General features: G+C 32.5%; 3 protein-coding genes across 3 annotated transcripts; 1 reads left to right on the plus strand and 2 right to left on the minus strand.

Moving 5' to 3' along the window:
* Positions 1–37,128: 37,128 nt before the first annotated feature.
* LOC148597558 (uncharacterized) lies at positions 37,129–41,324 on the minus strand. Its single transcript, XM_088563967.1, has 4 exons — positions 40,920–41,324; positions 40,005–40,259; positions 39,094–39,411; positions 37,129–38,205 (listed from the first exon to the last, which is right to left on the minus strand). The coding sequence occupies exons 2-4, from the start codon at positions 40,111–40,113 to the stop codon at positions 37,325–37,327; spliced, it is 1,308 nt and encodes a 435-aa protein (XP_088420093.1). The 5' UTR covers positions 40,114–40,259; positions 40,920–41,324; the 3' UTR covers positions 37,129–37,324.
* A 31,200-nt stretch (positions 41,325–72,524) lies between these two features.
* LOC148597559 (uncharacterized) lies at positions 72,525–73,352 on the plus strand. The gene has a single exon (XM_088563046.1). It carries the CDS (start codon positions 72,525–72,527, stop codon positions 73,350–73,352), a length of 828 nt encoding a protein of 275 aa, XP_088419172.1.
* An 18,217-nt stretch (positions 73,353–91,569) lies between these two features.
* LOC148597560 (uncharacterized) lies at positions 91,570–99,182 on the minus strand. The gene is made up of 2 exons (XM_088564205.1): positions 99,070–99,182; positions 91,570–93,195 (listed from the first exon to the last, which is right to left on the minus strand). Exon 2 carries the CDS (start codon positions 93,110–93,112, stop codon positions 92,249–92,251), a length of 864 nt encoding a protein of 287 aa, XP_088420331.1. The 5' UTR covers positions 93,113–93,195; positions 99,070–99,182; the 3' UTR covers positions 91,570–92,248.
* Positions 99,183–125,355: the final 26,173 nt, after the last annotated feature.

Consider the following 125,355-nt stretch of genomic DNA (forward strand, 5'->3'; position numbering starts at 1 on the left):
TGGTGTGTCTCAACAAGGAATCAAACCCATGAACTGCCACACTCGTGTGATCTTGAGGGATTGTTTGTTTAGATGTACAAATGTAGATCATAAAAAATATGTCACTGGCACCTTTGTACTCAACTGCATTTTTACATAATTTCTTCAATAATTTAGTATTTCAGAAAGCTACCCTGTGCTAAAAGGAGGTGATTTTAAATGGGAAATATCATATTCCAGGGAATATAACAGCTAGATTGGTTCAAGTTAGAATTATTTTATGAAATCCTTATATGTGTTATAATGGTTTACAGTGGCGGATTCAGGATTTTAGATTGGGAGGGGGTGCGCACAGATATTTTTTTTTAGGTTAAAGTTTTGAAAAATTCTTTTACATTGGGTGCAATGTAGATATCTTTTGTGATAAAATAAGCGAGAAATTAAAGTTTCAACCTATAACCGCCCAAATCTACACCTGACAACCCATGCTTTGCACGTTCTAGGGGGAATGCACACTCGCCACGCCTAAGCCGTAATCCGCGCCTGATTTAAAATTGCACAATAGTTCAAGATATGTTGATATCCCTTTGACTTATCTTATTTTCAGAACATAAGCCATAAATTTTTATCTTTTTCGGTTGTAATTATACAATATGATTATAATTAGCTGTTATGATAAGCTACACTGCATTATACTCTAATCTATAAAAATGTTAATATGGGTCTTCATTGTGTGGTGCAAGAATTCCCACAACAACGGTATGCCTTGGACAAATGCAAGTATACAGCAATCTGGGCATTATGCTACACCCTTCTTATGCATGCACATAAAAATTGACTCTTAGTGTTAACAATATATGTAGCTAGCAGTTAACCAAATTAAATCCCTTGAATTATTTATTATCAGTCAATAAATAAAGAAAACATTTAAATAAGAGTTAGCCTCCTTATTTAAGACATCATACAATGAAGTAGAAGTTGTATCTGACTGAATGTTTATTTAATGTACAAGTAGGAGTTTTAATAATAAAAATGTATATCAATGTGATGCAGTTAAGTGTACAAAACACAGAACAAATGGCCCGTATTGTACTGACAACCCTGAGCATTTGTGTCCAAGACCGCGTATCAATTCCAGATGTATTAAAACAGTATTTTCTATATTATAAATTAAATAGCAGTATTCATTAAAAAAGCGATATGTTTTTTTCTCAGTATGGTTGCTTACAAGTGAAATAATTTGCATAGATTATTATTTGGTCTCTACATTTCAGGTTTTTAAAGAACCATGTGAAATGTAGCTACATGTATGAAATGCACATCTCAAGAGACATGCATTACTGAAAATGGAAGTTTAGTTGCTCAGAACCTAGCTATAAAAAGTCATTCAGAAAGTAGTCTCCTCTTGAAAAAACACAGTGATGACCGAAAACTCTTTTCACCATGGAGACACTAGCACTACAAATGTTGCAATGTACATATGTATTTGTTGGCAAGTACCATATGCATCTTCAATAACCTATAACCAGTCAAATGTATTAGGCAGTCAGTCTAATGAAAAAAAAATATTACAGATTATCAATGGCCGTGATTCATGTGGGAAACATACATTTTGCCCAAATGATTGGATTTTTGTGCCAAAAGTGAAGAATCTCTTAGTTTATTGCGCTTTAAAGATGATGGAGACTTCCAGTAAAGTCCAAAACAAACAGAGTGGAATTGTCTAAGAAAACCAAGAAAAATGAAGTACTGAGTGATATTTGTAAACTACACTGTATATTATGTAACTAAAAATATGTTAACTGTGAATTTGTATGAGTGATTTGAAAGAAAATTAAAATAAAAATGTAAACAGTTTTAAAAGTTGTTATTTGTGTATTTATCCAAACTTGCAAAACCAGCTTGAAAAAATGGAAATTTAGAATGTAAATAATACATTCATAACAGGCAGTTTTACAGACAGAGTAGGTTTGGTTTATTACCCCCCCCCCCCTCCATTTAAAAATCATGAGTATACATGTATACACTCCTCAGAAAATTAATAAATGGAATTAATGAGGTTTCCATAAATTCTTCGTCATATTTAAATGTTTCATTTTGCATTTTCACTAATAGGTGAGCTTTTCTCAAGTATTACTAGTCTGTAGTATGGTCTGTAATACATGTAATAGGAGTATGATTTTACATCAACCCAAAAACCCAAATAATTTTCATAATGAGGTTTTCGCTACTATAAATGAAAAAAAAAACAACATTATTTCAACCCTGAAAACCTTTTTTGTATTAATACATGTACAACATGAACATGAACATGTATGAAATTATTGAAGAAAAAAAAGTGTTCATACAAAAGTTTTTATATTTTACTCTCTGTTGTGTTTTAGGCAGAAAGATTTGCTGATTTCTTGAAAAGTAGTTTGAAATTAAGTTATACAAAATGTATGTGAAAACTCATGTTTTCAATACACTTTAAACAAGGTAATGTTTGAATGTCAACAAAATTCAACAAAAATATGAATAATCATGCACTATGCAAAACATGCTAAATATATGTAACGCAGTAAATATGCATACGCCCAATATTTAGATTAAAAAAGGTCAAATAAACGTATGAAATGGTCGGAACTAACGTCTTGCATATCAAACCAATAACAAATTTTCTTAATCAAATTACGTGATTTACGAAGCACTTCTTGGAGATAATTAACAATTTATCACATCTATATATAAATTCCTTGGATAAATTCGTACATATTAGCTCCCAGTCATAAACTCCAAGATATTGGACGTCGATCGCTGAAATTTGCTGAGTATAAATGGCATTTCACGTGAACACATGATAGTTGGGGAACAATGAATATTTCACATGCATATGACTTAACGTATACTGTCAATATAAATTGAATCTCAAATCAAAAACACAGAAACAAATTTTGGGAGACAAAATATAACAAGTACCAATTTTACTTAGAATGTATTAAAGAAACATTCAAGGTTTAAGTATATAATCTTGTGTGCAAAGCATCTCAAACTGAACCAATTGAAACATAACAGTGTGCGGATTTAAACAGAAATATTATTGTTCTAACGCGTAATCCATGTTTTTTTCCGTATTCAATGCGCTGTTGTGAAAGCGTAAAAAACGATCCTAGGGTCACCCATAACGATCTCTGAAGAATCATTATTTAATGAGCCAGTTGGCATCAGATGTGTCACAGTCTAGATATTCTTATTCTAATATGACGTTCGTAAATGGCTTTGAGACCACAACTGTTGATTTTCGATTGCTATATGATCATCACGCGACTTATGGGGAGTGGCTTTTGTGTGTGTAAATTTCTGCCAACCTAAATCATGTAAATAAGCACACGTAACTCTCCGGTGTATACCAATATTTTCTTTCATTTCAGTAGCATAAATGGTTATCAAATGCAAATTAATAAAAGTATTTAACGTAATGTTTTAGGAAAGTTCTATTATATTTCGTAAAAAATCACATACACACGTAAACGGTACCACTCGCCAAGTGCGCGATCATGTATGAAAACAAACAATACAAACCTACGGTAACCGGAATAGGTTACGAAAATGTGAAAAAGTATTGTTATTTTCCTCTTACAATGGAAATAAATCACGGAAACTCCATTTAATCATTGTTTTTCCACGGGCTGACCATTTATGCTGATATTTTACCGCTCGTGGAAAAATGATGCGAAATAAATGGTAAGTCCGCTGAAAACAATGATAAACCGGAGTTTCCGTGATTGTTTTCTTAATTCCTACCACACGGGTGTTATTTAAAACGTCTGCGTTCGTCAACACATCTTAAACATTGTTACTGTCTGTTCACAATTATTTAGGAGTAACTTTTGCATAAAATAATGAAAATTGAAGTTTATTACAACATGTATTAATTCTCTGACTACCGGGATGGAAAGGAAACATCGCGGATTGGTATCGTATCCGGTTCACACATTTTAAAAATAACTGAAACAAATAAACTAATTCAAACATAACTCCCTGGTGCAATATACGGAAATACACCAAACAACATGGACGCATAATTTAGTGACCGTTTAATATAGCCAATACATGTACATGTACAAGTAAGTAAAAACATAGTATTGGAATGCAAAAAATACCAGTTTTATATATTGTAAATTTCGATATGCTGTACACGTGTTTCAAGGAATAACCTCTCATCAGCAGCATTAAAATCAAATATGTGGGAAGATCATAATCAAAATATTACTTGTTTACAAGAAGTACTCATATCCAAATCTATCGATAGAAGAAGCCAATCCATCACCGAGAGTTTCTACCATATGCAATGCAAGGAATGAAGCGTCGGTGTTTTACGTATTTTAAAATTTGGAATACAGCCAAATTTCATAAAAATGGTAGATAATATGTGATTATATTCGGGGTCAGATAAGTCTGACTACTGGGTTGATGAATACCCTCGGGGACCTCAGGTCCACGAGCAGTGGTATCGACCCAGTGGTTCTTAAATGCAAAAAATACCAGTTTTATATATTGTAAATTTCGATATGCTGTACACGTGTTTCAAGGAGTAACATCTCATCAGCAGCATTAAAATCAAATATGTGGGAAGATCATAATCAAAATATTACTTGTATACAAGAAGTACTCATATCCAAATCTATCTAAGAGGAAGCTAAATACATCACCAAGAGTTTCTACCATATGCAATGCAAGGAATGAAACGTTGGTGTTTTACGTATTTTAAATCATCATAAATTGACATTAAAAACATTGAATTAAAAAAAAAGTGTTTATCCTATGTCGAAATATTATATGTGGAAATATAAAGATGTTTCACGGATGTGGTTACAACTTGCTGAAATAAAACCGTGAGCCAACTAGATTTAGCACTTTTAAAGATGGCCGCTAACTTTAAAAAATGGCGGTCAAAGCCAGTCTTCAAATTCATCAAGAAAAGTATTTAAGTCAAGTTCAATTTATCATTTAAAGGATTTCCGGTATTGTAATGGTACAGCTGTATTAAGGTTATCTAAATATAGTCTCTTGACCTTGTTTTTCGTTTGCACACAGGCCAATGTTGCCAAAAAAGTTCAAAATTTATATGCAATCTAATAACAGGATGGCCCTATAAAAATTTCTGTATACTCGCCCTTTTTTCACATTTGACATTACATTGATTTTAAACCATGTACATGCATACAATTCGTATTTAAGATATTACAATACGTAGGTACCTTTTTCATAGCCGAAATATTGTAAAAAAAAAACGCATTTGTTCGAATTAATAAATTTTCCCAATATTTTTAATTGTAGAAATGTCATCTTATACGTTAATATCAATTTAATAAAACGGTTACATATTACAGTGAAACGTTCTAACCTTTAAATGTCAGTAAAATAGATGTTTTGGCAGGTTTTTATAAAAAAAATAATTAAAAAAAAATAAATAACGGTTTTAGATTTTTTTGTATACTTTGACAATATGTTCGATCATTTTTCAGCTTTGAAATGAGAATTAAACGTACCTTACATTAATTTCACATTTTTCGTCATTAATATGTCATATACGAATGAGCAGGATCGGACTTATGTCCTTCCGATGGTGTCCGCACGTGAGTTACATGGTGCTAAATGAACGTTTGGGTAAGGTGTAGGAATAACACCGTTAAACATAGTCGAATCCCATACAATATAGTGTATCCAAGAATTAAAGGTGGTAAAATGATAAACCCTCGGCATACTGAAAGTCTCAGATTGTTTCTACAATTCATAACGTTTTATCTGATTTGGAAAGTTTAGGACAGGTAGTCTAAAATAAAGTTATATACATTTCATTGAGGCCTGTTATAATTGTTTATAAATGTTTTAAGATTTTTATATTTTTTGACATGTCGTAAAAGACTAGATTGTCAATATCTCCTGAGGAGAAAAAGGAGACTGATTGGACTCATTTGTCAGGTAGACATGGATAATACATTGATGTCCCTTACTGATCCATAAGATAGATTGTCACTTTTGACGAAGTATTCATGACTTAAACCGTTCCAAAGTTTCTTCTTGCACTAGTTTCGATGGTTGAGGATGTCGAGTCTCAAACTGAAAAGGGAGTTTTTGATTCTGACCTAGCCAGTTTTTTTTAAATTTTACCGTAAAACTTTCATAAAATGTAGCTTGTGAAGACAGTCGTCAAAAACATTATACAGACCATTAGCCTCCTTTTGCGGTCTATGTTGGACTACTTCTTGCAAAGGAAGCGTAATTTTATTGGTTTGTTGTTTCAAAGTGGTATTTTGCATATCGTGTGATCGTGTTCTAGAACTTTCTACGTCATTAAGTGATGTCGTGATTCAAACATATTTATAAGATGGTGTAGTCTGGCCTTCTGTTTTGCTAAAAGATGTCTTCACGACTTCAGCTATTGATAATATCGATCATAATATCTCATCAACAACTGCGTTGACATAGTTCCGTGGAACAGGGATTTCCGTATTTCAGTACCCAAATGAAATGTCTACTATCGAAAATCGTACCCCCTCTACTTGCATAGAAACCTTCTTGAATCTTACACTAACATTTGACTTGCTTTCCTGAAATCAAAACCAACACAAGCGATCTGAAACTGCAATTTTTGTGAAAGCGATGTATCATAAATTTCTCTGTCTAACAATGAAGAAGCCGACTGTCGAATGTTCTTGCATGTGGAAGACGCAACTGTTAATGGTAGCGAAAGCATTATGATAGTCTTCTCCGATGTTATCCTTGTTTGTTCAGTTGGATCTTGAGCAACTTTAGATTGCATTCGGATAGGGAGAATGTTATCAATGGATTCCTATTCACGACATCACTAGAACTCTTTGACCGAAGGCTAGAGTCTCACCTTTTTTTCACATTTATAAAGGCTGTGATATAGTTTTTACTTCTGTTTGGAAAAGGAAAATGTCATGTTAGCAAGCATGGAATGTCTTTCCTGGTGCAACAAAGATGTGTTCAGACGATTGAGTGTCTATTAGACAAAATTGGATTGGATTGTGTCAGTAATAATCCACCATTCTTCATAATTATGTATGACCCAAACAAACAACTCTTGATTTTTATCGAATGGAAGTTTTGAGGTTTTGACCGACATGTCGCAAAGTGGCGGCTGTCTTGATAAATGGCGAAATGGAAGTGGCCCACGTTTCCATTTGAAAGAGCATATCTTGAAGAATATGTATGCATAATTTGATGCATGTATCATAATTTGAAATATTATGTCAGATCCCCGTCCCACTATGACATGATGTAAAAAAAGAAGAAATTCAACGAGAATCTCGAAACACTGTACTACAGGTTCCTGTCGTGGGACAGGCGTATAAATATTTCGCATGGTTGAACATATTTCTGGGCGCTGACTCCTTTCCTAACCTTGAACAGAATGTCACTTATTTTGGAGATTCCCATACGAAATTCTTTATTTTCCAATCTTCTGCACTAAAATACATTTATTATGTTGTCAATATAAATTAATTAGATTCAGTTATATTTAGCTTCCAACATGAAATAAGAGTAGCTTTTCTGGCTCCAACTAGAAATTCCGACGTACGAACACTAAGTATGGATTAGTACAACTCATGGAACAGCCGTGAATTTGTTTCCTGCTACAGAGGTGTGTCTATTCATTCAGTATTGTCAACTTTCCTTTCTTAAGTGGAAACACCCCTTCAGCACCTGTGCATGGAAATTTCACATCGCAACTCATACATTATATATGAAAAAGCAGTGTTGTAACTACGCTGACCTTTTTATCGCAGTAGACTTTTTGCAATTAGACTTTTGAACAGGGTTACGTTGCTATAAGATTGAAGTCATTACTACAAAAGTTTTATGGTCGTCACCATGAAGTATGAGAACTGAAAACCGATTTGTTCGAATTGTCGTAGTTTTCCTTTCCTCTTTCGTCTACCCAAGATTTTAACGAGCAACTCGGCAGCGTTTCAAGAAAAACAGGGGACGCTTGCCCAACCGGTACAACTGGTCCATGTTGCCATTTTAGTGGAGTCCGAGTTACTCATAGACTTTTGCTTCTTTGTACTTATTAGTTTTCTTTATGTAATTCCTGAGTGTGACTGTTTTGTTCATGTCTGGTCTTTGTTCCTGGATTGCGTTCTCCTTATTTCCTTTAGAGTCTTAGTTCCCTTGATTAATTTCAACTAAGAGCTCATGGACATTTTTAAGATATTTATTTAGTAAAGAGGATTGTTATACACCCTTCTATGTTTCTGGTGTGCCATAAGTAATACAATTCGTTAAAAATGCGCGTTTCAAACTGATACTTCTGACATAATGATGTACTTACGCGTCTTACCGCGCTGTTCTATAGGTTTTACAATAACCCACATCGAAGAAAAAAAAATAGCTCCGATTGTATTATTTAAATCAGAGCATATCTTACTTCATGTGCTATAAATGTCTATATAATTTAGGAATGGAAAGCATTATCTTTTTCGAATTTGTGTATCATTTGACAAGTTTTGTGTACTTTTTGACACGACTTTTATATAATAATTGTCAAATAAAATCCGTCAATATTTGTTATAATTGGACCCTGTTTTCTATCATTTTATCGACTGTTTCACAATCTAAGTTCATTTCATAGTCAAAATAGGAGCAAAAGTCACAATGTTCATTTATGGTTGATTTGAATTAAACAAAAAAGATATCTATGTTCTTCAAACAAATATTTAAAAAAATCATTGTGTCTGCTTGTATACATTTGAAATTTCGTTAGAGAATGCGTGTCAGTTTTGTGAATATTGACCATCTATGTCTCTTAGTAAATGCTTTAACACTTCTCAGCGTTTTGTCTTGTAAATTTCTAATACTACTTCAATTAAGTTAATTAACGACAGAAATATTCAACTGGAAGCACATAATAGGCATCGTTAAGCAATCGCAACAATTCAGAAAGTTTTTGCAATAACAGTTTAGTAAACTATTTATTTTACTTATACGGATCGTTTACAATTCATGATAAAGAGTTCGGTGGATTCAAATAAAAGAAAACTCGTGACCCTACTATACAACAATCGAGATGACTTCCAGTATAAGTGTCTCTGATCCAAATTTTCAATAATTTCAGATGCTTATATCTCAGTATTTATAATTGAGCGTAGTTAAGTTATACAGGACTAGCGTTATAATAATAATAATGTTCCAATCGATACTTGTAAATAATTCACATTGATTGTATAAAATCGGATGCAAATCGTGTGTACATGCGCTGTTTATTTCAGACTGATGGATCCTGAGAAGACATTCTTTATATTTGTCTTGATAATATGGCACACACAATGTACTTCGGGTATGATTGTAATACATTTATGTTTAGTCAATTTTTACTATGACTACATGTAACAAAGGAAAACGTGGTTACTGAAACTTCGAAATATTGTGCATGCAGTACAGAAAAAATGAAGCGCCTTGTTTACACAGCTCAAAAGTCATTCAGATACCTAAATACAAATGGACTAGACAAATTGCGATCCAAAGATAAAAGGAAAACCCAAATTTATTTCTCGCGGTCTTTATCAGGTTCACCAAGCACTAAACTAGGACAGATGCATAACTGTAAACTCAGTATAAAACGATTGCAAAATGTTTGAAGTATAGACCTCAACCGTTCAATATCTCTTCAGCTTCATTTTTACCTTTTAAATGCCGCTAGCCTATGCTTGTGTATTTTCAAATGGTTAAATAAGTCACACAACAACGAATAGCATGATCTTCATTTATAGAAACGATTAATTGTATTTTCAATAATAGAATTTATAATTATGTAACAAAAGGATATCATTAAAATTGCTTTTATTTCTAACTTTCTTAAAAGATCGTTTATCATTGTGCTTACTGAAAATAAACACAGTTCTTCAGGTTACACGTCAAGGCTATGTTTTTTTTACATATTATTTATCAAATCAAGCACTTCAACCCCTATGATCAATTCTGCCTTTTATGCAGGTCTATGAAAAGGCAAAGATCAATTATTTTAAATACTTTTTTTTAGCCTGGAGTGACTTTTGTGCAGACAAAACAATTATAACCAACAGAGGAGCAAACGTGATACTTGTTTTTGATTACGTCTGCAATCCATATGGAAATTTAGTTTACTGGTCTACAGTTGAAAAGAGAAGCTATGACATTGCAGATTTTCATTATAGAATAGCTTACAACAAGAATAAAACTAAATATGACATACTCTGGATGGATTTGGGCAAAGAGGTGTACATAACTTTAAAGATACTTAATATAGAATATGCAGATGACGGATTATATATAATTTCTTGTTCCCAAGGCTTACAACTTTCGGTTCAAAGATTATATAGTGAGTGCAGTTAATATTTAACAGCTTAGAAATAATAATACTAAAACTAATTATGATATTTTTGTTATTTCAAGTTCTTTGTCGTGTTGATGTTTTTTTTCTGACTACTCTTTATTCTTGGAATATTTGTTGGGTACTGTTTTTTTGCATTTTTTAAAAATTTTCAATCGACCCTTGGTTCTCCAAATTATTCCAGTAATCTGCAAGCAGATGAAGTTAAAAAAAAGAAGGTATTTATCTTCCAATGTTACTGACTTATTGCCGTCCAGACAAATTGTTAGCAAGACAAGCATTGTCATATTTAATAACGCTAAAGGATACATTTTAATCGCAATAATTTGAAAATATAAGTTTTTTAGCCCTGCACCAATCTACACAAGCTGTTATATCATTGGTGTTTGCCACTTTAGACAGCTGTTAACAATTTTAATTTCAGTTGATGATTGTCCAGAAAACAAATTTGATGTGGTTTCTGCTAGGCTTGGATCCAGAACATTTTTTTCTGGAAGTTGGATCAATTCAGTCAAAGGCTTCTATTTTAAATCAAGAAACTATTCATCTCAATGGAAGTATACGAAATACTTCATACAAACTAAATGTTTGAAGGAACAAACCTGTATTATCATTAATAACGTAACAGAAGAACACGAAGGATGCTATTTGTTTGATCCAGATCAATTCTCCTTCTATGTCGTCAATATAAAGGTGCTAAAGATGTATGGTAAGGTTGACGAGTATTTTCAGAACTATATACGAAAGCTGGTATATAATTATGTTGTATCTCTTCGACACACATTTAATAAAGATAATTGCAATGACATAGAAATCAAACAAAAAATCAAATCTACAACGACAACGAGTTGCCGAGCTATTCAAACTATAAAATGTATTTCACGATATGTGAGAAATTCACAATCAACCAGCTTTGAGTGCAGATTATGTTTCTAATGCCCCAAAAACGTTAAAAATACCCAAAAATGAAAAGCGCGGTATTCGTTTTGTTTCCGATTTGTAGGAAAAATGTTGTCTTCATACAATCGCAACATTCCAAACAAAAGAAGCTACACGATTGAAAAGGTTTTTTTTTCACTTCAAATTTTCCGTTCATAATTCTTATTGAAGGTAAGAAAACACCAAAATTATCTCATTTAACTGAAATATAACTACGATGGCAATCAAGGCGATTCATTATGGAGTCCAAGACAATCGATGTCTAAGCCAATCGAACTCTGAGTACAAAAAAGTCACAAGAGTAATCAAGGGAACCAAGGTTATAGCAGTAATCAAAAGAATGTAATCCAGGGACAAAGACCAGACATGGAAAACAGACATTCACAACAAAGAACATAAAGTAACTAAAATCATACATACAAAGTAACAAAAGTAAATGAGCAACTCGGAATCCACTAAAAACTGGGAGCATGGACCAGTTGCACCGGTAGGGTAAGCGTCCTCTGCTTTTCTAGAAACAATTGATGAGAACATTTTTTTTAACTCCGGCCAAGCGGTATGAAAATTGAAGCAAAATAAGGGAAAGTAATATTATCAAATTTACCTTCAGTCACCATCCAAGAGTAACATATGAAATATTCTCTGTTCACACAGGTGAATAAAGAATACCCTGCAAAGTGAATTTTCAAATAAAGTATTTTAGGACAGTTGACAAAAGTCAATTTGAACAAATTGAAAAAGGGGTAAGGGATACTAACATACAGAAAATAGTAAAGTCAACATAAATGGAACTTATGTTGATAGAAGTTCTTTTGTACCTGATTTTGCATACTTTATTTAACTCATCACTCTTTTATAGTTTTGTATTTTATCAAACTTAACAGATGAGCAAAAAATCATTTTTACTTATCATGTACTTTATCATCTTTATCATTACCGAGGTAAAAACGTCGTTGGTTGAGGTCTTGTAAGATCTTTCCCCCCCCCCATAATTATTCATTAAAGGTTCACACAGCTATTTTCGGTCGTTCATGGATGCATGAACTGATTTCGGAGCTCCCGAATTCAATGAACGGCCGAGTGGAGAGATTTGTTCATACATGCAAGAACGACCAAAAATGGCTGTTTAATCCTTATAATTCGATCCTGACATTTGGGAGTTATTATTCTTTGAAATATGTTGAACCGGAAAATGTCTTTTTAGAATCTAGTTCTGGAAAAGAGTAATCAATGGAACCAAAGTTCTAGCTGTAAACAAAAGAATGTAATCCATGGACAACAACCAGACATGGAAGCAGACATACACAACATGTACATAAGGTAACTAAAATAATACAAATAAATTAACAAAATTAAATGAGCAACTCAGTCTCCATTAAATCTGGGAGGATGAGACGATTTAATTTTTGGGCTGAATCTACTTGTAGTTAGATTTTAAGCATTTTTAAGTTTCTTTCCCCGACCAGAAAATTACTCTCTGTAATCAAGCTGTAACGGTAAAACAATGTGGATGTAATAAACTATTCTTATTGCTATATTATGCCGATTATGTTGTTGCCACACTATTTCGAACTACACGACCGCCATTTTGGTTTCAAGTTGACTGACGTTCATGCATGTGTGAACGAACTAGCGAAGTTCATGCAAGTATGAACTTTCTTGCAAAGAACTTCTTGACCAATCAAAAACGACTATAAGAATAAAGAATCTTATGATTAGAATTATTAAATGAATATGACTGTCTGCATATATTTGCCGTTTTTACAAAAATTGTTGTTAAAACAAGTAGACATCAATATGGTGGATCACTTTTCGACCATACTACAAGATATTGTGTCGTTGATATTCGTTGTTTGAACGTGAAAGTGGTTTTTAAACAACAATTAACTCTTACATATTGCTGTGCTTTATAAAGTTTGAAGGACTACGAGGAATATGATTAGAATTAAAGAGAAGTCCAATTGAGCGAATAAGGTTCCTTTGAGCCTTTAGTTTTGTTTCACAACGCAGATAGTTTATGCAATCTTCAATGCCGAATTCCATTAAACTTTTGATTATCTACTAATGATTGTCTTTTTTTTAAGATTTAGACATGCTGATAGATCAGTTTGCAGCCACGTGTTTTGAAAACCCGACTGAATCCGGTTTGATCAAACGTCTGGAACACTGGAATGATGGAAATCTCCTTAGAAAGATTGAGTTGAAAGGGAACAATTCACTCTTCTTGTCAATGATGCCAAATTACAATAACGGGGTTTACCGGTGTATTAGTTATATAGACAACAACAAATCCGCAGTATCACAGAATAAATCACTTGTCTATGAGTATATAGGTTAGTAACATTAATTGCTTATGTTTAGATTTCATAAAACAAAAAGCTGTTTATATTTATTTGGTGTTAAACAATTCGTTTGTCTATTGTTTGTTCTTTATATTATGCTCCTTTTATACATTACACATACAACTGTAATGAACTGCTACCTTTTTACAATTTAGGCAATGATTTACAATTTAAAATTATGTGTGGTATAAACATGTAATTATTACTTTTTTCTATGAGCTTAATTTGAAAAATGCACAATTGGAAACTCGGGAGAGCATCCGTATACCATCTTTTGCAAAAATCGTACAAGATAAAAACCAACAAAACACGAACAGGATATTTTGACAACAAAAGAAAGTACGTGTTGGACCATGTAAAATGAATAGTGAGCTAGAAGGACTATCGTGAAACATTTTGGCTGTCTCGGTTATTCATATTTCATTTGACACTTATAACGCTTATTTTTTGTTTACTAAATTAAAAAAAATTGATAGTTTGCCAAATATATCAATAATAAATACATTGTTACTGTTCCAGAAGCTAACTTAACGTAACAAGTGCAAAACCAATCCTTCCTTTCATTTAGTATTTTAACCTACTATGCATAAGTCAGCAAAGAAGAAGGATAAAAAGATACATATAAAGTTTATAAGTATTATATATATTAACATTACTTTAACCGTACTTTAACTGAATATTTCAGGAAAACCAAACTTTGCAAAAGATAACAGAAACGTTTTTCAAGGGGTAGTCGATTGCAATATCTCAGTCAGGGTTTGTGTATATAGTTATAGCAATATCCAGTCTGTAACGCTTTCTGAAACAAAGAACGAAAGAAAAACAGCTGAAATGTATGGTCATACCATCAGTCAGGCTTCTGAAGAATCATGTCATCAAACAACGACTACAATCAAATGTTACGAGATAATGTTTAATCATCCAGTCACCTATCCAGGCGTAAAACATATGAATCTACGGATTAACAATAGTGCAGGAGAAAACACATTCCGGTTTTACGTTGAAGCCGAAGGTACATATTAACAAATTAGATGCACAGATTCCTCTGTTTTCAAATCCTTAAAGAAAATATTTGGTTAAGCTTAAAAGATCAGCAACTTTGAATCATACTTTTTGCTAAATCAATCTAGGGACACATGCTACATATAATGTCTGCCTCCATGTCAAAGTTTACACATATTTGAGATTGAGAAAATGTCATGTAATGTCCAATGTAGTAAATGGAATGTTGTAAGCATTCTAACAGAAATAGTTATGTTGCGATAGAGACGAGCAGTATTACTAAAGACAGGAAAATTAAAAGTAATTATATGCTTTAAAATTATAGTAGATGAGTTAAATGAGCTTTAATTACATTCTAACTAACGTGACATATAATGTGTAATTAATTATATAGAACTTTACCCGAATATTTCATGAAAGCCAAAGTTTGCAGTTAACAATAGAAACATTGTTCTGGGAAAAGTTAATTCCAATATCACCGTCAGAGTCTTGGTATACAGTTATAACAATATCAATTCAGTGAAGCTTTTTGAAACAACTAATGTGTCAATCATAGCTGAAATATACGTCTTACCATCAATCAGGCTTTTGAGGATTCATGCCATCAAACCTTACTTAAATGCTACCAAATAACGTTTTATCATCCAGTCATACTTGTAGGTGTTAAACTGATGAATCTGTAGGTTAGCAATAGTGCTGGTGAAAATACATTTCATTTCACGTAAAAACCGAAGGTTAATATTACAAGGTATTTCATAATGTATTAATTTTGAATGCTTTAGGAGTAAATGGGCTTAGCTGAGTGGTCAGGTGACATTATGATATATACAACTTTTAAAAACATATGTTTTATACAATTTCCTCCCTTAAATTGGTACTGAAACAGACAAATACAAAGTCGTATGTAATGGAAAAATATATGAACAGTAATTAGGGAATACATTTGCAATCAAATGATCTAATTAAAGACAACATTTACTTTTTAGAAAAACTGCAAGGATCAAGCAGCAAGTATTCCTTGATTAGTGTCGTTATATGCTGGTTTGGGTCTTTATGTTTGATAATAGTATCACTGCCCTGCTGTTACATGATAATGAAACTCCAAACTACAAGGAAAAAAGATAGATGTGAACACTTTAATGACTACGACGAAATAGGCACAATGAATTATCGGGTCATCGATGTCCCTCCAGCAATCATCGAACGGCGGATAACGGTTAGTAGTGGAACCGACAGTGCGTATGAACTAATGAATGTAAATAGCTCTATTGATATTTCTAACCAAACCCTAACTGTCAATTCCTCTCGAACAAGCACAAAGTACTACCAATAGCAATGAGAAATCGTTTGAAAATAAAGGTGCAAAACACCAAACTTTTATAACTGACACACAGATTGAAAATACAGAGGACACCAACCCATATTTTGAAAGCATTTATTTTTACCAACGCGACCAAACAGTAAATCCACACAAATTCGCATTAACAAGTGGCAGAACACACATAATTCGTGTAAGGGAAGAACGTGTAAATAGTTCAAACGAAGACCTAACCGACTTCCAAAGTATTGAGGCAGAACATAATCACGATAATACCGAAGGTGCATCCGTCAAAGACGAGAACCCAAAAGTTGAACTAGATTATCCGAATAGCGACGACACTTCATCCGATGATTTTGTTATATGGACTGACAATGATGACAATGCCTCCACCGTCACCTCGTCAGAAAGACCACGAGAACATGTTTATAATTCACATGATTCGTACGTTGAAGAAGGTAATATTGAAAACAACCCAGCGTCGGCTAATGAATATGTTAACCTCAAAATTGGGTAAAGGTTTTCTCAAAGGTACACACTCTGTAAATATTATCATTTCGCTTGTTTTGATATGTCTTGTTGTACAAATTATCAGACATTTCTGTATTTTATAAAGATGTATAGATCACTTTTTTGCTGTATTGGACGTTTGAACTGTTGCGTTCACATTTGCGCACGAGATGTCATTTTCTTATAAAATTACATAAATATGCTGTATTTCGTTATAGTTTTTTTTTGCAATTTTCACTGTTGTGATGATTGGATTTTATGTTGTTGCAAAGTTGAGGATAAAAAATTCCTGATAATGTCCAATTAAAAAGAAGGTCTGGTTTGAGCCAATTACACCGGAAACAAACATTGTTGTAACACACGTAGGTTTTTTTTTGTATATTCACTATCTCTCTAGATTAAAAAAAGGAACTGTCAAGTCTTCTGAAACTGTAAACTCAATCTGGCATAAAGCAGCTTTTGTAAATGTTGCCACCAATGAAGTTATTCAACTTGACATTATGTTTACATTGTATAGATAGATATAAAGATCTTACATAAATTGTTGATACAAAAACATCATACCAGATAATTAAGGGTAAACAACAAAATTATCTGATTCATGAGTCAAGTCAAATACAAATCTGGCAAAACAGACATGGCTTTTGCTGGTTGAAATGGTGAAATGTTCTAGTAGAGTAATTTAGAAAAAAAACAGAGGATTCTTACCCTTCCGATGCACCTGGTTTATGCTCCCAGCTTTTAGTGGAGTCCGAGTTGCTCAATTACTTTTGTTACTTTGTATGTATTATTCTAGTTACTTTATGTTCTTGTTCTTTGTTGTGTGTTTCTGTTTTCCATGCTCGGTCTTTGTCCCTGGATCACATTTGTTTTTGTTTCCGTCAGAATCTTGGTTCCATTGATTACTCTTACAACAATGTTCATCAAACAATACTTTTAGGACAACAACTAGTGGCTTTTTAGTTCCTGAATGTGAGTGTTTGCTTTTTATATTTTGATGTTTATTAACGTTTCTTTAAGGTTGAAAAGTAACATTGCTAAAGAGAAAATACTTATTTGTAAATGGAATATATTTATGCGATATAACATTAGATTCCAATGGTATTCAATTTCTTTTATTTTGCATCTTAAAGAAGTTATACTTTGTCTCAAATAGCTTCTTTTTGTCTTTCGCGTTGCTTCAGCCCCAACAAGCTATCGACCTTATCTGAGTATATTATGATATAATACTTCACAAAAAATTCAACTTCTTACATGCTTATATCAAAATAGGAGATTTGGCCACAATTTCTCCATTTTTTTTAATGCTCAGCTTTAAATCTGGAATAAATTATTTTATTTCTTTTAAAAATGAAAGAAAATCCACTCAATTATGCTGTAATAACGGTATATTGTAATGGACATAAAAAAAACAATACTAATTATTCTCTTGTTTATAATCAATAATCATACACTTGTTTATCTGATGTTAATTTTGTTTATTGCGATGTCAGGCCTAACAGCTATTGATACATGATGAAGTCAAATTGTAAATGTGTTCATTATTATGATTTATATCTTAAATAATGCGGTGATGAGCCATAGAAATCCTCAGTATTTATCTGTGTATGCTGTAAGTAGATTAAGATAAAGCACAAATACAATAGTAAATCTTAACAATTCATATAGAAGTCCCCTTTATGGCAAAAAAATAAAAATAAAATAAAAAATAAAGAGTCTAACGTAAAAATAGTAATAAAGTTAGTCAAATCCTCTTCAAAAATATGTTTGTTACAAGTGATATTTTCAATCACTTGAACATATATTTTTTTACCAGTTTGCAGGAAGCATTGTTCGATTTTAGTGTTTTAACCCCACCAAATGTTTCCGGTGAAATCTCGATGACGGCCTAATTGTGTCATCAAGGAAATACATACTAGTGTTTTTTTTTATTTGTTTTTTTAATACCATAGTGAATCATAAATGACCTGATTACCAGAATTTTTTCTACTCATTAACACAGCGGTACAATGCTTATACTATTTCAAGTGTGTCTAATTCTATTTTGTTACTCTGCAAATAGTTGTTTGGAGATTATTATTTGTTTTGTAAAACATGTCTTTATGATACTTTTTTTTTGTCTGCTGCGTCTACCATCTAGTCAAACGATATTATATCAAAGTCAAAATGCTCCTATACACAATTTGGTGTTGGGTACAATTCATTACAATGTCAGTGATGAAGGAAATTACTGATTGTTTGAATTAAATTGGTTCCGGTTTAGTAGCCCACTTTGGAGTAATACAGGGAAACCATCGCTTGTATTACCAATGTGATACGTATAACTGCTCGACGATTTTCAATCCAGACATTATAAATGAAATTATCGAATCCCAAAATAATAATAATAATAATAATAATAATAATAATAAAAATAACAAAATAACAAAATAACAAATAAAAAAAAATCAAATAAAAAAAAATAAAATAAATTCGGACAAATCATAACTGGTGACACAAGAATGAGAACACTGGGTTACACAAGAAAAACAAAAGAAAAACAAAATAAAACCAACAAAAAGAAGCAATTCCACTTAATGTGGACGACCTTCGGTGCCCCGGAAAAGTTTCAACTAGTTCCTGAGCTTGTCACTGGCACACCTCTCTTGAATAATTAAATTTTAGAAAGAAAATAAAGTCAAGAAAGTGTATTGTTTTGTATCATTATTATTCATATTCACTACATTTTCAGGTTGAACTCAAGGGAACTTGAAACAAAAACTGCGGTGGAGTGGTATCACCCTGGATCATATATGCTGCTTGGAATCCAATACTTCCTTGCAAATAATACATTAAGTACTTCTCTCAAAACCCAGAAAGATAAAATGGCTGCTTAAGGACTGAAATTTTAAAATTATATCCCTTATTGGAAAAGTTATTAAAAAGAAGGCTATTCAAGGTTAAGTGTATGTTTTCACTGTATAATAATAATTATAAAGGAAAGTGCGTTCCCAGTATTAATACGATATGTAGTATGTGATATTGGTCTGGGGTTAAGATAGACATAGGATATGCGATATAGCCTTCAATTATATTATGCAGAACATGAACATTTGAATCTAACATATATATATATATATATATATAAATATATATAACGTCCGACTAATTTGATGGACGTTAGTCTAATCAGTGTTGGTCCAACGCGGAAAAGAATATGTTCAAGATCACGGCGAATTGTATTTGAACAATTCCAGGGGTTGTTGGTGTGTAAAATTTAAGGTTAGCGGTCAGTGGAGTTTTGTTTTTTTTTATCAACCAACTATTCAAAATTTAAAGTCGTGTTGTATTACTACAAAGCCTCACGGATTTCTATACCGCAAAATATATCTCCTACGATTTGTGATACAATGTAAAATACATGTTGTAATTGTTCCAAAAAGTAGATTTCGCAAAATGTATGAGAGGTTATTATTTTCATAAATAATAAACACTATACCCTATATATGAGATGTCTATATAAACTTACTTCGTCTCAGTTCTGTTATTTTGCCATGAAAAAAGAAGAAAAAAAGAGTTTTTTATTGGTTGTAGAATGTTATAATTTATTTTTACTTTATATGTTTATGCCATTGATCCATTAGTTAAAATTCCGACTTAAAAAAATATAGATCGTTGTTTCTCAAACAAGTGATGGTACGCCTTGATACACATATAGAGTTCTTGGAAGAGATTCCTCATACATGACCTTGACCTTTGAAATTTAGCTTTAATTTTTCTTTTTTACTCTCCATATTGATAGTTTTTTTTCTTGATATTTCTTGATAGAGACAAATAATTCAAAATTCAATTTTGGTCAACCAAATGTGAAAACTATTGAGACAAGTAATCCGTATTTTTCATTTTTTTAAAGAAAACAATGGTCTCTTTGTTTTTTGTTTTGTTTTTGTTTTTGTTTGTTTTTGTTTGTTATGTTTTTTGTTGTTTTTTTTGGGGGGGGAAGGGGGAGGGGGTTCGGTAAGAATAGAAAACAAATAACTATTTAGCCCACTGATTTGTTTTTGATTTTGGCTTGGGTAATGATTAAATATTTTTTAAAAATTGACGATTTTTTCCTATATCGGTGCAGTTCTAACTTTAACTCCTTGATAAAAACACTAAAAATCGGAGGTTTTTTTTAAATGAGAAAAGGGGGATGGATGGGTTACATTACCGTCATGGTATCAACATATAAATTTATTCCTATACATTAAGTTGTAATCATAAAGTATTGCTTTAATCATCTTTTTAATAAGACTATTATATCATTAATGTATAATTCACAGCAACTGATAGAAACTTGCAAAAAAGTAATGTTTTTTTCCTGCATTTTGGCCCAAAATCGCTAACGTCTGTTGACATGATTTCCTTTTACAAATGAAGTCTTCTAAGTTATTACATGGTGGTAATAATCAATATCTAAAAGAATCATCAATTCTGAGGCTATGCATGTCTGAACCCCAATGTAAAATGTAAGGTCCTTACAGAGAATTGAACTTCTTTGCAATTCGCTGTAAAAACAAGGTGAGTCATGGTGAAAAAATACACAAAGTCTTTCCATGAAAACTTATTCAAAATGTCACCCTAATTGTACCTGTAGCAATGACATTCAATTTTGTTTAAACTGTCAATAAGTCTTGTTATAAATTATTAAATTTATTGCTTCTATCCTGAAACAGTACATTGACTAAGGAACCTGTCACATAATCAAACACACGTTCTTGTATAAAGTCATCTAAATCTAATATGGTTATCATACATTGTGAAGAGGTGGAATTATAATTTAAATCATTTGTTTTTCAGTAAATGTAGACTTTTTTTCGTTTACGCGCTCTGTTTACTCTAATACAAGGTAGTTATAGTTAACTTACCTTCAGGATCTGTGATTGAATATGGAAATAAAAATATAAAGAATCAGATGCGTGAAAAAAAATCATGTGAAATGTAGAATAAAGATAATAATCAATTAATCACAGATAAAAGAGATAATACAATGTTATAATGACGCAATGGAAGTGTTCTGATTTGTTATTGTTATTGTTCTTAGTGTTTAGTTAAGAATATGAACTGTGCATCTACATGACGTTTCAAAAATGTATCATACTTTATGCGTTAGAGAATGCACATAAATTGGAGTTTAATTTTATTTGTGAATCAATATAAACAACTGTAGAGCATCTGTTATTAAACGTAAATGAACATTACGCTCTAATTTAAATGATATATTTCAGTTTAATGATTTTTCTCATGGAGAGACATTCATAATATGTTCACGAATGAACAATATATACATATATTGAAAACAAATATATACATGTATTCGGATTTTTTATGGGGGGTTCGGTAAGAATAGAAAAAAAAACTTCTTAGCCCATAGATTTTTTATTGATTTTGGTTTGGGTAATTATTAAGTATTTTAAAACATTGACGAATTTTTCCTATAGCGGTGCATATTTACCTCTAAATCCTTTATAAAAACACTGAAAATGGGGGCTGTTTTTGAAAATGAGAAAATGGATATGGGTTTCATTGTCGTCATGGTATTAACATATAAATTTTTTCCTATACATTAATTTGTAATGATAAAACTTTGCTTAAATCATGTTTGTAATGAGACTATTACATAATTGATGTATAATATATAACCAATGATAGAAAATTACAAAAAATAGCGTATTTGTTCCTGCATTTTGGCCCAAAATCACTAAGGTCGGTTGCCATGGGAACCGTAAATGTTATAAAGACGTAATGGGAATGTTCTGATTTGTTATTGTTCTTAATTTTAAGTAAAGAATATGAACTGTGCATCTACATGACGTTTCAAAATGTATCATACTTTCTGCATTAGAGAATGCACGGAAATTGGAGTTGAATTTTATATGTGAATCAATAGAGTCAACTCTAGAGCATGTGTTATTGAATGTAAATGAACATTACGCTCTGATTAAAATGATATATTTTAGTTTTATTGATTCAACACATAAGATCTCCTCATAGAGAGACATTCATAATATGTTCACGAATGAACCATATATATATATATATATATATATATATATATATATATATATATATATATATATATATATATATATATATATATATATATATATATAGGTAATCTGTATCATACTAATAAATAGATCTGCAACCAAAAATAATTCTGTCCAAATTCTTTAAAGTCAAGGGCGTAGCAAGTACGGCAGGCAATAATTTTCATGTCATATATAAAAAAAGTGGAAACAAGTTTAAACATAGCAAGGTTTCCTTCCCGCCGTACGAATCGGGATTTGGGTGCTAATCCTTTTTTTCATAATGACGTACATGTACTGTATGTAATTCAGTCAGAGAAGTATTCTCGAGCCGTCAAAATCTGTCAGGAACTATTCTATTCCACGTTTCTGTTCTACTTACAGGACTAATGACAAATTATGGCAGAGCTTGTCCGAAGTCCCGACAGACCCTGACAAGGTGTGTCGCGTGTCAAAACAGTTTCTGACTGATCGACGTGTTAGATAAAACGGTACCAAATGATGTTTCTTTGGGTTATCTCCGCGTGTCAATCGAGGTTCTGTCGGTCAGATGTGCAAAAAAGGTGAAATATCATCATTTTTTTTCACAAATTAAAATACGCCAGTAAAATAATAAGTAATAAATGCCACTACGAAGGAGTGTTACACTAAAGTTTTTTTAGTGCGACTGTTTGTAATAAATAATCAAAATTTCCTCTGCACTTGTAACTCTCATTCTTTTTTCTGCCAGTTAAAATGGCAGATGTTTTACATGGAAAATACATACTCGCTAGTTCTACTGACAATGAATATTGTAGGGTGGATCTAAAAAATTATATATATATATTACACGACATTCCATTCTTATAATCATATATAACAAATTAAGCCTATATCAATTTTGGAGAGGTTATATCGGTAGGCGAGAATACGAAATAAACAAAATATTGTCAATCGTAGCATTTCATTTACAGTAATTCAAGCTGAATATTTCAGGAGGACCTCTATTTGTTACTGTCAACAGGAATGTTTGTCGATGGGAAGTCGGTTTAAATATGATTGCCAGTGTATTGGTATATAGTTATAGCAAAATCCAGTCAGTACAAATGTCTGTAACAAAGACTAATTCATCGAACATAGTGAAGATGTATGATCTTATCATCAATCAGGCGTTCGTGGAATCATTGGATAGAATTACGACCCTGTTCGAATTTTACGAAATAACATTTCATTATCCAGTCACATCTCTAGGTGTTAAAATGTTGAATTTGTGGGTCAATAATAGCGTGGGTTTTAATGTTTTCCCATTTTATGTAGACGTTAAAGGTAAGTATTTACAAATTACTTAAAAAAACGGTATTGTTTAAACAAATACGGAAATTGACTGACCTGAGTAGACAAAATGGTCTGTGTGGACATACTGTAAACAATACTAATCTTAGAAAAAAATTTTCTTGTTTGCATTAAATTAAACATTTATGTAAAACTATGAATAAAACGTTGGAGCCGAAAATTCAACCCTCATTGGTAGATGGTAATGAGCAGTGAGTAAGGACCATTTATTTATTGTAGAACAAACATTCACACATTTGTACATGATTTTTAATTTAATTCTAATTTCCATTTTGCCAGTTTAGGAAGGAGAGGGTTTTACTCATGCCAAAATATTTCCACCCCATCCCATTCTTGCGCCTGTCTGAAGTAAGAACTTTTTCTCGCCGCCAAACTATTTCACTGTATCTGTGAGTACTGTTGTTTTGGAGCCAGCCACAACCAACCCTTCCCGGTTTTTCTGTCGTGTAGTAATATATTTTTATACGATCCTTAATTACAATGTATTTACACAATCGGCAAACCATCAAAGGAAGTAGTCAAAATGAAAGTTTATATATTAAGGCAAAAACCACAAGGTTGGAAACAATCACACCTGGTATTTTGAATAGACATGATTGGCTCATCAAAACAACTGAATTCAAAGATCAACAAGTACTCTTTTGTTAGTGTCGTCTCAGGCTAAATTCATGGTGTATCATTAAAATTTATGTAATGAAAAGTGTTATACACCGACACAAAATGATGCACACAACTAAATGTTAAATAACCAGCATAGTCCGATCATGAACAAGTACTCCTCTGTTGGTGTCGTTCTATGTTTAGTTGGAGCTGCAAGTATCATAGTTACAATATTTGTTTTTTGTTTCCTTCTGGTGAAACATGGAGTTTTATCTATGGAAAAAAACGAGAGATGGGAACATGTGTATAGTTACGATGTAATAGGAACATTGGATTATTACGTCATGACTGTCCCTCCACCAATACTTGGAAGGTTGACATCACAAATGAGGAATGAGGATGAGGCAAATAAACTAATTAAATAATATATTGACATTGAGGACTCTTTCGACAGCCAGATCGAGAGTTCCATACCTATCGAAATCAGATACTCCCATGGACATTCCTTATCGGTGAGTGGTGAAATTCATTTGGTAACTAGTAATCATTTGCGGTGGAAAATGAAGGCACTCGAAACCGGTCTTCTAGTAATGAAAGACAAGATGTTGATGATATGCATACAACAGACAACTGTGACTTGCAAAATGTCGTTACTTTTTGTATAACAAAACAAGCTGAAGACCCTTCAGAATTCAGTCTTATGGATAACATTCTTCAATGGAAAACAAAATATCTTCGAATTCAATGAAGAAATTAATGATTAACCATTGGAAGCGGCCACACAGATAGACAATAACAACAATCTTTCGTCCCTTGAAGTCTACGAAACTATCTTTGATATCTGATCTTAATTTCAATGCTCGCACAAACGAAAATCTGGACAATTCAAGTAGCGACAACGACAGTTCATCTAGAGATGATGCTCCATTACCAACTGCGGACCGATAGACAATCAGAATATGTTTCTAATTAATGTGTTTCCTTTGAAAATGATATATATATTGTAGAATTTGTCATCCATGCAATGTTGCAATCTCAATCTCAGGTCGTCTTGATTGATGAAAAACGTCGCCATAGACTACATACGATTAAAATAGAAAAGAGTGCTATTCATTTAGAAAACATAGTTTGTGTTTTCGTATAACTAAATATTGATATATGTGATATTTTTTTTCCATACATACCATTGCTCTGATTTATTTTTTATTAAATTTGAGTGTCCCATGTAGTCCAGTTGTATTAATACAACTGTAATCATCTTGAAGTGATCTTAGTGCATCCAAAATTGGTTATGAAAACAAACCGTTTTATGTAACACGTGGATAGTTTGTGTAAAACAAACATATTATTCTGGTTGAGTCCTACATATATAGGTAAATAAAAATTTACAAAACATATATGCATTGTATATACCCCCCCCCCAAAAAAAAAAAAAAAAAAAAAAAAAAAAAAAAAAAAAAAAAAACTGACACAGTTTCCTTTTTTTGGATTACTTGTCTTTGATGTTTTTCTAGACGAACTTTTGCTATCAATGTTGTGCTACATCTCCTTATCGTGCAACATTCCCCATTCCCATTAAAGCGTGCGTCGTGTGCTTCGTTCTTCGTGTATCGTTAATGTTCATCATGCAACGGTGTGTGTCGTCGTTGGATGTTAACCATAGCTTCTATGGTAGGTCAATTTAACGGACTACCATTGTAATTTCGTTTTCTATGCCAAAATTATTGTACTTTTTACCATTAAAAAGCAGGAATCAATACACGTAGGAAATAATTGGTTTCAAACATTCGTACATCATTTGTACATATAATCAGTAAATAATGAAATACTGCCAAAATTTAAAACATATCATGTATAATAAAATTGACATTTCTTTCATATCAGTAATGCATTATAATTTTTAGACTTATAAGATTGCATCACATTAGTTAAAATAGGTAAATCATTTCAAAATATAGTACTTTTCACCAATACTTTATGAAATTGGTATTTTTATTCTCCTGAAAAAAGGAAATATGTATTTCCAATTGTCCATATACAACACATATGGACATTGATGTTTAATCCTATAATATTATATAAATATGTGTAAAGTTGACAAAGAAAACAACAAAAACCGTAAAATACATTGACCGCTCTGTGGTCACGTTATTCGATCACCAGTTAAATGGATCGGTTTGACAGATCGATGACTGACCGGAAACTGATCGGTTATCGATGACCGATCGCAATTTTTGTTGCACGGATCGGTTTAAGTACTGTAAGGATTTCAACAGAGACCAATAAATCAGCACCTAGCAAGCATGTAACTAGGTTAATAACTTTAACACACAAAATATCTATATCAAAGCGCTCACTTATTATCAAAAATGAACATTCTTACATCATCACCAGGCCAGCATGTAACTAAAATGATCACTGATCAGTACTTTGACAAATAACAAAATTTATAATATAGCGCTAGTTAATAATCAAAATTGAACATTCTTACATTCATGCCATACATACCTCCTGAAATATTTCTTTTATTTGTTTTATTTTGCTATTGAGTAATTATTATATCACATTCATAGCAACACAAACTATGCAGTAAGATACTCTGTTACTTTGTTACTTTGTACGTATTAGTTTAGTTACTTTATGTTCTTTTTTTGATGGACTTTTGCCCATGCCTTGTCTTTGTTCCTAGAATATATTGATTTCCGTTCGATTCTTGGTCTCCTCGATTGTTTTCTCATAATAAGCCAATATCAAAGTCACCCTTTCATGTATACCTTTTTATTCTGTCAGATTTACTATTCCAGGTTGTGTAATGTTAGGATTACTACGAACGTGTGTTACAGCTATATTTTCATTCAACTTGTTTTAAGTTATTTACATCTAATACGTCGATAAGCTTTTGAAAGCAAACTTAATTGTTTTTTTTTTTGTGAGGAACAGCGTAATTTACAGTATTTATTTTTTCTTCACTACATTTGCATATGACACGTTTAACAAATCAGTTTTCATAGTGCAGATCTGTAACAATCCACGAGTTCATGATGACGACCATAAAATTTATGCAGTGATTATTTCAATATTGTAGCAACACAACCCTGTTCCAGAAACCTAATAGTTAAGAGTCTAGCGTTGTACAACAATGTCTGTGTAGTTACAGCAAGCTCTTGCATAACATATGACAATTGCATACGCATGTGCTGAAGGGATGTTACCACAGTTGAAACGAAAGTTGACAATTCTAAATGAAATATCATCGCGTTTGTCGTTTGGTCTATTATTCTTTATTTACCATTGATCTCTAAGTGTATGTCCATATATGAAGCTAACTGCACACTGTCTTTTATCTCAAGTTAGTTGGAATGTGTGCGATGTATACGATATAAGATAACTAGGCTTGTATAACAGAAATAGTCATCTGTACAGTGGAAACTGAGATCAAAGTATCTGGATAAATAGAAGGACATAGAATCTTTATAATGAAAAAATATACTGTCATGATGTTTTTTTTTCTATAATTAACATTTTAATTACCATTTATTCTATTCATTATAGGTAATGCCTCAAATTTTGATATCAAATTTTATAACACGTTCTCGTGTTACCTTCTATCACAACAGTATTCATCACTTAAGTGATTTTTCCTTTTAAACCCTGTCATAGCAATCCTACCACCGGAAACAATAGACTGAGATAAGTATTTCAAGTGTAAAATGTTTCCTTTTGTACTTGTCATGATAACATGTAATCTACTCACAATCCCTAAACCGATCCGCGCAACTATTTGACGGATCGGTGATCGCTGACTGATTTTCGGTGATGGATCGATAACCGTTGACCGATCTGATTGCAGTTTCTTTTATGGACGGATGATCGGTTCATGTAAATGCAAGAATTTCTACTGGAACGAATCCAATATACTTCCATATTGAATTTACCTTATATTTAAGATATTATATCCACATAGTGTATATTGTTAAAAATAGACCAAACGTATAATAAACAAAATAATTATTTGATGTTTAAATCAATTCAGTTATGTAAATAGGTGTAGGAATTTACATACGAAACAAAGAAATTCGTATAATACATTGACCGCGCTGTGGTCACGTGATGTGACCGATTAATTGATCGATTTGACGGACCGATGACTGATCGGAAACCGATTGGTGATCGATGAACGATCGCAAATTTAGTTTCATGGATCGGTTCAGGTACTGTATCACTTCTGGTTTTCTCATCCACTATGCCCTTTCATTTTGATACTGATTTATCTGGTTCAAAATAACGGGTTGTTTAATTTTACATTGTGCTCCTTTGCCGAACACACCATATGCATGGAGTCCGAGTAGTTTCTTTACTTGTGTTACCTTAATTTCCTTATTACTCTTTTTATAACACATGGTATGGAGTGAACATATTTTCGCTGGAGTCCGAGTAGTTTCTTTACTTGTGTTACCTTAATTTCCTTATTACTCTTTTTATAACACATGGTATGGAGTGAACATATTTTCGCTGGTCAGGGAGTATGAAAATTTCATAAAGTTGGGGTAAACTGTATTCAGTTTTAGATAATCAGATATTTTCTACCTATGCAATACCATCTAATTATTCTTAAAATAAGCATAAACAGATTCAAATTCGTAAAAAGGGTCCAGTACTGTAAACATATTAGTTATTGAGGTGTACTAATATTTGCTATTAATGCAGTGGACGGATGACCTAAAACATTATTACCAGAGAAATTGATTTTAAAACCATATAGTCCTCATATATTTGCAAAATTCGCAGAAATTAGTACGTATACAGTATAACTGAGGGATCAGTATTTGAAGATATTCTCATATTTACTTGATAGTGTCATCACTACAGAAGTTATATGGTGGTCATCATAAACTCGAAGATCGTTATGGTGTATCCATCTGCGCCATGAAAACTGATTTGTTCAACGGGTCATAGTTTTCCTTTCCTCGTTTGTTTACCCCAGACTTGACTTTTTATAAGCAACTCGGCGGGTGTTTATGAAAAAGCAGAGGACGTTTACCCTTCCGGTGCACCTGGTCCATGATTTTCTTTTATTCATTTACGCACCTTTAGGACATATACATGAAGGGAAAGGTAGTACTGGAACTTACATAGTTTTGATAAAATATAATGTGAGAATCATAGGATTAAAATTGTAGTTAAAATCCTTATCTATCAAACTGCCAGGATATATGTATCTTGATCTATATCTAGCATATACTATTACAATTTTTTGTAAAACTCCTGCAACTTGAAAATAAACATTGAGCGTGTTTTGTTTAAGTACCAAACGTATCAGAAATCATCAGTAGACAATACGATTAATCTCAGTAGGAAACGGATTTCTGTCCCATTCCTCTGACATAATACACACCAAAGAAGTAACTAATGTAGATGAAATGACATTAGGTATCTCAAACCGTGACAGTATAGACGACAGTGTTGCACATGGATCCATCTCAGTCAAGTTTAAACAAATAGTGTCAAAGAACAACAGGTGCCTTGGATACCTCGTAAGGAAGTGAATCGTTGAAATCTTGATATATATTGTATACGGCGGCATATCAAAAAATCATATACAAGCATGACACAGTAGGTATGTGGCATATGTTTCATGCATTCTCGGACAAGAACAATTGCACCAATCAGTCACGTGTATTGTGCATCAAATAACTGCATTTGGCTACGCAGTAAGACTCTTTTTACCAAATGCGATAAAGGTTGGCATAATACGATGTCAATACATAAATGTGTCTTAATTGAGGTTTATTATTTATTGACGTGATGCAATACATTCAGTATGTGTCTGATAAGGATTCACCAAATAATGAAATAAACGACGTCCTAGATAATAATTTACATAAATCAGTAAAAAAGACCAGAGTTGTCTCTCTTAAAGCGTATAATGGACTGTTACGGTTAAGTTCGTATGTAATATTAGGAAACAGAAAAAAAAATATTGATTACTAGTCCCTATATATTAAGACACATTTGCAAAACCAGCCAGTATTTGTAATATCAAACCAATATGTATTTTAATCAACATAAAAGTTTGAATGTATTGACTGATTCTGTATTGGTAATAAAGAAAATGCATTTTCACAACGGAATACGGATGATATTGAACTGATATTTAGACTCCACTAAAATTTGGAGCATGGACCAGGCGCAGTATTTTTGTTTTGTTTTTGTTTTTTTGTTTTTTTTTTGTTTTCTTTGTTTTTGTTTTTTTTGTAAATCTCAATTTAAAAATAAAGATAAAGGATTAAACAAAAGTTGAATGTGTACGATCGGATCATGCTAAAGTGAATATTCCGATGTTATTCTCCTTTAAATTCTCAAATGACAGAACTTATTCCTTATAGCTGTAATCCCAAATTATCTTCAGTATATTAATTGTTGTGTTCTAGTAGACTTTCAATTACTACATTGACACCCGAGTAGGGGCACTGATCCGACAAGGAGACGTCTGTGTCACTTTCAATACTTTAAGTGAACAGGGGCTCCTGGTAATTACATTTTTTCAAGAACGTTGTTTTAATATATAATGTAGAACATGACAGAAATTGAGAATATAAAGTTTCACATCTCGTCACAATATCTTTGTCGACGTTTTTGTGGCCATGTATTTTTCCATGATTTATAAATGGGATTAACACTGTGGTGAAAATTGTCGTGGCGAAAATCATAAAATTGGAACAACCATTCATAATGTTCGAAAAGAACATTTTTGATTAAAAATATTGGTCAGTATCAACAATCCGCTTCAATAGTTAATATGCTAACCATATTTTAGTCTTATTTATTTATTTCCGTAATGAATTTATAGTTTATTTTTACATTTTAAAACATGTCGTCTACACTACAAACCAAAATACTCACAGACACGTGCCTTGTTCTGTGATACTGCTTAATTCATTAGTCTGGGTCTGCAAACAATGGTATGGAAAGTGTATTATTTCCCTGGGGTTCATTGTGTCAGAGTATACTACCTAAATGACAGTGTTCTAGACGTATTAACAAACAAGAACGGTCGGTTGTTCTTGAAGTAACTGCGTATTTATCCATTATGAGACTAACACCTTAAATTAGTCGTTTACGCTTTTTTTATGTTTTCTGAACACAGATTTACTATTTTTACTTTCTGTATTATATATATGATAATCCATAGCTTCATAGTTACATGCATTACACAGTTCACGTTGGTTTTTTTTTAATTTCGTATGTTCAATGTTAGTCATGTGTTTCTTACACATCCACAGTTTGGTTGTTTTAAAACAAGAACAAATGTCACAATGATTCATTTAATCAACTTAAACCATCATTACCTTGTATCTAATGTGAAGTCATACAAATCGTACGATATAACTTGATAACTCTGATATTGACATGGAACAGATTTTTAAAAAACAGATATCATCACTGTGTTAATAAAGCACATTATTTATTACCTATCGTTCCCTTGTGTCAGTAAATACAGTACCTAAACTTTAAAAGACTTCTTCTTTGGTTTGAAATAGCTATGACATAAATATACTGAACAGACAAGTAGCCGAGCACTTTTAATTTGATAGACCAAAGCTGTCAATAGCCTATTTAGTGAGATTTTTAAATAGTTCTGCACTGTGTTATAACCAAGTTTATTTTAGTGCCATGATCAGTATGTCAGAAATCTGTTATGATAGTGCTGTTCTTTGAGCACTATTATTCTGAAGAAAGCCCTAAAATTATACTATAGACTTCCTACAAAGTACTTATTTAGGACTTCATTTTTATCATTTTGAAGTATGCACATGTGATTTATGCCAATACGAAGGCAGATAGGTTTTTAAATAGCTTGTTAACCACCTTTCACTGGGGGAAATAAATGTGATAGGTGAATTGACATCTTCTTCGTTAAACAAGATAAAGATCCAACTATAAACCTTTCTTTGCATGGATTTGTCTGAAGTTTTGTATACCACAGATCAAGGAAAAAAAAAAAAAAATTGTTACACGTAGAGCAAAGTTGTTCCTCCAACTTTCAAGTTGTAGAAAATTTAGTCATTTATTAATAGTACGACTATGCATTTTAAGTTTTTTTTTAACAACGGTCATGGTCTTTATCAAATTGAATACGTCTGATTGAGGCTAAGACCATATATCTTCCCTGTGTAGCCATTTTTTATCTTTTTTGCTTGAAGTCAAGTCCATGTAATATAAACGATAGGCTGTGATACTGCAAAAATACTTTAATTCATTGATACACAGTTTTCGTGGATAAAGGAAATAAAAACAAAAGTTCGTGGATTCTTGAATTCGTGGTTTTGAAATTTTCAGTACTTAAACCAATTGGAATACATTATTTGTTGGGAACCAAATTTCGTGATTTGGACTACCCGCGAAAACCACAAAAAATGGTACCTCATGAACAAAAATACTTTCGCAGTAAATCAAAATATTATTGCATTGAGGGTGCCCTTTCTAATCAAATCGTCTCCAGATACTGGAATAATGTATATTTAAGATTGATGAGGCAAATAATGAAACATGATTGAAAAAATATTTGTATGACTAACCAATGAAGATTCTTTTAAAATACTTAGAGTAATCAAGGAAGCAATATTCTAGCGGAAATCAATAGAATGTAATCCAGGGACATATTACAGGCAATCACAAAAAAGAACATAAGGTAAGAAAAATATCACACAAAAAGTCACATAAATAGATAAACAACTCGGACTCCACTAAAACTTGGGAGCATGGACCAGGTCCACTGGTAGATCAGCGTCCTCTGTTTTTCTAAAGAAAAACACCCGCAAAATTGCTCATAACAGTCACAAAAGAAGCTATACATATCATATAAATTTGAAGAAAGCAAAATATGCAAGTTTAAGTGATAGATATAAAAAAAAAGAAACATAACAAAAATAATGCAGACACTGGCAAATAGAAAATATAATTTTAAACTTCAAAATACAAAACTGAAAAGAAGGTAATCATTGTAGAATATACAGTAAATGTGTACTTTTTAAAATTAGATATTTCTACGTCCAAAATAATTTCCAAGAAAAAAAAATGATTCCAGATAAAAAAGGAAGTGTTACACATTTGAACTGTTTCGACCCATTCAATGGTTCCGTTGAAGGCCGACTTGATGACGCTTAAAATGCCGTCAATGAAGTAGATACTTGTGTCATCAATTTTTAAAAGCATTCATTGTAAGTATGTAGATGACACGAATCCCAGAGGTCATTTAAAAAAAAATCAAATTTCTAACACAAGCCTTACAAATCATAATTAATGAAACAAGTTTGATCATTTTAACACGTTTACCCATATTGTTTATATAAGGACAACTATAATTGGTATTTCAAATTGTATTTGCAGGTCTTTGCCTTCAACGAAGGTCACAATTGATTTCTTTCGAAACTCAGAAACTGTTCATGGGTTCCCGATAACTTGAGCTTGACCTCGCTTTTCGTTATGTTTTCTTTATTTTAAGAAAAGAAAAAAAAAATAGAAATATCAAAAAGCAGAAAGACAGGTCAAAAGCTGCAAATCGAAAGAAAACATAACAACTTCCAGGATGACTATTAAACAATGAATGGTGAAATTGTATTTCTTGGCCCACAATCAATGTCACAATTGATTTCTTTCGAAACTCAGAAACTGCTCATGGGTTCCCGATAACTTGACTTTGACCTCACTTTTCGTCATTGTTTTCTTTATTTAAAGAAAAGGAAAGAATAGAAATATCAAAAACCAGAAAAAAAGAACGGAAACAACTTCTTAACCATGAGTGGTGAAATGGATTCGGTTACTAAAAATAATATTTTTGTTAAGATAAAATCGTTTCCTACAATATAAGAATTAAAGATAGGGACACCCTTATGAATTGTCTAGGTATGAAAGACACGTTGATGATAAATTATTAATTATATGCAACAGACAATAGCCTTGATTTTGAAGAGAGAGTCATTTTATGTCAACATGTTGAGCTGGAAATAATATAATTCGACAATTCAAATGGTTTAATGGACATCATATATCATTGGAAAAATAATGTTCATATGTTCGCATCCACTGAAGAACTTCATGTTTCGCCATCGTCTGAGGCGACACTAACAGTCAAACAAGCGATTTTTTTACATTGAAAATTGACCATATGAGTTCAGAAACTATATTTGCCTGCAGGTTTTGGTGCGGATAATTCAATTTTATTAGCGGTGCATTGCTTTGACTAAGATGTTTATTGCACCGAAATATAGAACGGCTATATTTGGTATGGATTTTCAGAAAAAAAAAAGATCATTCTACTTCAAATCAGAATTGTCCTACAAACATATTGTTGTCATAAACGAAAAATGTGTTGGTGTATTTGAGGGCGCCATATTTCCCTGCACAATTACAGGCTGTTAAAAAGTCAATTTTGATTATAAAAACGTTAACAAATTGTGAATGATCTAAGTGTCTCTCAAAGTAAGCACTTAGCATTACTTGAAGCTGGATTTTTTAATTAAATATTGTCATGGACAAAAACATAGACGTAGTTTTGCAGACCGTATTTGTGTGCAATTGGATGAAATTTGTGCACGTTTTTTGACCACAGTGGGTTTAAATATAAAGGATATGTAACCAAGTACCTTCTGAATGAACTCCAATTTTGTTTGTAATGGTAGATATATTTCAATTAGTAAACAAAAAGGTCAATGTCGGTGATAGAAGCTACCTTTAAAAAATTCCCCTGCCCCGTGTATTATCTACCGCATGTTGTAGCCAGCCAGTACGTTAAGTGAAAAGTTCACTCTCGTGTTGTTGCATTTTGCTTATGATATGTTGTGTATTATTCATTATTCTAGGATTATTTTTGTTTAGTTTGCAAGAAAGCTTCGATATATTTTTGAATTCGTGTTCTTATCTGAATATCCGCTTATTTATTTTTTTCAAGTGACATTTATAAGACTCGGACAAATCTGAGTATGATACGTTTTAATTCTGGATTATAACAGTCAATGTGCCTACTTTCAAACTTTCAACGTCTAGGAACCTCCTTCCTCTCAAATACTTATGTTGGTACCTAGTGAGGAACATGGACTCCATATACATGTACATCAAAATAGGGCTAAATTGATATTACGACTTTTGTATATAAATTCAAATTTGCAGTTATAGTTATATAATAAGCCATAATTTTGAATTTTATATCATTATGAAATTTAAAAACAAGGACACAAGGAGTCTTGGCAATATAAAAATTATCTGCCGCTTATGCATACAGTAACCGAGCGTGATACAGTGGATTCCACTTAATCGCATACCTGTTAATTGAATAGAAACTAAAAGAACAAAAACAGTTTGGAACGTCTTATCTCTGTAAAAAAATATATATTTTATTCATTAAATAACCCCCCCCCCCAAAAAAAAAAAAAAAAAAAAAAAAAAAAAATTAAATTAAATAAAATAAATAAAATAAAATAAAAATTTCTCTTAACCTAATACTTTATTTTCAAAATTTACTCACAAATGTATTATATGGGTAGGAATAATCAAGGGAAGCAAGGTTAGAGCGGTAATCAAAAGAATGTTATCCAGGGACAAAGACAATAAATGGAAACAGACACACACAATAAAGAACATGAAGTAACTAAAATCATACATACAAAGTAACAAAAGCAAATAACAAACTCTGACTCCATTAAAAAACTGAAATCATGTACCAAGTGCATCGGTATGGTTAGCGTCCTTTGCTATTCTAGAAACACCCGCCGATTTGCCGATTATGCGATTAACATGAATCAACTGTATACCTCAGCGAACGAAGGTTTTACAAAAGAAATCAAAAACCATACTAATGATTGTCAGACCTGTGATGGAGTCTGCCACTGATTAATAATTTCAAGACGTGTAAAACTGACTGTAAGTTTATTACAAGAGTAAAAGCGAGCTCTCCAAATATACAAAATGTTAAAATATATATACTATGCAAATTGATAGGACAACAAGAAATAATAGGAAGGTTCGCTGGGGCTCTTTTGAGTTACCAAAACTCCATGTTTATCACAAACTTTGTCAAAGCTGCTAGTTTTTTTTCCTTGAATATACTATTTATTCTTGTATGAGATAGAATTTTAGCTGATCTGATGTAAAAAGTTTGGAATTTTGCTAACCAGCAAGGGGAAGTAAGTCATACAAAACCGATACATTATTTTTTTTTTAAATCACATGACACCATTTGGTAAGAGACATGACCATAATCGATGCGTACGACATTGACATTTCGATAGAGCTTGAAATTAGCATTCCATCAATAGATAATTTAGCCGTATTATATTCCGATGCAATAAATTTAAAAAAAAATCGAAAAAAAAAAAAACAAAACAAAAAACAAAACAAAAAGAAAAACAAAATGTCCAAATTGTCAGAATGTTCAGTAGAGAAACAACATGTTCTTCTATGACTGTAGAGAAGATAATAACAACTATCAAACTTTAAAATCAAATATCAACACATTATAAAATAGACTTCAAATAGTTTCTTTGTCATCTAGTTGTCTGGAAAATTAAAGGAATTACATTAATGTAGAATATTTATATATATATCGAACGAAACGGTAAACTGTTACATATATTAGTATTTTTACATGTTATAACGATAGACAGTAAAATCAAAAATCAGTGAATTGTTTTATGTTCTATTGGATTCAGTCAACCCATATCTTTGTACGAAACAATATTTTGGTTCTAAATCTAAATCACACTTTAAATGTAAAAAAAAAATGTTTGAACAGAATGTTTACTCTGTAGCACAATTAACATATTTGTAGATTGAAACATTGATTATATGTTTTTTTCGTATTGTCAAAGGGATCACATTAATTATAAATATGTTCTGGTGCTCTATCTATCGGTATGATAATGTAAGGACTTTCGTATCCGTCAGTCGTTAATTGAAGATCATCACTAGATGACGTGTCATTGTCACTACTTGCATTGTCCAGATTTACATTTGTGAGAACGTTGCCATTAAGATCAGAAATCAAAGTTTCGAAGGTAGATTGGTCGATTTCAAAGGTCAAAACGTCGTTTTTATTGTTTATAAGAGTGATTTCTTCCAATGGTGAATCATTAAGTTCTTCATTTAATTCGAAGATATTTACATTTGTTTTCCATTGAAGAATGTTATTCATTATACTGGATTCAAAAGGGTCTTCAGCTTGATTTGGATGACAAAAAGCAACGACATTTTGAAAATCACAGTTTTTGATTGTTGTATGCATATTATCATCATCTCGTCTATTTTTACTGGAAAATTGCTTTCCAGTGATTTCATTATCAACCGATATTGCATCACTAGCTACAAAATGTATTTGACCATTCGACGATAAAAGTTGTCCTGGGGGGTCTCTGGTTTCGAAAGCTACAGAACTCTCGATCTGCATGACCTGACTGTCGAAAGTGTCCTCAATGTCACTAAAATCATTATTTAGTTGATTTGCGTCGTTGTCCCTCTTTGGTGATGTCCTACGTAAGACTATTGGTGGAGGGGCAGTCATGATGTGATCATCCAATATACCTATCTCATCGTAATTATACACGTCTTCCCTTCTCTTATTTTTTTCCATAGACGTTACTCTTTGGTTCATTGGACGGAAACAGCAAGCCATCGCTGTAACTACGATTACTACAGCTCCAACCCAGCTCAAGACAATGCTAACAAAGGAGTACATGTTGATGACTGAACTCCTATGTTTCTCTAGACAAAAGGTTTCAATATAAATAAATTAAATATTTTTATGAAACCGTGATGAATCAAAAAGTTCAATTGAAAAATATCTGTACTAAGTTGTGATTGTTTTTAACCTTCTGTTTTTATCCGTGATCCACAAACTTTTATTGTAACTACTCTTTTAATATTACCTAAAGTTTATCGGTTTACAGATTGGGTAAATATATTTTAATTATGGATCTTATAGAATGTATTACTATCTAAAAAAAAAGAAAAACGTCATTAGAAAGTTTCAATACAAAAAAGCTATATTGCTTTTAGACAATTTAAAGGGACGGATATGGGGAATATGTCCAAAAGAGACAACAACCAGGAAAAAAAATAAGTCGGCTCTAGCTCACGCAATGGTTTTTTCATAAACGTCAAGGAAAAACTTATACCACAGGGAAGGCTACATCTGGCCGCAAACATTTAATATACATACAGCGAAATCGGTTTCTTTATATATATTGAAGCAACATGAATGAAAACAAGACAAGACATACAGAGGCCATAAACTCTTGAAAAATGCACACAACTATCCCCTATACAAGCTGCTTACCGTGAAAAAAATACATAATTATGCATAACTACATGTAAAAAAAACTCTATTCAGTATGAATACTTGTTTTATAATAATTGCATATTCATAACTCACTGCTTTCACCATCCATAAGGGTTGACGAGTTTGCCAGACTCAAACGTTTCATTTTAAGTTATTTTGACTTTAGGCAAACAAGAAACTTCGTTTTTCAAAGATTGGTATTTAACACACTATATACGCATATACTAAGTGGTCTATTCAGCTCAGTCAATTATCCTCATACATGGATTTTAAAGCAGTGCAGTTTTTGCCAATTAACTTGTAAATACTACCTTTGGCGTCAACATAAAATTGGAAAGTATTTAATCCCGCGCTATTGTTAACCTCCAAGCTCATCAGTTTAACACCTGAAGTTGTGACTAGATGATAAGTAGTTATCTTGTAACATTTGATTATGGTCATCATCTCATGACATGATTCCACTGTAGCGATACTATCAGAGATTTTCTTTGTGAATAATGATCCGTTCTTTGTTTCATAAAGCTGTATTGAAATGTTGCTATAACTATATACCAATACACTTACACTTATATTTGATTCGACTACTCCTCGATAAACATTCATGTTGGCAGTAGCAAAAAAAGGTATTCCTGAAAAAATCAGTTGAATTATAATGAACGAAATGCTAATTGGCACTGTTTTGTTTTTCTACATTTAAAATTTTATAATTCTCGCCTACTGGTATATTTTCCCCCCAAAAATGATACAGGATTCATATTAATATGCTTTGTTTGATTTGTCAAAACCGCCAACCGGTACCCAGTCTTGGTGACTTACGGAAATAACCAAAAGAATCGCTTTATGTCATTCAACAATAAGGTGACATATTTTAATTCAAATTCAACAACAGAATCGTACACATACGGTTAAGACTACTTAATTTTCACAACAAATGGTTAACAACTAAAGCAATATAATATAGTGTGACACTTTTGAAACTAAAATATATTATTTATGAACAAAATTGTTTTTCAAGGAATATAATAGCATACACAATTGTATATCATACATCATGTACATCTATCGTCTGTGTGTAATGCAATCTATACAAATAGCGTTATAATACATTGGGAATCTTTTGACAAAGCAATGCCGGAGATACCCTGATGTTATTGCACAACGCAAAACACAAAGAATGTAAACACTTTTGTGTTTGATATTTTTGAAATAAAATTACACTGACCTCGATACTGATAGACAAGTGATTTGTTTTGTGATACTGCTGATTTATTGTTGTCTGTATAACTAATACACCGATAAACACCATTTATGTAAGAGGGTACCAACAGCATTGGTAAAGACAGTGTCTTATTCCCTAGCGCCTCTATTTGCCTGATAAGGCTACCATTATACCAGTGTTCTAGACATTTGATTAAACCAGATTCAGTAGGTCTTTCAACACATGTCGCTGAGCATTGATCAATGTCAATGTCTACATCTACAATTTATAATTAACTGAAACTTAAGTTTGCTTTTTACAGGTTAGTACTTTTGTTATCTTATTTACATTATTTGCAATTCAAAATCAGATGTATCGAAGTACATGCTTAAACATTTGTTAATCAAATCATTTCCCAAATAAAACGAACAATAGCAGTAAATATGTTAGGATGCATGATTTATATTACTACATTCCTTGCTATTACAACAACGGTAAACAAAGAAACAAAAAACAAAAAACAAAAACAAACAAAACAAAACAAAACAAAACAAAAACAAAATGATGTTGTCACTGAACAAATTCTGATTACGAAAAACAACTTACAAGACCTTAGTTAAAGATGATTTCCATGCATCTTTAGTTCCTGAATAATGTTATAGGGAGAATAAACAACGGAGATATGACATATAAAGCACCATTTATGTTCATCTGTAATGGTGACTTCTTATAAAAGGGGAAAATATACTTTAGTTTCGATTTAAATAAATTGTTAATAACTATTACAATTCCCATTTTTTTATTTCCCTTCCTTTTGTCATTACAGCACTCTGTGCAATATTATAAAAAAGGAAATGAAACAAAAATAAATTAGTAAATTGCTTTTACTATTTTTGACATTGTTAGATTGTCTTTAATCAGCAGATATGAAATTCTTACCATAAAATTTAAAGACTTGGAATATGAGAGATTCTTCAATCGTATCGTTATAAAATAAATAACATTTGTCAACTTTATCCCACAAGCGAGTGTCGACAACACATTCTGCTTTGTCCTTACATGAAATATGACCATGCTATTAATTCGTTTATCCTTTGGCCTGATTTGATAGTAGAAGTCTTGATCTATGAAACTGTCAAGGAATATATATTTTGATCCGTATCTAACATACATTACATCGAATCTTCTATGTAATGCTCCTGCAACTTTAATATAAACATTAAGAGTTGTTTTATGGAACACTTACTAAAACAACATAAAACAAAAATAAAAAAATCAAAGAAAAACATCTACTTGGCCAGGATTTCATCTTATCTAAAATCTTACTTGGCGTATATAAAAAAAGTATATTAAAATGGTTATTAATTGCCGATTATGTTATGTATGACTCTCTTGAAACTCCTCAACAACGTTTTTGTAAGTAAAAGGTTATTTTGACGTAATAACATGATTGTTTTAAGTGGATAAAGTAAATATAATAAACACTTAGGCAATTAAATACTATAATTTCACTTAACAGTATTTTCATTTTTTTTTCACAGAGATTCGAATAATTGTAAGTAGGTAATCAGTAGGATCAGAAAAATATAATAAATGTTTTTATTGATTGTTAGATAACTACACTTACTTGATAATCCGATGACTGACAGAAAATAGGGTCGCCAAAAGTTACAACCTATAATGTATAAACCGTCGTCCTTTTCTGTTGTATTACGTATAGTTAAAGAAATGTATCCTCCTCTAAAAGTAAACCTTGATACTAGTACATTATATTTTTCTTTTTTTCTAGTTGAAACGACACTACCAGATATCTCTGAAATATGCATTACCCTTTTAAAATTTGACACCCACAGGTAAACATACACGGACCGATCACAAAAATATGATCGGCTTTCAAAATGAAAATGCAGTGTTACATCTGTTCCTTTCCTGGCTGTGACTGTTTTATCATCCCAAAATCCGTTCAGCCCTAAAATTGACATGTTCTAACTTTAGATTGGCATGATATTATTGTTTAATTGTTTGGTTCGGCTATTGTTTCTTTTTTTTTCTCTTCGCTTAACTGTTACCATTTACATGTTATGTTTAGCAATATCAAAATTTATTATAAGCATTATTACAATTGTTGTTTGTATTACATATATGACAACAGTAAATAAGCCATATGCAGAATTTACTGAGTTTGTTATTATTTATTATTCTTTGTGATGCAATTTAACAGACACTTGATACTATAATTTCCAATGAATGAAAAAAAAAGAACGCTTATTTTTATGGGGTTGGCTGTATACACTAAAGAATGAAAAAAAAAGCAAAAAAAAAAAAAAAACAAACAAACAAACAAACAAACAAATAAACAAAAAAAACAAAAAACAAAAAACAAAAAAAAACAAAAAAAAACAAAAAAACAAACAATGCTGTTATCACTCTTGTTAGTTCTCCTCTGTAATTATCTTAATAAAATAAATAAAACATATCTTATTATTCAGTAAAGGAAAATAACTGTTAATTAACTTATTGAAAAACAGAATAATAAATAATTCATAACTAGGTAACTGAATTACTTTGTTTTCAAAGTGATAAACGATCAGAAATTTTATTCAAAATGGTAACGAATAACGCCTTATACAGTAGCATAATTATTATTAAAATATGACAATTACAAAATACATGTGCTGAGCAATCTTTCAGTTGAAATAGAATTCATTGTCCTTCGTGTTTTATTGTTGTAAATGAAACTATGTTTGATGTATTGAACTTTAATTTTCAGTTAAGAAAATCGGACAACAGACATAACTTAACATTACTCGACATTACCTGACATTACCATTGCTTCCTTATGTCGAACAGTAATTTCAATTAATTTGATTTATCTCGCTTTACCCAGAAATACAAATGTCATTTATGCATGTCAGTTTGGTTAAAAAATCATTCCTCTTTTCTCAACTGGAATTCTTGCGTTACATGAATGCACATAAATGACTAGTGATTAGTATATTTTGTTCAAAACATTTAAAAATAATGTTGATTTATAGAATAAGATAGCAATAAAAATGGTATATTTGAATTTACCATAAAAAATGCAGTTTGTTTGCCAAATTCATACCTAGTAAATAAGTCCAAAATTTCATACACATGTACAATTCATTTCAAAACGCTTTCAAAGTATTTTTCGACTATCATCACCCATGTCAATAGCAAAATATTATTTTATTGTTTACTCTCCTCTCATCACATCTTCTTCCATGTTTCCTATCAGCCTCTCTTTCATTCCCACTCCTGGTTTCCCTAGTATCTTCATTCCTCTGGACGCCTACATAGTAAACTTTTCCCAGAACCTCGCCCTTTTCACCTTCTCTTTTATATTATGACATTAAATCTGCCATTTTTTCGCCACATCTTATTCAATATTTCTTCTTTTTGTCGTGGCTATAATGAGATTCGACTACTCTGCTGTTTTCCCATGTCCTTTCATCATCACTAACATCAACTCAATTTTCAACTCCTTTGTATTTGTCTAGATCTTTTCTATCACTTTCCATGGAAAGTCGCTATATTTTTAGACGAGCAAATGACACTCTTGACCAGTCCTCCTTATTAGTATTATTTTTTTATCCGCCCTAGAAATCTCTGGACCCGTGATCCTTGGAAAAATGGTACGTGTTCGACTGGATACAAATCTTAGATTAAACAATAGTAAGTTTTCAAAACTTCGTATGATATGTGAAATGTTGAGCGTCGAATGTGATGAACATATTGAGAAGTCAATTTAATAAAAAAAATTAACTCACTGTATTAACCTGAACTGAATTGATAACACGTACCTTAGCTGACAACTCTTTCCACCTCACCGGATGAGTCCCCGGGAACGGTCTATACCTCCTCTACACGATGTTTCTTTCTGCTATGAGTTGTTTCATGTCTTTGTTGGTTGTGATATATCCCTCTTTGATAATGTTTTTAACCTACCCGCTCATTCGCCTTTTTGACCTTTGAAAATTATTCGCTGCTGTGCAGGTAAGCAGCTGCAGCTGGCAGTTTTTGTTTCATATGTTGTAAAATTAGTGGCCAGTTGCATCGATTATTAACATATTTTTTTAAAATAAATCATCGTTCTTCATTTGGTGATTGTACATGTGTTTTTCTACCCTTATCAGTCATGCTTGTCACTTTGATCGAGTGCTCGCCAAAAGATATACTTCTTGGTCATTATCAATAGACCACGTGTGATAGGTCTATAACAAACAAGGTGTGCAAAAGTTATTTTAACTTACTAAAAATACAAATAAAAAGTTTAATGTATGTCAGCAATATAATGTTAAGGTCTAAGCAGACAGACTGCAGTGACCTCCTGTGGAGAGCATAATAATTGCAAGATAACAAGAAATGATGATTATCCAATGTGGTCCCTACAGTGCGGCCAGTTTTTATTATCAGTCAAATGATGAAGAAACAAATTTTGATGAAGATTGCTTGCTTCATTCCTCGAGTTCTGATTTGATATAGTACACTTATAACCTTCAAGTATGGTAAATTTTGTAATGATATATATTTGTCCTAAAGCATTTTACTAATTGTCATGGTATGATATGTCTATTGGCCGAAATGTCCAGCATTCATAGGGAATTATTGGTTGTCATAGTCCGAAATATATTTTGGTCGAATCGCCCGTCACAGGTCAACATTATGTTTCTTATAATTTGCGAAACTTCTTAAAATATTTCTCTTATTGCATTTAGTTTCGCTTCTTTCTGTTTAATTTTGTATAGTTAAATTTTGTTTTTATAACGATTTGATTCATTTTATATAATTGGTTCGTTTTGATTCTTTCTTTTATCAATTATTTTCGTTTCGTTTTGATTCGTTCTCGTTTTGCAATGACCCGAGAATTATGGATATTATTGATTATGTAATTTTCGTAAACATCCGGGAGCAATACTGCAGACTATAAGACCAACCCTATCTTGGAAAAGCAATAATTCGATTTGTATTTAATTATCGAAACTAACAAATATTTTTTCCGAGACTGGTTTGGTTCTCAATAGCACACATACAAGTAAACGCAAATGAAGCTGCCATTATGCTGTTTTTCAGCTCCTGAAAATGCAGATACAAACTGGATATTGATGCTTTTTGTTGCCATAAGTATACAGAACCTGAAAAGAATGTGGCTAATTCTATGGGAGGAGTGTTTACGGCCTGAATTGTGGCCTCCTATTCATTCGTGGCAGGATATTTAGTATTTGGCCAGAAATTCAGAACGTTTTAGGATGCATCGATTGAACTTACCATGAAATACTGACTCCATCAATTGAGCCCCAGGTAGAGTTTTACAGCGGACATAGAAAATATCATTGTTTCCATACACAGGTATGTTAGAGATTTAGGTAACGCAAAGTTAGCAGAAAAACAGATTAGACATTTTACGAAATACTTAAAACATATTGCTGATTTCAATAGACACAATCTCAAACATAGGAAACCGTTTGAAAAAAAAAATGAACAGAAAGAAAATCACTGAATGATGACTGTGTTCATCCCCTCTTTGATCAGTCAGGGCGGGTGGCTCTTACGTTATTCACTACCCATATACACTTCTCGCGAACGCTTTTTATCGTAACATTATTCCAAGACAGTTATAACTGTTTTCTTATCTATTAATAATTATGAATTAACTTAAAAGTAGATCATATACCAATAACACGGATTATTTTCCTGTCATCTATCACAATAACACATGCGTACATGTATGTATATTTAATTAATTAAACGCAGTAACTAAGGAATACTAAAATTATGTTATAACAATTTTGACATTAAAAAATATATTGTAAAATTAAGAAAAAAAATCTTACGAAGGGAAGCAATGGACGGGAAAGTTCCCCAGCCAAAGGAGAGAAAATTGGCTGAAAAAAAGTTAACAATCTGAACTTTCTAACCTTTGTAGCTACACAAAATGAAACCTCGGAGGCACAAGGTGGTAGAATCTCTCCGGATTTTGACCGATCCGATTCTAAAATTGTAGTTTTACTGGTTGACTGGAACTACTCCGTCATTTCCGATTACTTTTTTTTACCTCTTTGCTTCGCGCCTAAATTCTTTAAGAGAGGCCATTTTTAGAGTAATATGGCTTGTTTATCATTGTTCTTATTAAATATTTATTTAATAAACACCCATCAACTGACTTCGACCATGACAAATAACTTAACAAACGATAAATAGTTAATTAGCCCTAATCATTAAGTCGCAACAAATACATATTAAGTGGTTAGTCGAAGTCGGAGCTTTTGTAAGATATGATTATTATATCAACGAAGAAAAAGGCATTGCACTTTATTTAAAGGGAACCAATGTTAGATGCAATCGATTATCCAAGTACTTTATTTGTACCCTAGGTGATTTTCTGCCTTCCGAGTGATATACTTTAATAAACTTCATATACTTGTTCTCTTCGGTATTTTTTCGTGTTTTAGATAATCATTGACTACCAGAAAAAAAACAACATATGTTATATACATTCTAGATTCCTTGGCCACGACAACGATGCACTTGCATTCAGGCAAATGAAGAAAATTATACCGGCCAAGAACTTGACTTTCCGGCGAATTGTTATCTGTTAGTGGATAGTATATATAGTAATAAGAGGCCCCTTATAACTCCCCTACAAGACTGAAAATGTGCTGAGGCAAAACTAGAAAATTCGAAGGCAAAACAGTTCAACCTACTTCAACAAAGACGAAGGGTTTATATAGAATACGTAGTGAAATAACTTATAACATTGGAGTAATGGGGGCACTGTACAGGCATCTGCGATGGGAAGTGGCTGCTTTAGTTGAACTTTGTGCAGGACTTGTCAAAAAGAGAGCAGATTTGATTAGGAGTATTATATATCAACTAAAGAATAATCGAATTCACGTGTTATTGTTTTCTTTGTACATGTACATGAATCCAAACAATACACAAAACATTGACATCACTAAATGGAATTATGTTTATAGTATATTTTGTGGAGGCCATACTCTCCCAAATGTTAGATAAAATATGTCTGTTTTTTTTTTTTCTTTTATTTTTGTTATTACTGTTTTAGCAAGGAACTAGTATGCTATTTTCACAATAAATAAAACAAATGAGTAAAATTTTAACACTACAGTCTCGCGCAAGCGAAAAATCAAAATCATTTGGGAATAATACACTACTTGTGGCATTAACGTGAAACGTTAAAAATAAGTTAATAATAAGTATTGATTTTAACGATTTGGCATAAGTCGTTATTTGTTTGTTTGTTGATTAATGCCCTTAGAATACAAATGGTGAATATGACCCATGCATTGCTCTGGTCACACATACTTTGTGAAGATATCAAGTAAATATCGTTTGCTCTAAGCTCCATCATATCTATAAAACGAACATAAATATGTGTAAAATGTTTGCATATACATCGGACATTTTTTGCGATCGATTTGGACAAGTTTGTAGAAGTGACAGCGTGGTCATTAGATAACAATCTAATTAGACTTAATAATTGTCCCATTCTGTATAAAGGATCTAACAACACTCAATTTTACTTTCTGTTCTGATGGAAATACAGAAAATGGAATCTTTCCTTGCATTATAAATGGGTACGTTTTCTTATTTAAGGCCGCAGAAAGCATTATCATAACGGTAAAATACGCCGATTCAATCGATCTTAAAACTGACTGTTAGATTGATAGTAAGCAAATTGTGTACTGATCTTAATCTGAACAGTTTATTACGACATCGGATCGAAAGAGAGAACACATAAACGCAGAACTTTGGTCAGACGGTATAATAGTAATTTTGAAAACCGTCTGGTGTAATTGTTATTTGTAATACAATAAATTAGTTGTCTATGCGGCAGATTGAAGGAACTGAGCTATAGCTTATCAACTGAGAATACGTTAATGCTTGATAAAAGGTGCACTGATCAAAATGTAGGATTGATTGCAACCATAGACGGATCAAAGGGTTACCTCGGACCCGCCTCCGTGGGACATATTGGCCCGTCCCCGTCCCCTTTAGGCTAAAAACCACTAATTCCACTTTCCATAGGCTTCTATGCTAATTTCACAATATTCAATGGCTTCTCTGGACTTTACCTTAACTTTAACCTGCAGAGGACTATATATCAGCATGATTCTACATATGTCAGCTCACAATCCTCAGAATGGCATGTGGGGTTAGCAGACTTGCAGTGCAGTACTGGTCACCGGAAGTGAAGGGTCTATAAATAGCATGGGAAATCCCAGTGTTTTCACAAGATAGGGGTATATTTAAAAATCATTATGGAGATTAGGCTTCACATCACAAGAAGCAAAATGCACCTATAAAATGTACAGAAATGTTTTTCCTTTCAGAAACTGTTTAAATGTTTTAAATAAGATGAGAACTTTTTTCACAGCACTATGAGGAACAGGGGTAATTTCTGCGTAGGACTATTTTTGCGTACGTTCCAAATGCTCATTGGTTGAATTGGTGGTCTGTAACCTAAAGAGTCACTTTTTGTCTTAGAAAAAAAATAACTATACAGGTATCTTCCTACACACATAATGAATGCATTTGCAAAGTTTCAGTGAAATGTGACAAGCACGTTTTTAAATATTTGATTTTTAAATATAGGGTAACCAAGTTGTGCGAGCAAAAAAGTGACAATATTCTACCATACTTAAATGCATTAAATATTTGCAAAGAACTTTTTCTGACTTTTCAAATAAAAAATATCAATCACAATTTGTTTTTAACCATATCAATGAAGAAATAGTTTTAAAACTAATCATTTTCTGAGAAATTGGTCTATTTTTAAAAATTTATTTCTGACATGCCTCCCCCTTTTTCTTGATCACATGTCAAAAATCCTAAATCTTTAAATGTTCACAAAAGGTGATATATTTGGCTTTAAATTTGTGAAAACAGTGTTTTCACATTAAAACATGACCAGTAAAGGGCACCTAAAGCAAAAAAAGTACTCAATAATGGATTTTCCATGTCACTATAGGGGAATGCTGATATGGCCTTAACCGCAGTAATGAAAGTGAGTTTTTCCTCATTTCTAACCTAATTTTTGCTCAAATCTACACAAAACTTGATTTCAAGTGCTTATTACCACCATATTTAGGTAAATATAGCCCTCAAAATTTAATATTTGATATTTTTACTAAATTTTCTACACTTTTTACAAGATAGGACATAAAAATCAGCCAAAAAGATCAATTTTTCTATAATTTGGACCTATAACTTAAAAAAATGCATATTTTGAAGGATGTTTGTAGTGTATTCCTCTCATGGCAAAGTTAACAAGATCTTCAAGTAGTTTAAAGCTATTTCAAGAAACTTTTCATTTTGCCATGGCTTCATCTTAAGGCTAAAAACCACTAATTCCACTTTCCATAGGCTTCTATGCTAATTTCACAATATTCAATGGCTTCTCTGGACTTTACCTTAACTTTAACCTGCAGAGGACTATATATCAGCATGATTCTACATATGTCAGCTCACAATCCTCAGAATGGCATGTGGGGTTAGCAGACTTGCAGTGCAGTACTGGTCACCGAAAGTGAAGGGTCTATAAATAGCATGGGAAATCCCAGTGTTTTCACAAGATAGGGGTATATTTAAAAATCATTATGGAGATTAGGCTTCACATCACAAGAAGCAAAATGCACCTATAAAATGTACAGAAATGTTTTTCCTTTCAGAAACTGTTTAAATGTTTTAAATAAGATGAGAACTTTTTTCACAGCACTATGAGGAACAGGGGTAATTTCTGCGTAGGACTATTTTTGCGTACGTTCCAAATGCTCATTGGTTGAATTGGTGGTCTGTAACCTTTATCAATTGAAAATTAAGTTAAATACAACATATTTTGTGGTTGAAGGAATGTATTAAAATGTGTTTTTATCAAGGAATTTTGGTGTCCCTAGCCCCCTTTTGTCGGGTATTTTTATGATCACTCATTTAGGCAAAACATCTGAGTTTTGTGCGAAGTTGTGAGTTGCCTATGAAAGATGTATTTTTGTTGTGTGTTAGATACCATTCGTATTGGTGAATTTAAATCGAAGACTTTAATGTCAGCAGTTTATGACAAGATTATTTTTATATACGTTTTAAGATGATTCTGATTCTCTCCTTCTATATCTAGTTTTTTTGCATTTTGCCGATTATTTGAGACGTAAAAATTCGAACAAAAAGATACACAGAGCCAAATACTTTTTTTACGTAAGATTCATTTTCATCGAGCTTCACACGAAATTTACGTGAATTTCACATACAATTAAAATGATTTTCATGTGAAATTCACGTAGCATTAATTTCATGTGAACAATTCACGTGAATTTCACATGAAAGCTATATTCATCCAAATTTCACGTGAACTCTGTTGCAAAGTTTATTAGCTCAGTTCGGTAGAAAATCATGTGAAATTCATGTAAAAATCACGTGAAATAATGTTGCCTGTGTAGATAAGTTCAGCACAGGAGTACTTTGAAATGCATTTTCTTAACAACAATACACCTCAACTTTGCTGTCATTAATTAAGTTCTTAATTACAGTGCAAAGTACAGTTTCACATTAATAAATACAATATCTTGCTGTTGTCAGGGAAAAGTTTGTCGAAATAAACCTAGAAAACGTTTTTGAAATGCATTGTCAATGAAATTTAAATGTGAATTTGTCAAATAAACTGCATTTTTCTGTTTTATGGTAAAACAATACATATACCATTTTCATTTTTGTCTAATTCTACAAATCAAAATTATTTTCAAAGTCGTAAACAGTATATGCTAATCACTAGTCATTTATGCGCACAATACACGTATTCAATCTAGAAAAGGGAAATATTTTTAAACCAAACTGGTATGCTCAAATGACAGTTTTATTTCTGGATAAAGCGAGATGTTTTAGATTAAATAAAATTACTGTTCGACATATGGAAACAATGGTACTGTCAATTAATGTCGAGTAATGTTAAGTTACGCCCGTTGTAAGATTTTCTCTTTTAAAACATTAAAAAAGTCAAGGGGAACATACAATATTTTTTTCATATATGATAACACAGTTACAACACACTGCATTTTTTTTTTATCAAATTGGTTGTACTAATTAAGAACCCGAGAAAACATGGGTAAATTTAAGATCCCTGTCACAAGAAAGAGTCTAATTTGTATTTTCTTCGCTTTTTAACAGTGAGATTTATTGATAAGTAAACGATTTAAAAAAAAGTTCTTTTTTAGAAAATTATCTCAAGAGCGCAAACGAAGAAAAAGACCCACCATTTGATTTCAGTCATAATGTCATTCAAAGTCTTCTTAGGTCTTTAATTGATAATAACTATACAATTCAAATGGAGATAAATGAAATACACAAATGAAGGGAGAATTACGTTGTCTGCTGCCAAACTATTTTACCAGATTTGCTTTGAGTTCTCCACGCAAGTTACCCGTATGCTTGTCCAAATAAGGAATTTTCTTTGAAATATTCAAAAGTTAACATGTTATTTACAATTTGGTTGTGCCAGAATCAATGTGACAAATTTGGCAACAGAATTTTGACAAACAAATTTCATCCTTATTACATCCTTTTAAACTAAGTAAATAAGAAACGTATCACTTCGATAGGAATTTTGGATTGTATCTTATCTAATTAGGATAAACATTTATATTTTTAATCCACAAGAAAAGAAAGACAAAACATGGTTAGCGAATCCTTCTTTTTTGTACAATTTAATTTAAGGCTTATGTCGGTAATGCAGAAAACATACTCTAGAAGTAGGCAAAAGAAAGGCAAGTATTAATAGTCTTTATAAATAACAAACAATAGTGCAATTGTCATTAAGTGAATAGTGAACTATTAGCAATCGATACTACCCAGCCCTTCTAATTTTAGAAACAAAATTGATATGACTGGGTTCGATGTGAGTGAACTGAAAGTAACAAAAAGAGAAGTAACGATGTGTGTAGATACACGTACTGTTTGTGTTATGATTACAAATAATCGATATCATAAAACCACTCTGGCTGGTAATATATCATGTGTATATCTATGCTCAGTCGAGAAATAAACCAAAGAATATCAAAGTAATTTTCAAAATTTTCTAATTTAACTTTATATCTTAATCTTGGCAAGTCAAAACCAACTAAGTACCAATTTCCAATAAATCTAAAACTTTCACAACTATTTAAATCTACATTCCACATGGGTAACAAGCTAGCTAGTGAACAGCATCACCTTTCCAATAGAAAATAACTTGACTATGACGAAAGATAAAGTTCTGGCTACAAGACTAACGATACAATGACTAAATCAAAGTATATTTACCAAGATATACGACTTATCATAAAAAAATAAATTCTACAGTAATAAAAAAAAATGTATATACATAACATATGTATAACAAAAATGACGCGTTGTTTCTCTATTTTAAATCACTTCTACCATAAGTGGTGTCTAAGTTTTAAATTAACTGGTACTTCGAATTATTGAAGTAATATTATTTAGGATTTACTATTGTGATTCGTATAGTATAAGAAAACCAAGCCATATACTCTAAAAAGATATAAGTAACACACATACCACAAAGGAAAATCAGCACCAACAGTAGGGTGACGAATTTTACTCCCATTTCTCTGACAAAATACAAAAAAAAGAAGTAACTAATGTAGAGAAAAAAATCGTGTATCTCATTCCGTGACATTAAGTATAGACGACAATATAATAGTGTACATTGATCAATTTCAGTCAAATTTAAACTAATGTTGTCGAAATTCTGAAGAATTCAATATAACAACAGGTGTCCTGGAGACCTCATTAGAAAGAATGTTGAATTTTCTACGAATAAGTGTTTGGTGAAATTGACGAAAAGATGGCATCATGACAATAAACGAACAACTGTAAAGAAGAACAAATATAAAAATAAAAAAAAGATAAATGAATAAATTGTTGACCTACCTTTACTATGATATCCAGTTAATATCTTTTTGTATAGTTTGCGATATTTTAAACACACGATTGGAATAGGGGTACTGGATATGTTTCCTGGTGTGTGATACATTTATATATTAATCGTTATGATGAACTTTTTTTTAAATACTATTTTTTGTATTACATCAATTACCGAATACAAAGAGTTTATTTCCGACATAATGCCCTAAATCGGTCAAGCATTTCATTCCATGATAACTTCAGATGATAGCACAGTAACTATATTTTGTTTTGTTTTTGTTTCGGTTTTTTTCTCGCAACAAAAGAGGATTACCACATTCCGAGAGAGTTATGTTTTCTACCGAAGGTTCAACTTGTTCGTTTTATGATTTGTTTTAATTTGTTTTCTTGTTATATGGTTAATTTATGTTATTTTCCGTTCCTTACGCCTTTAAACTTTTAATAGAAAATATTTATAAGGAATTATATCTCATTTAAAAGTATTACACTCCTTGGTCTGGAAATCATCAAATGCATTAGTTTCCATTTTAAGTCTGTTATCTTTCGGATGAACGAAAATAAAATGCAATGTTTTTTTTTCTACGATTAAGTCGCTCATGTTACATCGAAGCAATTGTTTCGACATTAAAAAACAGTTTTATTGATCCACCCTGTATAAATTAAACGCAAGTGTGCGTCAATATCAATCATTTAAAGTCCTCTCTATAGATAATTTCTGTTTGGAAAGTACTGTTGTTTTAACTCTGTCATGTTTTGAATTCTAAATGAAATTGTAAATTAGAGTTTTAAAATTTTGTTATACTTCGTTGTTTATTGCTGTATTGGACGGATTAGAAATTTAACAACAGTTACTCTTCCAATGATGCTTAAATTTCGTTTATTCCAATTAGGTAAAGTCTTTTCGCACTTGATCATTTGTTTTTCAAAATTTAGATTTTGGCATTTCTACATTATTATAACAAACAAAATATATTCCAAGTTTTATTTTTATTGAAACAGAGGACCAAGTTATGTTTTCAAAACCATTTTCCTTCAAATGTGTAGTCTGCCTAACCAAATGCCAATCATTTTTTGTTCGATTCAACTTTAAGCCAGAGTAGCTTCGACATTGTTCTATTAGATTAAGAGCAATGCTAATATCTAGTTTTGGACATCCTTGACGTATACCTCGACAAATACTGAATTTATCTTAAATCAAACCATTACTAGCAACACAACCTTTTATATCAGTATGCATTAAGTTGACCCATTGAATGAAGCTATCTTTAAAACCATTGTTTTATTCAAAAGCTTTAGTAAAGTCTAGAAGTAGAATAGTTCCATTAACGTCTTTGAATTTTCCTGAGTAATCAGTGATGTCTTGAATTTGTCTAATATTGAAGCCAATATATCTATTCTTTCACACATTGCACCTAAAATTTTCAATTATAAAAGGTTATTGCAGAACCTCGAGATTGAGAAATTCAAGGCTGATCCACCTGACTGTTCTTGCAAAACCTCTCCATTCAAATATGGTCCTCCTGATTTAACCATCATCGAAAAAGAATCTATGCGGAATATCCTTTCTAAAGGTCCCAAGTACCGTGAACCACGCTCCATAAATTGGAATTTTAACTTTAAAGTTTTTATTTAAGAACATGGATAGAACGAGAACAAGAAGACATTGATTTTTGTCAGAGTGGTTAAAGGCCGTGAGGTCTTTAATTTTGAAACGATTGAAAGTTTTAAGTAGGTCAATGAGTGCCAAGGCTACATCAGGTTTTAAAGACCACGATGTAGCAAAAACATTGTCTACTATACATGACAAATATGTTGTCGTACCAGCAGACAAAGCCAAAACAGCATTGTTTTTGTCTGTTTTAATCCAATGTTTATTATCAGAGGTAGACGTAGAAAATAATAGCAGTGATAAGACCTATACTGCTACCACACTTTCCAAAGAAGAGATTGTGGAAAATCATAAAACTGTGCTATCCTCTTTTGGTCTCTCTACCAAGGACGATGATTGTGATTTACCATCTATGTACTGGATTCCTAAGAATCCACAAGAATCCATACAAACAACGTTTCATAGCTGGATCTGCAAAATGTTCCACCAAACCGCTTTCAAAACTTTTAACTTTTATACTCACAACTGTCAAAGAGGGTCTGCAGTCCTACCACAACACTTGTTACTCCCGTAGTGGTATTAATTCAATGTGGATCCTGAAAAAATCAAAAAATCTTTTGGAAACAATTAGTTCAAGAATATTATTTGAATATAATAGCATTAAAACCTATACAGTCAAACTGTACATTTCTATTCCCGATACTCATTTAAAATCCCGACTTATCCCCGAAATATTATACATCGTTGTTTTTCAAAAAAAAGATGGAATACCTAGATACAAATATATAGTTCTTGGTAGAGATTCCTCATAAGTAAAAATTCCAAATCATCCTCCAATTATACAGAGGAAGAGGTTTACCAAACGCTGGGATTTTTAATCGACAATATATTTGTCCAGTGTGGTGGACGTGTTTTTCAACAAACGGTCGGCATTCCATTGGGAACATATTGTGCTCCTTTGATTGTTGACATATTCCTTCACTCTTATGAGGCTGATTTTATAGTTGATCTGATCAGAAAGAAAGAATATCGTTTGGCTAGATCCTTCAATCTCAGTTTCCGGTATATAGATGAGGTATTATCTTTAAACAATCCTAATTTCGGGGATTTGATACATCGCTTCTACCCAAAAGAACTTTAGATAAAGGATACTACAGACACTGTGAACTCAGCCTTATATCTGCACTTAGAAATCGATGGTAAAGGAAAACTATTGACCAAACTTTACTACAAACGTGTTAAATTTTCATTCAGAATTGTCACCTTCCCTTTATCTGTGGCAACATCCCATCAGCACCTGCGTATGGAGTGTTCATATCACAACTCATACATTATGCCAGAGCTTGCCGAAATTACGCAGACTTTTTGTATCGCACTAGAACTCTAACAAATAGGCTTCTGAAACAGGGTTATGTTGCTACAAGATTGAAGTCATCACTACAGAAGTTCTATATTCGTCATCATGAACTCGTGGATCCTTATGGTGTATCCATCTGCACCATGAAAACTGATTTATTCAACGGGTCATAGTTTTCCTTTCCTCGTTTGTCTAGCCCAGACTTGACTTTCATGAGCAACTCGGCGGGTGTTTCCAGAAAAGCAGAGGACGCTTACCCTACCGGTGCACCTGGTCCATGCTCCGAGTTTTTAGTGGAGTCCAAGTTGCTCATTTGCTTTTAGTACTTTGTATGTATGATTTTAGTTACTTTATGTTCTTTGTTGTGTAGGCCTGTTTTCCATATCTGGTCTTTGTCCCTGGATTACATTCTTTTGATTACTGCTATAACCTTGGTTTCCTTGGTTACTCTTTTTATGTAACTGTTTGATCCGTATGGGCAATTTTTATGGAGTAGCGGTTTAAGGCTCTCTGCTAATGCATAAAACAAAACTTTAGCGTCATAATTTAAAAGGGTTATTGCTCTTTAACTGTTTACTAGTAATAGGTCGTTCTTTTATACATTAGAAAGATAAGTCCTAATTTTTTTGGAGAATTTGATAAGTTGCCCTTTTATTAGCAGAAGTTAAACACTTTTACTATCAGTTTTAAAATGTCGTCCCAAAAGGTCCTATGGAATTATACATTGAGGCCATTTGCCCCAGGGGCTCTAATTTGATTACTCTTAAGATAAGTTAATTCAAAATATTTTTACAATACACGGATTCTGTTTAACCTTTTTAGCGATATATAATACATTATTATTTCAGCATATGCCCAGACCTACACTCACAGTGAACAGTAAAGATACTTTATGTCATAACCGCTTTATATTAATGTTAAGTGCCAGTTTAATTTCCAAAAAAACGCGTACAAAATTGGTCTCATGTGTCCGTGTGGTACAATGTAATATGTTTAAATTATACCGGAATTTTCGAAATGGACAGCTAATATCACCTGATTTTTATTGATATAATTCATTACACCACTCATGTCAAGGATAAAAGGAAACAGTTGATTGTTGAAGTGCTTTTTGAATTTCAATTGGCTCCGGTTTAGTCGTCATGCCGTCGTCATAAAGGAAAATCATTACTTGTGTTATCAATGAGCTCCAAATTAGATTTCTATAACAGTTTTGAATGTATACGTTCGTCCTGTAATAATTTGATAAAATAAAACCAAAGAAATATCATTAACAGGTTTTCTATCAAACAGGAACATTTTGAAAATGTAATACATAGTATAGGTAATTTGAGGATATTTCACCAATCTTATTTTTACAGAGCGTCAGGGAGGATGTCTTATAACACGGGTGCATCGCTTTTAAGTCTGGAAATTACGACTTTTCTTTTTTATTTGTATTTCTTAAAAATACCGAATAATGGTAACAAAGGGCACACACACACACACACATACACACACACACACAAACATGCACGCGCGCGCAAGAACTAAAAAAAACAAAAATAAAGCGAGAAGTCCAATACTCATTAAAAGTTGAACTTGAGGTTTCTGTGAAATTTTTGTGTGTGTTTCTTTCTTCAAGTTCAAAGAAAAAAAATTTGCTATTTACATGTATATTCAGCTCGTTCATTGAATTGCAAACATAATGTCTTGCAGCTCGGTCAGTTTACAAGTGATGTATGTTGCTTTTGCCTATGTTTTCATTTTTGAATGAAATTATTAAATCTGTCCTTTTAACAGAGTATTTCTTCATGAAATATATAAAAATAATTGTAATATACGTCTTTACATATGGCGCTCATGACTAAATAATTACATTTACTGTGCATATCATTACAATATGCTTATCTCATTGAATAATCTGATTTGCATGGGATTTTAAAGAATGTTACTTGAGTCGATAAAACATATGTTCGCTATTTATATAATCCTCGCCCATAAATAAGGAGACTACTTTTATTACTATTAATTGTCTATTTATATGTACATCTAAAATATTACAGAAACAAAATGAGATACAAATATGAAATGTAAATATTAGATAACAAAGGTATCACAAAAAATCCGAACACTAATCCGATTCATAATGAAGTCAAGTCCAAACACAAATCTGGCAAAATAGATAGCACAACACCAGAGCAGCTGCTACCGCAAAAGTCATATCTAGATACAGGCAACTCAAAGACAATGTTGGGTTAAATCAAGGTTTTAGAGCGCGCTAAACCTCCCTCATTGAATGTTTTATGTTTGATATTTCATCGGCGTGTAAAAGCGTTGACTTTTTACATAAAGCGCTCTTCATTGAAAATGAGCAAAGTTCAACGCATTAAACGCCAATGAAACACCAAAAATGAAGCATTCAATTCTGAAAAGATACATTAGATCGGTGTACTTTAATTGTGCACTTATAATTTTGACACAGAATAGAATCGTCACATTCTGAGACGTTTGTATAATATTGATTTGTTGTGACATGCATCATTAACTTGATCCTCTATCCTACATAATAACATCTAAGTGGACTGTCTCGTACTACCATACATTGTGTACTAAGTTACAGCCCTAGATTAACCTTACGAGGAGGAATGACCCGGCTAGCGAAAGTTATATTTTTTATATAGCCTAGCTGGCCGAGTGGTCTAGGGCTCTGGACGGTGTTGCCATAGATGTCACAGCGGTACGAGTTCGAGTCCCGCGGAGAGAACGACCAAAAATTTGCATCGCAAATTTGAGAGTTCTAACATCGTTGGGATTTTTTCAGACCCTTCTATATATATATATATATATATATATATATATATACAAAACTTGAATAAGCTTGCATATTAAAATATCATATTATGAAATAATATTTTCATTAGCTGTGACGATGTCATTGTTTAAGTGAAACCCTTGATTTGCGCATTACCGGTAACAGAAAGAAACGTATATATTTGAGATGAAAGGAACACATATCGTTATAATTTCAACTCCTAAATAACTATCAAAAACGTGGTATCAGCAAACAATACTAAATTAATAAAAAAATATCCTATATAACTTGCCGAGATGACCTGGGGAACTGTGCAGTGAATCATTTGTAATCGTGCGAAATATTAAACGAAACATATTTTACAGTGAAAACAATACTCTATACATGTATCTTATTTCTATTCGTTAATACGAAAAACAGTAAGTTCTGCACATATTTCTTGCAACGTTCCAAAGGTCATAACCACCACTCATCATTTTAGAAAAAAATAAACAAAAGGTAATATATTTTTGCCTATCTAGAACACAATTTAAAAGTAAAATCCTTGCCTCAACATCATGTGTACTTATAAAAATCTGGGTCAAAACATTATCATATTTGTACATTAATATATTGATTTTCCGTTGATTTATTGTCATTATTGCTTTCAACATTTTTAAAAAGTCACATGACCTATAAACATGTCCTGACGGCATGTCAGTGTAATGATTGTTGTTACATCAATTGGTCGTTGATGTAGTATCATCATTAGATGAATTGCCGTCGTTAAATGAATTAACCAGTTCTGTGTTCTTGAGAGCGCTGATATTTATTTCCGAAACCAATGTTTCCATAGTTTCTGAACTTTCATCGGTGATTTGTCGAGATGGAATCACGCTCATAATGTATTCAATGTTCATTTCTTTCAACGGCGACTCGAAATGTTCTTCACCTGACTCGAAGATATTTACATTTGATTTCCACTGAAGAAGGTTTTTAATAATAACACTACTAAACTCAGATTCCGAAGAGCTTTCATCTTGATCTGGTTGATGGAAATAAACAACATCTTCAAAATATAGGTTGTTGTGTATCACATGCATTGCATTTTCATCTTTTCTCTCATAACTTAGCGACCAATTATGCGTACCCATATTTTCATCTTGTTTTCCGTTACTAGGAGACCAATTTTGTGTACCTTCATTTTCGGTGAGAATTTTATTTCTAGCAATTGATTCTATTTCACCACTAAACGGCAAATATGTAGGTAGTTGTCTTTGCAGCTGCCTGTTATCTATAGGCATGAAGTGGTTTCTTTGACTTGCAAAAGAATCATCAATGTCGCTATATTCGTTAATGTGTTGATTTTCCCTGTCTATGTCTCTCATTGGTGAAATTTGTCGTCCAACAATTTGCGGAGGTACAGTCATAAGACGATAATGTATCGATTTCATCGTAATCATAACAATTGTCTCTTCTTTCATCTGTCGCTATAGATTTAGTTCTATATTTCATCTGACGGTCACAGCAATACATCGCTGTAATCATGATGACCACGGCTCCAACCCAGCTCAAGACGATACTAACTATCATTGTTGTTTCTCTACAATTAAATGATATCAATATTAAACTTCAATAAAATAAAGGCACATCTCAGTGAGTGGTACACTGTACCCTCTCCCGGAAATCAGATAAGAATCCTCATACATTAATAAAGGCATTTCGATGGAAAACAATATAAGATGTAAATAATAATATAATAATCTGTGAAACTTTCATCTAATATCATTCAGCAATGTCAGACGAGTTGTTCGAGGAATTTAGTATGATTAATGTGAAGAATCTGTGTCATTCATGTTTTCATCTGTTGTCCCAGAACACTTATTTTATTATTAGTTTATACGGTATATGGTAATTTTTTGTAGATCGAATGACAAATAAACATAATTTGAATAAAATGAAGGTCAGTGCAGTGATCAGGCTGAAAACAAAATTGTAAAGTGACTAGTAAGTAATCATATTAACTTTTGCAACAACATTTTAGTTTTGATATTATATGAAGACAATTTTATAAAAACATATTTACCCTCGGTGTCAACGTAAAAATGGAAACTACTATATCCCGCTGTATTTCTCACCCTCATTTTCATCAATTTTGCCCCTGTAGATGTGCTTATAAAATGGCACATGATCTTATAATATTTGATTAAGACTGTTTTCTGATGGCAGGAATCCTCTGAAGCAGGACTAATAATTATACCAGACATTTCAGCTGTATAGAACGATCCATTTTGTAATTCAGTGACCTGCATTGATTGTATATCTTCGAAACTGTACACCCATACTGGTGTACACATACATAATGGTGATATTTGAATCCATTTTTCCCCGGAAAACATTTCTGTTTTCACTTGCAAACACGGGTTTTCCTGAAATGAAGATAGTGATATAACAAGTTTTGTACTATTTGTCCGTTGATTGTTTATGAGGTAACCCGTGTTTATATAACCCCGATGTAACTTTATCTACTTTATCCTAAAACAATCCTAAAAGCAGGTATCAATTGTTAATAAATTATTTTCGATTTTCCAACCAATCGACAAATATGTGTTTCATTACACTGAACCACAATGATGTTTCTCTTGGTATAAGAGATTAGATATATATCATTTATATTAAAATCTAATGATGTAGCTTGTGTATCCTTTATTTTATTTACAACTTTGTTTTCAAAAAATTCTTCACAGCGAAAAAGAATTCTTTTGATTTTTATTCGCGTGTTCCAATTTGCTGAAATGTGTTTTTCACTACTAAAATTCATCTAACAATAGTTCCTGATAAAACCTTGTCAAACCAATCATTTTCATGGAAAAAGCCTGTACCAAGTCAGTTGCGATTGTTTTTATATTTTTCCTTGATACACATAATTTCATTTTGACTAATTCCTTTGACAATTTCCTTATTTGTATTAATAATCTTACGACATTTACTTGCAGAAGAGAAATGTATGTTGATCTGCAAAATGATAGAAACTGTCCAAATTATTTAAATGTGTCGTTTATATGATATTCCTAAGACATTATTGCAAGAAACATTAAACGGGACAAGAGAAGTTAAGGCAAATAATGTAATGTTCTTAAGAAATAACCGAATTTTAATTCAAAGTATTCGGTAATTCAGATATACAACTATTGATATACAACTGCATTCAATTTCTGTAGCTAATTTAAGTTGATGTTTTAATCATGTTAAATTCCCGCCAAATTCACTATAATTTCTCATTCACAAACAGTTCCATACCTTACAATCAGCCCCATATTTATACTCAGTTGTTGCTCTTCATGTCAGGTAACACACACACACACACACACACACACACACACACACACATATAGTATACAGTATTTAATTGTTTTGGCAATAATATGACCACCCGTCAATAACTATATTGTTATTTTATTTCCTTAATAGTTCATATTTGTCATACACTGCTCCAATCGGTCACCTTAAAATATTCCAGCAAGCCAATTTGGTTTCTTCATTGACAACTCTGGTAATTATGAGTGTTTGTTCCCGCTTACGGCATAGAATTGGTGAATGGTTCCATCTTTTAGTTTAGACTAAACTGTATTTCATTTTTCATACACCGTTGATATGCTTCGTCATTCGTTTTACGTTCTTCGCCCGGGTATAGCTGAAATATTGCTCCTTGGGAGTTAAACACAAATCGATCATCAATCAATTTTATTTTTGAAAGTTCACAGTAATGATCATAGTTCAGGGTCTCTCTAGCTGATTTGTTTGGTTGGCATCAGTTAGTTGGTTAATTACACCCAGTATAAATAGTGAACATAAAAGTTGTGTTGGCAGTGTCAATGACATAAAGCGTTAAATTAATGCAAAAATACCCATTCATCTTTTGTCTTTTCCACAAAGCACGAACCCTGATTCAAGTAATGGTTTATCTCAGGTCATTTTGATCTGAAATCAGTTTGTGAGTCTCACAAGGCACCCGCCTTGAAGCTTCTTGATGTTCATTAAAAAAAATTAAATCATTGTTTGGTATCAAACACTATTTTTTTGTTATTCTACAGTATGACGTTTTAGATGGATTAACGAATCTTTTCTATTTGTTCAAGCGGCTGGAAAATCATCATTTCAATTGTCGTAAACTTGTAATGTTTGGGGATTTTTGCACTAATTTACTGCTTCGTCCTTCTAGAACTGTACAATGTTTGCATACGATTGGCAATGCTCATTAAAACGTGTGTGTGAACATATTGCATAATTTGTGTAGAATTATCATGTATGTTTTTAAGGTAAGTTTTTTTTTCAGAAAAAAACAAAAAAACAAAAAAAAACATAATTGTATTTTACATTATGCATGTAATCCTGTTTAGGTACAAATAATGACATAATGTTTGAACAACATTCATATATTTCTCATCCTCAAACCAACGTACTTACTGATTCCAAATACATCATGTAGTATCCTAAAAAGATCGTTGGAAAATCTCACGAAAGGGTCACTAATGATGTATTTGACATAGACAAAAATGAAAATTAATAAATGGTTTGAAAGAGTAATCAAGGGAACCAAGCTTATAGGGTCATCCAAAGAATGTAATCCAGGGACAAAGACCAGACATGGGAAACAGACATACACAACAAAGACCACAAAGCAACCAAAATCGCACATACAAAGCAACAAAAGTAAATGAGCAACTCGGACTCCACTAAAAAACTGGGAGCATGGACCAGGTGCACCGGTAGGGTAAATATGGCATATTATCAGCTATTTATTTGAACATCATTAAGTCTAAAGGTTGTTATAAAATAGTTTGAGACATAAGACTTGACCGTGAATTATTTATGTAATGTCTGTGTCATTAAAAGTGCACAATTAGTGTGCACTGAACTAATTATGAAATATGTTATGTTTCGTTTCAGAATTGAATGCTTCATTATTGGTGTTTCATCGGCGTTTAAAGCGTTAACCTTTGCACAATTTCAATGAAGAGCGCTTCATGTAAAATACTTGCGACCAGTCAACCCCTTTACACGCCGACGAAATATCAAACATTCAATGAGGGCGGTAAGACGCGCTGTAAAACCTTGATTTAACCCACCATTTCATTTGAGTTGCCTGTACCAAGTCAGGACCATTGCGGTACCAGCTGCTCCGATGGTGTAATATCTATTTTGCCAGATTTTGTTTGGACTTGGTTTGATTATGAATCGGATAAGTGTTCGGTAACTTTGTTATTCTTTTTAATAATTACATTTTATATTTGTATCTCATTTTGTTTCTATAATATTTTTAATGTAAATAGAAATAGACAACTTATAGCGATCAGTAAAATAGTCTCATTAGTTATGAGCGAGGCCTATTTAAATAGCTCGAACATATGTTTCATTGACTCACGTAACATTCTTTGAAAAATCCATATGGAGTAGATTATTCTATGAGATAAACGTATTGCAATGATATGCACAGTATATTTACTTATTGCGGCATGAACGCCATATGTAAAGATATTTATTCTATTTTTATCTGTCAAGAAAAAAAATCTACCAGACGGAAAGAATGGATCCTATAATTAAAAAAAGTTGACAATAATGTTAACATAGGAAAAACAACATACATTACTTGCAAACTGACTGAGTTGCAGTATATTATTTATGGAATTCAATGAACAAGCTGAATGTACATGTAAATAGCAGAACTTTGTTTTATTCTTTGAAAAATAACGATAAACTTGCAGAAAGAAACACATAAAAAACTTTATTTTTTACGTAAAACTGAAGTTTGTAATAGGTATTGCACTGCTCGCTATTTTGTCTGTGTGTGTGTTTGCCATTGTAATCGTTGTTTGGTGTTTTTTTTTAAATGCAAAACCCTGCTTAAGAAAAAATATTATTTCGAGACTTATAATTATTACACGCGTGTTATAAGACATCATCCGTGACAGTCTCTGAATGCAAGACTGGAGAAACACCCTTAAATTAACTATAGTATTTATTAAATTTTCAAAATATTTGTGTTTGATAGAAAATAATCTGGTAATAATATTTTCTTTTGTTTTCTGTTTTCGAAAAGCACTTCAACAGTCAACTGTTTCCTTTTATCCTTGACATGAGTGTTATTATTTATCTCAATGCAAAATTAAAAATCATTTCGAATCTTCTGGTATAATTTAAACGTATTACATTGTACAACACGAACACAAGAAACCCAGTTGTGTACGCATTTGTTTGCAGTGCATCCTGGACTTATACAATCAACATAATTACAAATAGTTGCAATTACTCAATACATTAACAATGTCGCTAGTATAAACTGAGTGTTATTGCATTTCTGTGCTCATCTGTAATTATTTTTTTTTAAATTTTACTTTTAAATAGCTTACAGAAAAAGCAAGTACTCTTTACGGAAGATTTTAGCACCATCGAAAACTACTTTTCCGTAAGGTCATTTCTAAAGATCCAATGTACCGTAAACCACGCTCCATAACTTAAAATTATAACTTTATTTTTGCCGTGGATAAAATGGAAAACAAGGGAACAAAAAGACATTCATTCTCTGTTAGATTAGGTAAAGGCCGTGATGTCTTTAATTTTGAAACGTATGAAAGTTTCAAATAGGTCGATGAGTGTCAATGCTACATCAGTTTTCCAAAAAAACCTCGATGTAGCAAACACAAATGTTGTCGTTTCTGCAGTCAAAGCCCATAACAACATTATCTATGCAAAACGTATTACATTCAATGTTTTTTTTTAATTAGAGGAAAATTAGTAGAAAATGATGACAGTGATAAGACATTTAATGCCTGTCACTACACCCTCCAAAGAAGAGATGATGTGCTTTTGGTCTCTTTACCAAAGACGATGATTGTGATTTTACGTCTGTGTACTGGATTCCTAAATTCCATCCAAAAAATCTACAAATTTAAAACATATGTATTTTCATTGAAATCATTTGAGTTCAATCAAGTTCGTTACGTATCACAAAAATATATAATTGACTTTGATAATGTACATATACGATACCAAATATGCGATGGGGATTCTATGAGGACGGGGATTTTTCAACGGGAAGTTGCGAAATCTCATTGGGGATGGAAATAGGATATACTATCAATAGCTTTAATAGTTTAATATTAATATCGAAAAACAAAATACTGTAGATATTCGTTTGCATTTTTAAAACTGTAAGGAATATTAAATTACCCCATGCATAAGTAATTGAGCAGATTAAATACATGTATACTATCTTATCATGAAGCAAAACGAACAGATAATTGATACTTTACCAAACTAAACATGATATCATATAATTTGAACAATTCCAATTCGATGAGAAATGGACTTGTGAAAACAAGTTACATAAAATCCTTTACTTTAACACAATTTATTAATTACAAGATGGTAAATTATTTTTAAACTTGTATTTCCAACCTAAGTACCTGACGCCGGATGTGAAACAGCAAGGCCTAAAAAAAATTAACGTCGTATAGTTTAATCTGATATTTATATTATAATAATGGCTTATCACAATGTAAAACAATATTAGATAAGGTAGCGATTAGAATACCGTAAGCTGTAAAGTTTGTATTTTGCTTTGATATTAACTTAAGATGCAAAGAGAAATAAAGACAAAAAACAAAATTATCGATATTTCCTTAGTACGTTGATATTACTGTCAGTATTATTAGATATGTACTATTTGTGTTGAGTAAAATACGGTTATTATACATTTTTTTATTGATCAAATAATAATAGTTACCTGCAAATATGGCTATAGTGACGGTGAGAGGTAAGATTCTATCATGCAGTCATCAATGCTCAACCAGAACATTCAATCCATTACCTTAACACAATTTAGTAATTACAAGACGGTAAATTAATTTTTAACTTGTATTTCCATCCTACGTGTTTGACGCAGGATGTGAAACAAAAAATAACGTCGTATAGTTTTATCTGATATTTGTATTATAATAATAGCTTACTACAATGTAAAACAGTATTCGATAAGGTAGAGATTTGAATACCGTAAGCTTTTAAGTTTGTGTTTTCTATTTATCAAATAATAATAGTTACCTGCTCATACGGTTATCGTGAAATTTTGAAATTATTTAAAATAGGGGACGGTGAGGTAAGATTCTATCATGCAGTCATCAATGCTCAACCGGAACAAAAACAATTAAATCAAGTACGTTAAGTAAATGCTGTTTCCTTTTCATCTTCAACATATAATAGTACTGGAGTAAATATATCAATAACAGACATATGACACAAACATTACTGGCTTTTCCTTTTCCTTTTCACATACCCTCTACATGTTCTTTATTGACTAAAATTTCAAACAAATGCATGCCTTAAAATAGTTTTTTTTTTAAACACACATTTCTTTGAAAAAAAGTACCATGACTACTCCTCCATAAAACAATGTCTTTCTACTTTTTATCCAGTAACAGTTACAGATCATATGATCAGTCTTAGTTTGTCATTTTGTTATGTCACTTTTGGAAAATAATATAATTGAATTGTTCATGAATTAGCACTGCGAATGAGTTATAGCTTTAATTGTAGTGATTTATAAGAGAAATGTACATTTGGTCACACACACACACACACACACACACACACACACACACACACACACACACACACACATTCGATTTTACAACAAAAGCGTAAATATTGACGTCGACATGCTATCTTCTGCCATCACTTAACGATAATTTTACAATTTTGAAGTTTGATAAAATTGATCACAGATTTGAAGTCAAGATAATTTCATCGAATGAATGGGCGGTAATGACAATCCAGGTGGCACCCAATTATTGTGTTCCATTTTAACATGTTCAAAAGTTTTTTTTTAATGAAAGTTCGAAAATAAAACGTTCCATCTATGACAAAATATTTATATCCCTCTTTGCTTTTTACACGAATCAGGAAAACCATAATGAGAACAACTTAAAAGCAGGAGGACCAATTTAAACCAAATTTAATTTATACTTCCATTGCGTTTCCGAAGGCTTCATCTCAACAAAACAGTTTTGATAATACTAATAATTATTTCCGTAATGCTCTCTCATGCATACTCCACGAAAGGCAATCCAATGGCGTATAACATAAAAAAAATCAGTACCTTGTAGGTAATTTATCTTAAAAGTTTTCCAAATATATAGAAAAAAAATATTATTTACTGTTCTATGGATAAATAGTATATGTCACAGCAGTAACATCGGAGTCGTGTATATGCAGTCAAAGATGGGTTTCCGTTGCATGATTTAATCATATGATATACACAGTGTTGAACATTCCACATTAATGTCGTAGGATAATCAATCACACAAAGGTTTTATACAGTGGGTTAGTACTTCTCATTGTTCATAAGTGGAAATGATTTTTTTAAAATATGTATTTGTTTCGTAAATGAATGTATCTCTATATTTAATATATTTTATCAAATGATGAGTATAAATAACCGGCTGTTAGTTTGTTTATAGGCGAGTTGGTTTTTTTGGCAATGTTTGATCTGATTGTACAAGTACCAAACTTTCCGTTACAACGAAAATTCCGAATGTATGTCCAAAAAAATTATGGGATCTGGAATGATGGGTTTTGGGTTTCAATATTTTTGCGTGTTAAACAGATCGTTTATTTTGCGCACCGAAGACAGTCCAGACAGTGCGATAATTGTATTTTACATACATTATCGATACTGTATTTGTCGAGAGATTCACGTCTTTTTCTTAAGGAAATGTAGACAATCGAGTCCACAAATGAGGCACAATCAACCAATCAAGAACGAATCACCGACACCGGGAAATATAGTTTAATCCCAAAGACAAAGATCCAATTGGAAACTACCATATTGAAAACAAGACTATAATTTAATTTTGAATACATTTAATACATATGGAACACTATCAAAAACAATTGTTGGAAAATTAAAAGAACTTGATTTTCTAGCAAGTGAAAAAAAGATTGATGTAGGTTACTTGACTTGCTAATCATACATGTTATATGTATCTGATATCACAATTATGCTGCAGTTTCAATTTACCTGTGGTCCTTTAAAAAAAATGTAGATGTAAATCAGTCGTAAGTTATGACGTCACAGTATATTAAAGTATTGTGACGTCATAAGTTACGACTTATTTTACTCTTACGATTTTTTTTTGTGAAAAAAGGCCACTGTACTTTAGCACTATATTGAACACTGGGAATTAATGGAAATTGATTGTTAAATCAAATGTTGTCATTTTTTTTAATTTACCTCACATTTATTACTTTACATTTATTACATAAGGAATTACATGCTACAACTCTTATTTGATTTTAGTTCTGGGTCACTGAGTTGTAATGCCGGACATCATCAGATAATTATTCCCTCTTGTTAAATACGTTTCAAACAAAAAATCATCCTGCTATTTACAAATGTTTTATGTCATTGGTTTTCGTGTAAGTTGCATTTGTTTTACCATATAACTACTGTAACATGACAGTTTAATTTCTAAAATTTTTTGAGAGAAATTTTGGAGTTATTTTCCTTTGGCCAGATCTTAAGCAGAAATGCGGAAAGATAAAATTTGCAGTATTTTTATTTTTTGACTAAAAGGTTAAAGCTATTATTTTTATTATTTCAAAAGAATTTTTGATTATCCATATTTTTCATAAGTTAATAAATTCCATTTCTTTAATCAAGTGTGAAAATTACAGGTACATATACGAGTCTACGCACTCATCAGCGTTATTTTCGGTGGACATTTTGAAAGTCAATTTTGCCAAGGCCAGCCCAAATTTTGTCATGTTTTGGTAGACAATTATCTGTAAAGTCAAGTAAAATTATTCCTAAATAGTGAGTGTTACACTATTTACTTGATTTTATATGAATTTTACGCTGTTAACAGGTATAGCAGTGTATGTAAGCTTGGGAGAGAAACGCGTTCACGTGCACATGTATGCTAGACGTATGGAGATTTGAGAGTTATGGTTAAAAGAATCTGTATCTTGTTTTCTCATGAATTAGAAGACAACATTTTATGCAAAGTTTCTTTGGAATATTATCAATGAGACATTTATTCAGTTAAAATATGAATTCATGAGATAATGAGGTTTCACGGAAAAGTATTAGGTCCGTTTCCGTCATTTTACACAGATTATGTATTGATTTCTGGTTAAAGTCTTTTGAGCGTTTTAATGAGTCAAGGTAATTATGATGCATCTATGGGGTATTTTGACGTCGAGAAAAATTTAAAAATTTTGTAATTTTGCAATGAAAACATTATATTTTCATGGTAAGATGTATGTTAATTGATAAACATTATTTATAGGCTGCCTTGACGAGGTTTTGTAATACCACATAACATGTATTTTGGGTCAGAAGGTGAAACACAGTCTACTATATAACCTTATTTAGGGTATGTGTACTGATTGTTATTTTTCACCGCTGTTTGTGAATAATGTTTGAAGTTAAGATACTGGTGATTAAAAGCTTATCAAACTCAGTAATTATTTAATTTTAGATGGTTGTTTACATTCTATAATAAGTTTATTGATCATACTTTGAAAAAACATATTAATTAGAAAAAGTATTCATAAAGGGATATATTTAGTAGGAGAGATAACTCTCACAGATGGAAAATTTTAGTTAAAGATAAAATGATCAGTTTTCTTACAAGGAATAAAGTTCAAATGAAGTTTATATACAATTATTGCAATGTTTGCTTGGGGTAATTTAGATTTGTTTACAAAAGTTGATATTTTTAAGTAGCAAATATATGTATGTGATTCAATCTGATATTCAAGCATTCGGAAAGATATTTAAACATGAAACTTTACACGGTAAAACAAAATTATTATGATTATTGACTTATTAGTACAACTTACTTATGATATGTTATTTTCTTTCTTTTTGATGAATATTAGACGTTGCCGTTTTTTCGGAATCATGGAATTGATATTGAATACATTCATCAGAATTAATTATTGAATTGTTGGAACCATCTTTTATCATGTTTATCATGTGACGATAAAAATGTTCTATATGTAAATCAGAAACCTCAAATAAACGTATATTATACAAACCTTATTATTTACGCCTATGCGTTACAAATGGCGTCGTCGACAGGATGAAGAAAATTCAAAATTTAATTTTAAGATACATTTGAAACCTTTGGCAACGTTTAGTAGACAATTATCTAGGTCGCAAGAAAAGATGTCGAACCAAAAAGAAATTGAAGCCAAATGAAAAGAACAGATATCGATCATTGAAAATGAAAAAGAGATAAATGAACGTTTAAAGTATGAACTTACTATAAATACAAAATTAGTCGAACATTTACAGAAAGCAACAAAACCAGTATTTGTGTCGAGAGAAAAGAAACTTCACAAATTCAGCGGTCGACCGGTGACATAATCTGATCCGGTTGTATCTGATTGGATAGATGATGCTCGAGAACATCTATCAACATTAAGTGATGAAAAGATTTAAGTTTAATTTTTACTACAACATTTAACTGGTTCAGCAAAAGACGAAATTAGAGTCTGTGAAAAATCAGAGAAAGACACTTCCGATAAAATTTTAAAATTAAATTTAATAAAAAATATATACGATGAAGGGGAAACGATTAGCCAGTTACAACATTTTTTTTTCAAAGAAATCAGAAAAAAGTGAATCTCTTGAGGAATATTTATTACATGTACTGAAAATGTGTAACCAAATCATGAAGCGAGATAGTTATGCTTTAGGGAATTCAGATGTTATCTTAACCGAAATATTCATTGAGGGAATTTCCGATCGTCAATTGAAACGTGAAATTAAAGTTTTCATTTAGAACACCAATCCTTATTATTCATTGAATTTTGAAGAGAAAAGTGAAAATGGGTCAATGAACTGAATGTTCATGAGGTCAAATACAAAGTATGTCAACAAGAGGCAACCAGTGTGACTGAAAATGCAACCAAAGTCGAAGAAAACAACAAGGAATTGATTGAAATTAGAAAATAATTAACAAGACGACAAACTATGATAGAAAAACAACAACAACAACAACAACAAAAAAAAAAAACAAAAAAAAAAATAAATCGGAATGCTATTGCAACCAAACACAAAAAGAAATAACAACAAGTATCGTGATTATGACTGTTATGACAATGTTTCAAGTAGTCTTGTAGGTACAGACATACCAGATATTGATCAATGTTACCGGTGTCATGGTTTCAGACACATGAAGTTTGAATGTGCTACACCAGCTAGTCTAGTTGAACAAGTACCGGGTAGAACTTATAATAGAAGTCGAGGCGAAGGCCGAGGTCGATATCAAAATCGAGGTCGAAGTCAAAACCGTGGTCGAGGTCAAAGTCAAAATCAAAGCGCTTCGGGTTCAGGTGCTAATTCACAGTCTAACATATAACTCTCAGTGGACAGAGTTAACCATTGGGAGTAAATACAAAATATTCCTCTGTTGTAAGCAATGATATTTGTAAGAATTGTACTGGTAAATGTCCTGAAATTGACATTAAGATAGCAAATAAGCCCGCGATATCTTTGATTGATACCAGGTCACAAGTTTCGACAGTAAGCGAAGAATTTTTTCTATAACCTATTAGAACACAAGCCAATTTTACATGACATTCCTAAATGGATGGAAGTTACTGGTGCAAATGATTTACCGATCAATACATAGGATACATTGAAATAGACATTAGTATTTCAAACACAACAATACCGAAAGTTTGAAGGTAAGTTGTCAGATATTCCGTTGAATAAAAGAAAAACTGTGTGTATACTTGGTAGTTACTTTTTCAAGAAAGTAAAAGACAATGTAGAGTCATTTAATGAAAGTGAAAAAGAAAAAAACAATTGGTCAACCATTGTATAATATTCTTCCTTTATATAACATTAGTGTTGAACAAACTGAAAAATCTTATGAAACAGATATTGTATCTTTTGTTAAAATAGCAGGAAGTTGTTCAGTTCTAATTCCAGCTAAATCGATGCAGATGGTGACTTGTACTACTCGCAAGCGAAATGACGAAGACAAGAGTTACTTTGGTACAGTTCAAGCTTTACAGGGAACACAGGGCACACTCAACAGAAACATTCTGATAGTTGACAGTTATTCCGAAGTAATGAACCGTAAAGTACCTGTACGTTTAGTTAACATAGGGCCAGCAGATACTTGGTTAAATCCGAAAACCAGAGTAGACATATTACAAAACGCAGACGTCGCTCATGAAAGTCCGATTGAAGAATCAATCGACATTAATGTATCACAATCAGAAATTCAAGTTCATGTTTCGATTAACAAGAATGAAACCAAGATTTGTGAATCAGTAGATCTTCAGAAAAAAACTTTGACATTAAGAGACATTGATGTTGGAGATGTGCTGTTTACACCTGAGCAACGTTCATCTCTTGAAACACTTATTAAAAATTATAGTGATGTTTTCTGTCTCAGCGAAAATGATTTTGGTTATACGGATATAGTTAAACATGAAATATATACAGTCGATTCAAAACCTGTTGCTGTGCTGCATAGACGTATACCACCTAATCAAATGGAAGAAGTCCGTGAACATATTCAAAAAATGATTCGTCAAAATATTATTAGAAAAAGTTGTAGTCCTTATTCTGCGCCAGTTGTTAATCTGATAAAAATCTAAGACTATGTATTGACTACCGTTTACTGAATAAAAAGACTATCAGGGATTCTTATGCGTTCCCTAGAATAGAAGAGGCATAAGACTCTCTAAATGGTACACAATTCTATAGTTCGTTAGATTTAGCTCAAGGATATTATCAGGTCGCTATGGATTCGAGCCATATAGCTAAAACTGAATTCAGAGTAGGTACTGGAGGATTGTATGAGTATCTCCGCATGCCAATGGGTCTGTCGAATTATGCAGCCACATTTCCAAGAGTAATGGAAGCTTGTTTCAGTGATAACAACTTTGAGATCTTATTAATATATTTTAATGATCTTCTAATCTTTTCTAGAACAATTGATGAGCAAATTCAGAGACTCCAATTTGTGTTTGAAAGACTACGTAAGCACGGTTTGAAACTGAAACCCTCCAAGTGTCATTTCTTCAAGAGACAGGTAAAGTTTTTAGGACATGTAATTTCGAACAATGGTGTGATGACCGATCCCGAAAAAACCCCTACGATCGAAGAACGGAAAGTTCTAGAATCAGAAAAAAAGAACTTAGATGTTTTTTTCGGAAATATGTTCAAGGATTTAGTACAATTGCAGAACCTTCACATGCTTTATTGACTAAAACAGAAAAAAGGAAAGGAAAATCTAAAACTCTCAAAATGTTAAGTGAAAAATATTTTCAACCGAAGTGGACGGAAGAATGTCAAAATTCATTTGAGAAATTCAAAGAAAAACTCACAAACTCTCCGATCTTGGGTTATCCAGATTTTAAACTACCATTGAGGGTGGAAATTGACGCTTGTTTAGAAGGTTTATGTGCCGTTCTTTTGCAAGAACAAGGAGATAAAACTGTTGTCATTGCGCATGCGTCGAGAAGCTTGCATCCGAACGAACGAAATATGAAAATTATAGCTCAGTGAAACTTGAATTATTAGCTTTAAAGTGGGCTGTCACGGATAAATTTAGAGACTATTTCCTCGGAGGTAAATTTATCGTGTACATTGACAATAACCCGTTAAGTTACATTAATTCAGCTAAATTAGGAGCTACCGAAATGCGTTGGGTTTCACAACTTGCTCAGTTCAATTTTGAAGTGAAATTTTGTTCAGGACGTTCAAATACAAACGCAGGCAGCCTGATTCGTAACCCAGTTAATTCTACTATCAATCAAATCACACAAACATCATCGTTATTAGAGATTAAGGAGAAATCAGACATTTCAAATTCGGTGGAAGTTAATCAAATTCAGGTAGAACAGGAACTAGAATGCACACCAACTTTTCCTGAATATTCTTATGAGGAATTGCAACAATTACAAAATACTGATGAAACATTGTCTATTGTAGCTAAATGTGTAGCAGAGAACAAGAAACCAGGGATACAGATTCTTCAAAACCAGTCAAAGGATGTTAAGAAATTACTCAGAGATGGGAAATTTGACTCATTGTGTTTGATCAATGAAGTTATTTACAGATCAATCGATGATCCAAAAATTGGTAAATGTAAACAGTTACTAGTACCAAAATCGTATGTATTAGACATTATGCATAATAAGTCCGGTCATCAAGCTACTGAACGACCTTATGCTGTAAAGAAGAAACGATGTTACTGGTTACATATGCTCAATGACATTAAAGTGTGGATTCAGAAATGTGAACGTTTTCTACTTTCTAAAAGTCCGTTACCGCAAGTCTGGACAACTTTAGGATCATTAACTGCAAAGAAACAATTACAAATTTTGACAATAGACTTTACTTTATTAGATAAATCTTCCGACGGTCGATAGAACGTACTAGTTATGACAGATGTATTTTCGAAGTATACTCAAGCTATAGAAACGAGAGATTAGCGTGCTACAACAGTTGCAAGGTCGTTTAGTCAAAGAATGGTTCCATTGTTTTGGAATACCAAATCACCTACACAGTGATCAAGGACGCAATTTCGAAAGTGTCGTTATCAGAGAACTTTGTCGGATTTACGATGTAAAGAAGTCTCGTACAACTCCGTACAATCCAAAACGGTCAATGCGAACGTTTCAATAAAACAATGCATGATTTACTAAAAACATACTCACCTGAAAAAAAAGTTAAATGGACTGAATGTTTACCAGAATTAGTATACATCTATAATTCTACACCTCATTCTACAACCGAGTACAGTCCGCATTTTTCTAATGTTTGGACGTGAGCCGAATTTACCGTTTGATCATCTGTTTTGTACTCCAGAAACTGTTGTTAGTTCTAACATTGATAATTACTTACACGAACACCAAAAAAACGTGTTACTGAAGCAGTTAAACTAGCCCAAGGAAATACAGAAAAGAAAGCAGTAGAGCGACAAGAAGGACGCGAACGAATAGTGAATGATAAAACTATCGCATTAGATTCTGTCGTCTTACTTAAAAAGCACGAAAAAATGTCGATGTAAAATTCAGGACAATTGAAAACCTATTCCATACAATATATTGTTAATATTTTATTTCCTTAATAGTTCATATTTCTCAAACACTGCTGCAATCAGTCACCTTAAAATATTCCAGCAAGCCAATTCGGTTACTTCATTGACAACTCTTGTAACTCTAAGTGTTTGTTCCCGCTTACGGCATAGAATTGGTGAATGGTTTCACCTTTTGGTTTAGACTTAACTGTATTTCATTTGTCATACACCGTTAAATATGCTTCGTCATCCGTTTTACGTTCTTCGCCCGGATATAGCTGAAATATTGCTCCTTGGGAGTTAAACACAAATCGATCATCAATCATTTTTTTTTTTGAAGTTCACACTCTGATCATAGTTCAGGGTTTCTCTAGCTGATTTGTTTGCTTGGCATTAGTTCGTTGGTTAATTACACCCAGTATATATAGTGAACATACAAGTTGTGGAGAGTTAGTTGTGGTTGAGCGTTAAGTTAATACAAAAATACCCATTCATCTTGAGTCTTTTCCACAAAGCACGAGCCCTGATTCAAGTAATAGTTTACCTCAGGTGATTTTGATGTGGAATCAGTTTGTGAGTCTCACAAGGCACCCGTCTTGAAGCTTCGTTATGGTAATTAAACAATAAATCATTGTTTGGTATCAATCACTATCTTTTGTTATTTTACAGTATGACGTTTTAGATGGATTGAAAACAATACTAACGAATCTTTTCTATGTGTTCAAGCGGCTGGAAAATCATCATTTCAATTGTCGTTACCTTGTTATGTTTGGGGATTGTTGCACTAATTTACTGCTTCGTCCTTCTACAACTGTACACTGTTTGTATACGATTGGCAATGCTCATTAAAATGTGTGTGTGCGTGCATATTGCATATTTTGTGTAGAATTATCAGGTATGTACATTTCAAACAACTTTTGTAGAAATCTACTTCTGGTTAGTGTATAAGTACTCAAAAGTCACATGTATGTTGATTTATTTATTTTATTCAGAAAAAAAAAAACATAATTGCATTTTACATTATGCATGTAATCCTGTTTAGGTACAAATAATGACAAAACAACATTCATATATTTCTCATCCTCAAACCAACGTACTTACTGATTCAAAATACATCATGTAGTATCCTAAAAAGATCGTTGGAAAATCACACGAATTTCACGCATCATTAAGACTAAAGGTTGTTATAAAATAGTTCGAGACAGGAGACTTGACCGTGAATTATTTATGTATTGTCTGTGTCGAGATTAATAGTACACAATTATAGTACACCGAACTAATTATGAAATAGATTATGTTTCATTTCAGAATTGAATGCTTCATTGGCGTTTAAAGCGTTCACCTTTGCACAACTCAATGAAGAGCGCTTCATGTAAAATATTTGCGACCAGTCAACCTCTTTACACGGCGATGAAACATCAAACATTCGATGAGGGAGGTTAGACGCGCTGTAAAACCTTGATTTTACAAACCATTTCATTTGAGTTGCCTGTACCAAGTCAGGACCATTACGGTACCAGCTGCTCCAATGGTGTAATATCTATTATGCCAAATTTGTTTTTGGACCTGGTTTGATTATGAATCGGATTAGAGTTCGGTAAATTTGTTGTTACCTTATTTTTCTAATAATTACATTGTATATTTGTATCTCATTTTGTTTCTATAATATGTTAGATGTAAATAGAAATAGATCAGTAAAAATAGTCTCACTAGCTATGGGCGAGGCCTATTTAAATAGCTCGAACATATGTTTCATTGACTCACGTAACATTCTTTGAAAAATCCATGTGGAGTAGATTAATCTATGAGATAAACATTTTGCAATGATATGCACAGTATATGTACTTATTAAGGCATGGACGCCATATGTAAAAACATTTATTCTATTTTTATCTGTCAAGAAAAATACTCTACCAGACGGACAGAATGGATCCTGTAATTAAATGTAAACATAGGCAAAAGCAACATACATTACTTGCAAACTGACTGAGTTGCAATACATTTTAATGCAATACAATGAACAAGCTAAATGTACATGTAAATAGCAGAAATTTGTTTTTTTTTCTTTGAAAAATAACGATAAACTTGCAGAAAGAAACACATAAAAAAAAATTAAATTTTCACGAAAAACTGAAGTTTTCAACGGAAAAGAAGTACTCTTTACGGAAGATTATACCACCATCGAAAACGACTTTTCCGTAAGGTCCTTTCTAAAGATCCAACGTACCGTAAACCACGCTCCATAAATTAGACTTATAACTTTAAAGTTTTTTACAAATGCCGTGGATAAAATGTAAAACAAGGGAACAAAAAGACATTCATTCTCTGTCGGATTAGGTAAAGGCCGTGATGTCTTTAATTTTGAAACGTATGAAAGTTTAAAATAGGTCGATGATTGCCAATGCTACATCAGTTTTCAAAAAACCTCGATGTAGCAAAACAAAACAAAATGTTGTCGTTTCTGCAGACAAAGCCCAAAACAACATTATCTATGCAAAACATATTACATCCCATGTTTTTTTTAATTAGAGGGAAATTAGTAGAAAATGATGACAGAGGTAAGAATCAAATGTAAACATGTTCGAGTCTTATGAAGAACATAACGAGTCACCCTTAAAAGAAACAAGCATATACTTCCGTCTTACTGTCTCCTCTCTGACACCAATATACACAAAAGGCATGCTCTTTTAAAATGAAATCGATCTCACCTAAACTACCATTTTTTTTAAAATTTTTTTTTTGGTTTTTTGGTTTTTTGGTTTTTTGTTTTTGTTTGTTTGTTTGTGTGTGTGTGTTTTTGTTCGTTTTTTTTTCCTTTTAAGAATAGCTTATAGACCATAGAAAAAAACCCGCTTACATCTCAGATTGTTAGAAAGATTGTGTTTTGCTGTTAACAAGTTTTAACATTCGATTTTATAACGTATGGGCAAAGTGAAACGAGCATAATGACGTTTTTAACATGTTCATTGTTATACATGTAACTTGTACAATTTTGCACCAACTTTTCTGTTGTTTTTTTTTACTAGATAGAAAGTGAACTTTTTGTATAGGTAGATGTCAAACATATAACCACGGAGGCGTATTAGCGTCAACTTAACAGTTAATTGTTTTTTTAGTGTTTGCGTTATCTTCTAAACGTGGAATACCCGATACAGATTCTGAATACGCATCCAAGGCCGTTGAATAAAACCGGAATCTCTGAAAAAGACGAATATTCTTCAAAGGAAAATATTTCTTGACTAACTTAGCTATATAATGGTTGTGGATAGCTTTAAGGCTTCTTATTATTATTTATTTTTTGTTATTCCTCTTGGCTTTTGTTCATTATTCGTTCATCTGAAAGATAATATTATCGCAAATAGTTCAAATAAATGAAAACAAAAATTTAAAAACAAAACAGTTAATAGAAAATGTAAAGAAAATAAAAGAAATAAGACAAGCTTGAATATACATATACATAGATAAGCAGATAAATATATCAATAAACTAATAAACAAATGACGAATAAAAACAAAATAAATAAATCAATCAATCAATCAATCCAAATAAAATAAATAAAATAAAATAAAATAACGATTCAGTGATTATATCGTATATCTATATGTGTAAGCAAAATAGTAAAAAAAAAGAAAAAAAATAAATAAAACAAATAAAATAAAATTAGTTAATGATTCAGTAATTATATTATATATATATATATATATATATATATATATATATATATATATATATATATATATATATATATATATATATATATATATATATATATATATATATATATATATATATATATATATATATTTTTCGACAGTACGTGATTTTGCCTTACCAGCAAATGAGTAAACACTTCCTCTGTAACCCTCACAGGTTTAATACAGTAATTGAATGCGATGTGCAAAGATATTTTGATCCCTCTCCTAAAATTTATCAAAACACGGATAGTCGTATAGTTCTACTAAATGGCATGCACTGACAATCAGTAAAACACTTGTACTTACAGGGAACAACAGGTCAGTGTACTGGTTCACATCTGTAGCATCCTCAGTGTACTTCATAACAGTGATAACGACAAATGTTTCCTACTAATATGGTTAAATGGTCATTCAGTATGTATTTAGAATATAGTGTATACATAATCGATGACAATGGTAGTTTTATTTGTCATGAGCTAATTGTCAGGGGTGTATCATTTGGACATGTATGTAACAAGTCTGAAAAGTAAAACTCTGCGTCCTCTTAGTCGAAACTGGTGATAAGTAGTTTCAACAAAAGTTGTACTATGACGGTATCTTTTACGATCTTTGCAGTCTAAATAGGTATGTTACTGACGTTTCAATGTTCTGTCCACCCAAGCAGTAATCAATGTATTTAGAAGGTAGTTGTTTGCAATATCAAAGAACAGATATCTTATCATGAACCTATTTGTTCGTCTTAAGCAGTTATTTGAGTTATTTCAAAAAGAAAGCATTTAAAAAAATTATCTCTTAAAATGAAATTGCATATGCTAAATAAAAAACAAAATTTTTCACTCAAGCGAAAGCAACTTCGGTTATTTTTTTTAAATGTATTGCTCGTTAACGACGTCAAATGCACATGATTTAGTAAGTTTCAAAGCTGGGATTACCCGGTATTTTTTTATACCGGGAAAACGTGTAATAAATTTTCGATTGTTGACTGAACGTGACACATCAGTGCAGATGAGATATTGTAGCAAGTCTCATATAACCGTTGTTTTCTTTCTTGTAACAATACATAAAAAAATATGTCTTGACCGAATGCCACTTTTTTTTTCAGAGCTAAAGCCTTTCTTAACGGACAATTCTATACAATATGTTGCAATCTACATGTATAAGGTATCCCCGTCAGCAACAATTTCAGGAACGTGTATCTTACTGTTGTTTTAGTATCATAAATAAGTATAGCTCGGCCTTGAAACTAGGCAAAAGCTTATAAAAAGTGATTCATGATTTTTTGTGATTATCAACAAATATTTTTGTTTATTGCAAAACCTTTTGTAGCCTCTCTATAAACTGTATTAGGAAATGTGAGTACTAATAAAAGTGGTCGACTGAAGGTATTAAAACTTAAAATTTGGTAATGTCCTACTAAGAAAAAAAAACAAGAAAATTTCCCGCTAGATATTTTACAAAACAACCAGTGAAAACAACTTTTAAGGTAAATAAGCTACATACTAAAACCCAAATAGTTTTGATTGGAAATCGTTCAGTAGGCCTCATAGAAACTGTATTAAAAAATAAATGTGTAAATGATAGTTCCCTACTGGAGATATTAACCTTGGATTTAGCTTATGATCTACCAGTCCAAAATTATTTCACAATAAATAGCAGATCCAAGGACACTGACATAGGAAGAGTTGTTGTAATGAACTAATTAATGTATTTATAGAGTTTCATTGATTATTTTAAGATATGACATGTATGATGAATCACAACCTGCCTGCTTTTTTAGGCAGAACCATACTTAACTTAAAAAAGTGTTTGACCGCATAAAACATTTTCTATTAGCGCTAATTTCTACTTAAACTGATGTAGTGATATTCCTGTGCAACTCCTTTACAAACCTTGGTGATTTTGCAGGATACATAGCAAGCAACAAGTAAGATGTTCGACATACGAGCAGTTAAGCGGGAAATTCACTTCCTTATTCATTGACCGATACTCAGACAGAAGAAACAAACTTTTTTTATGATATTCGAGTGAATTTCCGTAATAAAGCTGGTCTATGTGACACTGAAAAATTGTGTAAGCTTCTATCCAACCATTAGCTATGCAAGCTTGTCGCAAACTTCATCATAGACAGTTTTCCCATAAGAACTGTAATTTCTTGATAATTCTCTGTGTAACACTTACATTCATGTTCGAATTTAAAGTATCATCTTTATAAAAAGTATATATAATAGTGCATTATAAAACTAATATGTCTGACTGATGTTCAATATCGAATAATGTGTTTGTATATATTTTTATATTTTAGTTCCATTTTCAAATACACATCCTTCGCTTCTTCTTTATAGATCTCTATATAAACGTATTTTAAGTAATTATGAAAATGTTGTGCCGTTAATTGTGATTCCGACTCAACACTTCAAAGACATGATATAGCGCACGAAGACCGATACAAAGATGTTTTTTCTCAAGATGAAATACTGTAATAAAAATGGGCAGTGCGTGCGACAATGTATTTAATGTAATAAATTCATTATAAAGGCCTTCAAGGCACGTGTCGGCAATTACCTTAGTAACAGAGCGTAACCATGACTTTCGGATACTAGTGGTACGTTCAGGTCCGACTTAAAATTTCTGTTCCATGCTTTATTTCTATTATTAAATGACATTAAAACATGAATGGGAGGGAACAATTTGAATAACAAATGATATCAAAACCATTAAAAAAAAATACTCATCTCGACTTAAATTTTCGTCAATTCTGAAAGACATGAATTCATCTCAATTGAAGAAAAACATTTTTATAGTTTACGACTGATATAACGTGAATGGTTATAACGAAGCTGAATAGAGAACAACCCAAACAGGATGAAAATGTCAACCCAAGGCCACCCATGGGTCTTTTCATACACAGGTACATCGAAATATTTGCCCCTATATATTCTAGTGATATCAAACAGAAAATGAAATAAGTCATACAGAGGACAGACATTCCTGACTTTGGACAGGCCCCAAAACAAACACCTCCTACACTTTTACGAGGACAAAATTTCACGACCCTCCCAAAGTTTTAATACTTATGCCTTTTCAGTTTCTCCAATTCTAAATTTATACCAACCATATAGACACCTTTGTTTTCATTTCAGTTCCGAAAGATGAGGGATGGTATGTCTAATGAAATATACCTTCACGAATTCATATTTAAATGCGACCACGAAACAAAAAGGAAATTCGAGTTGACAAAGAGGTGTTGATTAGAGTAATAGAAAGTCACAGCGTATAGGAAATATCACAAGATACCCTTAAGTCTTAAAATTTGCATTTATATTTGATCAATAGTCGAATATCGCGGGTTATCAAATAGTGCAATAAGCACACCAATCATTTCGGATAGCACATTGCGTTGGGTTAAATTTATAACTCTCATTCTCTCTACTTGTGGCAGGTTTTCTCGGATTACTTCAAAAAGAAACTAAAATTTTAAAAAAATTACTAAATAATCATTTTAAATTAAAGTAAGCAAAGGGTTTAACACAAGATTATTACAATTTAATTTCACTAATGTTGTAACCTTAGTATTGTAGATCTGGTGATATTTTAAAAAAAAAAGACCTGTAAGGCTTTTTTATAAAGTATGCGGCTTCTCTTATCTTCGCACAGGTCGGCAGTCCGTGACACATGTTAAAAAACAAAAATGACTAACTCATTCAATTCATTACGCAAAATAGAATGACATTACATAATTTAATTCGAACATTCCGAAAACAAGACATGTACATATACAGTTACAATTTAATTCGCCTACTTACCGTTTGAAATAAATCGGCATTGTGTTTTTAAAAACATAAATTACTTATATCTTAAATGACTTTCGCGTGGAAAATTTAAAACATTATACGGCATTACAATTAAATTACAATTAAACGAAAACAAAAATAGATAAAATTATGATTGGAATTTACCGGATTCTTTAATATTTGTTTATCAGTTTATACTAGCGACATTGTTATTGTGTTGAGTAATTGCAACTATTTGTAATGAGGTTGATTTTTTAAGTTAATGAGACACTGCATACAAAAATGCTTACAGAATTGGGTTTCATGTGTTCGTGAGGTACAATATACTATGTTAAAATTATACCAGAACATTCGAAATGGACCGTTAATTTCACATGAATTTTAATTTTGTAATGATATAACTCATTAAATCACTCATGTCAAGGATAAAAGGAAACTGACTTTTGAAGTGCTATTCGAATTTCAATTGGTTCCGGTTAAGTCTTCATGGTAAAGTAAAAGTATTACTGGTGTTATAAATGAGCTCCAAATTAGATCTCTATAACAGTTTTGAATATATACATCTGTCCTGTAATAAGTAAAAAAAAAAAAACAAACAAACAACAAACAACAAAACAAAACAAAACAAAACAAATATTATTCCCACATAATTTTCTATCAAACAGGACCATTTTTTAAATATTTAATACATACTATAGATAATTTAAGGGTGTTTTACCAGTCTAGTCTGAACAGAGCGTCACGGAAGATGTCTTATAACACGCGTACATTGCTGATAAGTCTCGAAATAATGATGTTTCTTAAGGAGGGTTTTGTTTTTGTTGTTGTTTTTTTTTTTCAAAAAAAAAAAAAAAAAAATCAAACAACGATTACAATGGCACACATACACACACACAGACAGACAGACATGTCACATGTCATGTCATATTCGATAAAACAGATCGATCTCAGTTTCCGCTATACAGATGACGTACTATCTTTAAAGAATCCTAATTTCTGGGATTTGATACATCACATCTACCCAAAAGAAATTGACATAAATGATACTACAGACACTGTGAAGTCAGCCTCATATCTTGACCTACACTTCGCAATCGATGGTAAAGGAAAGCTATTGACCAGACTTTACGACAAACGTGATGACTTTTCCTTCAGAATTGTCAACTTTCTTTTCATCTGTGGCAACATCCCTTCCGCATCTTCGTATGGAGTGTTCATATCACAACTTATACGTTATGCCAGAGCTTGCCGAAACTACGCATACTTTTTGTATCGCTAGAACTCTAACAAATAGACCTCTTGAACAGGGTTATGGTGCTACAAGATTGAAGTCATCACTACCTAAGTTTTATGGTCGTCATCATGAACTCCTGGATTGTCATGGTGTATCGATTTGCGCCATGAAAACTGATTTATTCATCGAGTCATAGTTTTCTTTTCCTCGTTTGTCTACCCTGGAATTGACTTTTCATAAGCAACACGGCGGGTGTTTCTAGAAAAGTAGAGGACGCTTACCCTACCGGTGCACCTGGTCCATGCTCCCAGTTTAGTGGAGTCCGAGTTGCTCATTTACTTTTGTTATTTTTTATGTATGATTTAATTACTTATGTTCTTTGTTGTATATATAAATGTTTTCCCTGTCTGGTCTTTGTCCCTTGATTAAATTCTTTTGATTACCGCTATAGCCTTGATTCCCTTGATTACTCTTTCTTATATGTACATTTACATTAATATGTATTTGCTTTAATAAACAGGTTCGATATACACACCGTCCGTTTATGTTTCGATATAAAATAACTTTCATTTCCATTGTACATCATACGTTGCGAAAAACATTTTCATTGGTCTGGGCAAGGAGTTAAACATATATCAAAATGTGACATTGTTCAAATGCACGGAATCGTTCGTTTAAACATGCTGGGAGCGTTTGTTTATCGTTTAAACGCACGATAGAAGCGTTCGTTTATCGTGCGTGCGTTTGGTGAGCGTTTAGCGTACGTTTGGGTATCGTGCGTTCGGGAAACTTAAACGTGTCAAGAAGTGTACATTAATTGGTTTATAAAACGTTTGACGTAATGACTTTGATACATATAATTGATGTCAAATGAAAAGTATTGTTTTACTTGTTGAATGAAAAAACACCAGGTACAACATTGTACCTAAACAAAGATCAATCATTTTTTTTAAATACATTCTTAATGTTTTCAATTTTTTTGGAAATTGTAGATTTACTAGAAAAAAATAGATATTGTCCTGTTTAAGGAAATTTCAAATATTTCTTCCTGCCGACCTGACTCAACTGCAAATACTTCCTTACATTATATGATACAATTCATGGAACGGAAGGAAATTTTATATATTTGGTATTTGTTTACACAATATGACTCAAGTCAAAAACGTGGTCACCATATATCATGCAGAGAGAACGTCGCCATTAACAGTCACTATATAAAACTTTGATAATAAGTCAGGCTATGAATAGTAAATAGTTTGATATATGTTTGGACATAAGATAAAATACGTTACAGTGTGCGTTTAAGCGCACGATTAACGCAAGCTCCTAGCGTGAATGCACGATAGACGAACGCTCACAACGTGCGTTTAAATGCATGATAGGTGAACGATGACAAATAATAACATTAACAAATAATGACGGAAGACAAAAATAGGAAATTGAATTAATGAAAATATATAAATTTGTAATGGCAAATAATATAAAAATAACAGTTTAATCAAGGAAATAGTCAAAGTACAAAACTAAACGAACGCTTCCAACGTGCATTTAAACAAACGCTCGTATCGTGCGTTTAAACGAACTCTCCCATCGTGGGTTTGAACGAACGCCCCCATCATGCGTTGAAACGGACGCTCCCAGTTTTTGATGTTAATGACCATCCCATTCTGTTTGAATGTCTCCAAAGTTCCTACGGATACAGGACATGCATTAGCACTGATACATTCTTATGCAAATATGTCAAACCATGAATATCGGCAATGCTCAATCAGCCGAGAAAACTCTCTCCTTTTGACTTCCGCAAGGTTCAGTGTTGGGCCCGAAACAAAATACTGTATGTTATCGAAGCCGATCGGGCAGATATGTAAAATAAACTATCACTGTTTCGCCGACGGAACCCAAGCGTACCTAGTGATCCAATCTATGGCTAACTAGACTGACATAGCTATTCGCATGAAGGCTTGTCTCACTGATATTAGTGCGTTGACGATGTCAAATATGCTCAAACTAAATCAACATAAGACTGATTTGATAATGTTAACTACGCACAAAGGAATTTCAAAAATTTACTGTAAGCTTTGATGGTCTTCAGTTGTTAAAACCTTTAGCGTATTCTTTGACAAAATCGCAACATGGGAAGTCAAGTAAGTTTAATTTCAAAGTCATGTATTGCTCAAATATAGAAGATAGGACGCATTCTCTCATACATAACTGACGATGCCTGCAAAACATTAGTAAATTTACGTGTGACTTCATGCCTATGGGAATGCATTATTATATTGAATAAATGTAAACCATAAATCTGTGCTATTGTGATTTCCCGTCCATGTACCGGATTCCTAAACTTCACAGGAATCCATACAAACAACGTTTGATAGCTGGATCTGCAAAATGTACCACCAAACCTCTTTCAAAACTTTTAACTTCTATACTCACAACTGTCAAAGAGGGTCTGCAGTCCTACCACAACACTTGTTTCATCCGTAGTGTGATTAATTCAATGTGGATTTTGAAAAAAATTGAAAGATCTTTGGAGACAATCAGTTCAAGACTATTATCTGAATATAATAGCATTAAAACCTATGATTTTTCAACACTGTATACTTCTATTCTCCATACTCAGTTAAAATCCCGACTTAAAAACATTATACATCGTTGTTTTTCCAAAACAAAGTGGTACACCTAGATACAAATATATAGTTCTTGGTAGAGATTCCTCATACATTGTAAGAAATAATTGCAAATCATCTTCCAAATATACAGAGGAAGATGTTTACAAAATGCAGGAATTTTTAATCGACAACATATTTGTCCAGTGTGGTGGACGTGTTTTTCAACAGACGGTCGGCATTCCAATGTGAACAAATTGTGCTCCTTTACTTGCTGACCTATTTCTTCACTCTTATGAGGCTGACTCTATAGCTGATTTGATCAGAAAGAAAGAATATCGTTTGGCTAGATCCTTCAATCTCAGTTTCCGCTATATAGATGACATATTATCTTTAAACAATTTAAACCCTAATTTCGGGGATTTGATACATCGCATCTACCCAAAAGAACTTAAAGATAAAGGATACTACAGACACTGTGAAGTTAGCCTCATATCTTGACCTACACTTAGAAATCGATGGTAAAAGAAAGCTATTGACCAAACTTTACGACCAACGTGATGACTTTTCATTCAAAATTGGCAGCTTTCCTTTAATCTGTGGCAATATCCCTTCGGCTCCTGCGTATGGAGTGTTCATATCACAACTCATACATTATGCCAGAGCTTGCCCAAACTACGCAGACTTTTTGTATCGCGCTAGAACTCTAACAAATAGGCTTCTGGAACAGGGTTATGTTGCTACAAGATTAAAGTCATCACTACAGAAGTTACATGGTCGTCATCATGAACTCATGGATCGTTATGATGTATCAATCAGCATCATGAAAACTGATTTATTCAACGGATTATAGTTTTACCTTTCCTCGTTTGTCTACCCCGGACTTATGAGCAACTCGGCGGATGTTTCTGGAAAAGCAGAGGTCGCTTACCCTACCGGTGCACCTTGTCCATGCTCCCAGTTTTTAGTGGAGTCCGAGTTGCTCATTTACTTTTGTTACTGTGTATGTATGATTTTAGTTACTTTATGTTCTTTGTTGTGTATGTCTGTGTTTCATGTCTGGTCTTTGTCCCTGGATTACATTCTTTTGATTACCGCTATAACCTTGGTTCCCTTGATTACTTCTTCCAATGTGGAATGACTAGCACTTCGGTTACTTGAAAAAAGAATTGACAGAATATCCAGATACGGATCTCCGCTCCTTTACTGCAGCTTTAGTTAAATTTTTCAAATAATACCGGTCAAATATGTCCACAACTGTACAAGCATGCTGCAGACACGCAAGCTGTTAACGAACATGATATCTCCCAAGATCGCCTAAGGTGTTGTGTTTTTAACGATATAAATATTGCCATGCCATCTCGAATATGAACAATTTTGGTTAGTTCACATTCTGGCAGATTTGTAACAATTTCTCAATCATTCTAAAGTTTATTAAGTAAATCAGTCATGCAACAAAGCTGTAGGTACTATTGGAGTCGATAGGAAATGACAGTACAGACTCCACCTTTACGTTGTATATGTTTGCAAGTACCACGGCACGACTCAAAACTAGTTCAGAGTTTATATGGACATCGAGTTTTTCCCCAGATTAACATTTCAGCTTCATTTGTTTAGTCATGTCCTCAAATGTTATAGCTTCGACCTCTAAATAACTCAGTTTAAAGCCTTTTGTTTTAATTACATAGTAATTTATTCGGAACAGACTTCAACCAGCTTATCACAGACTGACACCACCATAACAGTTTTGGCGCATGTCTGAAATAGTCTGAATGTGTTTGAACCGGTACTTGATATGACAGACTGAACTAACTAAACAAGACTGAACACGACTAAAATGGTTACGGCCAATAATAGTCTTTACAGCTACTGAACGACTGAATTAATCTAAAAAAGAATTGTTTAGACAGGTCAAACTTGTTCAGACCGATATAGCTGTTTGAGATTTAACTTTTAAGTACTAGTTTAGCTGGAACAAAGTATATGTAATGTCTTTTACAAGTTGATTACTTGTTCCGTGAGTGAATATATTATATGTTGGCCTGTATGTAAAGTTTTCAGATATAAACTTGACAACCATCAGATCCAAATCTGATTGGATTTAGAAGAAAATGTGTTGCTCGACGTTAACAGTTTTGTGATTGCATTGTATGTATTTTTTAGGTTTGTTGTACTTATAATTGTTAAGTGAAATATTCATTAATGCAGAAAGCAATTTAAGTTATTTTTAGAACGACTTAAGATTTCGTAGATGATAGTTTCAACAAACGGTCGGCATTCCAATGGAAAGAAATTGTATTCCTTTACTTGCTCACCTTTTCCTCCGGCTTTATGAGGCTGACTGTATAACTGATCTGTTCCGAAAGAAAACATATCATTTGGCTAAATCCTGCAATATCAGTTTCCGCTATATAGATGACGTATTATCTTTAAACAATCCTAATTACGGGGATTTGACACATTGCATCTACCCCGAAGGACTTGAAATAAAGGATACAGCGGATACTTTGAAGTCAACCTCATATCATGACATACGCTTATCGATGTTAAAGGAAAATTATTGACCAAATTTTACTACAAACATGTTGACTTCTCATTCAGAATGGTCAACTTTACTTTCTTCTTTGGCAACATCTCTTCATCACCTGCGTATGGAATGTTCATATCACAACTCATCCTTTATACCAGAGCTTGCCGAAATAACACAGGCTTTGTATCGCGCTAGAACTCTAAACAAATTGCTTCTGGAACAGGGTTATATTGCCAGAAGATTGAAGTCATCACTACAGAAGTTTTATGGTCGTCATCATGAACTCGTTGATCGTCATGATGTATCCATATGTAGCATGAAAACTGATTTATTCAACAGGTCATGGTTTTTTTTTTCTTCGTCTGTCGGACTTGACTTTTGTCATGAGTAACTCAGTGAGTGTTTCTAGAAAAGCAGAGGAACCTAACCTTACCAGTTGACCTTGTCCCTGGATTACATTATGTTGATTACTGCTATAATCTTGGTTCCCTTGATTACTCTTCAACTTTATCGGGCACCTCAGATAATGACGGTACACCTGGTCAATTCTGTCAGTTTTTAGTGTAGTTTGAGTCGCTCATTTACTTGTGTTACTTTGTATGCATTATATTTGCTGTATGCTCTATGTTGTGTTTGTCTGGTTTCGTTTCAAAATCTGATCTTTGTCACCAGATAACACTATTTTGATGTCTGCTGGATAATTCTGAATGTAAATTTTTCTCATTTCTTTCAATTTTTATACCGCTTAATCGGTGTTGGAAAAATGTTCTCATCACTAGTGACTTTTTTTGTTCTCAGAGTTCGATTAGGTTAGAAATCGATTTTCGTGGACTCCATCTTGAATCGCATCGATTGCCATTATAGTTATATTTCTGTAAAATGAGAAAGGTTTGGTGTTTTCTGATCTTAAATGAGACATAGGAAGGGACTCAGGAAAATTTGAAGTGAACAAAAATCGTCTTGTTTCTTTTGTTTGGAATTTTTGCATTTGTGTGACGTCAACATGTCTCCTATGAAACGGAATCATAACGTTTCGCGCTGTTTGTTTTCATGTTTGGGTAAATTTTGCGATCCGGGCATTAGAGAAACGGAATATATACACAAAGCTTGTTGATTATGTATTTCGGACATCTCGTGATTAAAACTATAACATATATTTCACTCGATGTCAGAAATACCTTAACAAACTCGTTATCATTGTATATTCTATATTTAAGGAACCTTCCATCTAGTTTGAAATGTATCAATATGTGCTTCAAGTCATTCGACCAAAAAGTAGGAATGTTTAGTTTGATGTTTAAATAAAACATAATTATGCATGTTGCAATTAATAAACATCAAACGTTTTAATTGAATAAGAACATCTAATGTACACGTATATGAATTAAGTAAATCAACTATGACAAGGATGGAAATAAAATAAGATAAAAAACATGTTATATCAAATGTCTAGTTTAGAGTGTTATAAAGTGATTTGTGAAAAAGCACGTCACAAATTGCCATGATGGTAATGAAGTACATAATGAAGAATATATTGCACGCACACATGTAAATGTTGTAAATGTTGATCCTAACGAACACAGTTTATACTTGACATATTTGTACATTTCAATTGGTTCCAGTTTAGTGGTTATGTTGGAGTCATAACAAGGAAAAATATTTTTTTTTGTGTTAGCCATATGTTCTTTATCATTAACTTCGGTTGTAACTGGTATTTCATCGTTGACTTGTGAGAATAAAAACAATTCCCCCGCAGGACAACCTGGGAATGACCTTGGTTTAAAATGGGTGTGTGCGTTTTTAACAAGGACACATCGACAGTAAAAATGATATCACATGAATAAAAACATATTCAATTCAAAAATCTAAAAAGAAAAAAAAATGAACATGACAGGAGAAATTATGTATTTGTAATGAGCTGCATGCACCCCCCATCCCCCCCCCCACACACACACACAAACAGAGATCTTAGCAAATGTTAACTTCATTTAGTGCAGTCGCTAAATTAAGCTATTCCAAACCAATATTCTCCTGGATACGCTCTTAAACTATATTTGAAAGGATTGTATGTCAAAACTACAACGCATATTAGACAGTTTGATACAATGGAGTATTTATCCGCAAGAAGCACAGAAAAAGGTTCAAATTATCAAAATTTTCGAAAGAGAAATACTATCTGCTAACAAAGACTGTGCGATTACAAATCAGTTCGTAAGAATTATAAAACCCCGTAATCTTTCAAACATTAATAAATAGCAACACATGATGAAAACAGAAGTAAAACATGAAGCACTCAAATATTTGTGTCCTCTAGTTGTCTTGAAAATATATACAGTTTAAGGTTCTCTTCACAAACAAACTATTGAAGGGAATGTGTAAATGTTACGTTATATACCTATACAAATTTAACGAAATGGTAAAATGTTTTACCCATGAGTGTTTCTACATGTAATAACGATAGACGGTAAACTTGAAAATCAGTAAATCGTCATACTTTCTATTGAAATCAACTGACATATACCACTGTTCGAAAATATAAATTATTGTGATGCATTTTCATTAACTGAATTTCACTTTCAATATACAACATCACATTTACTGTGTAACATTACCATACTTTCAGATTGATATAATTATTATCCGAGGAATTGCTGTGGACATTATATCTTTCACATTTGTCAGAGGGATCGCATGACTTATAAACATGTTGTGATGGTATATTTGTTGGCATGAGAGTATAAGGATTATCGTACCCATCTGTCGTCAATGGAACATCATTACTAGAGGAATTGTCGTCGTCGCTACTTAGATGGTCCTGAATTTCATTTTTGATAGTGTTGATATTTATATCAGAAATCAAAGTTTCAAAAACAGTTTTGTCGACTTCCAAAGAAAAAACGTCGTTCTTATAGGCTAAAACTGTGACCTCTTCCAACAGTGAACCTCTAAGGTCATCATTTAATTCGAAGATATTTACATTTGTTTTCCATTGAAGAATGTTGTCCATTATCTTAGATTCTGAAGGTGTTTCAGCTTGTTCTGGTTGACCAAAATCAACGTTATTATGAAAATCGTAGCATTTGTCTGTTGTATGCATATCATCATCATCTTGTCTTTTATTACTAGAAGACCAATTTAGAGTGCCTTCAATTTCATCCACAGATTCATTTCTAGTTATCAAATGTATTTCATCACTCATCGATAAAAGTTGTCCAGGGGGATTTCTGGTCTCTATAGCTATGGAACTTCCAATCTGGCTTTCGATGAAATCCTCAATGTCGCTATATTCATTAATTAGTTGATTGTCCCTACTTCCGGCCTCCCTTGGAGACGCCCTTTGACTGACTATGGTTGGAGGGATGGTCAGGACGCAGTAATCTAATGTACCTATTTCATCGTAATTATACACGTTTTCCCTTCTCTCATAAGTCACCATATCTCTATGTTTTATTGGACGTAAACAACACGACATTGCTGTAACTATGATAACTACAACTCCAACAAAGCTCAAGACGACACTAGCAAAGGAGTACTTGTTGATAATTATATGCTCCTCTAAAATAATAATATATTATGTGTGATAATGTAAATGTAGATTGTGTATCATTTCATTATGTTTTCCTTTTTGTAAACTTTATTTTCATTTGTATTTGAATGCTTTGATACACCGAAAGTCATTTCTGAGTATTAAAATCCCTCAAAGAATAGTAATTGATAAAACCTTGATAAACTAATCATCGAGAATGCATAAAGTATATTGAAAGTGAACACAACGCAGGAAATACAGATACCACAAATTCCTTACATGGAACAGAGGCAAAATGGTATTGCAGTATTTTGGCGTGATCAAAACCCTCCCCATTTTTTAAAATGGCTACGGTGGAAATGAATATTACACGATTAAACAAAATACAAAATTAAGTTAAAAGGTCTGGATATTTGTTTAATACTCAATGCATATTCCTGACTCAGCCTATTACTGCTACCAATTAGGGTTGATGAGTTGTTTAGGCTAAACAATTTCATTTAATTTACATTGTAATTTTGAATTGCAAACTTTATGTATTCACATACTTACTGGTCTATTTAACTTAGCCGTATGACACCACCATTTGGATTTAAAATTCCCAATGGAAAACTGAAGCAGACTATCGAAAGAGTAATCAAGGGAACCAAGGTTATAGCGGTAATCAAAATAATATAATCCAGGGACAAAACCAGACATATAAAACAGACAGACACAACAAAGAATATAAAGCAACTAAAATCATACATACACAGTAACAAAAGTAAATGAGCAACTCGGACTCCACTAAAAACTGGGAGCGTGGACCGAGCGCACCGGTAGGGTAAGCGTCCTCTGCTTTTCTAGAAACAACCGTCGAGTTGCTCATAAAAAGTCAAGCCCGGGGTAGACAAACGAGGAAAGGTAAACTATGACCCGTTGAATAAATCACTTTTCATGATGCTGATGGATACATCATAACGATCCACGAGTTCATGATGACGACCATAAAACTTCTGTAGTGATGACTTCAAACTTGTAGCAACATATCCCTGTTACAGAAGGGATGTTGCCACAGATGAAAGGAAAGTTGACTATTCTGAATAAAAGTAATCACGTTTGTCGTAAAGTTTGGTCAATAGTTTTCCTTTACTATCGATTTCTAAGTAAAGTTCAAGATATGAGGCTGACTTCACAGTGTCTGTAGTATCCTTTATCTCAAGTTCTTTTGGATATATGCGATGTATCAAATCCCCGAAATTAGGATTGTTTAAAGATAATACGTCAACTATATAGCGGAAACTGAGATTGAAGGATCTAGCCAAACGATATTCTTTCTGATCGAATCAGCTATAAAGTCAGCCTCATAAGAGTGAAGAAATAGGTCAGCAAGTAAAGGAGCACAATTTTTTCCCATTGGAATGCCGACCATTTGTTGAAAAACACGTCCACCACACTGGACAAATATGTTGTCAATTAAAAATTCCAGCATTTTATAAACATCTTCCTCTGTATATTTGGAAGATGTTTTGGAATTATTACATACAAAGTATGAGGAATCTCAACAAAGAACTATAAATTTGTATCTAGGTGTACCATCAAAACAACGATGCATAATGTTTTTAAGTCAGGATTTTAACTGAGTATGTTAAAAATCACGAAAATTTCCCATACCATACGAAATAACATAGTTTGCAGCTGATTACACTTAAAACCTGTTGATAAAAAAAATGTATACCGACCTAACCAAGGTTATTGAGTATAACTTTTTCAATAATTAGAAACAGTCCTTGCATGCCAAGGCTATATCAGACCCCGATGTAGCAAAAAACATTGTGCTATACATGACAAATATATTGTCGTACCAGCAGACAAAGCCCAAAACAACATTGGTTATGTCTGCATAACGTTTAACACTCAATGTCTATTATCAGAGATAGACGCAGAAAATAACAACAGTCATAAAATCTATACTGCTACCACACTCTCCATTGTGGAAAACCATAAATCTGAAGCAATCCTCTTTTGGTCTCTCTACCAATGACGATGATTGTGATTTACCGTCTATGTACTGGATTCCTTAACTCCACAAGAATCCATACAAACAACGTTTCATTGCTGGATCTGCAAAATGTACCACCAAATCTCTATCAAAACTTTTAACTTCACAACTGTCAAAGAGGGTCTAAAGTCTTACCAAAACACTTGTTACTCCCATAGTGGTATTAATTTAATGTGGATCCTGAAAAAATCGAAAGATCTTCTTGAGACAATCAGTTTCAGAGTATTATCTGACTATAGTAATATTAAAACGTATGATTTTTCAACACTGTATACTTTATTCCCCATACTCAGTTAAAATCCCGACCTAAAAAACATTATACGTCGTTGTTTTTTTTTCCAAAAAAAAGATGGTACATCTAGATACAAATATATAGTTCTTCGTACAGATTCTTCATACTTTTTTAGAAAAAATCCAAATCATTTTCCAAATATACAGAGGAAGATTTTGACATAATGGTGAAAGTTTTAATCGATAACATATTTGTCCAGTGCGGTGGACATGTTTTTCAACAAGCGGTTGGCATTCCAATGGGAAAAAATTGTGCTCCTTCACTTGCTGACCTATTCCTTCACTCTTATGAGACTGACTATAGCTGATCTGATGCGGAAGAAAGAATATCGTTTGGCTAGATCCTTTAATTTCATTTTCCGCTACATAGATGGCGTATTATCTTAAAATAATCCTAATTTCTGAGATTTGATACATCGCATCTACCCAAAGAACTTCAGATAAAAGATGCTACAAACACTGTGAAGTCGGCCGCATTTCTTGACCTACACTTATAATTCGATGGTAAAGGAAAACTATTGACCAAACTTTACGACAAACGTGATGACTTTTCATTCAGAATTGTCAATTTTCCTTTCATCTGTGGTAATATCCCTTCAGCACCTGCGTATGGAGTGTTTATATCACAACTCATACGTGATGCCAGAGTTTGCCGAAAGTACGCAGACTTTTTGTATCGCGCTAGAACTCCAAAAATAGGCTTCTGGAACAGGGTTATGTTGCTTCAAGATGGAAGTCATCACTAAAAATGTTACGGTCGTCATCATGAACTTGGGATCGCTACGGTTATCCATCTCCGCCATGAAAACTGATTTGTTCAACGTGTCATAGTTTTCCTTTCCTCTTTTGTCTACCAAAGACATACTAAAGACGGAATGTGTTAAAAACCTATCTGATGTTCAAATCAAAAAGACTTTTTTTGATTGGCCGTTTTAATATTGGGGTAACAACAGTACGTAAACATAATCCCGATAACGTTTCTATACTGATGAGAATTGTCAGAATGCTTTTGGTTCAAGGCGATTTTCCATTGAAGAATTATTTGCTCCACAGCAGATTACTAGCTTTTTTCTAGACACTGTCGCACGAATGGGGCTGTGAGAGAGCAGATAATCTCTGACATTCAGAACAATTGACTTAGCAATGCATAGAAAGTTGGATCATGTAGAAAGAAAAATACCTATTATCCACCTGATAAGAGTAAATGAGCGTTTGATCACTATGAGAAAGCTAAACATGGAAATTGTGATAACAATGGAAATTTTTTATTTCATTTTTTTCTTGTAAAAAAGTGATAAAATTACCATGTTTATCCACAATTTGCATCTTTTTTAGAACATAATATACTGTTAGATGAACTGTATGGTTACTAAACTTCATTCAATGCAAGTTGATGAAGAATTGTGGTTAGTTGCTAATGATTTCCATAATGATCAAGCTTTAATTTATTATTGTCATAGAGTGTAAAACAAATTATCACTAGGCCGTACAAATATTACTAAACAACATAATGACTGACATTACCATACACAGTCGTTTTCTTGACTAATTTTGTCTACCACAACGGTAAAACATGTTACATCAGTCATTTTTTGTCAATCTGAACAACATAAAATGTTTATGTAGACACTTTTCAGATAAGATTACTAAAAAAATGTCGAGGTCAACGTTTATTGGGTTGAGTTAGACAAAAATGTCTACGTCAACATTGTCTGCGCTGTGGTAGACAAAATGTATCAAACTAAACACACTAGACATTCTGTGTGCTACTTCATTCTAAATTCACGTTGATGTTTTCAGACAACATATTTAAGTGTTGAGTTAGACAAATTGTGTGTTATATGAACATTTTAAGTGTTGATATGGTCAACATATGTGACATGTATCGAAGGCAAATATGAAAAATTCCCAACAAAATATGTTTAAAGATATACACGATTCAACACACAATATACAATGTACAAGTGCAACAAAACCAAACAAAAGTATAATATTTTCTTTTTAAACTTCGCAATGAAATTTTACAAAAAAATCAGACTTATAGTAGACTGTTCTACATATATGCTATATGCAAGTCATATAAAAAAGTTTTGCATTTCAAAAATGTAACCTAATACGATGGTGAACCGGTTGAATGCAATTGTTTGTTTTTTTTTTCAAATTGGACGAAATTGTCGAATTTTCTAAAACCCTTTATAATTAAAACGATATTTCTCAGTTGTTCTTTTTGTAGGTTAAACTTTAAAAGTTGAAGTTTCAACAAAAACATCTTATTATGCCCAATTAAGAAATTCTAATTTTGGACACCGTACATGTTGTTACATTTTATATTTAAACATATGTTTTCATTGAAATTATCATTTTATTGATTCATTTTGCTATTTTAATAGAATAAAGTAATGAAATATTGCAAAATATGTTTTGTTTTTTTTTCTTTTGGTTAATTTTGCCAACATAAATGTTGCTATGGTAACATAAATTGTTTTTGAAAATCATAATGACCCTCAAAGTACTTGCTATTCCAAAGGGAATATTTAATAGGAAAATGAGAAAATTCCGAGAGATGTCATTTTTTATTGATTTGTCGATTTGTAAGTGGTTACAAAGAATTGCTCTTAAGTAAGTAATTTTAGGTCCTCATATCAATTAAAAGTGCTCGCACTCGTACATTTTGCAAGAATATGACATTTTTTGAAGAATTTTGACGAAAATATATGTTTTTATTCATCCATATAATAGTTATATTAAGAAAATTAAAAAAAAAACTTTTAGTCAATAGTTTTAGACTATTATGGAAAATAAAACTAATGACATTCATACATATTGCAGATTTTTTTTAATGTGTACCTAAATAAAGGTGTCACAGTCACTAATATGAAAATAACATTTTTTTTATATAAGACCATGAAGGTAAATTGAAAGTTTCACACTCATATTTTATTTTATTTTATGAGTGTGAACACATTCAATTTACCTTAATGGTCTTATATAAAAAAATGAAGGTTAATTGAAAGTGTCCACACTCATATTCGTTGTTGAAGTTGGCATTTTGAATTATTTTGACCGTAATATTTCGGTATCAGCCAACCATTAAAAGCCAAAAATGTCAATTTTAATCAGAATGATTTGTGATCCTTATGTTACGAAAAGTAGTTTTCATTCAAAATGTACTTTGTCAATCTCGAACTTCGTAAGAAGTACTAAAGATCTGAAAGTTACAACGTTTCGGTTACCACTTTCGCTCTTGGAAACATTTTCTTTATTTCTAGAACCAATTAACTAGAAATATCAGATTTGTATCTTGGCACACACATCATCAAAGTAAGGACCCATGCGATAATTTCTTTCATTTCTTCTTTCTTTCTTTCTTTCTTTACTTGTAATCACTGTCACCACTTGCCAAAGGCATATTTGGATACAAAATTAAACAAACATTTACATTTCAAGCTACATATAAACATGTGTATGCATATAATAACTTTTTTATGCCAGAATTTAGTCATAATATACCTAGCAATATTAATGGGCATATTTTGAGACAGTAAAGAGCGCACTCTACTCACATAAGTACCTATTGAGAATATAATCCATGACCCGTATCAGGGTTAGCTGCCACTTTACCAACGGAGCCAAGATGAAACGTTACAGCTAATTTTAAAACTCAGTATTCATATTGAACCCGTTAGAGTTCTCAAGCCATCTGTCACTTGTTTACTAGACGCCTTTGATATGTATCTATGATTTAAATTTAAGTTATCATAACTAAATACACGTACAACGACCTACTTTACGTCATTTACTCCTTCTTCAAATAAAATAAAATGGTATGACACGGTACCTTTCCGTTAGAGATTAACCTTTTTCAAACACAAGTACTTGTCTTAAACTAGGTTGTACAGGTTGTATCAGTATGTTTTTTTTCAACTGAAGGTTTCGCTCAGTTTGAGCAAATGATCGGTTTACCCGGGTTCAATGCATATATATAAAGGAATCTACCAACAAGCAAACTTAACTTTAAAGCATAGAAGAAGGTCATTTGTTGACTGAAAATTTTGCTTATTATATATTTTATTTTAGTGTATTAACATCTTTATCGGTATCGTACAATCCTTTAGACTTTATATTTATTAAACAATAATATTTCCTGTATACAAATCTATATCTTAAGGAAACCCGTCATTATTCGTTTACTTAGAACAACTAAATCAATCCGAATTTAGAGCAATAACTCTTAGAAGACAAATTCCTTATATATACGGATGAATCATCAATGATGTTTCTGTTTACTGTCGTAACATTGTAAACACGGATGAATCATCAATGATGTTTCTGTTTACTGTCGTAACATTGTAAACACGGACGAGTCATCAATGATGTTTCTGTTTACTGTCGTAACATTGTAAACACGGACGAATCATCAATGATGTTTCTGTTTACTGTCGTAACATTGTAAACACGGACGAATCATCAATGATGTTTCTGTTTACTGTCGTAACATTGTAAACACGGACGAATCATCAATGATGTTTCTGTTTACTGTCGTAACATTGTAAACACGGACGAATCATCAATGATGTTTCTGTTTACTGTCGTAACATTGTAAACACGGATGAATCATCAATGATGTTTCTGTTTACTGTCGTAACATTGTAAACACGGACGAATCATCAATGATGTTTCTGTTTACTGTCGTAACATTGTAAACACGGATGAGTCATCAATGAGGTTTCTGTTTACTGTCGTAACATTGTAAACACGGATGAGTCATCAATGATGTTTCTGTTTACTGTCGTAACATTGTAAACACGGACGAGTCATCAATGATGTTTCTGTTTACTGTCGTAACATTGTAAACACGGACGAGCCATCAATGATGTTTCTGTTTACTGTCGTAACATTGTAAACACGGACGAGTCATCAATGATGTTTCTGTTTACTGTCGTAACATTGTAAACACGGACGAGCCATCAATGATGTTTCTGTTTACTGTCGTAACATTGTAAACACGGACGAGCCATCAATGATGTTTCTGTTTACTGTCGTAACATTGTAAACACGGACGAGTCATCAATGATGTTTCTGTTTACTGTCGTAACATTGTAAACACGGACGAGTCATCAATGATGTTTCTGTTTACTGTCGTAACATTGTAAACACGGACGAGTCATCAATGATGTTTCTGTTTACTGTCGTAACATTGTAAACACGGACGAGCCATCAATGATGTTTCTGTTTACTGTCGTAACATTGTAAACACGGACGAGTCATCAATGATGTTTCTGTTTACTGTCGTAACATTGTAAACACGGACGAGCCATCAATGATGTTTCTGTTTACTGTCGTAACATTGTAAACACGGACGAGTCATCAATGATGTTTCTGTTTACTGTCGTAACACTGTAAACACGGACGAGTCATCAATGATGTTTCTGTTTACTGTCGTAACACTGTAAACACGGACGAGTCATCAATGATGTTTCTGTTTACTGTCGTAACACTGTAAACACGGACGAGTCATCAATGATGTTTCTGTTTACTGTCGTAACACTGTAAACACGGACGAGTCATCAATGATGTTTCTGTTTACTGTCGTAACACTGTAAACACGGACGAGTCATCAATGATGTTTCTGTTTACTGTCGTAACATTGTAAACACGGACGAGTCATCAATGATGTTTCTGTTTACTGTCGTAACATTGTAAACACGGACGAGTCATCAATGATGTTTCTGTTTACTGTCGTAACATTGTAAACACGGACGAGTCATCAATGATGTTTCTGTTTACTGTCGTAACATTGTAAACACGGACGAGTCATCAATGATGTTTCTGTTTACTGTCGTAACATTGTAAACACGGACGAGTCATCAATGATGTTTCTGTTTACTGTCGTAACATTGTAAACACGGACGAGTCATCAATGATGTTTCTGTTTACTGTCGTAACATTGTAAACACGGACGATTCATCAATGATGTTTCTGTTTAATGTCGTAACATTGTAAACACGGACGAAACATCAATGATGTTTCTGTTTACTGTCGTAACATTGTAAACACGGACGAGTCATCAATGATGTTTCTGTTTACTGTCGTAACATTGTAAACACGGACGAGTCATCAATGATGTTTCTGTTTACTGTCGTAACATTGTAAACACGGACGAATCATCAATGATGTTTCTGTTTACTGTCGTAACATTGTAAACACGGACGAGTCATCAATGATGTTTCTGTTTACTGTCGTAACATTGTAAACACGGACGAATCATCAATGATGTTTCTGTTTACTGTCGTAACATTGTAAACACGGACGAGTCATCAATGATGTTTCTGTTTACTGTCGTAACATTGTAAACACGGACGAGTCATCAATGATGTTTCTGTTTACTGTCGTAACATTGTAAACACGGACGAGTCATCAATGATGTTTCTGTTTACTGTCGTAACATTGTAAACACGGATGAATCATCAATGATGTTTCTGTTTACTGTCGTAACATTGTAAACACGGATGAATCATCAATGATGTTTCTGTTTACTGTCGTAACATTGTAAACACGGATGAATCATCAATGATGTTTCTGTTTACTGTCGTAACATTGTAAACACGGATGAGTCATCAATGATGTTTCTGTTTACTGTCGTAACATTGTAAACACGGACGAGTCATCAATGATGTTTCTGTTTACTGTCGTAACATTGTAAACACGGACGAGTCATCAATGATGTTTCTGTTTACTGTCGTAACATTGTAAACACGGACGAGTCATCAATGATGTTTCTGTTTACTGTCGTAACATTGTAAACACGGACGAGTCATCAATGATGTTTCTGTTTACTGTCGTAACATTGTAAACACGGACGAGTCATCAATGATGTTTCTGTTTACTGTCGTAACATTGTAAACACGGACGAGTCATCAATGATGTTTCTGTTTACTGTCGTAACATTGTAAACACGGACGAGTCATCAATGATGTTTCTGTTTACTGTCGTAACATTGTAAACACGGATGAATCATCAATGATGTTTCTGTTTACTGTCGTAACATTGTAAACACGGATGAATCATCAATGATGTTTCTGTTTACTCTCGTAACATTGTAAACACGGATGAATCATCAATGATGTTTCTGTTTACTGTCGTAACATTGTAAACACGGATGAATCATCAATGATGTTTCTGTTTACTGTCGTAACATTGTAAACACGGATGAATCATCAATGATGTTTCTGTTTACTGTCGTAACATTGTAAACACGGACGAGCCATCAATGATGTTTCTGTTTACTGTCGTAACATTGTAAACACGGATGAATCATCAATGATGTTTCTGTTTACTGTCGTAACATTGTAAACACGGATGAATCATCAATGATGTTTCTGTTTACTGTCGTAACATTGTAAACACGGATGAATCATCAATGATGTTACTGTTTACTGTCGTAACATTGTAAACACGGACGAGCCATCAATGATGTTTCTGTTTACTGTCGTAACATTGTAAACACGGATGAATCATCAATGATGTTTCTGTTTACTGTCGTAACATTGTAAACACGGACGAGCCATCAATGATGTTTCTGTTTACTGTCGTAACATTGTAAACACGGACGAATCATCAATGATGTTTCTGTTTACTGTCGTAACATTGTAAACACGGATGAATCATCAATGATGTTTCTGTTTACTGTCGTAACATTGTAAACACGGACGAGTCATCAATGATGTTTCTGTTTACTGTCGTAACATTGTAAACACGGACGAGTCATCAATGATGTTTCTGTTTACTGTCGTAACATTGTAAACACGGATGAATCATCAATGATGTTTCTGTTTACTGTCGTAACATTGTAAACACGGACGAATCATCAATGATGTTTCTGTTTACTGTCGTAACATTGTAAACACGGACGAGTCATCAATGATGTTTCTGTTTACTGTCGTAACATTGTAAACACGGACGAGTCATCAATGATGTTTCTGTTTACTGTCGTAACATTGTAAACACGGACGAGTCATCAATGATGTTTCTGTTTACTGTCGTAACATTGTAAACACGGACGAGTCATCAATGATGTTTCTGTTTACTGTCGTAACATTGTAAACACGGACGAGTCATCAATGATGTTTCTGTTTACTGTCGTAACATTGTAAACACGGACGAGTCATCAATGATGTTTCTGTTTACTGTCGTAACATTGTAAACACGGACGAGTCATCAATGATGTTTCTGTTTACTGTCGTAACATTGTAAACACGGACGAGCCATCAATGATGTTTCTGTTTACTGTCGTAACATTGTAAACACGGACGAGTCATCAATGATGTTTCTGTTTACTGTCGTAACATTGTAAACACGGACGAGTCATCAATGATGTTTCTGTTTACTGTCGTAACATTGTAAACACGGATGAATCATCAATGATGTTTCTGTTTACTGTCGTAACATTGTAAACACGGATGAATCATCAATGATGTTTCTGTTTACTGTCGTAACATTGTAAACACGGACGAGTCATCAATGATGTTTCTGTTTACTGTCGTAACATTGTAAACACGGACGAATCATCAATGATGTTTCTGTTTACTGTCGTAACATTGTAAACACGGATGAATCATCAATGATGTTTCTGTTTACTGTCGTAACATTGTAAACACGGATGAATCATCAATGATGTTTCTGTTTACTGTCGTAACATTGTAAACACGGACGAGTCATCAATGATGTTTCTGTTTACTGTCGTAACATTGTAAACACGGACGAGTCATCAATGATGTTTCTGTTTACTGTCGTAACATTGTAAACACGGACGAGTCATCAATGATGTTTCTGTTTACTGTCGTAACATTGTAAACACGGACGAGTCATCAATGATGTTTCTGTTTACTGTCGTAACATTGTAAACACGGACGAGCCATCAATGATGTTTCTGTTTACTGTCGTAACATTGTAAACACGGACGAGCCATCAATGATGTTTCTGTTTACTGTCGTAACATTGTAAACACGGACGAGTCATCAATGATGTTTCTGTTTACTGTCGTAACATTGTAAACACGGACGAGTCATCAATGATGTTTCTGTTTACTGTCGTAACATTGTAAACACGGACGAGTCATCAATGATGTTTCTGTTTACTGTCGTAACATTGTAAACACGGACGAGTCATCAATGATGTTTCTGTTTACTGTCGTAACATTGTAAACACGGACGAGTCATCAATGATGTTTCTGTTTACTGTCGTAACATTGTAAACACGGACGAGTCATCAATGATGTTTCTGTTTACTGTCGTAACATTGTAAACACGGACGAGTCATCAATGATGTTTCTGTTTACTGTCGTAACATTGTAAACACGGACGAGTCATCAATGATGTTTCTGTTTACTGTCGTAACATTGTAAACACGGACGAGTCATCAATGATGTTTCTGTTTACTGTCGTAACATTGTAAACACGGACGATTCATCAATGATGTTTCTGTTTACTGTCGTAACATTGTAAACACGGATGAAACATCAATGATGTTTCTGTTTACTGTCGTAACATTGTAAACACGGACGAGTCATCAATGATGTTTCTGTTTACTGTCGTAACATTGTAAACACGGACGAGTCACCAATGATGTTTCTGTTTACTGTCGTAACATTGTAAACACGGACGAATCATCAATGATGTTTCTGTTTACTGTCGTAACATTGTAAACACGGACGAGTCATCAATGATGTTTCTGTTTACTGTCGTAACATTGTAAACACGGACGAATCATCAATGATGTTTCTGTTTACTGTCGTAACATTGTAAACACGGACGAGTCATCAATGATGTTTCTGTTTACTGTCGTAACATTGTAAACACGGACGAGTCATCAATGATGTTTCTGTTTACTGTCGTAACATTGTAAACACGGATGAATCATCAATGATGTTTCTGTTTACTGTCGTAACATTGTAAACACGGATGAATCATCAATGATGTTTCTGTTTACTGTCGTAACATTGTAAACACGGACGAGTCATCAATGATGTTTCTGTTTACTGTCGTAACATTGTAAACACGGACGAGTCATCTATGATGTTTCTGTTTACTGTCGTAACATTGTAAACACGGACGAGTCATCAATGATGTTTCTGTTTACTGTCGTAACATTGTAAACACGGACGAGTCATCAATGATGTTTCTGTTTACTGTCGTAACATTGTAAACACGGACGAGTCATCAATGATGTTTCTGTTTACTGTCGTAACATTGTAAACACGGACGAATCATCAATGATGTTTCTGTTTACTGTCGTAACATTGTAAACACGGATGAATCATCAATGATGTTTCTGTTTACTGTCGTAACATTGTAAACACGGATGAATCATCAATGATGTTTCTGTTTACTGTCGTAACATTGTAAACACGGACGAGCCATCAATGATGTTTCTGTTTACTGTCGTAACATTGTAAACACGGACGAGTCATCAATGATGTTTCTGTTTACTGTCGTGACATTGTAAACACGGACGAGTCATCAATGATGTTTCTGTTTACTGTCGTAACATTGTAAACACGGATGAATCATCAATGATGTTTCTGTTTACTGTCGTAACATTGTAAACACGGATGAATCATCAATGATGTTTCTGTTTACTGTCGTAACATTGTAAACACGGACGAGTCATCAATGATGTTTCTGTTTACTGTCGTAACATTGTAAACACGGACGAGTCATCAATGATGTTTCTGTTTACTGTCGTAACATTGTAAACACGGACGAGTCATCAATGATGTTTCTGTTTACTTTTGTAACATTGTAAACACGGACCAGCCATCAATGATGTTTCTGTTTACTGTCGTAACATGCGAACTTATCCTTAATAGTTTATTGTGTAATTAAAGAGAGACAACTCTATGTTTTTACAGTTGATTAAAATAATGTATTGATGTTAATAATTTCAAAATACGTAATAAGGCACATACTGAATGCATAGCATCATATCAATAAATATATATTATCTAATAAGACACATATTGCATTTATATCTTTAGTTTAACTCAATCACCCTAATGTTAGCATGTCATACTTTGGGATAAAGAAAACATATATTTTTTATTGGCTTCGTATATGCATAACGATAATTATATTTGTTAAAAAAAGGACCATACTGCTCAGTCAAATACATTTATCTAATGCACAATACATCATGTCAGATTGTTCAGACGTTCTAGTCCTGTATTGAAAATAACACCTGCTATAGAGCTAATGTATCGTGAGTGTATATAATCTCCATTTTTTTTTATGTCGCCGTATACAATATATATCAATGTCTCAACGATTTATGCTTCTTCATATGTACATGAAATAAAGGATTATATTTACTATAAGGGAATTATGAACAATTATATGTTTAAACTCATAACGGTTAAAGGGTAATACATTTAATTTCTGTTTACTTTTGTGACATGCGAACTTAACCTTAATAGTTTATTGTGTAATTAAAGAGATACAACTCTGTGTTTTTACAGTTGATTAAAATAATGTATTGATGTAGATAATGTCATAATACGTAATAAGACACACACTGTATATATAGTTTCATATAAAAAAATAGATATTATCTAATAATGCACATATTGGGTTTAGATGTTTCCTATATGCATGACGATAACCGTACTGGGTAAAAAAGGGCCATACTGCTTAGTCAAATACATGTATTTAATGTCTGTATGTTCAGACGTTCTTGTCCTGCCATAGACCTAATGTATCATGTTTGTATGTAATGTACATTCTTTTTTATATGAGGCCGTATACAATAAATATCAATGTCTCAACGATTTATGTCGCTTGTCTGTCGGCGTATATGTATCTTTCTGTCCGTTCTTCTGTCTACTTCTCTTGTACGCGCAAATCCCCTTAAACAGCTTAAAAGGTTTTCGTGAAGTTTCATAGGACAGTTGCATATCATATGTACAAGAGACTGAATGATTATATATACTATAAGGGAACTACAAGGAAAGAACTAAACTTTTTTTTATTTTTATTTTTTTTTTGTTTTTGTTTTTGTTTTTTTTTTTCATTAATTAAGAAGTGTATTTATATGTACCTTTTAATTTGTTTACATATTGTATTTCATGTATCAGAAAGAGAACTATGCTTTTTTACGCGTGTCATAAACAAAAAAGCACACATTCCAAAAGGCCATTTTACGCATATAGCTATTTAAAATTACAGTTATAACACAAATAATGTCAAGTGGATCCGTTATTTTCGTGGTTGTAATTGGTAATATAACTTTCTTTTTTAAGCAAATTTTTCGGTAAGAATTCGCGTTTTCCCGGATTTTACTCGTCACGATGGGACGAGATTTCTTTTTACAGTCCGATGTTTATTAAAAAAATCGTTGAGTTTTAATACATTGTTCAAGTCATATAGTTAATCTTGTTAAAAGTCGTTGCTTTAGTACTTTTACTTCTAGGCAAAACAAAGCAACAAATCATTTCTGTCTCCCGTCCGAAAAATAGTGTTTTAAAAGGATAATCAAGGAAACCAAGGTAATAGCGGTAATCAAAAGAATATAATCCAGGAAAAAGGACCAAACATGAACATAAGACATACAAAGACATTAAAATAAATAATAACAAAACGAAATCACATGATATCATCAAGAGTATGTTCGGCTCAAACCGGAATACACAGAGATACGATCATTGTAAAATCACTTTACACCGTTACCACCTCAACTACACAGTAGCACCAAATGAGTGATTTCATCTTCATGATCAACGGCGTTTCCTCTGTTTAGCTATATACAGGCAAACAGACAGACAGACAGAAACACAGACGGGCAAATCCCTGCTTAGCACCAATGCTAAACCAGTACTCTCATGACAAATACTTAAACTACAAATAGGGCTATTGAGCACAGCTATTGACACATGACCGTTGAATATTTACATGCATATTAATGAACCTGATGAATCTAGTGAACATGCCAAGTCATTCATCTGGTAACTACGGGTCATTGTGTACAATCTCTTTTATCATATGTTCAGAAATATGAAACTGAATACGAACGATATTTTGGAAGTTTTACATTATATACCAGAAACTCAATTTAGCACACACACAAAAATGCGTAAGATTTAACATTTATTTTTCATATAGACTTTTCAAAATTGAAGGAATGAACGAACATATTTGATATCTGTACGTAGTGCATGTACATGCATTGCAAATATTATTTTATCCGGAAAAAGAAGGCAGTCTTGAATGAACATTGTTAGATATATAGGACTGTTCTTAATCATTTCTTGGGAAAAATACCCTGAGCCTTGACTTTTACCAGACAATCAAAGAAAAAGGCTTTTGATTTCCGACATTAAAGATATGGATCAAGAGAGAGTAACAAGCTTCATTTGCGCTTGCTATTAAAACAGTGTCTTCAATTTTGCTGAATCGCATTAGGAAATAAAAGGCGATGCAACAATTATTCAAAACTATATTATCTATATATGGCCAATTGTAGAAATAATAGAAATCGATAAGACGCAATTAATGCAATGGAGATTATATTACTTTTTTTTCTGTTTTTACCTACTAGCAAGACATTTGAGGACATTTGAGGACACATTTTAAAAGTAACAATTGCAAGACTTATTAAAAAGTGGGTAAGTAATGTGCTGTCGAAAAAGATTTTTTATTGCTAGAACGTATTTTGCCGCGTAATTTAAAATTATTTAATGTACCGAACGTGTCTTCTAACTGTGTTAAATATAATACATTCATACAGAAATATACAACTTGTTTTAGTTGAGAACAGGTTCCCAAATTACCAAGGTATCATCTCCGTTATATAAAGCATCATTTAAAATTTTGTAAACGGCGAATTGGTACTCGTGTTGTCACGGTTTGGAAGAAGAAAGTGCGAGAGTGAAATTACCTTATTCATTTTACAGTGTACATTTCCGAGAACATTCAGTTAGGCACTGGCATCTATATAATAAAATGAAATTATTTATCAGTTATGGAATGTGTCACATGTTATTTGTTGTACATGCACAGTTTAAGCACACATTATAATTATAAACTAAATCAAACTATAATAGCGTTTATTTCAGATTTACTGTTAAGCAGTGAATAAAATAGTTTATCTTATTGCAACTGTCTGTAAACGTCTTCCAGTAACTTAAACATTACAATAATAGCAATCTGTCCAATCGGCGGGGGTTTATAGAAAAAAAACAGAGGACACTTACCCTACCTACTGGTGCACGTGGTCCATGCTCCAAGTTTTTTAGTTGGGTCCGATTTGCTCAATTCCTTTTGCTACACTGTTTGTATGATTTCATGTTCTTTGTTGTATATGTTTGTTTTCCATGTAAGGTATTTGTCCCTGGATTACTTTCTGTAGATTACCGGTATTACATTGGTTCCAATAATTATTATTTAATGAGAGAAACACTAATGATGTATATATATATATATTTTATTGCACTGCCTTATTAATATGTGAATTTTAATTTTGTATTGCCTGAATTGAGGTTTTGTCTTTTTTGGTTTTGAATATTTCTGATTTCTTGAATACCGATCGAAGGTAATAACATAACCAAAATATGATATTTTTGTATTGTTAGAAAGTATTAAAGTAAATTCAAACGAATCATAAAGACCTATAAATTAAACGATATATGTTTTTGTTTACCTTTGAAAAGATAACACGTTAAAACATTCAAGTTTTTTTTTCTTTTTTCGCAAAATAAATCGTTCTCTTTGCCTCGGAATTAAGAATTGTTTAATGTACCGAGCGTGTCTCCTAAGTGTGGTCAACATATTAGAGTCATAAGAAATATACTGTTTTAAAATTTTAATTGAGAGCAGATTCTAAAATTACCAAGTTTTGACAAAAAATGCATACATCTCCGTTATATCCAGCATCAATTTGAAATTTTGTAAACGGCGAATTGATACTCGTGTTGTGACGTTTCGGTAGGAGAAAATGAGAGAGTGAAATTACCTTATCCATTTTACAATGTACATTCTTACATTTCCGGGAACAGTCGGTAAATCACTGGTATCTATATAATAATATGAAATTATTTATCAGTTATGAAATATATATTTTACATCCTATTTGCTGTATATTCACGGTTTATGCACACATTAAAATCATAAACTAAATCAAACTATAATAAGGTCAAATTTGTTTCAGATTTACTGTTAAGCAGTGAAAATAGTTCATCCTACTACAACTGTCTGTAAACGTCTCCCACTTATTTAAGCATTACAATAATAGCATTCTGTCTAAAGTATTTTTCCCTAATAGATCATGATTTGTGGTTTTAAGAAAATAAGAGTTATCCTTCTTTTGATACTATACATTATTTAAGTCTACCCCAGACTTGACTTTTCATAAGCAATTTGGCGGATGTTTCTAGAAAAGCAGAGGACGCTTGTCCTACCGGTGCACCTGGTCAATGCTCCAGGTTTTTAGTGGGGTCCGAGTTGCTCAATTGCTTTTGCTGCATTGTATGTATGATTTAAGTTACATTATGTTCTGTGTTGTTTATGTCTGTTTTCCATGTCTGGTCTTTGTCCTTGGCTTACATTCTGTAGATTATCGCTATAACCTTGGTTCCAATATTTACTATGGAATGAGAGAAACACTAATGATGTATATATATATATATATTATTGCACTGCCTTATTAATATGTGAATTTTAATTTTGTATTGCATGCATTAAAGTTTTCTCTTTTTTGGTTTTAAATATTTCTGATTTCTTGAATACCGATCCGAGGTATAAACATAACCAGATTATGATATTTTTTTATTGCTAGAAAGTATTAAAGTAAACTCAAACGAATCATTCAGACCTACAGATTAAACGACATATGTTTGTTGTTTTACCTTTGGAAAGATAACACGTTAAAACATTCAAGTTTTGTCTTTTCTTTTTTTTTTCGCAAAATAAATCGTTCTCTTTGCCTCGTAATTTATTTTTTTTATTATACCGAGCGTGTCTTCTAAATGTGGTCAACATATTACAGTCATACGAAATATACAGTTTTAATAATTTAATGGAGAGCAGATTTTAAAATTACCAAGTTTCGACAAAAAATGCATGCATCTCCGTAATATCCATCATCAATTTGAAATTTTGTAAACGGCGAATTGATACTCGTGTTGTGACGTTGCGGTAGGAGAAAGTGAGAGAGTGAAATTACCTTATCCATTTTACAGTGTATATTCTTACTTTTCCGGGAACATTCGGTAAATCATTGGTATAAAAAAAAATGAAATTATTTATCAGTTATGAAATATATATGTCACATCTTATTTGCTGTACATGCACGGTTTATGCACACATTATAATTCTAAACTAAATCAATATATAATAACGTCAAATTTATTTCAGATTTACTGTTAAGCATTGAAAATTGTTCATCCTATTACAACTGTCTGTAAACGTCTCCCACTAACTTAAGCATTACAATAATAGCAATCTGTCCAAAGTAGTTTTTGCCCTAATAGATCAAGATTTGTGGTTTTAAGAAAATAAGAGTTATCTCTCTTTTGATACTATACATTATTTAAGTCTACCCCAGACTTGACTTTTCATAAGCAACTCGGCGGATGTTTCTAGAAAAGCAGAGAATTCTTGTCCTACAGGTGCACCTGGTCAATGGTCCGGGTTCTAGGTGGGGTACGAGTTGCTCAATTGCTTTTGCTACATTGTTTGTATGATTTCAGTTACTTTATGTTCTGTGTTGTTTTTGTCTGTTTTCCATGTCTGGTCTTTGCTCCTGGCTTACATTCTGTAGATTACTGCTATAACCTTGGTTCCAATAATTACTATTTAATGAAGGAAACACTAAAAATGTATATATATTTTTATTGCACTTCCTTATTAATATGTGAATTTTAATTTTGTATTGCATGCATTGAGGTTTTCACTTTTCTGGTTTTGAATATTTCTGATTTCTTGAATACCGACCCGAGGTATAAACATAATCAGAAGATGATAATTTCAAAGTAAAAGACTATAATAGACCCAATTTAATGAGAAAACGTAATGAAAAAAACAATCAACATAAAAAAAAAGCAGACAACCACTGACTACATGTTCCTGGCCTGATGCCGGCGCATATATTATGTTGCGGGGTTAAACATGTTTGAAAGCGCCAATAGCCATCTTTCTTACCTGGGATTGAAGTGAAAAAATACTCGTATTCAATTCAAAAGATCGATAAATGATTCAGAAACTTTAACACCTAGGACAAATTACAACAGACTGCACCAACCCCAAAAGAGTACTCGCTGTTTCTGTAAGCTGTTATTTTTAAGTAAACACATCAAAAGGGTCATACATAGAAAATTAAAATAAATTAGTTTATCATTATAGCTTTGTTATACATGCATATAAACCTAAAAGAATTATACATATATGGTGTATCTGAACTGATTCAAGTAATACAAAGTACTCTTATAAAGAACTACTTTTTTTGCACAAGTGCAAAGTTAGATACTTTAATTTTAAAGCTAGCACTTACATGTATCTATATATTTTTATTATTATTGTAAATGAGTATGCAATAGAGATATTATTTTCAATAATCTCCTGCATTTGTTTGACCTCTAGTAAATTTTTCTTTAGCCATATTGTAAGACGCACATTTTGCTTTGTTTTAAGTACATGCAGTAAATTGGACATAAATGTGTTAATGTGTTATTTTCTATAAACAAGTGCAAGTGTCAAGTAGTAGAATGGTTATACAAACCAACATTTATGGATATAGCTCTTTAATGACACAAACTTCACACATATATCACATGTCATCCCAATTCCCCATTGAAAATCTCCATTCCCTAATAGGATCCTATATTTCTTATCGAACATTTACATTTTTTTTCAACATTTCTTCTGTTTGTTTTTTTTTAATTAATAATAATACATATGTTCATATCAATGAATTGCTTAAAAATAATTTCCCCATACTCCCATACACCATCCCCACCCACTTTTCCCATTTCACATCCCCAATTCCTCATCCCCTATATAACATAAAATGTTACGTTTTCACCAAACAAGGCATGTATGCGTACGTACAACCTGGGTTCTCCGTTAACTTGTGTGAATTACGTCATCAAATTGTATTGTGCGCCAGTTGTAAACTTTGGCACAAATTAGTAATAAATGGTTGCAATATATTTCTTTTAGATAACATCTGTGTATGGGGTGATGTCTATAATTGATTCATCTTCTGTTTCCCAAGTTAATGTATTGAAAGATCAATTCCGGCCAAACCGTTTAAAATATAACAAGGAAGGTTTGATTGTGCTGCATTGACTAAAATAACCCACATTTCGTGAAAATTATTTTTTTTTTGTTCGACAATATTATTAATATTAGAAAAGAAGAGATTGACATTAAAATCATAAACTTCAACTTCAGAAAAAAAAATGAATAGGAAAAATAAACATAAAATTAAAACTTAAAGAGAAGAGAAACAAATGTGAGAATTGATGGCACAGATAGAACAACTCTTTAAAACGAATAGTTAAATATTATAAGAAGAGGAAGTAGAAGTCAATGAGCAAAATAAAAATAAATATAATTTTGATTGGTTTACTGATTTTTACTGCTGAGTTTATATTAATTTATCTTTTAAGTCATGTAAAATGAATTAAATTACTCACACACATGCTTTATTTGATGTTGCTTTATACAACAAAAGATGTGTGAAGAAGACCACAACCCAGTAAATAAACAATATGAGTACATGAAGTGTAATAGTCTGAATTCGTTTATCCATTTAACACTGTATTTCTGAATGGCCTTGTGTTTTGATATAATAATTTAGATACGTTTATGTGACGGTCTGAAATATATTGACGAAACGCAGTAACATCTTTGATTATTATTTGATATCAAATTTTATACCACGTTCCCATGTTACCCTTTATTACAACAGTATTGATGACTTATGTGATTATTTCTTAACTCGGTCATAACAATTTTACCGCCGGAAACAATAGACCGAGATAAATACTTCAAGTATAAAGTTCTTCCTGTTGTACATGTCATGATGAGTTAACCTTTCACTACTGGTTTGCTTATCCCTTTCCATTCCTTATTTTGATTGGTAATGTTAAATATTAAATGATACTTTTTTAGCTGGTGAAAAATAACGAGTTCTTTAATTTTACATCGTGTTCCTTTGTCGAACACACCGAGTTGCTCATTTAATCGTGTTACTGTGTATGGTATAATTTCAGTAACGTTATGTTCTTTATCGTGTTTGTTTGTTTTCCATGTCTGGTCTCTGCCCCTCGATTTCCGATTCGCAGGATAGTTAAGGCACTTCAGGAGTATTTTCTACCACGTAAAATAACAGTCATAAAATGATAGAATGCCATAAGCAATATTGACGTCCACGTCTGCAGACGATTACAGTTTTCAATCAAAGAGGCCTTTTTCGAATATATTATTTAGAAACATTGGAAGAAAAAAGAAAATAAATAACAGGTTTAAAGCATCAATTCAGTTTTCCGCTCAAATGTTCTTTAGAAGTTTGCTTATTTCGCATTTCGTACGATTTTAGTAGGTTTTGCTTATTTCCCATATATGGAAAACGGCGTTGTTTACAAGCTCGAACGGCATCTGACGGCATCCTCCATTTTAGTATAATTCAGTGTTTTATGTTTATGTGAATATTACCCACCTGTTCATCATAGTCTATATATTTATAACATTAAAAACATATATATATATAATTAAAAAAAAATAAATAAAGTATGTATACAGCAAAAAAATAAAAAATAAACAAAGAACATTAAAGTGTAGCGGCAGTATAAGTCTTATCACTGCTTTTATTTTCTATGTCTATCGCTAATAATAAACATTGGATGTAACGCATTTTCAGCTTTGTCTGCTGGTACGACAACATATTTGTCAGGTGTAGTAGACGTAGGCAATGTTTTTGCTACATCGTAGTCTAAGACAATCCATGTAGCATTGACCTACTTAAAATGTTCATACGTTTTAAATTTAAAGACCCCACGACCTTTAACCACTCGGACAATATCTTTGTTTTCTCATCATTAAGGGCATTTTTTTCTCGTACTTCATTGACAATGAACTCATCTGAAAATCGTATCAACTACTTCTTATTTTCGCCTGAACAAAGGATTTTTTTTTATTTATTCAACGGGTCATAGTTCATCTTTCCTCGTTTGTCTTCCACGGACTTGACTTTTTATGAGCAACTCGGCGGGTGTTTCTAGAAAAGTAGAGGACGCTTACCCAACTGGTGCAACTGGTCTATGTTCTCAGTGGAGTCAGAGTTGCTCTGTTGTATGTCTGTTTTCCATGTCTGGTCTTTGTCCCTGGATAACATTCTTTTGATTACCGCTATAACCTTGGTTCCCCTGATTACTCTTTCCAATGTGGAATGACTAGCACTTCGATTACTTGAAAAAAGAATTGACAGAATATACAGATACTGTACTGCAGCTTTAGTTAACTTTTTCAAATAATACCGGTCAAATATGTCCACAACTGTACAAGCATGCTGCAGACACGCAAGCTGTTAACGAACATGATATCTCCCAAGATCTCCTAAGGTGTTGTATTTTTAACGATATAAATATTGCCATGCCATCTCGAATATGAACAATTTTGGTTAGTTCACATCCTGGCAGATTTGTAAACAATTTCTCAATCCTTCTAAAGTTTTTGAAGTAAATCAGTCATGCAACAAAGCTGTAGGTACCAATGGAGTCGATAGGAAATGACAATACAGACTCCACCTTCCCGTTGTATATATTTGCAAGTACCACGGCATGCCTCAAAACTAGTTCCGAATTTATATGGACATCGAGTTTTTCCCCGGATTGACATTTCAGCTTCATTTTTTTTTGTCATGTCCTCAAATGTTTTAGCTTCGACCTCTAAATAAGCCCGTACAAACTTTGAGAATTGTCCTCAGAGAGAGGGCACCTTCAATGAATGACTCAACCATTTTTTTTTCTATCGTCGATCAAAATGCTCAACCAGGACATTTTCTTGCTTTTCGTATAGACTCATTGCTGATGTCTTTGTTTCCTGATGGGAATTCACGCGGTTGTCTATCCTTCCAGATCTTCCGTGCATTTTTTAGCTAAACTATATTTTCAAGCATTTTTTCAACAGCTGTCAAAAACATGTCCCAGTACTTATAAGTTGGAGATTGTTTGTAGCCCCATAATTTAGTTCGAATGTGAAAAGGTCAATGTGAGTTTGACATACATAACGATATCATAACTTCATAAATAAGTGTCAGACCACGAACTGCTCAGTTATATTGCTTAAAAGCAATCGGTTAACCAGCGAAAACGTCAGAGGCAACTAAAAGGTCCCGCAGTCCATCATCGGCCCACAATTTACCAATTGTTGTAATAAAACATGATGAATATATTTACACAGCAATTTATATAGCTTTACGAGACATTCCGACCACTTCTGTTTGGTAACTCAATATTCATATCCAAACATTATTTACTATATTTTAGTATTTTTGTTTTATTTATTTGACAAGGGAAATTAAAAAGTAGCGTACATTATCATGCTATCTTAACGGAGATAACTCAGTTTAAAGCCTTTTGTTTTAATTACATAGTAATTTATTCGGAACATAGACTTCAACCAGCTTATCACAGACTGACACCACCTTAACATTTTTGGCGCATGTCTGGAATAGTCTGAAAGTGTCTGAACCGGTACTTGATATGACAGACTGAACCAAATAAACAAGACTGAACACGACTAAAATGGTTACGGCCAATAACAGTCTTTACAGCTACTGAACGACTGAATTAATCTAAAAACGAATTGTTTAGACAGGTCAAACTTCTTCAGACCGATATAGCTGTTTGAGATTTAACTTTTAAGTACTAGTTTAGCTGGAACAAAGTATATCTAATGTCTTTTACAAGTTGATTACTTGTTCCGTGAGTGAATATATTATATGTTGGCCTGTATGTTAAGTTTTCAGATATAAACTTCACAACCATCAGATCCAAATCTGATTGGATTGAGAAGAAAAAAGTGTTGCTCGACGTTAACAGTTTTGTGATTGCATTGTATGTATTTTTTATGTTTGTTGTACTTATAATTGTTAAGTGAAATATTCATTAATGCAGAAAGCAATTTAAGTTATGTTTAGAACGACTTAAGATTTCGTAGATGATAGTTTCAACAAACGGTCGGCATTCCAATGGAAACAAATTGTATTCCTTTACTTGCTCACCTATTCCTTCGGCTTTATGAGGCTAACTGTATAACTGATCTGTTCCGAAAGAAAACATATCGTTTGGCTAATTCCTGTAATATCAGTTTCGTCTATATAGATGATTATCTTTAAACAATCCTAATTACGGGGATTTGACGCATTGCGTCCACCCCGAAGAACTTAATATAAAGGATACACCAGATACTTTGAAGTCAGCCACATATCATGACATACGCTTATCGATGTTAAAGGAAAATTATTGACCAAACTTTACTACAAACATGTAGACTTTTCATTCAGAATGGTCAACTTTACTTTCATCTTTGGCTACATCTCTTCACCACCTGCATATGGAATGTTCATTTCACAACTCATACGTTATGTCAGAGCTTGCCGAAACAACATAGGCTTTGTATCGCGCTAGAACTCTAAACAAATTGCTTCTGGGACAGGGTTATATTGCCAGAAGATTGAAGTCATCACTACAGACGTTTTATGGTCGTCATCATGAACTCGTGGATCGTCATGATGTATCCATATGGATCATGAAAACTAAATTATTCCACGGGTCATGGTTTTTTTTTTCTTCGTTTGTCGGACTTGACTTTTTTCATCAGTAACTCGGCGAGTGTTTCTAGAAAAGCAGAGGAACCTTACCTTACCGGTTGACCTTGTCCCTGGATTACATTATGTTGATTAGCGCTGTAACCTTGGTTCCCTTGATTACTCCTCAACTTTATCGGGCACCTCAGATAATGACGGTACACCTGGTCAATTCTGCCAGTTTTTAGTGTAGTTTGAGTCGCTCATTTATTTGTGTTACTTTGTATGCATTATATTTGCTTGATGCCCTATGTTGTGTTTGTCTGGTTTCAAAATCAATGAAGTACACAATGCGGAATATATTACACGCACACATGTTAATGCTGATCCTAACGAACACAGTTTATACTTGACGTATTTGTAAATTTCAATTGGTTCCAGTTTAGTGGTTATGTTGGAGTCATAACAAGGAAAAAATATTTTTTGTGTTAGCAATATGTTCTTTATCATTAACTTCGGTTGTAACTGGTATTTCATCTTTGACTTCATCGTGAGAATAAAAACATTTCCCCCGCAGGACAACCTGACTTTGGTTTAAAGTGAGTGTGTGCGTTTTCAACAATGACATACCGACGGTAAAAATGATATCACATGAATAAAAACATATTCAATTCAAAAATCTACACAAATAGAACATGAACATAAAAGGAGAAATAAGGTATTTGTAACTGGCTGCATGTTCTGCCCAAACATAAAATAGAACATAGCAAATGTTAACTACATTTAGTGCAGTCGCTAAATTAAGCGATTCCCAACCAACATTCTCCTGGAGACGCTCTTAGACTATATTTGAAGGGATTGTATATCAAAAATACAACGCACATTAGACAGTTTGATACAACTGAGTATTTATCCGCAAGAAGCACAGAAAAAGGTCCAAATTACCAAAATTTTCGAAAGAGAAACAATATCTGCTACCAAATACTGTGCGATTACAAACCAGTTCGTAAGAATTATAAAACCCCGTAATCTTTCAAACATTTATAAATAGCAACATATGATGAAAACAGAAGAAAAGCATGAAACACTAAAATATTTGTGTCCTCTAGTTGTCTTGACAATATATACATTTTAAGGTTCTCTTCACAAACAAACTATTGAAGGGAATGTGTTAATGTTACGTTATATACCTGTGCAAATTTAACGAAATGGTAAAATGTTTTACCCATGAGTGTTTCTACATGTAATAACAATAGTCGGTAAACTTGAAAAATCAGTAAATGCGTATACCTGTCATTTTAGTGCAAACAAGTGGCAGAGTTGAATCAATACAGTAAAGCAATCACATATAAAATATATTTATTACTATAAAAAAAAAATAGAGATTAATCTATTTGCTGTGCATTTGACAAGTAATGATCTTGATATTTTGTTTAAGAAAAAACATAATCCTTTGCGGCATTTTACAACAAATATAGCTGAATTAAAAACTTATTCCATTTAGATACATTCTGCCTGTTTCTTGTCGAAAGGAAATTGAAATAGCAAAAATGCAAAAATAGCAATTGTCCTGTTTATTGACACAATGTTTCCTTCCTCCCGACCTAGTTTGTTTATTTTTAAAAGCATGTGATATTTGATATGTGATAATAAGGACGGAAATGCTATTTATATGATATATTTACGCGATATGATTCATGTCCATAGAGTAGACAACATATATGATGCATGCATACAATATATCACCATTATAAGTGTCCAGGTATTTTTTGTAAATTAGTCTAGAATCATAGAAAGTTAGATATTATTATTATTTTTTATTTGCTTGATACGGGTTTCCTTCTCGGTCTAACTTTTCCGTTACCGTAGCGATGATAGGCTTTATTTGATCAATATTGATTTGATTGATCTTTTTTTAAAGTAAACTATCACGGCTATTTTTTCACATACACAAAAACCGTTTATTAACATTTATGCACATGCAGAATTAATTACGCGATACTAAAATTACGCTTACACAGAAATATTAATGCGATTGCATGAATACATACAAAATCAAGAATGACTGTTTTTTCGTAAATATAAATATAATAGATTTCAAATGTACGATTTCTAAACATACGTCATTTTTTGAAAATTGGACTTAAATAATTTATGTCGGAGACACACGCCTGATTTTAATATTGATAAATAAAACAAACTTAACCAATAATAACAAAACCATTATTTTACAAAAATGTTGATTACCTTTCAATCGGCAGAAATATGTCAGTTGTTGCAACAAAGAAGAGGAAGATAATATTGTCATTTCACAATATTTCAAACAATAATCTTGGACCGTTATTGAAATTAAAACTGTTTGCAAACTTCCAATCTGCAGAAACGTGTCATTCTGAAGATTTATGACTGAAATATGAGTGTTGTTACCACTTACACTCATTTGCTTTTGTTACTTTGTATGTATGGTTTTAGTTACTTTATGTTTTTTGCTGTGTATGTCTGTTTTCAATGTCTGGTTTTTGTCCCTGGATTACCTTCTTTGATTACCACTTTAACCGAGTTTCCCTTGCTTACTCTGTTATACCATTATTGAAATTAAATTGCCGAAAACTTACAATTTGCAGAAATATGTTATGTGTAAAATTTTTGAACTGAAATATGAGTGTCGCAACAATCAACTGAATACTTATATTGCGATATTTAATAGTTTTGACCACTATTGCAATATAAAGTTTTGCAACCTTACAATCTGCAGAAATATTTTATTTTTTTAATATTTGTGCCGAAACCACAAACTGGATACCAATATGGCCATTTGTAATATTTTGAACAGTAATTTTGGACCATTATTGAAGTTATAACTGTTTGCACCCTTACAATCTGCAGAAATTATCTCATTTTAAATCTTTTGAATTGCAATATGAGTGTCGCAACCACTTGAGACTAATGTTGTTATTTTAATGTTTTAAACACTTAGGACCAGTATTGAAATTAAAACTGATCACAATCTGCAGAAATATGACATGTATGTCATTTTTGAGAAATGTTACAAATACTAGTGTCCATGCCACACATTTGATGCTTATTTTGACATTTTGTTTTTCTTTTCAAGCAATCATATCTGTCCATTATTGAAATTAAATTTGTTTGAACTCTAGCTTTTACAGAAATATGTTATTTTGTGGAAATGGGACTGAATATGTATAAATAGGAAATTATTGTTTCCTTATTTTTAATTTGAAGTAAAACAAGAATATCCATTATGAAGAATCATTAAAACAATAAAATCTTTCTCATTTTATACATACATCTGTAGTTAATATTTTGCATCATTGTATCTTAAGCGACTTGGAGTTGCGAATAAACACAATCCAAGTATCGCGTGATTTCGATACTTCCAACCGGCGGCGAGATTCAAATATCATTATTGATTGCACAATATTGTGTACATCCAAATGTATTTTATGTTTGTAGTACAACATTTACTTTGCATTTTCTTTTCGGAATTGGGAATAGGCCCTGGACAACAGGAAATACGTCGATGCAAAGGGGAATGGAGCAAAGGGGAATTGGGCTATGAGAAATGGGGTATGGGAGGATGGGGCAATGTGGCTTCGAGGAATGGGACATGGGGCAATTGGGCGTAGGGGATGAGGAAATAGGGCATGCGGCAAGTGCAAAGTTATCCAATACTGGGACTGTATTTTTGTACCGTTAAGTATTGATTGCTTAATAAAAACTAAAGGATCCAATTTTACGACACGTCATTCGAATAATTTAAAGTATATTTACGGGGAATGTGCATAGAAGAAAAGTATCATATTCTAATAATTACATCAAAATACAAAACTTTCAACAGAGTCATCATTGTACAGTATATGTTTCAGGTAATACTTTTTTTTATTAAAGTGCAGAGTATACAAGCCGAACTAATTTCCCAAAACAAAACTATTTTCCAGATAAAGAGGAAGTGTTACACATTGTACTGTTTCAACACATTTAATGGTGCCGATGAAGACAGCTCGGATGGCGCTTAAATGACATCAATGATGTACATACTCGTGTCATCATTTAAAAAACAACATTTATAAGTGAATATGTGAATGACTTAATTCCGATAATTCATTTGTTTTGTCAATCCACTTCCTATCACAAGCCTTACAAATTCTAATTATTAAAACAAAGTTCAGAATTATAAAAATAGACACTTTGCAGTTTTATCTTCGGCCTTCAAACAAATATAAAAAATCAAGCAGCTATAATTGGTTATTCAAATTCGTATATGGATGGCTTGCAAGACACAGCAATTGTTCATTGTTCCCGATAATTTAAGCTTAATCTCCCTTTTTTTTGCAGTTCAGTTTCCTTTTAAGAAAATAAAACGCTATAAACATAGGAACGAGAACACAACGGTACACATGAAAATAAAACAAAAAAAAAAACAAACAAAAAAAAACAAACAAACAAACAAACAATAACAATCCTACAAGGAAGGGTGCTACAGGAACGAAACAAGTTGATAAAATTACCTTCCTATATGACAATGACACGACGTATCTGAAATCAATAAGTATTTACACGTACGTCACCAGTAAACTGTAGACTTCTTATAGCTGAAATGCAATTTAATTAAAAAAATGAATTTGAAAAACTAACCAAAACAAATGTTTGAAAGTTAAAAAGATAAAACTCATACATAACAGGAAACATAGACTTGTTTTTTTAGATCAACCATTTGAGGAGGGATTGTGGTATATTTCCAATGAACACCCTGGCAAGTTAATGATAGAGATTTCACGTTATGTGTATCGGATTACACAATTCTGATACCATTTCAATTCTGAAATTTGGTTTGGTAAATATTCGTTGAGAGAAACTCTAATTTAAACGACGTATTGAGACATGGAAGGCATTATTTGTCTTCAGGATGGCTTTTATCATGTATTAATTGGGATTTGTGACATAACCAGTTACCTTCTACCTTGAAATTTATGTATATGAACATTAAACAGGAAAAATGCCGAACGTGTTGTTAAGGTTAAGTTTATTTGAAAAAAAAATTTCCCGAGTTGCATAATGTTGTTAAAATGATGCATACTTTAAGCAGTACATTTCTGATTTGATGTATGCCGGTATCAAATGTGTACTGTTACTTCAATATCAAAACTTGATATCCTCGTGAGGATTAAAAAAAAATGTGGTGTACAAATAGACACAACAATATGCAGAGCTGTAATCATAAACCTGTAATTGTGACAGGTTTAATACGACAGAGATTGGCATGTTCATGTAAATCAGAAACTAAATCGTTAACATGCAGACATATATAAGAAAAACAGATTATAGTAGTAATGTCTACTTTACTGCTGACACTGGCTTAAAAGTCTACTTATTTTGGAACTGAGATGTCTTTTTTTTTTCTTTCTAAATATCAGTTTATATTCACCGAAATTCTAAAGATTTCTAAAGGCATCTTCCCCAATGAAAAATTAGATTCAGTTTTTAGTGAAGTCCGAGTTTCTCATTTGCTTTTGTTACTTTGTATGAATGATTGTAGTTACTTTATGTTATGTGTTGTATATGTCTGTTTTCCATGTCTGGTCTTTGTCCCTGGATTACATTCCTTTGGTTAGCACTATAACATTGGTTCCATTGATTACTCTTACGGATAAAGCTATTGAATGACACAAATTGTACAGTTACGTCATATGTCATCCCCCATTCACAATTGAAAAATATCCATCATTCATAGAATCCTATTGCATATTTTTAATCGAATATTTTTATTATCAAACTGAATTTTATATTTTCATTTTTTTTTTCAAAATTTTCCTGGTTTTACTAAAAGATAATACACATGTTCATATCAATGATTTAATTACGTTCATATCAATGAATGCTTAGAAATAATTCCCCCATTTTCCAAATTGAAAATCCTTATACTCCCATACACCATCTCCATCCCTCTTTCGCATTCCACTTCCCCAATTGTTCATCCTCTATATAACATTGAATGTTTCGTTTTCATCAGACAAGTACTGCATGAGTGCGTGTATCCTGGGTTCCATGTAAACTTGTGTGAATTACGTCATAATCTTTTTATTATGCGACAGTTGTTCAAGTTGGCATCAACGTAAGATGTGGAAGATACACATCAGTAACAAGTCTGCAATATATTTCTTCTAGATAATATCTGTGTATGGGGTGCTGTTTGAAATTGATCATGTGCATTTTCTGCTTCCCAGGGTCAAGTATTAAAGGATCGATTCCGGCCAAACCGCCTAAAACACAATGAAGAAGAACACCTTTCATTTCGAGTAAAAATATCGTTTTTAACAACTTGATTTATCATTTCTGAAAATAACCCACATTTTACTCGGACTCCACTAAAAACTGGGAGCATGGACCAGGTGCATCGGTAGGGTAAGCGTCCTCTGCTTTTCTAAAAACACCCGCCGAGTTGCTGATAAAAGTCATGTTCGGCGTAGACAAACGAGGAAAGGAAAACTATGACACGTTGAATAAATCATTTTTCATGGTGCTGATGGATACACCATAACGATCCACGCCCGCTGTAGTGATGACTTCAACTAAACTGAAATATTTTCAGAATTCGTGTTTACTAGTGATATAATAGAAAACCGAATTCAATGGAAATCAAATGTAAATACCTTCGAGTCAAATGAAAACCAAACGATTCACCGGTGAAAGATAATACCATTGAAGACGTTATGAACGAAGTTCTACCGCGCAAAATTACCAATGAAAGTTCAGAAATTATTTGTGAAGCATTAAATTCTGATTTAAATGTTAGCAATCTTAAAAACTCAAAACTGATCAATCCATATAGCGACGACAATTTATATAGTGATGATGTTCGATGAACGACCAAGGGATACGACAACAACAACACTGACATGCCGTCTGAATGTCCCCCACAACATGTTTACATGTCAGGTGACACTTCTGACACTGATGAATGCAGTATTGACAACAACTTTTCACCAGGTAATCAATATTTTAATCTACAAATATGACGATGTGTTTGTACAAACAATTG

Source organism: Perna viridis, chromosome 15 (genome assembly GCF_037379345.1).
Source record: "Perna viridis isolate PV_CMFRI_1.1 ecotype Kerala chromosome 15, ASM3737934v1, whole genome shotgun sequence".
Lineage (NCBI taxonomy): Eukaryota > Metazoa > Mollusca > Bivalvia > Mytilida > Mytilidae > Perna > Perna viridis.

Coding starts and splice junctions, on each gene's coding strand:
- LOC148597558 (XM_088563967.1), bottom strand. CDS start 40,113: ATGCTGTTGGTACCCTCTTACATAAATGGTGTTTATCGGTGTATTAGT. Junction 39,412..40,004: donor ACTTGTCTATCAGTATCGAG/GTCAGTGTAATT, acceptor TGATTTTTTCAG/GAATACCTTTTTTTGCTACT. Junction 38,206..39,093: donor ATTTTATGTTGACGCCAAAG/GTAGTATTTACA, acceptor CCTTTTGTCTAG/AGAAACATAGGAGTTCAGTC.
- LOC148597559 (XM_088563046.1), top strand. CDS start 72,525: ATGAAAGTGAAAAAGAAAAAAACAATTGGTCAACCATTGTATAATATT.
- LOC148597560 (XM_088564205.1), bottom strand. CDS start 93,112: ATGTCGTGTTGTTTACGTCCAATAAAACATAGAGATATGGTGACTTAT.